This window comes from Anarrhichthys ocellatus, unplaced genomic scaffold (assembly GCF_004355925.1).
Source record: "Anarrhichthys ocellatus isolate YVR2014 unplaced genomic scaffold, GSC_Weel_1.0 scaffold20, whole genome shotgun sequence".
Classification (NCBI taxonomy): domain Eukaryota; kingdom Metazoa; phylum Chordata; class Actinopteri; order Perciformes; family Anarhichadidae; genus Anarrhichthys; species Anarrhichthys ocellatus.
In genome coordinates this window covers 1,672,154-1,816,332 of record NW_022280050.1, presented here as the reverse complement: position 1 = coordinate 1,816,332, position 144,179 = coordinate 1,672,154, and the positions used below count along the sequence as shown (strand labels likewise).

At 40.7% G+C, this 144,179-nt stretch overlaps 5 protein-coding genes across 6 annotated transcripts; 1 reads left to right on the top strand and 4 right to left on the bottom strand.

The window, feature by feature from the left end:
• Positions 1-56,267: 56,267 nt before the first annotated feature.
• Positions 56,268-64,526, bottom strand: gmppaa (GDP-mannose pyrophosphorylase Aa). 2 transcript variants are annotated; one of them, XM_031858724.1, is made up of 13 exons: positions 64,391-64,526; positions 63,784-63,881; positions 63,518-63,621; positions 63,081-63,273; positions 62,864-62,923; positions 62,643-62,773; positions 62,466-62,480; positions 60,199-60,333; positions 59,835-59,932; positions 59,706-59,752; positions 59,514-59,606; positions 58,181-58,349; positions 56,268-57,776 (listed from the first exon to the last, which is right to left on the bottom strand). In XM_031858724.1, the coding sequence occupies exons 1-13, from the start codon at positions 64,428-64,430 to the stop codon at positions 57,676-57,678; spliced, it is 1,284 nt and encodes a 427-aa protein (XP_031714584.1). In that variant the 5' UTR covers positions 64,431-64,526; the 3' UTR covers positions 56,268-57,675. The 2 variants fall into 2 exon arrangements, with proteins under 2 accessions (XP_031714584.1, XP_031714585.1); XM_031858725.1 differs by lacking the exon at positions 62,466-62,480 and having other exon boundaries at positions 64,391-64,525.
• Positions 64,527-66,397: 1,871 nt separating this feature from the next.
• On the bottom strand, positions 66,398-73,589 carry pnkd (PNKD metallo-beta-lactamase domain containing). Its single transcript, XM_031858225.1, has 9 exons — positions 73,432-73,589; positions 73,026-73,141; positions 72,657-72,769; positions 72,015-72,073; positions 71,629-71,721; positions 71,335-71,498; positions 69,822-69,908; positions 69,572-69,687; positions 66,398-67,804 (listed from the first exon to the last, which is right to left on the bottom strand). Exons 1-9 carry the CDS (start codon positions 73,587-73,589, stop codon positions 67,631-67,633), a joined length of 1,080 nt encoding a protein of 359 aa, XP_031714085.1. The 3' UTR covers positions 66,398-67,630.
• Positions 73,590-74,755: 1,166 nt separating this feature from the next.
• Positions 74,756-79,197, top strand: LOC116389582 (protein lifeguard 3). The gene is made up of 11 exons (XM_031858366.1): positions 74,756-75,029; positions 75,126-75,193; positions 75,338-75,402; positions 75,510-75,563; positions 75,719-75,769; positions 75,910-75,949; positions 76,145-76,182; positions 76,309-76,396; positions 76,751-76,846; positions 76,983-77,036; positions 77,744-79,197. Exons 1-11 carry the CDS (start codon positions 74,756-74,758, stop codon positions 77,891-77,893), a joined length of 978 nt encoding a protein of 325 aa, XP_031714226.1. The 3' UTR covers positions 77,894-79,197.
• On the bottom strand, positions 78,380-104,126 carry dars1 (aspartyl-tRNA synthetase 1). The gene is made up of 18 exons (XM_031858365.1): positions 103,965-104,126; positions 100,885-100,987; positions 98,223-98,252; positions 97,808-97,865; positions 96,073-96,165; positions 94,783-94,885; positions 90,723-90,825; positions 90,164-90,244; positions 87,741-87,800; positions 84,687-84,798; positions 82,923-83,057; positions 81,367-81,514; positions 80,518-80,664; positions 80,173-80,215; positions 79,987-80,067; positions 79,300-79,411; positions 79,061-79,132; positions 78,380-78,936 (listed from the first exon to the last, which is right to left on the bottom strand). The coding sequence occupies exons 1-18, from the start codon at positions 103,985-103,987 to the stop codon at positions 78,845-78,847; spliced, it is 1,596 nt and encodes a 531-aa protein (XP_031714225.1). The 5' UTR covers positions 103,988-104,126; the 3' UTR covers positions 78,380-78,844.
• Positions 104,127-107,306: 3,180 nt separating this feature from the next.
• Positions 107,307-109,261, bottom strand: LOC116389659 (C-X-C chemokine receptor type 4). The gene is made up of 2 exons (XM_031858534.1): positions 109,195-109,261; positions 107,307-108,963 (listed from the first exon to the last, which is right to left on the bottom strand). The coding sequence occupies exons 1-2, from the start codon at positions 109,198-109,200 to the stop codon at positions 107,836-107,838; spliced, it is 1,134 nt and encodes a 377-aa protein (XP_031714394.1). The 5' UTR covers positions 109,201-109,261; the 3' UTR covers positions 107,307-107,835.
• Positions 109,262-144,179: the final 34,918 nt, after the last annotated feature.

Here is a 144,179-nt window from a genome sequence, read left to right as displayed (position 1 = left end):
GGTTTGTGCAGGCGTCCAATTATTAAATATTTCCTTTCCAGCTAATGTTTGTCGATACAGTACTTGCTACATGGGGGGGCTAAAAGAGTACCCTAAAGGTTTCTTGGAATCACCAAGATATTTAGTTTTCATTTCAGACCAAAAGGAATCCGAGTTGTGTTGTGCTCACTGAAAAGAGAATTATGGTCACATAAGTGCAGTTTGTTTGTGGTGGTAATAATGAAAAGCAAAGCTGAAATGAGTTTTTGGGGGAGAAATGTTTTCCGTTTTTTTGCTTCGCAGTGCATGTTATACAGAAACATGACTGCGAACCAGATAACCTTTACTGCATATCAGACGGGAAATCCTCTTTCATCAGGAGAGAGGCAATGGAAGGCGCATGTCCCCACAGATGCCTCCATATCCCTGTGATGATGGGTGGACAGAAAGATCAGGGATAAAACAAGCCAGCCAGAGAAGTAATATTTCCTCCGAGGCTGTAATATAATGGCTTGGATCTTAGCTGTGATAGATTTTGCTTTGACACCGTGTAAAGAAAATATCCACACTATCCAGTTTCCATCTGTAAGCGCAAACAATGCCGAGACGGGTCGACGGCTAGTTTATTTGTTTCACGTTTGTTCTCCGCTCCCTGTGGGTAATAGTTTGCACAGTCAAGTGTCATTGAATAAAACAGACAAACATTTAAGCTGAGCGCTGCCTTGACTGTAAAACAGTCTCTGAAACCAGCTGTATCGATTTCTTGTCCTGGGCACACAAACACAGTAGCAGGCCAGAGTACCATCTTTATCTCGACTTTCCATCACTACTGTGACTGATAGGACAGGCCCTCTGCTAACAGGTCTGTCCTCTACATACAGTACATGGACAGCTCAGACCAGCTATACATTGTCCTCTGCACACACCCTGCCAGCCCCCTGAGCCAACAGTTAGAGTGTTTGACAAATGGACCGATGCTATCTCGCTCAACAATACATTGACTTCAACAAAAAGCAATTCACGGGGACATTTCGGTATTTATAAATGTCAACTTAAGTAAAAGCTAAGGTCTCTCCGCTGTTTTGTAATTAAAGGTCAGCATTTGTGATAAGAGCTATTGTTTTTTTTTTCAAACTATTCCATTTTTCCATTTACTTTTCTCACACTGAGGGAAAGGACTAAAAACAATCTGAGATTAGAGGTAAAGGTCTGCATTCCAGGACGATTTGAGAAAGTAAAAGTGGGGGTGCATCAGATGCTAATTTTAAGATTAGCTGTATATTCTCAAGGTTTGATACATAACACATGTCCACGGAGCAGAGGAAGTGAATGCTAATGGAGGATGTCGCTACGAATATGAATGCACCAATCTTATACATTCTGAAACCATTTCGAATCAAAGTCTCAAGGCGCACATGAGGTCGTTATTTCTCCACTGTTTTCCAAGTTACATATCAACAGTGAAAACCTGCATGTGAAGCGTTTGATCAATTTGTGATGGTGACCTTCTGAGTAGATTGACGCTGGCTACTGTATGTGTGTCTGTCTGCTGCCCATCAAGCTTTCCCCCTGACATCCCAGGAGCTGTCAGCCTCTCAGCAGAGTGCACCGGTGGGAGGAACTGCTCAATTTGAGTAGACCATGTGCAGAATTGAAGCAAGAAAAAAATAAATGAATCCAGACAAGTCAGTGAAGGCCTTGAGAACAAATGAGACACATGTTTCCACTCCAGTAACATGGCGACAGATACATCGTGGGGGTCGGCCTCCCTCTGCAGAGCAGGACCCTCTCAATTAGGCCACATCATGACAGACAAGGTGATGTGTTGGCTTTGAGAACAAACAAATTCACACTTACGGGTTATTTACTGCTGAGGGCTACAGCAATTTCTAATAGATGCTTATTAATTGTTAGACATGTCCAACACATCTAGTCTGATCTAACTAACGTCCTCTAATGAAGCTGAAAGTTGTGCAGCTGTTTGCTGTGTGTAATACTTTGGCTTTTGTTGGGCCCGTTGTGGGATAGTCACAGACGAGAGCTCCGCAGTGCTTAACGAAGTCACTGTTTTGTGTTATTTAGTTTATCATTCAAGTAACTAGGTGTTTACTTGATCTCTAACTCTTTATGTAGCCTACTCTGATTTTGCGTCGAACATAAGTCATGTCAGTTATTCAAACTTTTTTTTAATCAAACATTTGAATAATACATTCATCACAAATTATTAATGATTATTGACTATAGGTGAAAGAAATTGCTTGAAATTTACATCCTAACAGGAAAACAAATCAATCCAGTATTAGTGTAGAACCATCTGAAAAGCCGTCATTGGAAACTGTTTAAAAAAAACACAACATGGCAGGTGATTGGGTGAACCATCTGTCAATCAAACTCTGCTGAAGGGAGAAGAGCAAAAGCATTTTTCCATGAAGAAAAGCCTTCAGTGCCGTTCTTTGCTCTTCTTTCAATGAAGAAATACTCTCCACTTCTGATATAACTGATGCTATTGCAGCATCTACGCTAACCTCTTCAGGAGCAGCCACTGTTGCTTTGAACAAACAGTAGCCTCTCCTGGTCATCTCACATACTCCTAAGCCACGCCTGTAGCTGCCAGTAGCTCCCCACAGGACGCCGACTGGTCCGTGCTCTGACTTACCAACACAAACCCGTAACTTAAAGCCTGTCAAGATGGATTTCCGTCGAATATGTGATCACGCTATTTGCACGTGATCTTGTGACATCGCAAGAATCCAGCTGCAGTTCAAGGTAACGTTAACACATCGATACATCACGTGGCCTTTGTGTACACTGTTCCATCGGTGAGCCACTGATCTTAAATAGACTCAATATGAGAGATAACTGATCACACGTGCATTACTTTATTTACTGAATAATGTAATGTTTGAAAAACATACTGTATATTTCAAAAATTTGAAGACGCCACCTCGATTCATTGTTTGTCTAATTCAGTTGCAACCAAAACAGACAACAAAACATTTTCTGGACTAATTCTGATTGAACATTTTATATCTGAGACGCTGCTTAATTTACAAAACTTGAAACGTTGCTCAATGTTTTGCCATATTTTTGATGAAGCCTAAGGCACTAATGCATCCCTCCACTTCTGGTGTCACATCTAACATTTCTAGACAAAGGGCAATGCTACAGTTACACGTTGTGGTTTTTGTTTTGAGTAAGAAGTGTCATGAGGGAGTGTAGGGTGGGCGTGCGGGTAAAAAAGGGATTGGGGGGGGGGGGGGGGGGGGGGAGGGCAACACAAACAGTTCCTAATTTGCTCTAGCCTTGAATTTAAGGGCCAAGCGCAAAAAATGCTGGGTTTGTTATTAATTTGAGCCAAAAGACTCTTGATTAATCATAATATTCATGAGGCTCCCGCGACAGAGTGGGAGTGACCTTGACTTCTCCCTCAATGTGCTTATGCAAGCCCTGAAGTCAAGGAATATCAAAGGGGACACAGTCCTGGAGATCAGGGGCACAGACATAACCAACATCCGTCACACATCTCTGGGCTAAACCAACTCTTGGAGTTGAACCACACTCCGAGTAAAATATCTGACTTTTAGCAGTCTTCCTAACTTAAGGTAATGGCTAAATCCTGGGAGGCTGGATGAGTGTGTGGCAGCACAGAGAACGTCAGATGGATAGTAGTACAGCATTTACCTGGAGCTAGGGTTGGTAATCTTGAGAAACAAGCAAGAGTATGCTAGATTCTAAAAATGATCCAACGGAATAACCCAACCCAGCCCAGTGATGCCAACTCTTTTCTAATAAAGGAATGAGCATCACTAGATCCAAAAGCTGCTAAATCTAATGAGAACATCGCCAAGTCTGCAACACTGACAGTCCATCCTTTCAGGCTTCCCTCCAAAGCTCCTCCCCCCAAACTTATCATTATGAACGTATACTGTTCTAATTGTTGGATTCTTGGTGAGTATTTCTTGTGATTAATCCAATCAAGGTGAAGCCAATCAGGATGTATTTTGTTTGGTGCACACACTCAAGTTGTAGTTGGCTTGTACGTTGTCGCAGTTGCATTTAAAAATAAAGTCGTCATCCGCTGGTAACGAAAGTGGGAGAGAATAAATTCTATAGAAGAATCTGGGGAACAAAATCCCAGTAAACCTCGAAGCATGAGGAAATTGTTGATTAAAAAAGTCAGTAACATGAACTTGGATATACTCTGGTGGCTAGTAAGCCGAGGTGGTTCAGACAAATACATGTTTTTATGCCACAGCCCAGTCCAAAGCAGGACGGGAAAAATGACTGATCCCTTTACCTCAGGGGTCTCAAACTCATTTTCACTCCGGGCCACATCAGCATCACGGTCGCCCACAAAGGGCCGGTTGTAAATGTAACTATTCGTAACATATTGTGAAATAACTCTCTGCATTTGATTATTGTTTATTCAAGTGTAAAAATATTGTACATGCAGTTATATAAATGTAAAATATATTTAAGCACATATCTGTTATTATAACTTAAATCCTTTTAATTTAGGCTTCAGAAACCCACATTACTCTATCAAAGATCAAACTATTAAAGAAAATAGCAAAGACAAATATCAAACAAGTTATTACAATAACTTTGTTCAATGCTTAAAATCCTTTCAAGGGTGCGTTTGCACAATCCCACATGAAGTATTTCATGTGTTTTAAAGCCACGTTTAAAGTAGTCTTCAATGTCAATGACTTTCAATCTCATAATTTTGACTTTCAATCTCATCATTTTGACTTTCAATCTCATCATTTTGACTTTCAATCTCATCATTTTGACTTTCAATCTCATCATTTTGACTTTCTATCATAATTTTGACTTTCTATCTCATAATTTCGACTATGGGGATATTTTTATTATCAAGTCTAACTTAAAAAAAAAAAAAAAAAAGAAATTCTTTCTTTTTATACTTTTTTTTTTTTTTGCTGGCGGATTCGCGGGCCACATAAAATTACGTGGCGGGCCAGGAGTTTGAGACCCCTGCTTTACCTGTATATGCACCATACCAGTACACTGGGCCTGATTTACACCCGGGTTGTGCCCTCTCACTCAACTGGTGCTCACCATCTGCATGACGTTAGCCTCTGATTATATTATACTAAATGAGGCAGCAGGTATTTATCTAATCAGTGACTGGGTCTGCATAATTTGTGCATTTTGTGAGTGCAAGACCACTCAAAAGATGCTAGTCAATTACTTAACTGTGTTAAGTTGGTACAAAGCCAAATTAGTATATGTAACTTTTTCTAAACATAAAAATATATTAAGTCACATTTATTTTGTATCATTTCATCTGTTATTCATGTAAAAAAGACAAAAGTTGTTCTATAATGGATGATGGCATCAAACAGATCGTTTTATTTGTTATATTTGTTTTGTCCTGAAGCACAGTCAGGAAAACTTAGTTACTGTAGTAACAACATCAATCACTGAGGGCATCGCTGAATAATGCAGTTAATGCCTAAGTACCAATTCAATAACTGATATCTGGTTCATCAATACAACTGAAATGTGAAAAATGATTCAATTATATTATATATGCTTGCAGCAATGCAATGTCATCTTGGCTAATCCTGAATTGTTTTGTGTTGTCCTTACAGTTTACTTCCCAATTTGGAGTCTCACAGTGTCACGTTAACAATCTTATTAATGGGGAGTGTTAGTCATTGTAGCTATCTCATCTATTCTGCACTGTCTACCATTTCTGTCAGTTTATAGCACTCCAAGGGAGGCACCTGATGACCAGATAGCCCAGCTCAGCCTTTCTCGAGGTTCACGTTCTGCAGCTTCAGCATTGGCTGTCAGGGACATTTAACACCGAATTTGCATTATTTATGAGGCTACCTTTGAAATGCTTTCCTTAATTATGTTCCACATTTCCATACAGAACTTGTGCAGTCTATCGAAAATGTCCTGAAAACACACGCCGAACGCAGCGATCGAAGGAACAGAGCTCGGTGTCTAAAACAAATTGAGTTGTGACACAGTTGGTGATTGATCATGTTTACCTCACCCATCTCGCAACTCACATTACGGATAAACGAGTTTTAACCAATTTACAACACTTAAAGCGGTATGGTTTCCTTGGTTACTTTTTTGCCCAATCACAAAGCTTGATGCCTGTCCTCACCCCCCACCACTCAGCCGAGAAATGGCAGATTAAGTTAGGGGACTTGGGTAGATCCATTCTAAATAGCCTCGGGTTACACTAAAACAAACAAAATAAGGCAGGAACTAAATTACCTTTGTTTGTGCCTGTGAATGATATCACTCAAAGTCACTTTCATATAGTGTATCGGGGGGGAATCCTTCTGATTGTTTGTGGGACTGCTTAGCGAGGCAGAATCCAGTCTATTTTCATACATTTGACGAAGTATCATGGGTTCATTTGGGTTTAAGATTAACCAACAAAACTCAACAGTAACATGTACATATATACATATTTTATTTTTGTTGGAGATGTACTGCTCTATGTCACCAATCTGCCCCAATAATTAGGTTTTTGAATCCACAGCGTTTAAAAAAACTGCAATGTGTAACAGTGTCTGTCACATTCCTGTCTTCGTAAGCATAACCATCTGTGTGGACCTGAGTTTTGAATCTTTACACACAGGTTCGCCTTATCAACAACCCACTTTCAAGGCACAATAATCTATTATTGTCTTTATATTTTGGCTGCCAGCATAGTCATTAAAGGTGGCATTTAGCATTTAAGTGACTGTGAAAAAGCTGTGTCTCTGCCAAGTGAGTGATACCAGCAGAGGCTGTTGCTTACTATTCTACTGGTAAATGATGTCATTTTAAAATATGGAGACATAAATAATGCAACATTTAAGGATACAAACTACTGTTTTCCCTTCTGTAGACACCCAATTCAGAACCTGGGATTTGGTAAAGCAGATTTTGAATAAACATAATCATAGGAATTGAAGAGAAAGAGAAATGCTTTTTCCTCAGCGAGAATACTTGGCTGTATTTCTCATATGCATGGCTAAATAATATCTCCTTTCCAAGTAACAGAGAAGTAATCAGGTGTTCCCTCAGCATCTGGCAGAATGATGAATTTCCTCATCGGATCCTTCACTGAGATGTTAATGTATTTAACAAATTGCATTCCATTCAGAAGCTGATACATTGTGGGGAAGGGGTAGCAGCAGTCGTCATTTGCCTTTGCACTACTTGTAATGCAACCTTGTCAAAGAAAGACAAATATGTCATGTGAATTTTTGTGTAGAAATTTTGAAATTCTTAGGATAAGTCCCATATTGATGGCCCTACAGAATTTACAGTTTGTAATGAAAAAGACAGTAGCGAGGTGTACCGACCCTGAAGTGCATTTATATCTCAATAACTGAAAACCAACTAGAATCTAGTTACATAAAATGACATCGGGGTCGGTGGGTGACTGACTAATAAAAGACGCTATTGAACTGCATTATGGAAACTGTAGGATCCTATGTTTTAGGAGCTTCACCCATAAAACAGGATATCTTGTCTGTACTTTCTGAATCCTCCAACTTTATGGAAGCACACCAGTAAATCACTGGATTATCTCTTTAAACAACATCCAACACTTGTGGGAAGTATTGTCCCCAAACACTAAGAGGAAGTAAAAAGGTGAGCTTTAAAGCAAGAAATCTTTGTACTCACCCATGTCATGTTTGAGTACATAGAGTGGATCAAAAGTCGTGTACTTTCGTGATAGATATTGTTGCTCTTTGGTACAGGATCATGGAATGTACAGCTCACAGACAACATATACGATTTGTCTGTGAGCTGTAACTGTGAGTACTTATCGATATGTGAAATACTGCCTGACATTAGCAAAGACTAATGAATAATACCTAACTAGGGGACATGATGCATCCAATCCGCAAGCATGCTCTTGACTTTGCCATCTGATTTCTCTGAAGCACATCACAGGGACTGAATGCAAAGCCTCCTCCAAGATGCCTTTTGCACATTTTGCACATATTCACAAATGACAGGTCCTTATTAGCAGTGCAGCTTACAGAAAGGGAGGAGAGACGAGTGAATCAACTATGAGAGTGGGTGGTGTGACTCTGCTTTGAGGGGACAGAGCCAGAGATGTGGTGAGAATGTGGGAAAGACGCGAGGTGGAGGACAAACCTCCAAGAAAAATGAAAGGGGGAGAGAGAGAGATTTGTGCGATCTAAAATAATAGTGACATTGTCTCTAGACAGCACTCATTGTTTCTCTATTCGGTGCGCTCAGTGCTGAGGGGACATAGCTGAAATGCAACTTCAGAATACATTTGACAGCGAGAGCAGAGATGAGGCGGTGGATTTACAGTGCCATAGAGTATCAGTGTAATATTCAAGTCCTGTCATCACAAATCACTGCGTGCTGCGCACTGAATACATCCTGCAACTTGTTTGCAGTGGATAGATATTTTTCTTTTTGTTTAAAGGGAAAGGTAAGAAAGATAAAGGCCATTTGATTTAAAGGCCCAGATCAAATCGTCTACAAACAACAAACCTGAGTATGAGATCAAGTGTCAAATGATTTGTGGGCCATCAGAGCGAGGATGCTGCTCCAAGTTTCAGTTTACTTCAACTGCTTTTTGGTCTAAGATTTATCCACATGATCTACTGGTACATTTATGCTTCACACCAGTTAACACCAGTTTTGCAGTTCTGTAATGCTATTATCAATTAATGTGTTGTTGATTATTTTCTTGATTGATTAATCATTTGGTTTATAAAATGTACTTAAGAAAGAGAGAAGCTGGAACCAGACAACAATGACCAAAATAGTTGCAGATTACTTTTCAACGTAATTGACTAATTCATTGATATAAATGGTTGATCTCTGCAGTATTTTCCTAATACTGCATTTGCCTGAATAAGAAGGATCTGTCCAAATCCAAATGTCACTCAGCAAAATGCATATACTGTGCTCACACATGTGTGTTAGTTCTAATATGCTCAGCATCATTTGTACTGTGAGCAATAACTCACTGAAAGTCACTGTTGTCTTGCTTCTAGCCCCTTTGTTGTGTCTTGTCTGGTATGACGAACTCTGATTGCAATAATATGCCAATGCTTTGGAAACAAATGAATGTCACAGTCTGGACAGTAAACAGAGCCGGTCTACAGTGTGACATCATCCTGTTTCATTGAATGATCCCCGATGAAAAGTTGCTGAGGAGAAAAACCAAACAGGGATAAGAAGGGATCTGAAGACATGAATAAGTAAGTAAAACAAATCTGTCTGCTCGAAATGAGTGGCCCATATTCATCATCTAAATGACTGTGTATGAGTTGCCCTTTAAAATCCCAGCTGTCCCTGGGGAAGTGCTGGCTGTTAATATTTAATATGAACACGTGTAGTGTCACGAATCAATCTGTCCTGCAAATTAGCTCAAATTAATTCAATTGTTGGTCAAAAAGCCATCTGATTAACATGAAGTGCTGACATCGGTACTGTGGAGATTTAAATAGCGGTTGGCGTCGCGGTGGCTTCTCATGTGTAACATGATGGCGCTTTCATTTTTTCTGTCCAAACTGCACACAGCGTCAAAACGTTTTTCATGTTTTTGTGCCACCTTTAATGTAAATGATAGGGGAAAGTCATCCCGCGGTTTTGTTAAGGTTAATGTGGCAAAGGCTCTATTGGAACTAAAGGGTCGTTTTGTTCCAGCTCTGCTTTGGTACGCATCCAGCTGGGCCGGGTGTTAAACAGATATTCCTAGCCGGCGTCAAGGTGGCAGCGCATCATAAATATGTATGTACCTGAGGAGCTCACGGAAAGCAATAAGACATCATCATCACAGAGATCACCCTGCTGTCAGTCCCCTCTGCAGGGCCCATTAATAAACACTGACAATGAGAGCCCTTGACCTGCCCCTGCCTCCCTGGAGGGGTGAGGGAGCGGAGCATCCCGATTTTCCCAATGGCCTCATAGACGTCTACACTTTCAGTGGTGTAAAATTAAGCTTTTGGACATTTTCATGAAAAGGCAGGACAACATTTTCACTGATGACCATAGTCAATTTGTTCGAGAAATATGTTTTAATAATCACCATTACTTAAAATCTAAAACAGAACTGAAGGATTGTCAACTAGCCATTATTAAGGACATTTAAATTCAATATTACAGGAAAAGCATAGGTGTTACATATAGAAAGGTGTATTAGGAGACTGATCACAGTAGGTGTTGGTGAGTCATCAAGCATTTAAGCCTTTCAAGCGTCGTCTGATTTTTGCCCGGGACAATGCCTCTCAGGCAAAACACAAGCTGTCTTACCTTCTGGGAGAGGTTGTTAGGTCTGTATGTAACAGAGGATGGAATAAAGTCCAGCAGTTCCCCTGCATTTTGAGGTAAAATGTATTTAGCTATTTTTATTTACAGATAATTCTCTTAAGAAAGACACAACAACTAATTACCAGCATAAGCCACCATGTTCTGAACAGACTCATTACAACACTAACAAACACTCGGGATAACTGATACACGCAATTGAAAAACGACTTATTTTCAGAGCACCTGGCATTTGATAACTGGTCTTTTTTTTTATTAGTATTTATTTATAATCATTTATTTCCCAGTTTACTGTTTCAATGCACAGATCATTGTGAACAATATAGTTTATTGTTGAACTTTAAGAAATCTTGCTTGTATAACGTATATTTGATAACCACAGAGATATTAACAAATAATTTGTTTAAATATACAAAAACATTTTTTTACTTTAATATTGGTTTTGGCCCGAAAAATCATGTGAGCTCTAGGGCTTAAAATAAATCATAAGGGATTTTGCTAAGTGCTTAAGGTGGGCGAAATGACATAGATGAAGAACAAAATAACTGAATTCCAGAGCAGAATTCCACACTGCATTTTCATTCACTCAAGGACAGCAAGTGTCTATCCGTGTTTAGACAAATAGCCTTGATGGCGAGACGGGGAGAGTTTTGCCTCCAGGTAGCAGAAGCATTGGTGAATGAACAGGAGACCTTTCACACCGGAGCTGTTCTCCTCTGCCTGTCTCAGAGGATTAACCTTTGTTTATCCGTATACCTTCCATCCACAGCCAGCCTCTCCATGAGATGTTTTGTAGATGTGATTTATTATTACTAATACAAATGTTATTACTATTATTATTGTTTGTGATACTAAAGGAAGATTAAAACTGTTTAGTGTGCAACAAAATCATTTAATTTCTCTGTAGAAAAGTGCTACACTTTGTGCTACACTACAAGTGACGCCACCCATTGGTCTGTGGAACCATCTTGGTTTTTTTTCAACCAGTGGACGAAAGTGACCATTTTCGGACAGCAGAGGAAATACCTAGAGATGGCGTAAATGGCTCTGGTAGTGACCTGACAATCACGAGGTAGCCACGCCCTGAAGTATACTTTGCTTTTCTGTCTTTTATGGGACCATAATCTACAAAATTGAGAACATATTGTGTTTACATGTTTATTGGGGTAATACATCAAGTGAGAAGTAGGGTCTTTTTCTCATATGCTTCTATACAATCAGACTTATTTTGCAAACATAGGAGTTTCCGTCTGATGGTCAGGAGAGAGAATGCAAGTTTCAGGAACATCTGCATTAGCTTCACTTTTCAGAACCAGTGATTGGCGCCTGGTCTTGGCCAAAAATATGCAATTGAACACATTGCAAAGTCTTTGTTGATTGTTGCAAAGTAGCATGGGAGCATAGGTGTTGTCTTTATTGATAATAAAAAATAAGCATTACTGCTTCACTCTTTCTGTGCTAACCTTTCATAATAGACATACAACAAAACAGCTTAGTTGGAATGATGTAAGTAAAATAAATTACATAGATCTGGCTGTTTTTCAGCATTTTAATAGGTAAATGTCACACATTATAAGTTACCATATGTAATGACTTTTTTTACATATGTAGGTTTAGAGTTAAAGTCTCAAAAGATGTGTAAAATACTAGTCAAATGAAAAAGCTCTGTGAAGAAATAGGAATATGAGTAGTTCTTTATAGTAAATGAACTGGCAATATACACGAGTAGGCAATTCCACTGAGGAAGCACATGTCTTTTAGCTTCACTCTGCTCTCTCTCCTATTAAGCTCTGATTTATGGCTTCATAACCATAATTGCTGAAGGGCAGCTGCACCATTGCATGATTCAACTGAGTTTCCAGGGTGTCAACTGCATCACCTGCTGTTCTGCTTGGAACTAGACTTCACAGGTAGCAGACTGCTGATAAATAACACCATGAGCATCTCGGCTGAAGTCAAGAAAAACCTCAGCAAGAAATGACTTGAACCGAAGGCAAAAATCCCCAGAACGTCTATCTTCATATCAAGTAATTCATCAAATATGAACCCTGGACCCCCTGCATAAACCTTGCTATTTAGAGAAACTTAATAAGATTACTGGATGTGTCCTAATAGGAGTAGGTGGATACAAGAGATGGTTGCCTGTTGTGTGCTGTCATCTAGATGCACATTTAGGGATATCTAATTAGAATGTGATGAAGTTTGCGTTACCTTGCAAACGTCTGGCATCTCAACAGCTCTCCTGCTTTAAAAGGCTTTCCTCGTTTTGCATTTCAAATGCAATCACGGACAATTCTGCCGCAATTTATTTGAGTGACAGAATGACGGCGGAGTAATGATTGCGGAACAGCAGTTCATCATGTCATCACTTCATATTTGAAAGATACAATCCAGAAATCCCGAATGTGGAAGTCTGAATTTTTTTTTCTGGCCTCTTTAAACCTTAAACCCCCAAAAAGTCTTGTCCTTAGAGGATACAAATGGCTGCATTCACAAATTGCCATAAAATGATATATTGCTACTGTTTTCCACTTTCACCGTTAAATCTTTTGACCAACTTCAGTCCTGATCATAACTACTAAGTATTCATTCATTTTGTTTACTTAGTGCCGCTGTTGTAAAAGAAAAAGAAAAAAAACTAAATTATTTTCTGTTTACTGGATGCTTTGGGGGATTTTTTCACAATCTGAGATATGTCAATGATTAGCAACAACACTGATTATGAAACACTGCAGTGCTCCATATAATCCTTGAGGAAACCAGGACAATAGCATGTGTTTTCCCAATAGAAAATGGCTCAAACTGATGGAAAACAGTAAAAACTACATTTTTGAAGCCAGGGATCTAGAATATAAGCCTGATATAATTGAATGTGTGATTCTATGCTGTGATGGCCGTATAGCAGAATACATTTATTTTTGTTATAATGGGTTGCAATGTGTTTTCAGTATATATCACATTTGTCTGTCAGTGTGCACACGAACTCTAGCAAAGCTTTAAGCTATCAGCGATGGAACCAAAAAGGCAGAGGTTTGGTCAATGTGGCAGTATATGTATTCTGCTGTAAATATACATTTATTCCTAAATGCCACAATCACACAGACTATCGTGTTCAGAAGTGAGCTTTCATCTGTGTTCCACCTGGGAACTGTAATGTGGGTATTTCCAATTATGCCCTTCTGAATATGTAGAAAGAAATTTTAGACATGTGGGACAAAATGCATGAAAACATACTAAAAGTATTGCAATATCTTGAGGCATATGTCGTTAACTTAAGTAATGACTTTAGGTTTACTGAAAGAGATGAAAGAACATGGCCTAAATTAAATAACAAACAAACATGAGGATGTTTTACACAATTGTGGAAACATTACAACACATTATTTTAATCCCTGACAGAATGATATTAGCCCAATATTGCTGTGCATTTTTGGAACAATGAAATTCAAGCTGCCTTTTTCCACACATATGTTTCTAGGGGCTCAGAGAAGAATGATTGTTAACAAACAAACAGAAGAGATCAAATGTACTTATTCAGCAGAGACATGTGCTACCTGGTGATATCAAAATAAATAGCATTGTCCAGATTTTCTCTTCTGCTAAATAGGTCCACATTTCATTGGCTCATGGCAGCAATTTAATGGCAGCAGTGATTCTAACTGGGTCACAGATGACAAGGAGCTCCATGTGATTTTTGTTTTTTGTCCAAAGGGGGGAAAACGAGTCTCAGAGATCTAAAGAGTGTCTGCAATGTAAGCCAATACATCCCTTCTTTTCATTCGTGGACATCGGAGCCTTGTGTTTAAACAGTAATTGATTTGTTTCCTCTGTGTTTCTAGAGTCATTGATTTGAACACATCAGCAGCTGCTATTGTATGGTGCTAAACGGTTTTGGGGGGACGAGGGTGGGGGTGTTTGAAATGTCATTATGAGTGAAAAAAATGGAGAAAGACGAGCTGCGTGATACTGAGGAGATCCACAATTTGAACAATGCCCCTGCACAAATAGTTTATTCCTGAAATGATGGTGCCTGGTTACTTCTTTTTTCCTTTTGCAGACAGTCTTAGAAAAGGACATTATTTAAACCAGACCTTTGAGGTTGTGGAAGTTATTATTTCCTTCACATGATGGAATAATTGTCAGAGGCACAATAATTACTGTGTGACCTCGATATAGCAAACTTTTTTTTTGTTGTGGTTAAAATGAATTATGTTTGTTTGTTTTTAGATTTTGTGTTATGTACGGTACATGCTTATAGGAATACAGTGTGTCATGGTGCAGATTAAGATTCAGGGTTCATTGCACTTTTTATCATTTAAATAGAAACGATTCATGACCGTGGGAAATCATTTATTCCTCCTTTATTATAATCATATATCGTTTTACATAGATGTTACTGATGATGCAAATAGTGGAATTACTTTCATAAAGAAAACAGCTACTTCTTTATATGAATAAATAATATAAAACAAGCATGGCCTCTTTAAAATATAATTTATAGAGCAAATGTTTGAACTTTGTACCATGCTGTAGTTAATTAAGGCCACATAACTCATCAGGGAAAGTGATTGTGTTTTGGCCAATAGTGCATGGAAAGCAGTAGCAGTCTGCTTTATATGCAACCTAAATGTGCTGTTCAGCATTCAATGAATTTAAACTAAAACCTTTTTTTATGACTAAACCATTTAACTGATGTTGCAGTATTCAGTTACACAAAACATGATGTCCTCCTTTTACACATAAGTCATGTTGGGGCCTCACCATGAGGGTCTGAACGCAGGCCTGCAGGATAGTCAGCAGCCTGATTTGAGTTAAGATTCACACCAACCCCCGGTGGGATGTTAAGTCCCACCTGCGTGTCTATTTTCTTCCAAAACTCAACACTGAGATCTCATTGGACGAGGGCCATAGGCACCGCAGCGGACTTCCTGTTCTACGGCCTGACATCACAGCATTTATAAAAACCAGCGTCACCTCCAACACGCCGCCGTTCCATCTGACCCGCGTTGGTGAATGAAGGGACAAAAACAAACCTTGTTGCTTAAAATAACCTAGGTCTAGTCTTAATTTCGCTGGACGAACAATGGACTGTTTTTTTTGGATCGATCCTGAAGAAGAATTAACTTATATGTCCTGTTCTCTCCTTGTTAACGTTGACATTTTTGCTGGTCATAAGGAAGAAGAATTCCCTTAATTTCCAAGGAAAACTCTCTGCCACAGAGGGAGCCGAGTCTAACCAAGAAACTCGAAGGACCACTTCGACCACGACAAAGTCATCACACAGTAAGAGGCTTGGTGTCTGGGCATAGTTAGGTCATAGTGTATTTATTACCTTGTTTGTTTTGTTCTAGGTTTACTGTATTGTTATAACATTTTCTTGTGTATGTTCCGTTAGTGCTGTAAAGAAACTACTGTTGTGTTCAATTCTGCTGTAATAGTGTTGTGTTAGATCATCACCTCGAGTGAAGTTGGTAATTGTGACTTTATCAGTTTAACAGACCAAAACAGCGGCTGGCCGAATCCAAGTTTGCCAGTCGGGCTTCTATGTGATAGAGAAGCAGTTTCCGTATTTCACTGCGGCAGTGAGGATCTGCCTTGTTTGCCCACCCCCCCACACGCACACGCGTAGTCTCACACACACATACCGGTTTAGTTAACTCTCTCAGACATGTGTGTGTAAACGCGGTCTCTATTGTTGCCTCTTGCCATTTTGGAGTCTCGCGTGGCGTGGTCACGTACGAGACTACCCCCTCCATTTTGATGTGGCCACGTTTTAGATTACAACCACCATTAACTGAGAAGTTTCTCGCTTCTCCCCCACACACACAACCACATACAGCACATGTACATACACACACACACATACTCGATAGAAACCTCTCAAACCATAACATCTGTATGTATCTCATTACTAAAATGAGACTAAGTATGCTGCTTTGTCTCGATTATCATTTTATTATTCTTGGAGCAACAGGGGAGTCTTGAGCACCAGCTAACTCGGTATATCTTTGGAGAGTTGAGGAATCATTTCAGAAATGGCCAATCAGGTAAACTATAATTTATCCAATAACAACTGTCCTTATTATGATAAATGAAACCATGCAAAACTGACTTCCACTTTATTAACATGACACTGTATGTGATTGTTTACCTTTTGCTATTTAATAATGCCACATCATACTGTATGTCAGGAGGTAGTAAATAAAGCGTCCCCACATACACGCACACACTAACAGAAGGAAATTTCACAAATTTGAAAGCAAGTGTCATTTAATTTGAAGCTTACCTTTTAAACAATGAATTCTTGCATTTAAGGAGTGCCTTCTGTGACACTTAAGATACACTAAACATTGGAAGTCTCCTGTCACAATTTACTGCACACTGGAGTAACCTTCCTTCCAGCTTTTGCCAGTGCTTTGTTCTTTCGTTTAAATTGGGAGCATTTTCCACAGAGATCTGCCCTTCGTGGAGTTGAGTTCTGAAAACATCCGCTGATTATCAAACAGCATTGCAGAGCTAAAAGTGAACTGAGTTCTCCCAGGTTAACCTCCTGAAACCCTGCAGTCTCAAATGCGAGCCCGTCACTCAGTGCTTAATTGCCTACAGAATGTTTCACCCATTTAGAGAGCAAGTGTTGCGTGGATGCGGAGATGTTTTCAGATTTGTTTATAAAAAGATGCAGATTAAAAAACAGATGACTACAAAATAATATTTAGGAAGAAGTTTAATTTACACGTGTTAAGTATCAAGGGAAGGAGATGAACAGTTAAGTGATGGGAGCTAATGAGAACTGAAATTCTTCCGTCAGATATTGTGAGCTGTGCAAGCTCTGTGTACTGAGTACTCCTTCAACATTTTAACAATAATAAAATCAAATTTGGTCAGAGCTCCAGATTTTAATAGCATGTCTGCTTATTTTCCAAAAAAATGAAGGCTAGGAAAAATCTGTTTTTAATGAGCAGTGCAACAGTTTGACAAGCTCTGTGATCAGTGCTTCACTGACTGATGTGCAAAAACTTACCATGTAGGCCATGAATTGTGCGATTTAAAAGATGAACACTGCAGATAGTGGGACATGGAGAAGCTACTGTGCATGTATGCATGTTCTTCCCTTATGTGGTGCAAAAGCAGGCTTTTTGCAGGTTTACACTGATGCAAATAAATCCAGAGGGTTCATTTGGATTAGGCTGATCAAATATCTGATGAAAAGTGTAGTGTGTGTGTATTAGAGCGTATACCTGACAAAGTCTGGATTATTTCATCGTTTTAACTCATTTTTGTTATTTCACTGGACAGGAATGGTATGAAAAATTGTAATCTGAAAAGTTTCTAAAGCTGTTAGACAAATGTAGTTTCGTACAAAATGCAGTATTTACCTCTGCAGTATATAATGGAATAGAATAAAGTTGTACAAAAGAGAAATACTAAAGTAAAGTGCAAGTACCTGGAATTTGTACTTACTTGTACAATACTTGAGTGAATGTACTCAAGTGTACACTGGATGTATGTTAATGTTTTTACATTCATCCATTAACTGTTTTGTTAACAGACTGAACCAGGAGCTGGTATCACGAAGCACGATTAGCCGACTAGCCATCTTTAAGCCTTTCAGTACAAACAGCACGCTTGAGATTTCCACAGGATCGACAAAAAATAAGAAATAATGCGCACGGCGCCATTAACATTTCATTCATAGCACGACCATTTGTCTAATCTAATTTCAAAACAAGTGCTCTGACTTCAGGAAGAAAGTTGATCATATTCAAAATGAATGACAGTTCTTTGACTATATTTGTTTAATTGTCGACAGGATTGTTGATCAGCGATTACAGCAATGAAGGCTTTTACACTCTATTCCATCACTGCAACTGGGGCGACTTTGTGAATACTAAATCGTTTTAGACTCATTAGGTTTAAATAAATATATTACGTGTATGTCCACATTATTTAATAGCAAAACATGTCCGCTTACTTTTAAGTCCTCCCAGTAAATCAAAAATGCAACGTTATGATCAGATTACATGGATTTGTTTATTTTCTGTAAGTCAATACACTAAATAACACAAATGTTCTCCAGGCCTTGCACTCTTTATAAAGGCCACAGGTGTTGAGTTGTGCTGGTTGCAGGGTTTGGAGACAGATGGGTTGAGAAGAGCTTGGTAAAATTTGGGAGAAAATTGAGTGTAGTCGCTTTGGTTTTCCTTTTCAGGTCTCTATATTCATTTTCACTGTGTCAAAAGCCAAATAAACAGATAAAAACACTTCAGAGTATTTCATCATATTATACTGCTACAGACAGCCACTCTGAACAGACATAACTGCCCTGCATGATGCGAATAAAATGTGACTGTCCCTGAGCTGTATTTTCTGAAATCACACACAGCTATTCTGAATTTGCGAGCGCAGTATATGTTTTCCTTTGGGGTGCTCCCAGTTTCCATCGCCTCGGCTGTGATTGCTGCATCCCCCAGCAGCTGGGGATTGTAATGTGCATATTTTGTGAAGACCAGATGCACAAGAATGCTGGAGAGTGTATAAACAGTCAACAACAACAACCTACTGTTAGCAAAGGACATCACTAACTGGACTGGACTAAAAGAGACATGCATTGTGTTGACAAAATGCATCAAAGGAACTGCAAAAAGCAGTTTTTGAACTTAAATTCAGACCAGCCGTCAGGTCAGCAATTGGACATAGAGTGCAACCAGGACAAGTATTTTCTTCACAGCAAATGTCTGGTAAAATTGCTCATACAAATAGGAGTCTAATCCAGCTTTTTATCTATTTACATCTTTCCTTTTGTTGTCTTCTAAGTGCTGTCTACTTTACAGCCCAGCTTAAGGTTGTACTAATGCATTGTGATGCAAGGCTATTGCACTAAAGTGCTGATAGGGAAAGAATATGTATATGTATTTGGCCTTCCCTCCAAATACAGATCCCAATTATTTCAACACATTTATGAACTAGATTAAACTAGAGACCACTTCAGGTAGACCCTGGGAGGTTTGTCTTTTTTTTTATTATTTCATGTTTTTTCGAGAAAAACTTTAGTTTCAAATAGTAAGCATTGAGGATTCATATATAATAGCACATGGGGGGAACCAAGCTTCGTAAATATTCCAAGAAAGCCTTTGCAATGCAGTGGAATTATTAACAATCATAACTGGACGTACGAAGAAACGTTTGGCAAGCAGCAACTACAAGCAGGACCAAGTCGGATCAAACCCGGCGTCACTGTTGGGTTTGCTCTGTTCCACCTGTAATCACACCTCATAGTGATGACGGAGTAACAGAGGCAAAAGTCAGAGTCAGCAAAAAAGTTTCTTTGTAAAAAGCTTTAATTATTATATTCTTACTTTTTCACTCTTTTTTTTTGTTGATTAGCAGAGATGCTCTAACCACGGTTTGTTAGTGCTGATAAGGATTTAATGTAATCAATAAGAACCACTTAATTATCTAAATGGTGATCAGCGTTCTCCTGTAACAGCCACCTGCCTCAGATCAAAATGTTATAGGTGCTATTTTTTAAAATGAACTCACTTATACAAAATGTTAATATGGTCCTTTGCTACCCTTTTTAAGTGATACATAACTTACAAATTCTTGACAGGTCTTGATAGTGTTTCTGTATCGAAAATGTATGTTTCAAATTGCTTTTTTGTGTAATGAACAGTCCAAAAGTTCCATGGACATACAGTTTACAATGAGAAACCTCGAAAGTGTGTACAAATAAACCAAAAAATGTCATATAGGTATCAGAGACATAAACAACATCTTTCTGAACTGGGAGCCACTGTAACCTCAGAAGGCATCTGCTGATTTTTCAACATTAAAAAATAAAATAAAATACTTTCCAAAAATACTAACAATTTCAAATTTGTTATGCATACGTAGGTGATCCAAGCTGGAGAAAAGACTGTCTACACCAGTCTTTAAAATAGCAGAGTAAGAGGAATGGCCTCAGGCTAACCTGGTTAAAGTGTGCAAAAGGCCAGTTGCAAGAGTTGCTTTTTATTGACCCTCTTATCTTAAATTACAGTTCAGATCACATTAGGCAAATTGTTGTTGGTTGAAGTTTAGGGATTTAGAATACTCTTCACTGAATCAAGGCTGAGTACATGACATGCAAACTCATCAGGGGTGAACAAGGTGACAAAGATGCTCTGAGAAACACTCCAACACTTCTGTATCACACTGTACAAACACAGAGCAAACACTTTCCCAAAAGGCTTCAGGTCACAAACGGCTATAAAAGCATCTCTTGTGCTATGAAATCCCAAAATACCAAAATGCATAGAACAATAAAAAATAAAACTTGGCCAATAAGATTCACTGAAGTTTGTTCCACCTTGGCTATATGCCAATGTAGATGGCAATGACTTCTGTAACTGTTTTATCCCACTCTGCTTTTGCGTCTCCGGCTCCGGTTTGTTTTTCCCTCATCCCGGTAACCGGCGCACCTGGGTGAAGCCGTCGTTAACGTTGGCATGCCCGATGTGTTTCCATTCGACTTGCCGTGTTAACCTCAGCATATTTTCCGGGCGGATCTTAGGGGAGCAGAAATCAATTAAAATCCTCATCAGATCTGCATGTAGGTAACCTTGTGGATTCAAAGAAGACAGGTTTGAATGCTTGATGTAACATCAGTTCAATGAAATTCTCACAGCATAGACTCAATCATGAGTTTACTAAGAAAATTGTATTGTTTGCACTGCGTCATGGCTTCAAAGTACTAACACGTCGTAGACCTAAGACTGAAATGTATCCAGATGACTGTGTTCACAATGATTATAAGTTCACTGTAGTTTGCACTCAAGCGTGCCAACTACAGTGAACTATAGCAACTCAGAGCAGTTGAAAGTCCCGTAGGATGATGGATTTTGCAGTTGCTGTTTTCTGGACAGGATTAAACTCACTGACCAGTGCATTTAATTTTGAAATCATCAGACCACACCAAGAGAAATAAATCCCATCCGGATGAGTCTTAAATCTAAAAATAGCTCCCAAAATTAACACCCATGTCATGTCAATACAAACTGCTACTCAGAATGGATATCAGAAGGAAGCAAGGGGGGACATGCCAGTCCAAGCTGTAATGAGCGAGCATATGTCTGTACATGCATCGTTGCTCATGATGCGATCAGTGAAATTAAACTTGGAGTCAATAGACATGATCAAATTGTCTCTAATCTGACAGGCTCATTCATCACACTGTCAGTGCCAGCCTCTCAACCTGTCCTGCTGAGCTGCACTGATTGAAATATGAAAGTATTGTTTGGGGGTGCTGAAAATTTCAACAACCTCAGAGGAGAACTTCATTTAAAAAAAAAATTTGCGTTTGTGCTGTGGAGATGAATTCCTCACTCAAACCAGGTGATGCACAACTCCAAATAAACAATACTTATCAAATAATTTACTTACACCCCTTATATCCTAATTAGGCATGTTTACTTTGGCAATAATCATTTTCAATTTCACGCCATTTTAACTTGAAGTTAATTAAAACAAGGTTGTTCATTAGCATGGTTCCAGACCTTTCCCTTGCCACTGCACCTGCATCATATTGCAAATGCAAATAGGTAGCAGGGGGAAACTGAAGTGCTTTCACATTTCCTTCAAGGAATTCTCAAATGAAATGGCCAGAACAGAAAAAGAGAAAACAAACTATTATAAATAACTCCACAAATATCCTCACAGATGGATAAAACACTGTAGGTGAATTATGCTCATATTAAAGTGTTCATATTTATGAAGAAACAAATCAACAATAATGTGGACCTACCACAATATTTATTTTGATCTGTTAAAGAAACGTTTCCATTTAATTTGCATTAGAGCATACCATTTTAATTAGCATGTATATACTGTACAAACCCATAGTTCCCCACTGCCCCCCACGTTAGAACATCACATCATGCACATGAACAATCGGGTACTTATCAACATGTTAAATGAAAGACTCTCCAGATGGCTGTGTTTGTCCAATGAAAAATAACCCAATTAAAAGCGGTGTGACAAATGACCTTTCTGGTACAAATAATGAGCAGAATAGTGCACGGTAAACAGTTGTACTGAGAAACACAAAACGCAAAGGTTCCATGACTTGAGGCAGCGCTCATACTCTGTGCTACAATGACGATGACAATAGGAGCTATAACTTCAATTCACATTGACTGAGCTCTACTTGTTTCAGCCGGCACAGAATCCAATGTCTCCAAAAAACATTGCAGGTATAGGTTTCTTAGGGTTTCTTAAAGCTTAAAACCTTATACATTAGGTTTCTGTATAGTAGAAAGAGAAAATTGAGATGATTCCGGCATACTTGCTGTGGAAAATAGATTTGCCAGTGCAAGGCCTTTCCACATAACAGTGATGCAACACAAGCTATTACTTTCATGTGTCAAAATTGAAAGGACAAAATAAACAGCTCACTTTAGACAACCCCCACATCCCAAGATATGATTTAGAGCCATGAACTGTCTTATTCTATTCTAACGAAGCCACTTCTACACAATGATGTTAGACTTTTGCCCTTCATTGTTGGTAAACAGAACCTGAATTATGCCCTCCCAGTTTCCTGTGTCATGCAGTGGGGTATCTCAGGTTTTCAAAAGTAATTAGCTTTTGGGCCGTCGTCTTGCACAGTATTTATGCTTAATCTGAATAAAATGTGTTTTTATTACTGCTGTGGAGTCCATATTCATCTCAGGTTTATTTATTGTAATCCAATCCCATTTGAAATAGCCCTAATGAACTGTCTCTCCTCCCACAACCAAGATAAAATGTGTTTTGGTGCAGCCGCAGAGAGCATTACGACAGCACAAAAACAATAATCACTTGTTTTCATTATTTCTGTATTTCAGGTAGCACGTATCCTGTTATGTGCTTGCGGCCGTACAGTATGTGATCAACTTCATGGTGTGTTGCATGTTTGTTCGCGGCTCTGGTACACAGCAAAGGTTGAGCTCTGGTTTGCATGATGACAGCATTGGGGTTTGTTTGTTCTGTATGTAGCAGCCAGGCATGGAGTCAGTGTCTTCATTAACCGGGCAAAGGAACCTTACTTCCCTCTGAGGCGAGGCTTGTTCACAGTGTGAAGAGTGGGGGTGGGGGACCTCTGGCGTTTCACAACCCATGGCTTCACAGACCATGCTCTCTGATTGATGTTTTTATAAGTAAGACCTTGCACTGCTTTCCTTCTGGGCCGTGCCTATGCTTCCTGGTATCAATCACATATCATTTCCATTCTCCCGCCGTTGCCTGACAGAAATACTGTAAAGGTGATCTATGTGTGTGTGTATGTGTGTGACTGTGTGTGAGTGTGTGTTAAGTAATTATTAAGTGTCCAGCTACCCTAATAAATCATTCACATCACACCGACACCCCTCCTTCAAACCTCTCTCTTTTGTCCCATTCGCCACTTGCCCCTTTACATTTTCTTTTCTGCTTTCTCAAACAATATCGCAGCTGCAAATTAGTAGTTATGGAATGGTTCTTTTTTCTTTTCTCTCGAGTACAGTTGGTTTCCAGGGGGCTTTTAATTGTAGTGCAGCAGCCCGAGTGAGGGAGGACGTGCCGATCGGCCATGTTAGGAGGCCTTTGACTGCTGTGGCGTTAATGAGATGGGCTGCCATCAATCAAGGGTTGTGGGAAATGACTGTAAATAAGGCTGTGATCATGGGAGGTGGGTGGTGACTGGGATGTGGAGTTTCTGGTACACCCTCACATTGACTTATGTAAACATGTCATGTCAAAGTGGCAGAGGTCAAGGGTTGGGGCTGTGATAATGTCCTCCCAACCACAGCATCCCCCTTGAGCCCAGCAGCTCTGGAGAGAACCAAGAGATGTTGTACATGTTGACCAGTGTGTGATGTGGTCATCAGACATGTTAAGTTTATCAAATCATTTAGCCTAATTTGCTGCATACTAATGAGAGTATACACCCTGTATTTTGAGTGCCATACACTGCTTGTAGAGAGGACTTCACGTCTGATACAGATACAGCTCCGTGTTAATCTGCTCAGCCGTAAAGACTTGCTCTTTATGAGAGTAACTGCCAAACGTTCTGCTTTCATTTCTGTGGTTACTATCTTGATGCATGCTGCTGCCTTTTTATGACCTTTGACCTTGTTACCAGCTGTGACAGCGATACTGTTATTGTGTTCGCCTCGTAAATCTGTGTGTGTGTCAGCCAGTTGTTTGTATTTCTGTCTATCTGTTCTGTTCTTTACATGTGAAAAGTGTTTTGGTCAAATGCAGCTCTCTATTGTAACATGCTATTTTAAAGATATCAAACTCATCTTGTGATGGCAGGCTGGTGGTCCCTGTCCATCTCCCTCTTACATTCACAGGTGTGTATGTAGAAGCAAACTGTTATATAAAGTTACTTCTCCAATATTATTTTATTGTATTAAGGTATGTAAACCCCCATCTTATTGCTTCTTTTTGCTGCTTTGTTTTGAGTTCATGCTTTCATATTTTGTAGATAAATATTGCAGTCCTGTCTTCAATATTTCTTTTTAGACATACTGATGCCAGATAAGTTAACATTTCCCAGTTTTGGTAAAAACAAATGCATTTTACTTTATGGACCAGAGAACTGTGACTAATATAGCTGAAGGCCTTGGAGGGGAGAGCTGTCAGAAAGAGCAGTCTCATATGATGTCGCTGTACTGAAATATACTGTATATATTTAAACTGCAAACCTTGGAAGGAGAGGCTAATCCTCCCACTTGTAAAGAGAACAATGGTCCTTGTTTCCTTCAACTCTATATACACAATGCAGATTTTGTAGCTTTGCTATGTGTCAGAGCAGACCAGCTAAATCAGTGTAACTAAGTTCCCTGTGTGTATGACTGGGATTGCTTCACAGCAGTGCTGTGATTGAATGGATCCAGTACAGACACATGACAGAACCTGCTGCTGTTGTTTTGCTGACGTGAGGCATTTTATTACACGTCGTTGTTGGCAACATTTTTCCCGACAAAGTTGCAACTTCATAATGAGTTTGACATTTTGATATCAAACACGGAATAAGAAGTGAAATAACCAGGATCAAAGATTACCTACATGAAGCCCACCCACCAGTCTGACGCAGGACGCTTAAATACTTTGTGACAGTTTTCTGTTCGTGCCAATTTTGCCAGATTTACTTTTGGCCCGCAGGACGACCAGCCTACAGTGGAAATCCCACTACTCCAGATGGCCAGTTCACCCCTGCTGTCAGGTCATCATTGACTGTTTTTTTTAAAGCTAACTCTTATCGCAGTTAATCAGTGACAATTTACCATCTCTCCTCCCTGTTCATTTGTTGATGGATAACAGTCTGATCTGAGAGAATGAAAGACTTGACTGTATTACAGAGTCTGCAGACCCACACAGCTGTCACACTCAGCAGCAGCAAAAGAGGGGCACATGTGACCATAAGACTAGCGTCATGAAGCCAATAATTGTGTCACGGATGATCTCAAGGTCCGCAACACACAACAGGGAAGACTACCAAGTGAGATCATTTTTAATATTTAATTTTGAAACCAACTTTGCAGTGACAGATCATCAATTATATTTGTGGCAGGCCACCGTGATAAAAGATATTCTATATGGGAAACATCTAAGGAAAAAGTCCATTTTCAAAGGTGGGTTGTTCAGTCTGTGACTAATTGATGAGCTGATTTGTTATGTTTTAAAAAAGGCTGATATTTGACTCCTGCTATATAAAAGTTGTGAGTTTGTGTGCAGATGTGTGTGTGTGAATTTTGGGAGCTCTTGTCTCTCCTGATGCCTCGCCTGCCCCGCAGACCAGCTGGCCTTCCCTTTCCTGCAACCACATGCTTGTTAGCCACCTACAGTAGCTATTGATAGTGATCTTTAACATTTTGCTTCAACTAGGTGCCCACCCACAGTGATGTCTGTGTTGTGAAATAAACAGGCTGCTGTAAATCAATGCCCCAACGTTTCCTCACACTCGGGAGCAATTCTGTAGATTTGTACGCACTATTGTGTGGTATAAAAACATTGTGCTGATAAAAATAAGAATGTTACTTACAAGACAAAATAGCTGGAAAAGCATCTGCACACAGCACTCTGCGCAATATCTATAGCATTCTGACAGATTCCTTCAAGATCCCACATGTGCATTGCCTCCCAGCCATTCTGCTACTAAATAAAAAACCCAGCTGAAGAGGAGACTAATTACACACTAATGTTCAGATGGGCTTCAGAAAAGCTTAGAAATCTGAGTGCATGCGGTGAAGAGGTCACCAGAGAAGGGCTTTGTTACATGCATTAATATGTCTATTATGAAGCATTCATTGCATATGCAAGCCCTTAGGGTTCACCGGGCCCTGGATTTTAAGACGCGATATGCCCACATACTATTTGTAATGCAAATTAGCTGGAAAATGACCTCTTTTGGTTTTATGTGCCGAAATAAAAAAAGAAGAAAAAGGGATCAGCATGTTTAGCAGTTCAGATAAAGTATTTGTTTCTCCATCCATTTTCTAGGTAAGCTATATACAAATCAAGCATCACCTCTGCTCGAGCTCGTTCAAAAGTCAATGCAAATTCATTATTCACACATTTACTGTATTAACAGAATATCTCGAGAAAGAATATACACTAGAGACATCAGAAGAACTTTTTCGTATACTGGAGATTTGTACTTTCATGTGTTCTTGATGTGAGGCACAAATATGAAAAATCAGTTTGAAACAGATTCCATAAAGTACATAACTTGCACCAACCACTCTATGAAATGGCCACAACCGTTTATCAGCTCATCACGTGTTGTTGGCACTAAATGTGATACATTTTTGCCACAAAAATGTATGGGGATCCTTTTTTGTGGTCGACACACGGGACAGCTCTACTTCTACATCCTCTCATGTTGGACTGAGGGAAGACTTGACACTACAGTGACTCACTCTCACCTCTACGTGGTACAAGTGGTATTACAATACAGGACTAGTTGGTTAGCATTCTCATTTCAGAAGATATCTCCGCAGCACAATACATAGACGTCTTGAACATAACGTCAAAGCTGTAACCTCTTCATATTCTGTTGATAATGTAAGTAACATTTTTGTAATGTTTGTAACCAAAGTTCTGGCCAAATCTTACACATTGTGCCTTCAATGTGCAAACATTGCCTGCGATATCTTCACACTTTTACTGGTTCCGAGACTTGTACTTAAATCACTGCCTGTCCATCTGGTTATCTGTTGAAGTGAAAAGAGCATGGCCCCCATGGGAATGTGTGAGAAGTAGGCATATTGGATGTCTGTTTACTTCCTTTTGCAAAAATGCAGTAAGTTTAATTACTGCAGCTCCATGTGAAACTCTCCAGTCAACTGACCATCTCGTGAAAGAGACAGTTAAATAGGTCCCTGCAGCTTTTCCATCTAAATGTTTGTATCAGATTAAAGTAGTATGCGCTTAGACTCCTTTGGACATTTTAGGATGATGGCTTTGCTGTTTTAGTCGACAACATTCCAACGAAAACACAAAACCAGTTAGAATGAAAGCAACTGTAAAGGCTTGTCTCTCCACTGAATAAGTGCCATCGCTCATGATCTGATGCAGAAAACCATTTCCAGTCCATTATTTCTCTTGCATAGTGCTTCCACTACTAAGACTATAGCCTATACCTTCACTCACCTGAGAAGGCCTGAGCACCAAACCGAGGATATAAATCTGCCGCTGAGCTGTGGCAGATGAGGTGAGCGATGTGATACAAAGGGAGACTGAGAGAACAGGTAATGGTGGAAAGTATCAACCTAACACAAAATTGCTCTCTCCTACAAACTTCTACTGTTAACTGTAAAATGGATGGCACAACTTGTAACACACACATAATGCAATCACTGTACTTTTTAAGAATGTGAGGGAGGAAACAATGCATAATTGAGGTTTGGGAAACACAAATAATAAAATATTGTCATAGTATTACTGCTTTAAATATTTTTCAGTCATTAAGACAGTTGAGCTTAACATAAACACTACCTACACATACCGATTGGTACTTGCATAATATAATATTGCAAAGTGTTACAAAAAACAAGTATAGATTCATAAAACATATTGGAAATGATGGCCTAAGTAGGATGTGCTCATGTGCTTAAAGTTCACTGCCCTGGGACACATTAGACTGCAGGGCCAAAGGTCCAGTCTCTCCAATTACAGATCCATTTCAGTTTTTTGGGAACTGCCTTTCCCCTCCCATGGACCCTATACCCATGGCAGCTGAAAGATGTTTCTTGTTTCTTGTTTCAAATCAAACTAATTCTTTTAAACTTCCACAGACTATGTCTGTTTTTATTTTATTCGGTCTCATTAGTTCTGATGTTTTGTTTTCCCTTTGTGCAGGGAAAATGCTGCCGTTATGTAGTATTACTTTGCCATTCATAGAAACATTGCCAGAAATACACATCTATTTGCAGAACAAAAGTAATATATTTACACTTTCAGATATGTGTGAGCTCAGCTCATGTTTCAGACAAAGGGTTGTCCTAGTTTGCAGCTATTTATTCTCAGTGTCACAGGTTTCAATTTCTTCCTTAGCTGGTTAGTAAATGTGGGCAGGTGGGTGTCTTTAAGCCACACGACAGGTCGTTGGCTTTTTCCTGAGGTCATAGTTCAGGCTTGGCTCAGTGGGACCCCCACTCATGTAACTGTGTCTGCACTGGGCTTGCTTTATGAATCATGTGGCTCAGTGTGATCACTGTGTGTACTATTTCTACATGGTACAGTAGCCCCTGCTGATGAGGCCTTAGCTATCTGCACTTGGCTCCTGCTTACTGCCACTGCCTCCATGAACCCTTCATCTTCATTAACATGACAATGATATCCACCGTTCACACACAAACAAACCATCTCCAATCTGCATCCTCCTTTCCTCACCCCATGACCATCTGTCTGCAGGGGGGAAAAACAACATTGATTTTCTAAAGCTGCCGTCTTATGCGGAATGATTTAGCTGCCCTCATGCTCCTCCCTTGGTTTGAACTCTTCGTATAAGCCTGTCCAGAGCGGGGCAGGGCTGAATATCTCAGACTTGCTGATGGATTTGGATGAGACCCTGTCCGCCCTCCTGTCGCCATAGCAGCGGTAATGATGGCAGCAGCGCCAGTTAAAGTGCACAACATGCAGACGGCTATCCGTATAGATAAGAGGAACAAATCAAAGCTAGTGTCTTTCAGCTCAAATTAGCATCCATCCCCTTGAATTACTGAGCCAATCTGTGCCTTATCTGCCATTATCAACACACCATAACCGCAAAGTGTGGTTCAACTAAAGTACGAGGATACAATACATCTGAACATGGGTGAGCTGAAACCAAGTTATCAACCCCTCTAGAGGGTTACACCTTTACTGGAACAATGGTGGTAAAATTATTACAATGTACTAACATCCACTTGTTTCACACATTTATACTTTAGAGTTACGGCTGATTCTAGATTTTGGATTTGGAGGTTTGTGCTTAACACTACTGACAGATCATTTTATACTATGAATATTGCGTAAAAGACTTACGTTGTCAATGGTGGCACATGTAGACCTTCTTTGAAAATCGTTGTTTTCATTTGTTGTGTTTTTGTGTTTTGTGTTTATGGCATATGACAGAGATACACCCAAAACATCAGAGAAGGAAGCGTGGGGATTGGATAAAGTGCCTGCAAGACCAGCTGGACCTAACGCCCCCAGAAGCCGAGTCAACCGCCCCAAGAGGAGAGGGAGGAGAGCCGAGATGGAAGCTAAGCTAACCCGGCTAGGACCTAAGGTTATTGACTTCCTAGCCTACTCCCTGGTAATGTCCAGTCACAGGAAAATGAGATGAATGAAAAAAGACTTCAGGCTAACCCAGCAAAGAGAGCTCTGTGACTGTTGTGCCCACATCTTTACTGACACCTGCTTCATCTTGGCATACCGGATCAAGCTGCACTTGATGGGTGGACCGCAGGACAGAATGCAGGACTCCAGTAAGACAAGAGGAGGCGAACTCTGTATGTACATCAATGCTGCTTGGTGCTCAAACAGTCAAAGTTGATGTTGCGTTAAATTTTTAATGTTAAGATGTCGGCCATGTTATCTTCTCAGAGAATTGTTTTGTTGCTGCACTACAGGATAGCACAACTGTTTTTTTTGTTGTTTTGCCATGTTTTTCTTGTGTAGGAAATGTTCTACAACTATATTCCACTGTGTTGCATAATGATAAATAAATTATCCTTGAATCCCTATTAAATATCAAGCTCAAGAGGCTACAGTGCAGAATGTCAACAATAAACATATTGCAAATAAATAACATCAATCTATGCATCAAATTATTATATTCTTTTAAAAACCTTGAGGGGATTCTATTGACAACAGTCTTGCAAAATACCATAATGGCTCTGGATGCTTAAGCTGTGAGGACTTTATCCCTTTAGCTGCTCAACACACACTCAGACATCAACCAAAGGTAGGTGTATGGTGATTTTCCAGTTTAAACACAAGGGAAGAGGGAGGACGCCTTAGAAATAGTCTGTATTCTTCAGCAGTTTAACATTCTAGGCATGCAGCAGCAACGAGATGAGAGAGGGGCTCAAAAGGTTTAGTTTGGGTTGCAGAATGAAACAGCTTCACTGTGTGTATATATAGTAATATAAATGTTGAGGTTGCTCTGTAATAATTAGAGAAAGGACGGTTCAGTAGGTTTACTAATATTTTCCAAATCAATTTAGCATGGCTATAAATGAAGCTGATTGCAAGACAGACAATAAGTCTTGCAAACCTCATTAGGCTTTCCTTTTGTGAGTGTGAGTCTGCAGTAGTTATTGCATTTAACTATAATACAGATGATGTGATAATAGCTTATTAAATTCAAAGTTCACTGTGGTTGTGGAAATTAATTTCAAGCAGTAAGCATACATTTCTGCAATATTTAGGTATGCAAGACTTCCTTAATTGCATGACAAACAGAGTTACCCCAGCAGATAAGCTAATAGAAAACACCAACACTGCATTATTGAGTGACCTGCACACTTGGTGAGGTCCACGGCACCTCAAGCTTAATCAGTGAATGTTTACTGTAGATGAGAAATGAATCCATATTCAGTGCGAAACCATTTCCTGTCTTTTTTAGGACTGAAAGTCAAAATATCCTAAACGCCTCCCGTATGTACTTCAAATGGCATACATTTATAACTGAATTGGTGTCTTAAAGGCAGGAACTTTAACCAGTGTGTAGTCACCACTCTTCTATTTACTGTGGCTCATCATCCCACCCTTTAACTTTTTTTTTAACTCTGCCGAATCTGGCTGAAAACAGTACGATTTTACATACCCTTCAAGGTCAGATAAAGAGTCTTTAACTGCTCATCTTTAATCTTTAACATTCTCCAATAATAGTTATTCTAACACTATAATCAACACTTATTACACAGTGCTTTAGGTAGAGTTTTTGCTTCATGAAAGCCCTTTCAGGATAGGATAACAGAGCCTGTTATCATGAGCTTTATAGTTTTATCAAGTCAGTTAGAAAGTAAACAGAAGCAAACTAGTCTTTTCATATATACCAAACTGTTTACAACATCAGGGCACGCAAAGCCTTATCTGAGTTTTGCTGAGAGTTTGTGTCAGACAAAGTAAGACAGTTGGAGATCTGTATTCACAAGAATTTAAAACAAGTCACAGTCTCAACAGCTGTACCCTCACTAATTTCTGGTTAGTGGTTCACATTGTGCTCCCTAAAATCAATAATAATTCATTTGGTTTTGTATACACTGACGGATAAATTGTTACTGCTGCACCCCAGCAAACATTCTTACCGCTGTCCTGTTGGCAGTCATATTGTTATCATAGTTTATAATGAACAATTTGGCTATTATAATGTTTAGTGACAGAATCATAAGTGAACACACTATAGAGTAGAGGCCTCGGGCAAAATCCCTGTGGTACATTAGTAGTCACCTCCCAACATTATTGTTCTGACTCTGCCTATTGAAAAATGCATACAACACATCACAGATGGAGTGATATAAGCAATCTCTGAGTTTAAACACCAGTTTTGTTGGCACAATGGTATCAAAGGCGTAGCTAAGATCAATTCACTAACCAAGACCACGCTAATAATGATAAGGGTTTCAAATGATTTATTGCATGTTGAAGTGAGAGGGATAGACTTCGGGAGCGAAAGGTGGTTGAGGGAAGAAGGGATGAGAGTTGTGGGATGAAGGGTGGGGAAGAAGGGATGGGGTCGTGGGATGAAGGGATGGAGGGTGAGGGATGAAGGGATGTATGGTGACGGATGGAGGGTTGGGGATGAAGGGATAAGGGTCGTGGGATGAAGGGTGAAGGTCGAAGGGATGAGGGTAGGGGATGAAAGGATAAGGATCGTGGGATGAAGGGGTGTAGGGTAAGGGATGAAGGGATGAGGGTAGGGAATGAAGGAATGAGGGTCGTGGCATGAAGGAATGAGGGTCGTGGGATGAAGGGTGAGTGTCAAAGGGATGAGGGTCGTGGGATGAAGGGTGAGGGTCGGGGGATGTAGGGTAAGGAATGAAAGGGTAAAGGAATGAGGAGGGTAAAGAGGGTCATGGTATGATAGATGGAGGAGAGCCATGATGGACCACTGAAGTCCCGTGGCTGGTAGGAACTGGGGGAATGGAGACTCTTGAGTGGGGGCTGTCTCTTCGGAAGCTCTGATGATGTCCCCCGTGGTTCCTATAATCAAGTGCAAGAGAGAGAAAGAGAGATAGAGACAAAGAGGGAGGACAAAATATAGAAAGAAAAAGGGGTTGGGGGAGGGATGTTGAAACTGAGGCAAGAGGAAGTTGATGGGTCAGTTTTGCTTGAATACTTTGTGCGGAGGCGTGGTCCTTGTTCCTGAACTAAGTTTATAAAACTTAATTGAACTGAAATCTGACCCTTGTCATTCCTCCGGTTAAGGTGTTCAAGAGCGGTGTGCAGGACAAGGAAACTGCCTCTCTAACTCTACCTATTCTGCAAAGCACACCCTGGTTAATATGACAGTCCTGCCCATCTTAGACTATGGTGGCGTAATCTACAGGTCCACCTATAAAAATCTTCTCAATGAACTAGATGTCATCTACCACACCGCCATCCACTTCGTCACCGGTGCTCCTTTCAACAATCATCACTGCAGCCTGTACTCTGTAGTCAACTGGCCATCACTCCACACCCGCAGATTATTCCACTGGTATCAGTTCATCTATACAACTATCGCTCACTACTCATCTTTTCCAACAGTAATCGCAATTTATGCTCTAGCAATTTCATTAACATGGTCATTCCAAGTACATAAACTGACATCTTCTCTTTATGACCATATGATTTGTAATTTAAATCTCAAACCCTTAAATTTAAATGCACAAAAACCGAAACAGTAGTTGTGCCTTTGTGGGAAAATGATCAGTATTAGACTTATGCATATCAAAGTTTAGAGACCTCTAGGCTCTTGCTGTGCTTTTGTTGGAATCTGTATGAGAGGCTTGCTTCTCATCTTGGTTAATGGCTATCTCACTCAAATCATGTCTTTCCTCTTGAAAATACATTTGGAGCTCTTATCCTGACAGTGATTTTAGTATAGCTAGGGTCTTCGCAGGCCATCACTCTTCCTGAGTTTCTGAATCAAGGCTAAGGAGCTGAAAGCCTCTTGTGCGCTGCCAGGCCGGCCTACTGTACATCTCTCTCCATTAGTTGTGTCAGCCTGTCCCTCTCTGATCACAGCCACACACATACACAGAAACATGAATACATGCACACACACACACACACACACACACACACACACAAACACACACACCTACACAACACCACAGATGCATGCTAGAGATACAGATGCACACAGCTGGAGGTTGCAGATGGGCTGTGTCAGATAGCCTTTCTCTGCAAACAAGCTCGGCAGGACGACATCATGCCGAAAAGGCACATTACATGCTATTAGCCTGTCATTTCATCTAAGTGAATCCTTTCTCGATTCTTCTGCTTAGCAAACAGCTTTGGGGTCACAGCTAAAGATGAGGAAAAAAGACGGGCAAATGAAGCAAGGCCACTCACCACTAATGGTGCTTGTGGGAATGATGTAGAGGATAATGTGTCGTCAACGATCAGAGAAAAAGATTTGAATCTAATTGCACACAGAGCAGAGCAGTGGACGCCGGATGGTCTGTTTTGTGCGTTTGAGAACATGCATCTCCCGGGTAAAAAACAACAACAACTGAATTAGAACATCCAATGAGCTGTGCAGCACAGAACAGTGATTTGTGTTAAGCAATTAAACAGTACATGTAGATGAGGGGAGATCTTTATGGCCATGCACTTAACGGGAAGATAAAGCATAGATTCACAACATCTTTGATGTAAATAGTTTAAAATGAGCTGGTCTAACATACATCTTGAAAAATGTAATTCTTCTACTATTCTTCCACTCTCTGCATTTCCAAAACAAGATCAAGGGTTTAATTCTGTATAAGCAGGATTATTAGTGGGTATGCCTGGGCAAATTATGTTTCTAACTTTCTTCCAAGATCCCTGATGTCTGAGCTGACAATGTTTGGTTAAAAGTGAAGCCAAATGGCCACCATTTGAAGACCATGGATCCTGTATAGAGAAGAGCATTATGATCTTACCGATTTATTTATTTGTCTCTTCACCCTGACATACAGGACGAAATGGCGCCATTCAGCCCTATTTGAAAAGCAGTTGTCTGGTGCCTCCATGCAGACGGCTTTATAAATCAATATGACTCCGCAAAGTCAGACCGCATCCTAAATGGAGACTAAACAAATGATTAATATGGCTCAAGGTTTTGATAAAGGTCAATTTGGTAAAAGTATGCATCGGTTTGAAGCAATTACCACCAGTGATCTGGCCCCACCTGCACAATTGGAGTTGCCATGGATACTTGCTGAGGAGGAAATGGAGATGCTCACCCTACATGACAATATCTTAAATGTATTCATTACATCTCTGTTTGCTTGCGGCTGAAGTTGACTACACAGATTTCTTCTAAATATTCAACAAGAGAAGATAGTTGGATTGCAGGGTAATAAATGTACAAAAAACTTTGTGGTAAAGAATTGCACAGAAGATATGCACTTCTTACTGCCAGGCTCTCCAGGTAGGAGCTGTGTGTTTATCTAAGGTAGTGATGTAGTTGTAGTAGTGTGAGATTAATGTAATAATACACCATGTCATTTTTTATTTAGGCATTTAACAATGAAACCCCCAGAATTGGCATATTCATAGAATACAAATTCAAGTTCTTATGGTACTCCTGGTGTAGTATCTGATAGCTGCCTGCTATATTAGTGTTATTTCATCAGGAGTTCAATGACCTGCACTGGTGTTCAGTGTTTCACCATCAACTGCATATCCAGCATCCAGCAGCAAAAGTGAACTGCAATCAATGAGCTGCGTCCTATAAAGCTCCGCTGGGAATGACATGCTCGACTCGGTCCGCTGAGCCCTGAAGCCCCTCCCCCACTGCCGCACACAGCACCGAGTGCTTGTTTATTCAAACTTTATTCATTTAGATTATGTTGCATGTCCAATGGATGCGCCACAAGGTCAGAGAAGCAAACCCCCCATATGTACTGGAACATGAGAAGTGTCAAGCACAGTGTGAGAAAACCAATCACTCAAGTTTTTTCACCTTATACTGGGCAGCCTAAAGGGAGATACCTCAGCCACATTAATGTAAAAGCTAGTCTTGACCATCTGCTGATGGTGCTGAAAAAAATCAGTCACATTATTATCTTACATTTAGGTAAGTAAGCCAGGAACTCATTAGAGTTTCAGCAACATATCAGTGTTTCCTTACTGGCAGAATATATTGGATGTGATATTTTTTTCTTAGTGAGTTTTCAAAGATATGGTTGTCATCAATATGATTTGCCAAACATTGTAATTCAACAGATATTAACATAAGGTTGTGACAAACATGATGATAAAACCTGATCTTTTTTTCTTTTCTTTTTTTGGTGGAAGATATCTCAGTGCAGTGACACTGCCTTCTGAGTGTGCAGGGTTTTAATTAAACTTCCAAACACACAAGAGCTATCGATAAAGTCTTCACAACTTAATGCCTTCTGAGTTGCTGCCATGGACGTGAAGAGATTGGTGGGGTTATTTACACCATAGGGCCAGAGTTAAATCTGGCTTGATGCTCTTAGATCTATAATCAAATAGAAAGAGATTGTAAATACCACAGACTAATCCACCCAACTCAGGTGGCTTCTTGAGTTTATAAACTGACAAATAGGTCCTTTTTTGACAAAAGATGGCCGAGTTGAACATATGAGTATTAATCACTCTTGTGAGAGTGTTACTTTCTGTCCCTCTATGAGTGGGTTACTCATAGGAATAATAAATTGTTGTCCTGATCGACAAAGGCAACTGAAGGCCACATTTTACATTATCATCTTAAGTCTTGAATTGCAATATGCTCATTTAGTCTGAAGATAATTTACAAGGTAACAAGGTTTATTTAATGTCATTATACAACACAGCAAAATGCAGTTACAGATACTAAAGCCCTTCATTTTATTATTTGCTGGCCCAAATGAACTTTCCACTTGTCCTTTATCCTCCCATGATGACCATCTCGGCCCCTCAGCCCCTTACATATATGCTATTCTACATCCAAGGATTTCCTGCACTCGGCTAAAAGATATATAAACAAAAAAATACACTAAAACAATCACAAATGAGAATATTTGTTAAATACGATTAACCACACTTATCATTCATGCACAACGCTCACTGAACTGCAAATGTATTTGGAATAGAGGGGGATTTCAGTGATTGCATGCAAGATGTGCCACACATGACGGGCGAGTAGCACTCCCAGGTTGGTGCGCCTCTTATCATGCACATCTCTGAGCACAGAATGCATGAAAAATAAGGCTTTGTAAATCGGGTCTTTTGTCTTTTAAATTGGTTTCCCCAAAAGCTAAGTTCTTACACACGGAGCCATGATAGAAACTAAAAGCACACATTCGGGGGTGATTAATCAAATTTGAATTCAAATTACGATTTTGCCGTCCAAACAATTATCAAAACAAGATAATCTGTTTCGCAATAATGCTCTCGTTTTGTTTAGTACTAAAAATGATGTTTGCCATAATTGAGCAGCCCTAGCACACATTATCACGTACTCAGGTGTAAGAGCACCAGTAAAAAATACAATGAATTGATTCAGAAATTCTACAGTAAGGCACGGACATCAAACAGAAAAAGTTTTTTGCTTTGATGTCCCGTTACCGTCTTCATAGATGAAATAGTTTCCAGTGATCTTGTCCAAAATGAGGCAATGTGCACATCCTCTGGAAGAAAAGAGCTATATATATAACTCCATTGTCCATCTCCTATGAAACCAATCACACTTTCAAACCAGGTAAAAAAAAATAAGGGGGGGGAAGTCTTTGATTCTTCAATACACTGTGGTTTATATGCATATTTCTTGGTTTATTCATATCTCCCATACAACTGTGAGAGCCTAAAGGCCAAAACCTCTGCTGAAAGGATTAAGTTCAAAGGCAAGCGAGAAAATTACTCACAGACTCAAAGTCTTCAGCCGTGCAGTGGGCCTTCTTAAAGCGACAAGAGTCCACTATGTCCCACAGGCGGTGAGCTGAACGGTTGTACAGCCTTTTCCAGGCAAACTGGCCACAGCATGGTGGCTCTGCTTTGGTCCCATTGAGGTATTGGAAACTTTCCCTATTCACCTCATACATAGGACCTGGGATGTTCGTTTTATGCTCTGCAGGTATATGACAGGTCTCTCTCGGACGTTCTATGTCACAGTGAGTGTCGACTTTCTAAGAGGATTGATACAGAATGTAAAGGCAGGAAAGGTTTTCTCTGACGCCACACAAAGTAGTACCCGATCTCACTAATTCTGTGGTCGATGAAGAAGCACCCAATGAAAGTAAAGGTTCAGAAGCAATGCTGGACTCGATAGGATCCCTTGTTGACGACATGCACCAGACTATGAAGTGGGATCTTTTTGGAAAAATGCTGCAAACTCAGTTACTCTGGATTCGAATGGCTGGAGCAGGGGGTTGACACTCGGACAGTTTCACCCCAGAGCCGAAAAGGGAACGTGTTGTTGTGCAGCTCATAATCAACACTAAAATGCAATCTATGGGGCTTTTATAACTAACAATGAGTGCGGCAGAAATCAGTAGGAGGGCATTTCCATTATCTTTATCCATAACAAAACCTCTCTCATCAACCATCCATCTCACACAAACAGGAAGCCAAGTTTGAATCTATTTAGCCCATTGTTAAAAAAATGAAAGCAAAGTTCATGCAAATGGGAGTTAGTGAAAGCTTGCATTAAAGCTTTTTTTGGTCTGAGTGAGACTGAGGAATTTCTAATGAAACTTGTTCCCACTGGTCTTGATAAAGAGGCATGATAAAGGTTCACTGATCTACAATTAAGTTTAATTTCTCTGCCACAGCAGCAATACATTTGGGCTTCGAAATGTAGTCTTATCTTGAAAGCACTACAGCAAAACAAATTTGTGTTGTAATTGTTTACTCTGAAAACAATGATAGTTTAACTCTGGCTTGATGGTGTAGGGTACTAAAAATGCATACAAAAAACAACCAATGCCTACATGCATGAGTGTGTGTGGGTGTGTGTGTGTGTGTGTGTGTGTGTGTGTGTGTGTGTGTTAAGGCAGCTGTTCTAGGGGAATACGGGAATAACATAAGTGCAGGTGTCATCTCCTCCCTAGTCCAACAATTAGGTCAGTGTACTGCGCACTGCAGTTGAACAACTTCTCAAAGAAAGCGTTTTATCCAGGATGAACTCGAACCACACCAAAAAGTATTCACAAAGGAAAAAAGGCAATTCACCCTAACTGCTTCTGTGTTAACATGTGCCCAGTAGTAAACGTTGTTCTACAATGTGCCCTAAATGTACTCTCGCTGCATAACTTCTGTAGCAATGGTGGGCTAAAGGTCAGAGAAGCAGGCGATATTGTAGGTCGGGAAAGTGAAAATCAGCGCCTACCCCTCCCTAATTTGCACCACTGAGGTGCCCTTGAGCAAGGCCCCTAACCCCAACTGCTCCAGTGATCAGACTGTGGTTGTACCGGACAGCTTGTTAATGTGTAACTTCGTGAATGTGATCAGGGCGTTCCTAAAAAAACAGCGCATTGCTCTAGTTTTGCTGAATTAATATGCCATGAGACCTGTGCCAGTCCTACTGTGACATGTCAATATGTCCTCAACTCATTCAAAAAAATGTATTGACCTGTACTTGTGCCAGTCCTGTGATATGTCAAAATGTCCCCTTTTTACTGATGTTTCGGAGCTGCACTGATGAAGAAGTGTCTTATAATGCAGCGTACTCCTCCTATGTCAGCAGTAGTAGAAGTAGTAGTTTTCCCCAGTGTGGTTCCTGTGGTTGCATTGGCCTTAAGTGCCAAGTCAGGAAAGTTAAATCGTCAACTCAGGCGGATGCGACAAATGGGAGCAGTAACACTGACAGCACTTCTGCATCATACACAGTGTCATTGGCAGAACAGTGCTCACACTGGAACAACAGATTGTATTAGTGGTAAACGCGTATTGTTTATAAGCACAGTATATTTCTTATATATATATAATCAGTGAGAATAAAACATACAATGTTGTAACATCTCCATTTTTTTAAATTCTTCTTCAGACGGAGAGACTCTTTTGATAAAGAAAGCATTTCAATAGAGACGGCGCTCCAGCTGGAATGACCTATACAGAGAATGGTTGATCATAATACAGTAGTACCATGTCTTTCCAACATCTTCGTAATATTCCTCTGTTTTATTATCTTATTGTTATAAAGCTATGCATCAAGCATACATTTAAACTTAAATTAAGTTATTTTGCAAATGGTATTAAAGTGAACTGAATGCAGGAAAAAGGCATGCTGCCTTACTTCACTGGTCATTGTTTTAATGAAAATAAATAAATAATTCAATGTCCAGAGCACGCTGTTCTGTTTGAATCATTTTAATCATTTTGAAATTGCCCAAAGCCCTCCACAATGACCGTTTACAGTTCCCTTCAAAACAATATTTAAACTGAAAAAAATCCTCCTTAAATAATTCACATGCAGGTCAAGCAATTTATCTCGGTATGTTAACTCTGGATTTGGAAAGATACACTTTATGCTGCATTCTTTTCAGAGTTGTTAATTGAGTTAAGAATATGCAGTCTCCCTCTAATTGTTCCTGATAAAGCCCGAGGCTATCTCTCAGTGTCATCACATATTAGGGATTTAACTCTCCCGCCTACAAACACCAACCGAACAGCCTGCTTACATCTAGATGACTTGTCAATTCTGCTTCAAGGATGGAATCTTTCTCAGACCAAACGAGTGAGTTTTAAGAAATGATAAAAGTATAATATTTGTCACTTGACTGCTGCATCATTGTCACGCCATTGCTGATATCAGCTCATTCACCAACGTGATAATTACCTTTTGTTTTGGTTATCAGAAGTTATTCACAAACACGGCATAATCTGTCCGTAGACAGGATGTGCAGCTTCATTTTTACATTCCATTGTATAATGTATTCAACAATGTCAAGCCATCAGTGGTCATGTGCAATAAAACATAACAGTCCGTTTGACAAAGCAGCCAAATAGAGAAAAGTAATAATCTGTAATCTTCTTAGTGTTTGTTTATTACTGCCGCAATGTATAAATATTAAAATCATAGGGTGACAATGGATGTTCATTAAACAGCGATAATGATTTTTTAATCTCACTCGATTTGAGCTTCTCCATAATGCCTCAAGAATGACCCTGAAGTAGCTGAGCAGTAGCAGCCACGGTTTCTACCTCTTATCCCAAATAGACTGAAAAAAAACATGTTCTGTCTGTATAATTAGTTTCACAAATGTGTAACACCCAGCTAATTAATATTTCCATGTCTATCCACAGTAATCAGATATGATGGATTTGATGAATTACATTGCCCCCATGTAAGATTCAGTTTAAATTACTGTAAATATATGCAAAGAGAGGCACATTTTGAGACCATTTAGGGCGGTGGAAATTATTTGAAAAAATATTCATGAATTTGCTTTCCGTGTACTTTCCTGGGAAAGAGAATGCTGCAACCTATAAATTACTGGAAGTGCAAAACGGGACGCAAGGTCCGTTATAGGACGCTAAATTGCATTTAGTGTGTGAGGGGAATGTGTCAAACACAACCCTCCACTCCACATCTATGGCTATCTTAGAAGACAAAACAGAAGTGGAATTGGCATTGATGTACTTCATGATTTATATATAAACGATATGAGGTCCCTCACTTGTTAAACCGCACCACTAGCTGTATGCAGCCTCACTGACTTGCTGCCTGGAAAACTGGACAACCTCTACTCTGACTAAAATGGCAAATTGTTGCAATGTGTCAGAGCTAATCAAAAGCAGGCAAAGTTATTCATGTTTGTTCTAGTGTTTTTCACATTGTGTCAAACATGAAATGTTTAGATCTGACTTCATGTTAAACCTCTCTGAACTAAAGGACAAAACTATCGGATGTCAAATTGACTTTGGCACTCATTGTCTTAAAAATGTAAGTTAATGAAGGCATCCTTTCGTGTATTAACATGTTTATTGCTGCTGAAATTTTAGTTTAATAACAATTTTTATGTATATCATTGCCTGAAAAGTAACAATAAATTGCAGTACTGAAATGCCAAAGGTATGACTGAGGTAGTTTCGAAACAGTTACGCAATTAGATACTTTGTCCATTGGAAAGCACTTTAAAAAAGAAAGCACATTAGAAAGCTTTTAGCCATGCTATGGGCAGGGCAGGATAGCAATGTTGATCTGTCAGTCCACCACTTTGGTGCAGACTGAAATATCTTATCAACTATTGGATGGATTGCTGGGAAATTCTTTACAGGTATATACTGACCCCTTCTACCGATGCTGTGAGATTGATATTTGTGGTTCAGACTGAAATATCTCAACAATTACCACAGATATTCAAAATGTTCAGTTATTCAGGGATTGACTGTAGACTCTATGGTCTTGTTGAATTGTTAAATGTCTCGCTCAGTACTGTGGTCATAGCTCTTTAATAACCAAATTTAAAGGATACTTGTCGAAATTTTTATGTTATATGTATATTAAAAAAAATGAATACTGGTCAAACTATTGTTGTTTTTTGTTATTTGTTTTTTTTAGTCTCAAATATCGATATTTGGTATCGGCCTAAAAAATGCTGCAACGTTATAGGCTATGATTGTGTCTTTGAGTAAAATGCAACTAAACATAAACGTCCTTTCATTTCTGCATTGGTTAAAGTATTTACATCCCAAATGGAAATGATATGTAAATCTCAAATTGTTTTTATTTGAAGAAGGGGTCATGCACATGAAGATTGTGCTCAATTCACAGACACTTTTACAACGCCAACTCTGCCAGATAAATGCGACTCATTGATTTAGAATTAATGCTATGATTGCTGTAAGAGAGGGCTCATCATCACAAAGTCAGTAGAGAGTAAGGTGAAGGTTTTAGGAGGGATTCAGCTGGCAGGTCCTACTACTGCAGCACAGGTCATGGTTGTATTTCCAGTATCCTCTTAAATTACATCCATTTGAAGTCAGACATTGTTTGCACTCTCAGTTTAAGAAACTAAAGTGAAAGAAATGCTGTTCTTCTCTGGTCCTCTGGCACAGTAGTAACACTAATGATCCAAGATGCTGGCAGAACAGCATTATACTGAACATATTGTATACATTGTTTAACAATTAGTGGGCAAAAATATAGACATGTTATGATTTCCAATGTGCTACATTATTGGCAGTCCTTCAGACTCAAACAATTGAGGGAAATCTAGCCTTTTTGACTGGATATCTGCCATTATTTGTGAATTATATGCAGGAGGAAAATGTCTGACTCCTTGGATAATCAGGATATTAATTTATACAGGGTAGAGCAAACGGATTTAAGCAGCACAGTCTTGAGAGGTCATTACATTGGGGGAGTCTAACACTGTAGCGCTGCATCTACACTGGACTCTTACACCTTATATACGCCTTCAAAAGATGCCTTGGTACATTTTGGAGTCACATGTATTCAATTTTCTTTGGATTGTTTATTGTAAATCGTCATTAATATAATCTTGTTAACCTCATTAATATAGTATAAAGCACTGTACATGTAGATGTGCCTCACAGGATACTATCAAACTGACTATTCTCATAAGTGATTAATATCCAACCAATTAAATTGAATACTGTAAACTTTGTTGGCATGAACAAGGACAATACTGCCAAAGCGTCAAGTAATAATGAGATTATAAAGAAAGTTGCTATATTTTAAAAAATATATAGTAACAAACTAAATAGTTGTGTCATAAAGAGTTTAAGATATCTAACCACTCATCCCCAAGGCTGTATGAATGTTTAGTGTTTTCCTCACTACTCAACAGAACTGATGAAGCATCAAGGGGGAGTTGAAAAAAATACAATTCAACAGCTCAATACAGTGGAACTTTTGGACAGCCTTATAGTTGCAGAATGTCTGACGTTGAAATATGTGATATTCTAAAAAGGAAAAGAAAAATGGTTTCACGCGGTTCAGCCTTTGTGTTAATATCAACCATGCTATACATGTTCCTTTTCCAGCAGTCACTTTACCTTTTAAAACCTGTGGTGTTGAACTTCTGTAAGTTTGACAAACGTGACAGGTGAAATCCGCAGAACGCAACAGCCACTTGTAATAATAACACATTTCCACATGGTTTCAAGAGCTCCCTGTCTACTTGGACTCTTTGAAATAAATGCTGGCACAGCCGGAAGTGTTCCTTTCTTTGCATTCCTTTTCTGGATTTGCAGCACATTTATGTCAAGTCTGTGTGGTCAATACAGAAGACATTTTTGACATTACAGTAGGAAAAGCTAATGTGTAAATGAAACAAAAAAATGAGTGATGGCTGAATTCCATTAAGCTGCTTTGGTTTCAGGTCCTGTCATATTAAACAGGCTGGCTTACTGTCAGCTTACTGGGACACTTGAATAAAGCAGTGCCATCATTAATGCTATTGGTAACAGCTGTTCTTCCTACCACAATAAGACAAAATATGTGCTGTATCTCAAGACTTTGATTCAATAGACGCTACCAACTACAGTGTGCAAACTATGACTACTGTATATTCCCATGGTGTTACAAACTCAGAGTGATATGTCCATTTTAATTTGAGATATCTGGGTAGTACATTCTAAAATTATATATTAACAAACTCATTAGGTGTACAGTATTTGAATCAGTTGAAGATATCTGAAGATCAGCTTCTAGGGTGAGAGGGGGAAAAAAATACTTCAACTGCTTATTTCTGTGGACAGCCTTATTGACTAGTTGCAGGGTGTGTGACGTTGGAATATGAGAAATTATTAAATGGAACAAAATAATAATTCAGTCAGCATTCTTCTCCCCTTCCACTATCCATTTTGCAAAAGGCATCGTCACCTCATCCTGTGCTTCCCCGTAAAGAATTGTGATTGGTTTAAAGAAACACAAACAAGCCAGAGCATTTCCTCCCCTGTACCAGAATGAAAATGTGTGTTTCAGACAGGTCTGGCTATTTAAGACTGCTGCGAAACAAATGCAGTCGGAACATGAATTATAGACTTTAAAAGTGTATTATTAAGTTTAACCACATATCCTCATCTTATTATTGATTATCCTAATGTTTCACGAACATCTAACAGCATTCTTGAAGGACACTTGGAATTTGGCCTGCTCCTTGTGTGTAGTCAGTGTGTTTACTGTTGATTTAAAACTAATCTAATTAATTATTCAAGGGTATTATTTTCTACATTGAATCTATTCCCTGCATCAGCGATGCCAGTAATGGCTCCCAGAGGATTCCGGAGTGCCAGGCTTTCACCTCCACTGCTTATGACACATTGCTTTCATAATAGTCCTGCAAACAAAACGCGCATGCACATAAACACACAAATCAATGTTGCAAGGGCTTGTTGCGTTTAGCAAAGTACTTTACTAAGTGAATTTCTGTTCTTGGCAAAAAGCAAGGTTTGACCAACTGAAGGCACTTCAGAGACTTGATAGAAAAGGGCCAGGGTAAGGTTATATGTAACACAATAGTAACATTTTAAGAAGCTTGTGATTTAAAATGGTTTATATCATATAAGAAAAAAGGGTGCAAAACCGCATAGACTTTTTACAAAAACTAAGTGATGCGTCTTTCTAACAATCTCCAGTTGCACAACTATAGCTCCTCATTAGGAATCGTGTTCTACTGAAAAGGGGGGAATATGGGAAAATCTCTTACTAGTGTATGTTGGACTATAAACAACAAGAAATTCATCACAGAGACACCAAAGTAATATTTGAGGTTGTTCAGAAACGTCATTATTACATAAATCGATCACAAGGGAGACTATTCAACTGTCCCACTCAGTTTACATCTTAGTCAAACAATCGAATGTAAAGGATAGTTATCAACAATGTTTATGTAAAAATGAATTTAAGTTAATATATTATTATATACTTTTTTTACTCTCAAGTATCACCAATCAACCTCAAAATCCAAAATATGAGTTTTCTGCTTGTGCTTCATACAAATTCAACACAAACTAAAATTGTGAATGGCTTTTATTTTGAAGTATGTCAGAGGTAGCTTAGCACAGTTTGGTTCGTTTTTTAATCAAGGTTAAGAATTGGTCTAAATTCTTGTTTGTTGGTGGTTTGGTTTTCAAAAAGGGAGCTGGTAAAGGGCCTACTGTACTTGCCAATTGGTTGTGCACCAGAAATCAAGGCAAGCGATGCCTTTTATTTTGTTTATTTATTTATTGGTTTATTTAATAAGGACAGTGCACATTATTAATCATTGCCTTAAATGCACCAGAGTTAGACAAAAAGGCTCATTTTCATCTGTCTCTGGACAGACATAACAAAGTCCCCCTAAAGCAGAATATAAGATTACAAAGTTATTGAGATCATTTATAAGCATGCAGAGCAACAATAAAGAAAAGAAATTATTAAAACATATTAAATTGCTAGGTACTATTTAGAACATGCAACACCGAGGCACACAATACAAGACTCACAAAGCAATGAAATGGGGGATTTTAATGTTTATAGAATTGGACTAACAACATTTTGCTGCTTTATTAGACACTAAATGAGACATGCAAAGCAGAAGCACTGACATAGAAAGCAAATTCGGTATATAAAATAAACAAATACCTCTGACACAACAAAAGCAAAGCCTCAATGAAAGATGTGCATTCAGGTACATGACAGACTGGCAACAGCAACATTGTGATAGGTGACAGCAGACAGCGAGGCACGTTCACAGCACACTGACTGAGACTGAGGACAGTATAAGATGGAATTGATTTTTAGTGCTGTCAGAGATGAGTGCTAGTTTTTTTTTTCTCAAAATAATCTGTATGGTTTCAGCTCTAATAGTTACTCCGTTTTAAAGCACCTTTAACCGAGAACACAGACTGGTTAAAACATTGTTTCTCTGCATATATTAATGCGATCCCCTCTTGCTGAACCCCTTGTGAATTGATATGCAGTTGATCAGTTGAACAGTTAGCGATGTAGGAAATAAATCCCTATAGAATGCATGTGCATCTGAGCTACCTCTTCTGACATGTCATTTCAAATTAATCTGAAATTGAAAAGATTGAGTTTGACCCGGTTACAAACCTTTTTCCCCTGATCCTTGAAAGAAAGGTTTGAATTGATCAGAACTCCTGGATTCTTGCGTACATACTGTATATACAATCTGCAGCCTGACACAAAGGCATCTTCACTGCGACGTCATGTTAATACTGCTACCATGTACATACATTACAGTGTCATCCACATACATTTGGATGTTATTGTAAGGACATGGTTAGTCATTGATATTGCAATGGGCCCAGGATCGATCCGTGTTGGACACAGAGGGCAGCTGATTGGACCAATTAAATAGATATATCCATTTAAGTGCATCTGGAGAAAAGCTGAAGATAGACTTCATGATTTTCAGTGTCGAAATGCTTTCTTGAATTCAAGAAACACAGCTCAGACAAGACCACCTTCATCCAATAGAGAATTATTTTTCTTTGAAAAAATAATCGGAGTGTGGACAAGCTAAAAGCTAAAAGGCTTCCCTTTAAATTCTCAAACTGAAATGTGTGGAGGAAAAAAAAAAGTGTTTTTGCCACATTCATTCAGTTGTGGCGGTCCATACACCAGAGAAATGTCTTGTGCATAATATCGCAGAAGACAGTGAACTGTTGTCTTGTCTGCTCTGTTCATTTGTTGTGACTGGTTTGTGTAAATGCTTGTTGAAATATTAAAAACTAATAACTTATTGACAGATAATCAAATATAAACCCTTTGAGCAGTACAGTACATGGCGGTTATTGTCTCATCCCTACATGTACTAAGTGCAGCTGAATCAATGAATCCATGGTGGTTCTTAAAGAGACAGACCCCCAAATACTTTTTTGTCTTGTGAAATGATGTCAAACTCAATTGTAGTCCATTAACTATCACCTGCAACAAAGCACTGGTAACGAATTCATCAAAATGTTTTCAGGTAAAAGACTGAATCACCTGAGGGGATGGCTGGCTGGAAATGTATCCCAATCCCTGTGGGTGTCATCTGGTGTTCATGACCACTATCAGTGCGTATTGTTGCCATGTTCCGTCTCTACACTTAATAACAATCGCTGTAGGGTAATTGCCGGGCTGCCAACTTAAGCAAATAGCTTAAAAACAGATTGCCGGATGAGTGAGGCCACTTGCAAGGGGAACAGAGAGTGGAAAGCTTTTCTGGTGAAGCTCACTGCAAGAAGGTGAAACACATCAGCTTGCAAGACCATGTGACTGACACAACTGTCAACAAACAGATATACAGATGTTGTATTCTTGTACATTTCCCGTTGCCATTCTTCTTTTAGAGTTCAATAAACAAAGTTTGGTCGACCATAATGTAAAAACAACTCAAGATTTATGTTATCTTTGTAATATAAGCCCAGCTCATACAGAAAACATGATGTCAATTATCTAATATCCAGTTTACAGATGCAGACTGAACCAACTTGTTAACAATATTCTTCACTCAAGACTTGACTGCAGAAAAGAGGACAATTAACAGCGATGTCAGTTCACGTCTCACGTAGATAAACCCAATTTCATTTAAATGAGCATGCAAAGTAAATCCAATGTCTTATTGCTGCCTACTGATAATTTTTGAATGTTTAATGAACAATGTTTTGTACAGCCAGGAGCACAACAGATTCTGCACAACTGTCCCCATCAGAATGACTTCTTTTATCAAGAAGCCTCGCAAAGAGCCTTTAATTTAGAGAGCAAAACTATTTCTATAATCACGGGAGGATTATATACACAGGAAACACCAGACGAGGAGACTGGAGAGGACACCAGTGAAAAGAGTGTGTGCGTGTGTGTGTGTGTGTGTGTGTGTGTGTGTGTGTGTATTCATGTGTGATAGGAGAAGAGTAAGGGATGGTAGCGTGGAAAGAAAGGAAAACGGTGCTGATAAACCTCAAATTACTCTACAGAAAAGATCCAAAGGATACATTAATATAACTCCAACAGTGAAAAGTGCTAATAGAGAGGAGACTCACCTGCAAGACTTCATGAATCATTTTTTCTTCTCTGGTGTATTAATTCTTATTTGAATCAATTGCCTATAAATATTCAGATTTTCCCACATTTGTTGGATATTAACGCTGCATAAATGTTAGTAGAATGAGTCATGAGATATGTGTTTACACGTCTGAATCAACATCCCAGTGATAAAAGTCCATCCTGGTGAAAATATCAACAAACACCTGCTTTTAGGCTGAGGCATGAATCTGCATCTGGCGGTGGGATCCCAACCCTCTAATCTGCTGCAAAGGTTGGTTAGATCAATACGAAGGGTGATGTATTTTACTGTTGTGTGTTTTGCTGTAGTTACAGGTGCACAGGGAATGATAGAAGTAAGTAAAGGGGGAAAAAGCCTCCCTGCATCTTATTTACAGAGTGCCACAAAGTCAACCAAATACAACAGCTTTGCTCAAACAGTGTAATCACTGGGGGGGGGGGGGTCACACACAGACACACAAAGACATGTCTGGCCTCAATGAATACCCACAGTGCCCTCTACTGGGGGCAGAGAAATGCACCTTGTCAAACTTTTCTTTGACAAGAGCAATGAGCAGGAGTCCTAGTTTAGGAAACAGGTGTTCACATCAATAAAAAATGAGATTTTGGTCCGACATGTAATTGCACTGCCCTGTGCCTCAGGCATACTGAGGAATAAGTGTAGAGCTTGACAGGATTGTGAACCTGTGAAAAGAACAGTCCAAGAAACCCCCCAAAAAAAAATAATCAAGGCAATCAAAATAATGTATATATTTATAGTATTTTTTTAATAGCAATCTCAACAGAGTTAACTTGCTATCAGTAAGATGAATTGTTATAATATTGGTTTAGTATCAGCAAAGCTCAGTTTGTGCAGTCATGTGAAATGTACCATGGTTGGGTTAAAAGACTATACACACAGCACAGAATCCCCATTACTCGCTAGTTAATGGGGATTTTGAGTGAGTTTGTTACAGCAGAGCATGTTGGAAATTAGCTTCAGCTTGAGCTAAATGTCGGCAAGTTTTGGACGCTTTGTTACACTAACCTGCTCCAGTTTGTAGCAAACCAAACATCTGCAGGTTTCAACTTTTTTGAGATACTTTTATAGTCACAGTATTGTTTTCGTTTTATTCAATTTGGCAAGTTGTTGAAAACACTGTAATTTATAGGTTTATGTGTTGGCTGTAAACACTGTTTTTGGTGGTTTACGTATTTTGAAGATAATGGCAAATCCAACTAAATAAGTAGTAACACACATTACTACTGCTAGGCAATGGCACAGAACATATTATCCTCACTGCACAATGTGTGCTCCCTTCTAGTTAAGTAACCAGCTCACTCAGAGGACGGGAAGCTAATGCGTTAGTGAACATAACTATACTTTGACAAGACATCAATATACATAAGTCTATTTTAATGCAGTAGTTGTCTGACAGCTGCTGCCAGCACAGCAGAAGCAAACACTCCCCCAGGACAGGGTGTTCCTCAGACGCTTTAATCTTAGATGTACAGAATGTGCAAAATGATGATCTTATGGAAATGATGCAAATAATCACACTGCCATCCTCCATTATGTGTATGTGACAGGCCTGCATTATGCAATGCAATGCATAGTGCTCTGTCCACCTACCGCTATTGAATTCAGAATGCAGAGTGATGGTGTGCATGTCTAATAAATATTGCAGGAGGATACATTTGGACCATCTACCCCACTGCATAAATCAAGGAGCATTCCAGCCCCACATTATCAAGGCTTCACTAAGCTTCACGGCTGCTTGGCCCTTCTGCTCTCCACTGAAGGCAGTGGTTACTCATACGCATCTGTGTGAATGTAACTCCATGTTTACTATTTCTACAGAATGCAGTCTGACACTACATTAAATTCAAAAGTGTAGTCTGTTTTTGGTTCAATGTACAGTAATTGCATTGATTTAAGTTATTATGGCTTTCATTTTTGTTTGCTTATTTTCATTGGTTTTATTGTTTCTGTTGCTGTTTTTACCATGTTAAGTGCCTCAGAATACCTTTTAAAATGTCTTGTTAATAATATGACTAAAAGCGCTATGAGTATATGGTCTGGAGATCCATCCCCAGAAAATGTTTGTAATTTAAGAATTACTTACACGACCCCATTACTTAATATATATCAATATTAATATATCATGCTTTTAAAGCATACATATTTCTGTAAGCTATACAAGTTTGTCTGCTCTGCAAATCTCCTGCAGCATCTGATCAGTAACTAACTGAAATACTTGTTTGGTGATTCTAGTCAAACCAGTCTTCTGAGGCCTCATCAACACATTCCTCAAATTCAAAAGCCAGAGTCTGTGGAGGCCAGTGCTCTTTCCTTTTCTCTCTGCCCCTTGCTGATTGCTTTGTTGTTGTGTTCTTCTCCTTTGCTGTTGTTGTTGGGCTCTCTATGTTGTTGAGGTGAGAGGTCAAAGGGAAATCAACATGTCAGTTTTTCGTTATGAATGCATGTACATGTTAGCTACCTACTTTGTGACATGCGTTATTTAGCCCCCTTGCTACCAATGGCTTGATTACGTTGACTAGTTTCACATGACAACATGCGCTATCATACATCTTTAGCTTTAAGACTGAACATCAGCTCCTTTTCAGGTTTCAGAGTTAGGAAATGATTGATCCTGTGGATGGCATAGAGGTAGCAGAAAGTTGTGTATCAAATATTTGAAATGGTGTTATAAGGTATTTGTATAAGTAAAAAAAAAAAGAAAAAGCAAAACCGTCGTTTTTGATTTTAGTTCGGGATGTTTCCAGTGATTATTGTCACAAAGTCACAAAGACACATACATAATGTTTGCCCAAACTTAAAGCTTAAAAAACACATGACTAGAAGTTGTGAAATTTTTCTCATATTCTATGAAAATAATTCTTCAGGGCAATGTGGGAAACAGCCTGACAGAGAAGTGTCGTTTGCAAAGGATCTGATGCCACCCAGTTGAAAACCCTTGAGCTGGAGACCATCTTGCTGGAATCTCACCATAGATGTATCCTTGAACAGCCAAGACGCCTAATCGGGCCTAACCCCCTACTTCCAGCGCCCCTTGCTTGAACCACTATTTTGGTTAAACCAGTAACCAGTAACACAGTAACACAGTGGCCACCTGTGAACAACCTTGCTGCTACCTGCAAGAAATGACAAAGTGCACTGTTTTCCAAAATACATCATCTCTCCAACGTAGGAGGTTGATGTCAAAGCCAAAGTTGGGTTTTGACTTAAACGTCATTTAAATTTCTAACTACAATTCAACATCTGTCCAACGTTGGAGGTTCATTTTGCCATGTGAATCTGAATCTTCACTGTTAGATTATACTTTGATTGACATTATTTTGGTTTACTGTAAAGTCTTTTGGTGGAAGGGAGTATCAAACCCGAGAGATGTCTGTTTATGAGTCCCTGTATGAGATTCCTAGGAGCCCTCAACAGCAGTTCCAAAAGGAGCAGAGGTTGACAAACAACAGTGTGTTGTGCATTACAGTACACGTTTATCACAGCCTTTTTTGCAATTCAAATTTTAAAAAGTTCACACAATTTCACATTTGTGCAGTCGTACTGCTCCACATTTAATGATTTCTCTTATTGTTTGTGTTAAATCCTGTGCTAAGATGCATTCGACTAGCGAGAGAGCAGTTGAGTTTATGAAAGTTCATTCTGCTGAGAAGTGGAACTAAGACTGTTTTCAATGTGGGGATTTCAGCTTGGCTTAGCTCCTCAGTATTAAACTTACCAAAGCATATAGTGAAAAGGTACAAAAACACAAATGGATGTAGAAAACATGAAAACTGGCTTTTAATCAAACTGCATGGCAACTTCATGTCTTTGTGTTTCAATAGCTGTACATAATGCTCCATTCAAAGTCAGAGCGAGATTCAGTGTAATCACTACACCGACTTAAAAAAGCTGCCATCTAGTGCTATGATTGACAGCGGGTTTAGTCAGACTATCGATATTTGGGCAAAAATGTGCTGTCTTTATCTTGCTAAACCTTGATACAGAACGTCCTGCAGTGAAGTGAGCAGATGGGGCTAATATACATAATCTTGTAAACAAAGAATACGATACTATTCTTTGACAAATTCAGAGTTATTTAAGTTATTTGTGTTGCTCTTTGTTATAATAACACAGTGTGTTTAGCTATACACTTCACTAGTTTCCTCTTACCTCTTACTAAGACCAAACACTTTCAGACAGAACATATAACTGACACCTCAGGGATGAAGAATAGACACAGACGCAGAATTTGATTCATGCCAAGTCATTGAATAGTGAAGGCTACCTTGTATTTTAAGGATTATTTAAATTCAAATACATATTTCTGCACAGTGTTGACAGAATGTCATGTTTGTGGCATAAATGCAACTTAAAATCTTCTGTGTTGAGACAAGTTTGGCGTTTCGTTGGTTTTCTGTTTCAGGGGGCATTACACCGCATTTATCAAAGTCAGAAGTCGAAAAGTCTGACTTAACATTTCTGGAACACAGCACATCTGCTGAGTGAGGAACAAAAACGACAGCTTTACACCTCTTAGAGAAGCAGGGGAACTGGCACCCTTTGATGTTTCAGAGCACAGTTTAGCACACCGTTAGTATTCACTTTGTGATGCATGACAGCCAAAACGTTATTTTTCTTTACCGTATGCATTTGTGCAGCAGTGTGAGATGTCAGTTTTTATTTGACAGGTCATTTGTCAGTCCTTTAGACTTCTGGTAGATATCATCCTCTCAGTGCACAGACATGCAAACCCTCCGCCTGTCCGCTCACGTGGAAACATCCCTGGACCGTTGCCCGTAGTCAGTGTGGCCAACACACACACACACACACACACACACACACACACACACACACACACACACACACACACACACACACACACTGCAGCTGGGAGGAAAACAATGACCTGTTTTTATTTTGTTCATTTTGTAAATATGGGCAGACATTGGTTTTGGAGGTTTTTAACCTTTCAGTTGGTTCCTTTGCTTTTTATAAACCAAACCTTATAATCTGTATGTTCACGGTCACATGTGGGAATGTGTGCAAAATGCGTCATTATAACAAGCTACCAAGGCAGGAAAAATGTGGTGCCGTCTGTTTGTTGAAATTTAAGAGTACTCCACTGATTTAATATCGGCCTCCTATAATATTGTCAGATAGTGATATCGTCTTTTTTATTCCATGCATCATTCTTTCTCGGGAATGCCGTCCTATACAATTGTTGCCCCACATATACTAGTTGGTTTTTAGTGCTTTTGAAAGCTTGCACTTTAGTAGCAGCATTTGTTTTCCTATCTTGTAGGACGACTATAATAGTGTTTGATCTCATTCTCCTTGTCTATTTTCCTTCATAATGTGAGAAAAGACTTGACAGAGAAATTCAAGGGGAGCAGCGGAGGAACGAGGCGTGTGTTGTTATGCTCAGCAAAAGTGGACTTTTGTTTTCTGTGGCCTTGTCAAGGATTGCTTTACAGAAACAAAAGGAGCCTCTCCTCACAGTCTTACGATGTCACACCAAAAGAATAAAGATTTTGATAATGCAGTTTAAAAAAACCTTTAAGGCTTTCTAAGATCACCTCACTCTCAAGTGGAGAACACAACTGGAGCTGTCTGACAACCCATATTAAACAATCATCAAGAGCGACGACAGTTACTGATGTCTGCATGCATTTTCACTGAGACTTTCTGAAACCTTTGAGTTTAGCAGTAACCTCAATATTTTCAGTGGTTGGTGAAAAAAAAAAAGCAGCAACCTGAAGAGGTGAATGCTGAAGCTCGAGAAAGGTTTATGTTAATATGATATGAAGGTCATACATCCAGTCCTTTTGTTTTGGAAGCAATGTGTCACAGTCTTCAGAGGAACTTCAGCCTCCAAGACTCAGCGACCAGCATCTTTCACCAGTAACCAGTAGCACAAGCTGGATCCACATGACCCAAAAATTTGAGTTCCACAAATATTTGTTTACAGTTGGTCAAGTCACATTACACTTACAGGTACACTGGCACAAACTACAGATGCACAGATACAGATGTTGTGTATTCTACAATGTGTGAGATGCTGTTTTTTAGATGAAAGGCCACTTGGAGGAGTTTGCTCTTGTAACGCATGAGTACCTCCTCAACATGTTCTTCAATTTTCAATGAAAATAAAAAAACTCTTTGATATACAGTAGAATACATTCAGCAATTAGAATTGGTCAAACTATAATCTGAGTGCAGATTTTTTTCAAAATGTAATCTGGGTTGATTATACTGATTTATTTTTTTGTAATCTGATTACATAATCCCAATAACATGTTATTGTATATATTTGGGCAAGATAATTTTGCCCATATGACAGGATATTAGCATATGTGTAGTGAGGGAGCACCTCACCTGGTATGTGTGCATGCTTTGACTTACCCCACGTTGATGTGTATGTTTGACTACACCCTGACATCTCCAGTTTACTAAATTGGCACTGGTATTACAAATTACCTTGGCTAGTTTTGTGCCCTCGTTACCCTTTCTAATTACAGAACCCCTCATAACTGGAACGTGTGTGCTCACCAGAGATTCCTGTTAAAAACAGGATCTGGAGACGTTCCAGAGGCGAATAAAGACACTTTGTCTTTCCTCACGCTTCATTTACAAAAGACCTGTTGTACTGTACTGACTGCCCCCGTGTTAAACACACTCCTGGCACAAGGACATGTCAGATTATGGTAGTTGTTAACACCTTCAATATATATCAGTTGGATACCTGCAGACCTTTAACAAATGCTTTTCAACAAATTGTGTGGTTTTGTGTGCGTAATTCTGTAGTCATGAGGATTCAAATAGACCAAACCACTTCATCATGTTTGCCTGTCCTCCCTGATTTTCCTGGTTAAAGACTCAAACTGTTCATTTTGTACTATCAGTGAGCGAAGAAAATGTTCTCCAACACTTGGATATTGCCTTGATGTTGACTATTTCTGTCCAGTTTTACCCCCTAGAGCCTAGAATACAGTGTGCAAGTGACCCCAGTCTGTAAATCACAGGCCAGAGATGATTGAGTCATAGAAGTATCACAAGGGGCCCTACAATTTGCATCTGTTCATGAATTTTCTTTGAACTACGTCTCAGCAGCATTTTACTGAGTTGATTGTGTGTCCTGCCACACACTGCCAGTTTACACAAAAATAAAGTGTAGAAGAAAAAAATAAATACAGATAAATACAGCACAAATGGGGCTTTGAACTTTTATTATGTGGTCTACTCTGGTTTGAAGCTATTCTTTGCCGTGCTGGACTCATGCCTTTCTTAAAAAACTAAAAAGGAAGGTACGTTTGAAAAGGAAAAATTCACCAAACATCATATTACAACACTGTTTATTGTAATAAACACTATATAGACAGGTATTGCATTTTCATTTCTCCTCAGCTGGTGACTTCAAATTACAAAGACTATTGTAAATGTGTCTTTATACTCACTATAAGACAGGTGTCACATGTACTGTTGTTTTTAATGAGCAACATTTTACTTTACTTATCCGTCAGATCTCTTATTTCAGCTCGTCGAGGCACCACTGTGCATCATGTCCCAGTGAAAAGACTAATAATCAAGAAATCAATGAAAAACAGGAAAAGCTATCACAAAAACTATAGAAGCAGAGCAGTGGGAAGCCTATCTCATCTAATGAATTTTAGGATTGCCTTCCATGTAAAGAGCACGGGGGTTTTAGCCCAATTTCTGATCATCCTACCAAGAGGATGAAAACACTGTATTGAGGGACCCCAGTAAGGCATCTGAATCACAGGCACCTACATATAAGACCTGAAATAAACAATATATGAAAAAAGTGTACATCAACTTGTTTCTTTTACCCCATTCACTGGAGGCTAGTTTTTTTTTTGTTTTGTTTTTTTTAAGAGACTTGATTAAAATATATTATGCTGCAGCTCCTGTATCGCAATTTACATCGCTCCTTAATAGACACCCTCTTTGCAATAATTGGAACAAAAGTGCTGAAGTGATCATGAGTGCTCGAGGGCTTAATAAGTAAATGTTAATGTGCTATATCCATAAATCGGAACAGTTCCTCCCAGTGATTGCGGATGCACAATTTAAGTATCTGCTGTTGCTGTTTATATGGCAGAGTCTCAAGCCCCCCCGCTAAGTTCACATCTTAAAAAAGGCAACAGCACTTGATTGCAATGTAAATCTCAAGCCCGCTGATTTATGTTGGTGGTAGACAATTTTTGAGACCAACAATGAAGATGCTAAACATCTTTAATCAGAGCTCCACACAAATAATCACCTCTAGAGCCAGTAGACGGGGATTTTTATTTTCTAATAATTCTTCTTCTCACGCTGAAGTAACAAGTTCGTCAAGGATGCCCTTGAGAAAACAGAGAGCGGTTGTCCATAAACTTTTCTTTTCTTTTTTTACATCCAACCAAATATATTACACTAGTGTCTGCAGTCATTTTACAGTTCGCTAAAGTTAATAAAAAACCCAATATTAACCTCTGGCATGACAGCGCTTTGAAGGTGAATCAACATGCGTGATTAGCCTCTCACTAATGTTGCCGACACCCAATGATGCATACGGGCTAGAGGACAAATATATAAAAATCTATCTTTCAAAAACTATTTAATGAATGCGCCGTAGCTTCATTTTTGACATCTTATATACAGTAACTCAGAGGCAGTGCCGGCGCGTGTCCGGCGGCATCCTTCATCGGTGACAGTAAGTGGACAGCCGAGTGAGGAAGATTAACTAGAGAATAATTTGGTTTTTGAAGCTACGGTTGAGGTCTTTGTGCGGGAGGACGATGGAGTTGAGTATTATCACCTCTGAGGGGATGGTCACGTTACAACCTGGGGAGAAAAGGCAAGGCTGTACTTAGTGTGTGCAGTACAGAGCACATAAGACATTGCATTTCAGTTGTAACCGGAGGATGTGATGCATGTTTGGAATGAAGACAAAGATACCCCAAAAAGGTACCTTTTAGTTTTAGCCACAGTGGAAATAGCTGTGTGGGCTAAGAAGAGCATCCTTTAATTAAATCTAATATTATTAAACAATAATAGACAAAGATGCTCTAGTATTGTATCTACTGTCTGGACAGAGGACATCTGGGAAGGGCAGTGCAAATACACGCTTTAGACAACTGCTAGAAAAAAACCTTTAAAAAGTGCAATGAGAAAAGTACAATTATGATGAATATATAAAAATGCTTCTGAGGGAATGCAAGTCTCATTTAAGGTCAGAGCGCGCTTACCGAGGATAGTGATGGAGGGTGTGAGCTTTCCTTCTCTGAAGAGGGTCTCGCTGTCAATCTTTGCGAAGGGATCATTGGGGTTCGGGTCACTTGGGGTTCCTTCTACTCTTGCCCACTTTCCAATAGTGCTGTCCCATCCCACAATGCTGTTCAAAACACAGCAGTGATCCTACAGGAAAAACAACATGACCGATTGAAAGTGTTTCAAAGCCATTCATTCATCAGCTGAGAACTGTAATGAGGTGTTTCAGGTATCCGCATGTGCAGTGTGGAACAGTCGTATCAGCTCATCGTCTCGCCGCGTCAGCTAACCTGCCTCTCATCAGCTCATCAGCCTGCAGCACATCTCCCCGGGTTCTTCAACTATTCCTCGCCAGGTTGTTGTTTCAAACTCAGTGGTAGCTGCACTTGAAGGCCGATTTATATTCCCAGCGGTTTTACTTCTTCGTGTTCCGCATCACTAACCTTGTTTCTCCTACGTCTCAGTATCATCACCCGCCGGCACGTCTCCCTCCCAACCTGCCAGAGATCTACTAGCTTTCAGGCTAACCCTGCTTGCCACACTTCTGCCTCATTCCCCGGTCACGCCGGTCCCAGTCTCTATCATTTATATCCCTCCCTGCTGGCACCGGCTTCCCATTCTCATTCATCACCCTTTCATCCTGATCCTCTGGTACAATAAAACTCTCTTCTCACCACCACCACCCTGTCCTGAATTTAGATCCCACCTGTGTTCATCACAGTGCTAGATACTATTCCTACAAGTGGAAAAACTTAATCAAAGTACTTATAACTTCAGATTGAAAACAAGTAGTAGTTTATTTTGAAGTACTGTAGAGTTCAACTAACGAATTGTCCTTGTAGGCAGTATGCAATGAAAGCCAATAAGTCACCCACAGTCTAACTTCTCTTTTAGAGGCACCCAGTGATCACTGGAGACATGGGATTAAATTATGCCCCAAATCGTTAAAAATGACATCTTTGTGAGAGGCACAGGCAGATCATATTTCTGGTGTGACAGAAGAGCATAAAGATAAATTCTAGACACTGTCACTGTTGAAGTGTGGATAATGTTTCTAATAAAATGTTAGGATGTCACCGGCACTGAATGGGCAGATACATTTGCATTTCGGCTCACTCAGTTTCAGCTCCAGTTTAATTCCAAACTTGAAGGTTACTCTGTGAGAGAGACTTGATGTTTACAGCAACGGCTGCTTGTATTTAACAAAACCTTGAATAATAGGTTGAAAATGTTTTTTTTTTTTTTAAATCATTTCTGTGTTGCAACAAGCCCTGGCTGGTCCTGTTTGGTCCTGTTTCACGGGGGGCTCACCTGTAGAGTTGCACCATGAAGGATGACGGATTCTCGAACTCTGACCCCGGCACCGATAGTCACTCCAGTGCCAATGGAGACATTGGGACCCAACTGGAGCAATACAGGAAGCAGAAAAGTAATATAGAGTACACCTGTTCATTTCTATGGATTCATGGTGTAAAGCTCAACACAATAGGGAAGGATGCTTACTGTAGCAGTGGGGTCAATGTTGGCTGTAGGATGAATGTAGACATTACCTAGGGAGAGGAGATACAATATGAATAGATTTGTCTCCAATATTAAAAAGGAACAAAGCTAGAGAAGTTGAATAAATCTTACCACTTATTCTGGGGCCTCCCTCCTTGTTCGAGGCCAGTCTTTCAGGATGAGTTGTGCGATACTGGTTGAGGTACAACCGACTGGCATAAATTGCAGATCTAGGAAAAGATGACACAAAAAAAAAAAATTTATTTTTTGAAAGCACCGATATCTATGCTATCATTATCACACAGTCTCTTTTGGGTTAGAGCAGTATTGTAAGGTTTTGGTGTTCAAGCATAATGTTTTAAATGGTAATGGTAATGGCCTATATGCATGTTCAATGTCTCTCTCCTCCTCCAACCTTTGTACAGGCTACAAGGTTGACACAAAGGCAAACGTGTGTCCTGTTCAAAGTGACCGTATTTACGACATGTGCACTCACCCTGCAGATTTGATCTGGCTCCAGAAGCTCAGGGTTTTATACACGTAGAGTTTCCCCTGTGCGGCGAGGGCAGTGAAAATGTCCTGCTCCAGCCTGATGGCCTCTGCTCGGTGCCAGCCGTTGGTTGGCTCCTCTCTGCAGGAGACAGACAGTTAGTTTATGGCACGGAGCAACAAACCGGGGCCAGGGGCCTCCTTTATTTAAAAAAAAAACATGCAATCTTGTGCACAAAGTTAGGGGTTAGAATGAAAGCCAAGACAAAGTTGGGTTATAAATATAAACTGAGAACATTCATTCTGTTCACTACATCGTGCTAAACCCAGCCACTATCGGGGTAGGGTTGTGATTAAATCTATATTTTCTCACTACATATTTATGAAAAATAAATCAAGTTGATGTACCAAATGATAACCTAAATACTAAGCAGACGATGAGCCACTGCAAGGCAAGGGTTCCCAAACAACAACCCATTTATGTCTTTTGTGACCAACTTCACCGTTCTCCCCGACTACCAAATGAACAATTTAAATAAACAGAATGTGTTGTACCATCATTTTCTTGTACCAAACATTGTGTTCGCTCTCTCTTTACCCCACTTGTACTCAAATAGTCTTTGATATTTCTATCCGACCCACCCAGTGGCCCCATAAACTCTAAAGTTTTCTTTAAAGCCAAAGGAAAAACATGAATTTATTGCCCTGCAATCCAGCCCCTAGAATTAAATCAGAGGAGTGAGTTAAAATGCATTAATGATGCTAACTTTGATGGTGTCAGTGCCGGGTTGAAACCAAAGCTGATTACCTAGTAGTGATCCAAAACATAAGTAGAGGAGTCTGTGTGTTCCATATTAATCAGGGTCTCTGGCATCGTGTATTGTGAGAGTCCCAAGATGAAACGGCGTGTTAAATATTGATGAAAAGAATATTTTAAAGGATTGCATGGAAGTTTTACCAAAAAGGAGGAGATGTGGTTAGAGGCAAAGTGCTCCCCTCGAGACGTTGCAGCAGAACCCATCTCATCTCTATCAAGTATCTCTGATGTGTTCAATCATTTTGCTGATTCAGGTCCCAGCTTGGTTTAAGGGCTATTGATGTGAGCAGGTGGATTATGCACAGTGGGGTTTGACCTTTTGTAATATGTTTCAGGTGTCCTCGTGGTGGCCAATGGTAGATCTACTACACCACAGTGAACATTTGAAAACAAAGTAAAGAAATAAAATAAATGTGTCAAATCTTCCAAAATGTGATAAAATAAAAATCCATTTATTGATCCCATTTGTAACTATGGTGTCTGTGAGTGACCAGGGTGCCGTCTGTCTGCATGCATAACCAGGCTGTGATCACACAGGAAGCTCTCTCTAATGTTGGGAGTGTAGCAACTAACTAATAAAGGAAAGATTCACAACAAAACATGCAACTGTGTAACAGAAAGTTTCACCAAATGCAAGCTTGCAAATGAGTCTTTGCTAGCTACCCTACAGAGACAACACCACAAATCAAACCTAATACCAGACTACGGGTGTTTTTCACCTAAAGATATGGTTCAAAATTCAAGTGAATTCTGTCTTTACTCGAGGACTTCAGACATTTTGGGAAAATTGTATTTATTTTCTGGCATAGTTCGATGAGTAGATTGATAACTCACTCATAACTGTCCATTAAATATGAAGCTACAGTTAGCTTATTGTAGCACAAAGACTGGACACAGCTTGCCTGGCCTGTCAAAAAGTAACAAAATCCACCTACGAGCACCTGTGAAGTGGTTTGATCCAAACAAAAACTGCCGGGATTAAAATCACCGTTCTTACACTGCGGTGTGGGGTCAATTAGTGTTCTATAAAAGGTCCTGGTAGGTGGATTTTGTTACCATTTGGACAGAGGCAAGCTAGCTATTTCCCAATCCTTGTGCTAAGCTAACCACTGAGGCTTTATATTTACAAAACAGATATGAGAGCGGCATCAATTATCTCATCTAACTCTGCAATACAATGTCAGATCGCTGACAGGCAAAGAGCCTGTAGTGCCTGTTTCAAGGACAAAATTTGCCAAAAGGCACAATTAATTAATTTATTCATTAATTAAAACAAGCTGCTGGCACAACGGGAGGTGCATCACTTGGCAAATACAGTGCACAGAAAAAGGGCACAGGCAACATTCACAAAGCAGCCTGTGCAATCTCAAACCTTCTCACAGGTCATCTTTCTACAGCTCACACCATCCACCAAGTGCTCTACTACTACACCGTGCCGCCTAAATGCACCGACTTACCCGTCGTACGGATATCTGATGATTGTGTGAGCAAACAGAAATCATGGCAGGGAGAAGGGAAGGAAAAAAATGACAAATGAAGAGAGCCAAAGAAATGGAATAAATGGAATTCACATGCATCCCCACACACACACACACACACACACACACACACACACACAGAGAGATTCAACTCACAACAACATGTCCTGCTGGTTCTTCTGAAAGACGGCGCCGATATGCTGGAAGATGTCGGGCTTAAAGAGGTATATGCCGCAGTTTATTATATCGCTCACAAACGTGCTCGGCTTTTCCACATAATGCATGACCTGAATAAAAAGAAGAGGAGGAGCTGTTATTTCAAGGTGAAATAGTAATTAGTGACAATTCAGGGAAATACAACAGGAAGTGTTAAATACCTCATGTGTTTGCTCGTTTTCCACAATACAGCCGTAGTTCATGGATTGCTTTCTGTTTGCCTGATAAGAGAAGAACGGCAGTATAGATCAGGACACATCAGAACTGGGCTTTCATTATATTCAGCCTGCCAAAAAGCTAAATAAATAACAGAAAGAAAAACTTTTTGGGAGTTTTACTTTTTAAAGAAAGTCAGAACTGTCAATAATGAAATCTCACCGTCGTCCCGAGAATCACAAGGCTGTTGGGTTCTCCGTGTTCCTTCTGGAAGCTGAGCATCTCTGCGAGCGGAAACGCTGAGCAAACATCAGCATTCAGGACAAAGAAAGCCTCCGGACTGCCGGAGACAATCTGATCTCTGAAGTGATAGATTCCCCCTCCGGTGCCCAGGGCTGCATACTCCTGCAAATACCTGCGGTGGAGAGTCAGGGAGAACAGCATACCTGCAGTCATTCAGCAGTGGCAGTGCAGGAAAAGTAGCACCACTTTAAACATTCACTTAAAAAGAAGAATACATGGATGAATGTATACTTCTGTACAAGTGGTGTCTATTCTTTCCTGAACCGCCCCCCTTATATGAGAAGCATATATGCTATAAATGATCTGTATACAAGTCACTAGTAAGCCTGTACTTGTTAAGTGACTCTGATGTTTACCTGATGGAAATCTTGAACTCCTGCTGAGCATTAACCAGGAATCTGGTCAGTTCTTCATTTGGCTGATAGAAGCCGATGAGCAAAATCTCCTTCATATTCGGTACCTTGTAACACAAAAGATGTGCATTATTGGACTGATTTCATTAAGGGCAATCATCTGAATCACAAAGCAAGGGACGATGCACTAAACTTAAATGTAATTTATATTTGGTTAACTTCAAATTGAACACTGATAACAATGACTTTTGCATTGCAGTGACTCTCACCTTGGTACATGCTTCAATGTGATGCTGCAGCATGGGCACACCGGCCACCGGGAACAAGGGTTTGGGCACTTCAAAGGACAGCGGCCTGAACCGTGTGCCTGCAAAGCAGATTTGTACTTCTAGTGAGCCCCAAAGACTGTAAAGAACCCCCAAGTACATTAGAAGTGACGTAATGTCCTCTCTTATGTATAAAAAGAAAATGTGGTATTTGAAATGTCCATCTTTATAGACAAGCAGATGTTTAACAAAGCTATTTATTTATGAACTGTACGGAATGAAATGTGTGTCCTAACTTAACTTATTTCTACAGTAAATGCACAACGATCTTTAAACAGCTCCTTTTATAAATAAGAGTACGTTCACTTGATACGAGGGATAAATGGACTTTAGTTAAATGAGACAATAGTGTTAACAATAAGTGTTGCAGTCTTACAAATATACGGTTATAGTCTTAAATGTTCTTGTTTTATTTGTGTATCCCCTCATTATGCCACGTCAGAGAAATAAACAAGCTCAGCCGGGTGTTGTTAGCATTAGCCACCTAGCTTCGCTTTAAGCAATGTACAGCTGACTCTGACAACAAGACGAGGATGAGATGTATTCTCACCTTTCTGGGGACCTCCGATAAGAATAACCGCCTTCAACATCTTGACAGAAACGCTGTGATTTGCGAGAGACAAGTCCAGCCTGGAGACTACCTGCAGCTCGGTGTGTGTTGTATTTCCGGATCCACTTCCTGATTTGTGACGTTTACGGGGTGAGAATAAAAACACGGAGCGGACTCCGTTAATGAAACGGAGTGGAGGTATGTCTTCATACTTTTGTACAGGGTTGTTATATACACCAATCACCAAGTCAAATTATTGTATGTGCCAACACTGTATGGATAGGACAAACACATCACGTGACACGTGATAACTCAAATGTATAAGTGGTCATTCCAGTAACACAAGGGATTGCTTTATGTTTTGTTATAATCTTAGATTTAAAAAAAAGCATTATAGAATAGAACTGCTTAATCTGTCAGGTTATTTCACATACAATTACACTTACAATGCACTTGGAATGATTTGTACATTAAGAATCGATAGCAAATTAAACAAGACCATGTTTTCCTTTAGTAAGCAAAACATGTTTTTTTAACTTTGGCATTTTCGTAGAATTGTAGAAAGTGCACAACAGACAGTAACCATTTATACCATGTATACACTGCTGTCTGATTGTTGCTCAAAAAAAGAGGGAAAGCAAGTATTAATTTAACTTGTAAAAACGATAGATTCAGCATCTCATTCAGCTTTTTATTTTATAATAATTAACAAATTCACCTGGATAGTTTTAATGATAATCCTGTCTCCTTATTAGACTAATCATTGATATTTTGCTGCATATCACTTAAATATGAGTGTTATTATCTGCTGCTTTCTAATCGTCTCCCATAAACCAAATATCATGTCAGAGCCTCGTCTTTATAATCCTGAAAATCAAACAAACATATATAGGAATACAATGAAATATGTGTGTTATTAAAGTATAAAGCTGTGCAGGGATGTATAGATGAATGTAAATGAATTCAAGGATGGATGTAAGCGTTGAGTCAGGGAGGGCCTTGTTGGTCATGATCAGGTTTGATTTACAAAATAAATCCTCCATAATAGAGCTTTTTCATAGCAGACATTTTGATATGTTATGGCTGGAGAAGCACAGATGTTACTAACATTAACAATTACTCCAAAACAAAGCAGCTCAGTTGGATTCAGCCTTCATTCATTTCATTATGTACACCTGTTCTTTTACTTGTCAACGTCAAAATGTCTTTGGTGAAAACTACCTAAATGGAGGAATAGTAATAAAATAAAGTGGGAATAGTACTACTGTTGACTTAGAACACATAGTAAATTATACTTTGATTGCACATAGCTTCTTGATAGATTGAGTTTGTGTTAGTTAGGGCAGCAGTTTCTGGTTGTTTTTAATGATGCATTTCTGAAAGTATTGAGAGATTGTGAGCCAATGCAAGTCAGCGTCTGACTGTATTTAGTGCAGCACAGGTTTAGACTTTTAAAGGGCATTATAATGTTGGTAAGAACAAACTCAAAGTATTACCATTGAAATAAATAGATTCATATTTATACAGAAGACTTAAACTCTAGCGCCTGAGAGGGAGCCAAGACCCATTGGTCTGTAATCCTACCGCTTGTTGCTCTGCATTATTTCCCTGCTTTGTCGACAGAAAGTCAAGTTCACCTTTTTTCTTTTCCAGAGTATCTTTTGCATGTGCATAAAGTAGGTTATTCTCTTGTTTGAGTTTAGGGAAGTTACAGCAGTGGGGGGAAAATAACCCAGCTGTCAGTTTTGAACACCGATAAAGACAACAAATAACACATACGCAGCTCTAATGAAGGAGTTTACATTCATTTTCCCCTCATTAAAACATAACCTGAAGTAAAACAGTCTCTCCCATGTGGTGGTATTCATAACTCAAACATATGCAGATAAGATGGGAATCCGCATCAAACAAACAGAATAACATTTTAGTCAACAATCACCAGGGGACAAGGTACTTTGATACGCGCACTACTGCAGGAGCAACGGAGGAATCAGAGTGTTCAGCTCCTTACAAGTTTAAAGGTTTATTGCTTTGCATTCTGCCCCATCTCCACCTAAACACAGGCGGCATCACATCTCCATTACAAAACAACAACATAAATAATAAAGTGTGTGTGTGGGAAGAAGATTGTTTATTATACTGAAATAATTTGCATCCATTGTATCGTCACAGTATAATAAATCCTTCAATATATTAAAAATAAAATATATGTACAATTTTCCAAAGTTTTCAAATTGGCTATAAAGCATTCCTTCCGAGTACCACAGTCTTTGTCACATTGTATTCTCATATTAGAAAGACAATTAAAGATCTTTCCATCACCATCTTACTCTTAAATATTACACATTTGAAACAAAAGTGATTGCAAATCATAGTGTTTGCCGACAGATTGCTTGATTCAACATCACCCTGTATGTTTAATTATCTCTATTACGGGCTAACACAAGAAATCATCTCTTCAACAGTAATTCAGTCTTATTTCATACATTACAATGCGCTACCTGTCAAATCCAGATTCAGCAAAGGTTCACATGACAGGCTAGTGTACATTGTGCGAGTACCGACAGCAACGAGTGTCTGTGATTTGTACCATCACTGTTGAAAATACAACAAAATAAAATATTCACAATTAAATACTCAAGTCCAAAAATCACAACTTCCACAGAGAACATAATCACTCTTCAGCAACACTGTAAATGTGAAACCAGCTTATCAAAGATTTTCATGTAAGGTTATTAAAACCGTTTATGCAGTCTGCTTTTATTTTAAAGCAATGCATTGAGTACCTTACATGTTACAGTAACCTGTGTAGTGTGCAGACCTGCTGTTCTTCTGTCTCACTCACCACAATCAGAAATCTGCTTTAAAATGACAATAAAAGAAAAAGCTACTCATGCAAATCTACATTTGTTAATGTGTCTATGTTAAAGAGGAATGATTCAGTTCTGTCTATAAACACAAAATAAACTCATTATACATGTGTAGAAGTAATAGGCGTATTGATTAGTATCATGTAAACATGAAGTTGTGACTTCGTTCCTAGTGGTCTCCGATACACGTTGATAAAGGTCAAAAATGACTTAATGCCCTTTTGAATTGACAAAACTGGTTTCCTTGAACACACTTTCATTCAGTACCTCGTAGCTCCGCTCATTGTTACTTTACAACGTACCACTTTCCAGAACCGGTGAGCTTCCTTCCTCTGTTGGCCATTATTAAGCTGGTCATTTTATTAAAATACTATCTCCTGTTGAAGAGGTCCTTGCGTTTACGCAGCGCCTCCAGCACCCGAGCTCTGAACTGGGTCCAGTCTTCATCCTGGAACTGCTGGACGCCCAGGGCCAGATGGAGCTCCGCAGAGTGGCTGCGCAGGAAAGGGTTGTACTGCCTCTCCTCTCCGATAGTGGAGGGACTCTGAGAATGAAGAGCATGTCAAAAAACAAGCAGCCCTCCACGAAGTTTATGTGCACAGTCTCTCTAAAGCAGCCACACTAATTCACACGACAATCGTTCATTTGAGGAACACAATTGTGGGCGACAAGTGATCACTGCCGACTTAAACCAGCACGGCTTTGCATTTCTGCCCCCTCATGAACAATAAATCACCTTTTATCTTTCCATTTCATGCATTTAATCTAACTATAAAGCAAATAATCTCTGCCTGTCTGTCTGTGGGTATGTCCTTTGCTTACATCAGCTGTTCATCAGATTTACTCTCCACTTGGCCGATTCATTGCTCAAGGATCAGCAGTGTCGAAGTTGGTGCACTTTCTTCTGATGGTGGTGCTAGAACAACTGTAACGTCTGAACCATTACTCTCAGAAATATATTACAATAGACTTAATTAACGATATCAATATATTAAATAATAATATCCATATAAGGCATAACCAGTTGTGTCTTGGTAGCCATTTAGAATTGTGCCCTAATCTGTTGTTTCACTGCTTATCCTACACATTTGGAGCAATTGTCACCAAATTTGGCACAAAACTTCTTTGAACCAAGTCGTAAAATGTTTCTTTGTCAGATTCATGCAGTTTAGATGGCCTTCAGTGTTTGCTGCATTTCTGTGGGCGGGGCTTGTATTACAAACAAATCTCACATTTTCCAATAGGCGGCTCTGTAGCAGCATCATCTAACAGTAAAGCAAGGAATCTCTGTATGTCTGTACACGTGTGTGTGTGTGTGTGTGTGTGTGTGTGTGCGCACTAGTGTGTTCTACAGTGTGTCAAAAATCTCGGAAACAGTTCACCCGATCTATTTCACACTTGACGGGTGTTTTGCTATGGACCCAAAGACAAGCAGTGTTGAAGATGGTGCACGTTCTCTGTTGAGCGGCGGCGGGGGGGGGGGAGCCAAGCAAATCGGCCGGCTCCCAACAGGCACACGTTCCAAACGTAGTACTAGTTGAGCATAATCCACAGAAATAGCCAATCCAGTTGATGAAACCCTGGATCACACGAGTTCAAAGCGGCTCAAACAAAGAGTTCAAGTGTTAATGAGGATCTCTGCGATCATTCTGTTTAACGTGAAGCTCTCCTTCCCCATCCACAAAACAAATAGCAGCTAATGGATATCCAGTAAAAGCAGCAGTGCCGAGGCTGAGGTAGTGTCACAGCAAGCCAGACGCACCACTAGAGTTGCTAATTTGTTGTTGCGTGTCACTGTGGAGGAAAGCACGGGGCCAACCACTAAAATTAATGATGGCTGACTTCCGCTAAGCTGCTTCAGTTTCGGGGTCCTGGTACTGTGCACGCTCACTCACTGTCCGGCTATCACAGCTTACTGGGACACTTGAAGCCATCGTTAATGTTATCAGCAACACCTGTGCTTTTCCTGCTGACAAGCAAAAGGTCTGTTGTAAAAAATAAAATTAAAAAAAGAAGGCTTATCATTACAAGCGTGTGAAACTGCCTCCAGCGCCATGCTGTATAATATGGCAGATAAAAACACATCTAAATTGTGGATAGCCACTTCACTCCACAGTAAACCTTTGCTCTGCTACAGACTGCATCACAGAGGAGGCTCCACTGAGAGCCTGGAGGAGGAGCGCTCCGGCACCGACAACACATACACTGTAGGCAGGTGATAAACCCTTTCCCTCCCACGTGCAGGACTGCATGAATCCTCTCTGGGACGGCGTGCTGCAGAGGCATAACAACGGCAGTATATCATTCTCACCGTGCACAGCTTCTGGCCCCGCTGCTGCAGCACCCACTGAGATTTGTTTTCTCTGGCAGCATTGCGAGGCTCAACTTCAGCCGCAAACAGTAGGTTGTCCTCCGCATACTCGTGACCTGAGAGAGTGGAAGTCAAAAATCAAAGCACGGAAATCAAGCCACAGCGACACATTCACACCACCACCACATCTACGTCACTCAAACACTGACGCACATGTTGGAGTCTCTGACAACTGAGAAGATGTTCCTACCAGGCCATAGTAGAGTTTCATCACTCAGGGAGGCCACGGTGTCCAGAGACGACAGCATTGTTGTGGCACTGCCTTCAAACATCCTCCCTGAAAACAACAACACATTTGACTTCACTTAAGTAAATCTGAACATTTTAAATTACTTAAATTGGTGAACTGCTAAGAGTTACATCTCATTTGTGATTCATCACAGGTCATGTGGGTTATTAAACCCTACTGTAAACGGGGAGTAAAAATAAGGCACATTAGCTAATTCATTTTTAAAAAGGACATTAGGCTGTGTTTATTAAAGCTGGTTGCATGCTACTGTACTACTAACTCTGCACCATAGAGCACAAATGTTATTGGTAATGTATAATGAAGAAAACAAGACCTCCAATGACTATATTCAAGACATATTTCATAACAATTTAAATAATGCTGTATGTTTAATGATGTCTTGGAGACCTGCACGTTTCCTGTAATTAAATTCCTTACAGCCTCTAGGGAAGAAGTTAGTAAAAACGATAACAAAAGGAGTAGCAATGAGATTAAAACACAACCAAACATGGGAAGTATTCAACGTTAGCCACGCTATAAGGACATCTACAACAAACACTACATTACATTCTGATTGGCATATGCTTTCTTATTGGAAATAGGTACAATTTGCACATTGTAGTGGTGTTCAGTTAAGATGACAGTGGCATGCATTATTGTTTAGTGGACATGCTGCTCTTGAGTGCATGTGGAGGGGCTAGGTGCTCTTTGTGTGTGTGTGTGTGTGTGTGTGTGTGTGTGTGTGTGTGTGTGTGTGTGTGTGTGTGTGTGTGTAAGCAGCAAACATAAAGGAGAGCCTGAGAATGTGATTGTAAGCTGTGCGATAAACAAGTCAGGACTAAAGATGGAAACACCACAAATCTCCGCTTCAATCTTAAAACTCACGATCCAAAAGAACAAGTCTGCCAGTGAGTGATGTCATGGTGAGCAATCAACCCTCAATCATTGGGGCTTTTGGAAAAGCAACACAATATAAACGGACTTAAGACTGTGCAAGGGCAGTTTCTACCAGCTGATTGATCTCAGCATGTTCTTGTGTGAAGTAGTGCTTACTGCCTTTACATTGTGGCCACGTTGTGGACACTTATGGGTATTGCAGCATACAGTATGTGTCTCCAGTCCATAAATATATTTTTCTAATCGCGTCTTTCTCTTCAGCTTTGTGTTGGACAATCATTAGTTTTATTGTTTTTCTTAAAGCAATATCGTCAGTTGGAGAATTCCATTATCGTCCAAACGTTACGGATTTATTTTCACCGACTGTATCGAGCAGATGTCGCTTATTTAAACTGCCAATTCATTGCCTCCTTACAGTCCTTCAGTGGCGCATGTTGTGTGTAGCATGACTTCACATCGAACAGAAAGCATCACAGAGGTGTTTTATGTCTCTTCTGTGTTTTACATCAAAGCGCTGTGAAGCACGTCATCAGTTCTTTATGCTTATTTCTAAGGATCCCGTTGTGTCGTAACTCACCACATCCTGAGAGGAACACCAGGTCACCAGAAAAGAGGCTGGAGGGTGCATCCACCACCTGGCCATCCAGGAGGTAGATCATGTGGCCCACTGTGTGTCCGGGAGTGAAGAGGGCCTTAAAGTGCATACGGCCAACTGTCACCGAGTCCTTGTGTGACAGGGGGCTAGGAACAGGGAAATAAAAGTGCTATAAGAGAACACTTTATCATACTATGATAATGCACCGTGCAGTCAGCTGCTACTAGTGCTGACAGAAGTACAGTCAGACTAATTCTGTGTGAAGCAGGAACTTACTGCGTGAGGGCAGGAATGTTATCAGCTGCGTTTCCATACACTCTGCACGAGCTGTGAATCCTTTTCAACCCTTTGTTTCCCCCACTGTGATCCCTGTAGGTGAAACACAAAGAGCGTTTGTTTTCGCCTTCAATCTACACTCGGCATTTGTCAACCACGTACTCTTTGATTTAAGATCCAGTCTGGAGAGAATATCTGACGTATAAATGTAACTTTCAAATGTATTCAAATTGATGTTGGTGTTCCCCAATACGTGTTCAAATAGGGAAAGCAGGATTTGTGAGCATGACGACACCATGTTTACCTTTACTCACTTGACATAGTTTTTATAATCTGTCATATGTGGTACATTAAGCTCAGTCATGTAGAACATCTATAAAACTTACCAATGCTTGTGTGTACAGAGTATTGCTTCCAAAGTCACTCCCTCTTCCTTAAGAACTGCCTGAAAAGAAATTCAAAATCTGTCACAACTTTCAATCACATTATCAAACAACACTTCAGCAGCAATTTCAAAAGCCCAGCGAGCTGCAAAATATGTCCGACTAGTGACACAGTATGTCTTTAATAATATTACTTCTGCGCTTGTAATGGAGGCTGCTGAGAATGCACAAACATGTTCATTCACCACAGCTGTCGACAGTCAATAGATGGAGTACAATTCAAATAATTGTAAGGCAACAAAAAAGGAAGTGCACTGAAAGCGATGCTGGAAAAATCTGAGGAGTCATTTTACGATACCTGTAAAATGGATATTGAATCTTTTACTGCACTTTAGAGGAGGGATTTACCCACAAAATGTCACTGAAATAGAGCCAAAGCAACCATTTATTTTAGCCCTGATGTTGTTGCAATGACATCTGGCAAATATCTGGCGTGTCAGTGAGGGAATGTGTTGTTCAGCAAGTCAAGCTATCCCCTCTTCTAACAAAGACGGCTACAGTTAATGCACAGGAACATGTCTTTATATGCATAGTAACATTGATCAGATAGCTGCTTATAGACAGGCGATATCTAGAGGCGTTCACCTGAACTGTTTGAGGGTCCGCAGGGTCTATAACAACTGCAACACTGGAGGCTGTGTCGATTACCAGATAGCTGTAGTTGTCTGACAGTATCGGGATAGGAAGTATTTTGATACCTGTGGGCAGACAGAGAAATATAAATTAAGTATTCAGGACAATATTTCACTTTTTTCCCCATTCAGAATGATAGAAGCAGATATGTAGTATTAAAATGTACACATAATGCTCCTAGTTTGTCTTGACATGAAGGCACCTTTGCATTGATGGTAATAAAATGCATATACTTCTATATACAAATATATATATATATATAAACATATGAACAACACGCTGTGAACATAGTAAACAGTAAAAGTCCAGACTGCTGCATACCATTCATCTCCACGGGCAGGGCTGTGGAGTGTCCAGCAGGGTAATGCTCTCTGGCTTTCCTCATTTGTCTCTTGTAGTACATGTAGCCCAGTCTGGTCTTAGTGTAGAGTGTGTACCTAGGAAACATATCAGAGAGCTAGGAAACACGGTGCGTGCTACCACCATGTCACGCCTCCTCAAGCGAAACATATGCAACTATAGCGTGGACAAAGTGACATTTTGTGACACAATTGTCAGGAGTAACATGAGTACGTTTGTCGACTGGCAAAGCAACTTAAAATCGCAACATATTTGAATACAGTTTTGGTGTCTCGGCCTTAATAAGAATGGGTACATGTTGTTCCGCTGCGCTTATGAGAATCACCGCGGTGCCTTGTTTTATCAAGGAAGGTCACGTCATACTCACGCAATTCGGAACAGCGGCTTCTCCGTCCGGGCCATTATTGTGCTCAACAATTTTCTCCAGACGACTTGTCCTTTGCGTCTGTAGCGAACACATACATATAAGAAACAGCAAAAGGATGCGGTGGCGACCAGCGTTCCGGTCCAATCAGGAAGCGCCATAGCTTCTGAGCGTGACGTAATGACGTGCCGCGACGCACACACGCCAACCCCGGAAGTGAGGAGATAAAAAAGTAAAAGAAAAAGAAAATAGTACAACACAAGAAAATAGCGTTAATTCCAAAACATTTTGAAAAAAAACTTCTTTCTTTTTGTGCTTAAAGAGTGACATAATGACCTTTAATTCCAATTCAAAGTTAATTACATTGCCGTAAAAACACATCCTTAGGCCAACTCAAAGTAGCATTTACTATCTATTTACCTGTATGACTTAATTCCACTTGAATTAATTGTATATACATCAATACGGAATCGAGCCAAGTTTTGGTCAACTTCTAAATAATTTAGCGATGCCCAATGTTCTGAGACAGCTATAGTTGGCTGTTTAGTAATATGCCTGAAGTGGGTTTACTGAGAGGGGAAATAATATATGATAGGCCTTTGGAAAAACTATTCTCAGGATGACTGCTTAAAGAAAAAAATCAACTCAATGTTGAGAGTAGTGTTACATACTCTGCCTAACATACTACATGTTTGTAGGGCACAACAGTCTGTGGGGTTTGTTTATTTACTTGTGTTTTTTTATTATTTTGAATAGGAGCTTGAGCAACCGGAGTCACCATGCTTTCTGAGACACATCAGTAACAGTGTAAGTTTCAGTGAACATATCCCATTACAAAGATGACATCCACCTGTGGTGTTAACCTGCAAACCTCCAAGGAGAGAAAGGACAGAACAGGACAGTGATCCCATTTCAGGCTAAAACCGCCAGGTGAGTAATATGTTTTTCTTTCTTCCCTTTTATTGGTTTATGTTCTCATTTGTGTCTCTGCTCCTATAGACTTTTCTAGTATGACTAGGTAATTGTATCTATTTGTGCACGGACATATCTTTTTCCAGCAGATATTACATACATTTAGACTGTTCCTTTATTTTTTTTTTTACAAGGTGGATTAATCGTGTTGTAGCTTTTGCATATAATAATGATATAATAACCAGATTTAATTGTAGTAATTGTGATGATGGTAAGTATAAGTACATAGTAATTAATTGGACAACTGTGTATAACAAACAGACCAGACTTGAGTAGTGAGTTGGAAGTTATGTGTATTCTTACCTTGTCAATTTGTGTCATGCCAGCTCACTTATCCTGTCTTTAAGGAAAGATCATGACGTCTAAAACTGATAATCCTCCACCCTACGAGGATGCACTACATCATCCTAAGTATGGAAACGACCCCCACCAGCCACAGCATGGCTCCCCTCTTCCACCACCTCCATCTTACAGCCCCAGTCCGGGCATGTACCCCGGTCCGCCTGGCTACTGGGGTCAGGAAGGCGTCTACCCGCAAGCGGGGATGTGGGAAGCCCCTGGCTTCTCTCCGTCTGGGAGGCCTACCACAATACCGACTCTGTCTGCTGGAGTGTCTCCATCCAACCAAGGTTCTGGTGAGATGATACTCAAGTCTTGCATTACATTAAATCAGCTTCTTGCCGTAAGTAGTATACATTACCACTTTGCTGTTCCCAATTCTGCAGGAGACATGGAGGATTTTCTGAGCACCCAGTGGGAGAGCACATCTATTCGGCATGCCTTCATTAGAAAGGTAATGATTTCCATCATTGGTCATGTCACACACAGACTTTTACTGCGTGTCTTACTGTTGTTCAGAGTGCCAATGGCAACCGTGTGCACTGAAACATTTTCCTGTGTGCTCAACAGAACTGCTTGGTTTTGTGTTTGTGGGCAGGTTTACTTAATTTTAACAGCACAGCTTGCCGTCACCTTTTCAGTTGTCGCTGTCTTCACATTTGTGTAAGTGTCCCTGTTCATCACAGTCTAATATTCCAGAGTTTAATGTATCTGATGGAGGGCGAGGAACATTTCACTCCGAGTGATCCCTCATGTCTTTGCTTTCGTAGTGACCCAGTGAGGCTATTCGTCATCAGATACCCTGGCATCTACTGGGCATCTATGTGAGTTACACTCCAAGAACAAAACAACAACATACATTCAGTGCAATTAAACATAGACAGAGCAACTCCCCAGAACAAACCATATTCTCACTTCTATTTTTCTCATGACATGCTGTTATATAAAGTAACAATAATAGTGATTTATCTCTCCATAGTGTGGTTTATTTTATCGTTTACTGCATTCTCGTCTGCTGCAAAGAGCCGAGGTAAGCATGGCCCTGGCCTTTTTAATAAGTTAGCAATACTTTTTCTACTGATAATGTTACATCTTAAATCAATATTCATAACCCATAATCACACTTGAGCGTGTAAACATTTTAAAATATTCCTCACATCTTGTGTTCAGGAGGCGTTTCCCATGGAATCTTGTGCTGCTGGGAATATTTGTAAGTATTCTTCGTTACAGATGTTGGGTCAGCAGGCAATATTGGGTATGATCCACCAGATCCATATGGCCAAACTGAGAACATGTTATGAGGAGTGAGTGGAATAATAAAGCAAAACAGAACAAAGAGGGGGGGGGGGGGGGAAACCTGAAAAAGATTTCAACCCACTCATTGTTTTCATGTTTTATCTTGCAGACTCTCGCCTTGTCTTACATGTCTGGAACAATTTCGAGGTTAGTTTTTGGCTCAAACTCAGGCAATACACCACAATACACAAATGCTGTACATTTTGATGATGATGCATTACACTATGTGATATTGCTAGTTTTTGTTTTAATCATTATATGTCTCTTTTACAGCTATTATGAAACAAAGGCGGTGTTTCTCGCCATGGGAATAACCGCATTAGTGTGCATCGCTGTCACAATCTTCTGCTTCCAAACCAAGGTAGATGCAGATGTAAACTGTGTCTCTCTGGAGCTCGGTAGGCCGTGGCTTGTCAGAGGATGTCTTTGTTTTCAGTGTGAAAGAACGCCTTTGTCTCGCATTACAATGGGGCACCGAGTTCCTTTAAATATTTATCGACATTTTGGGATAAGATGTGCATCCAACTTCTCTGTCTGATGCAACTCGAGACGAATAAGTAACATTTTTTTGCTGGTGCATTACACATCCACCCAACGTTTATTTTTCCTTCACCTAATTCTGATCCTCTTTCAAATTATAAAGACTGCTCTTTCATGCTGCTTCAAGCATATTAGCTTCCCTTTCATCCCGTTGATGACTTGTTTCTCACTACAGGTGGACTTCACCTCCTGCGGGGGACTTCTCTGCATTGCTTCCGTTGTGCTCATGATCATAGGGATTGTTACGGCTATCGTCCTCTCCTTCCAATACGTGAGGACTCTTTTGTTGAATTCTTTCATTTTATTCTCTCTACTCGTGTTTCTCAGTGTGAGAAGTAGAAGCTCAGTAGAGTGTATATACTGCATCTGATTTTACATTCAGAGGCCTTTCTTATGTCACTCAACAGGTCCCTTGGCTGCATATGCTCTACGCCGCAATTGGAGCTATCGTTTACACTCTGGTGAGTCTACGCTCACATGAATTTAAGGAGAGCATGTGAGCCTGGTATTTATTATAAGGTTATTGTTAAATAGCAAGAGGCTTAATGCTCCCAACACCTGAAATACATAAATGTTTGCTAGACCTAACAGCATGCGGATCATTTGATATTTCTAGAGCCTTAGATCCAATAAAACTCAACATCCAGTCGATGGGTTGGCATCAAAAGATATTCAAAATTCTCAGAAGATGTATCTAAATGGCTGCGATGGTCCCTTGACGTGTGTTTTACCCCCACCAAGAGGTTCACAGTAGTGGTAGTTTTGAGTGAAATGGATGTGTTGCTGTGACATTCATGTTATCCTCATAATGACTTGTAATAACTTCGGTGATCCTCTGACTTTTTCTCTTGCACATGTCCTTTTTTGACATATCTAATACTATAGTTTATGGACAATCACCTATGAAAATAATGACACTCCCATCAGCCTCAGGTGTACTTTGTATACTAGAAAATAAGTAAGCGTACATGCTTAGATGGGGAACAGAGTAAATATTAGCATATTAGCACTTAGCTCAAAACACGGATGTGCTTAGTGCTTGTGACTGTTTGAGGTTAACAAGAAAATAAGTATGTATTGCCAGCTGTTGTGTGTATCTCCTCCCTATCTTGCACATAACAAATGTATATTCATTATTTTTATAACTGTCCCATCTCTTCTCTGTTAGTTTTTAGTATACAACACCCAGCTTCTTATTGGGAATCGGGAGTTGTCCATCAGCCCAGAGGAGTACATCTACGGAGCCCTCTCTCTCTATATTGACATTGTTCACATCTTTCTCTTCATCCTTCAGGTCAGTGGCTCTGCTACTGAATAAGCCCATGGGTTGGAGCTTGTAGTCTGCAAGTTTCTACTTGCAGGAAATTGATTGACATTAACCAGAATGCTCTATGTAAACAATTATCACTAAGGATGTTTCAATACCAGCTATCAATGTTTCAAGCTATTTAATTATATGTGTTTATTTTTTTAATGTCAGTAACACTAATGTCGGAGCACTTTTATTCTCGCACTGTGTGAATCAGTCTTTCACCTCCCCAAATGTGAATGAGAGAAACTAAAGCATATGTATGGGTGTTATTTCATATATTGTCTTGCCTGCGTTATTGTTAAGTGTTATTTTAGTAGATCATGCGTGCGTCATGTAGCCAAGAGATATTACATTGAGTATACACTGGAATGGACATAAATGTGCACGGTTATAAAATGCATTACTCTGTAAACTATTACTTTTATCAGATGTCATCTGTGTTGAATTCAGAGGCAGTTCACACGAAAAACATACAAAAAAATAGCAAAAAAGTAATTGATGGCTTCAGAAGTTTTTATTATTTGTGTTTAGTCCTCTGATGACGTACAAAACACCTGTAGTTACAGGCATAGTGCATTAGTACTTAGTCTGTGCTGGTAGTAGGAGGGACTCAGATCTGTAGTATGGTAGTTTTTTTTTTTCTAAACATCTCCATAGAAAAGAACGTAGACAAACAGTGACTCGATTAAAAGAAGGTTTACGTATGAGCACCTTTACAGGAACTTCAGTAATAACCCTTACTAACTCCCTTTTCTCTGTTATTTGCTGTTGATAGACAGTCAATAAAGTACACCCTACTGTTGCAGATGCGTCATTCTCTCATCTTAATGGTTAATCATAGTGGCACGTTAAAGTCATAGGGTGGCACTAGCTCCTATATTCTCCCCCTCTCTGGATTGTAGATTAGTATGGTTTTCCCGTCACCAGCATCTGCTTCGTCTAAAGGTTGTTTAGCGCTCAAGGGGTCAGGCGCTTCGGGTCACGTGGGAACATGGAGGTTTGACGGATGTTGTGGAGACCCAGGTACAGCATGCAGACCCTCTCCAGTCCTGGAAGACATGACAGTTCAGTCACATATAGTATATTATTTGAATGCAGGTGTTCAATGAAAGAGAAAAAAAAAAAAGTTCTGTCTCCTGTGTGTGTGTTGCACAAAAAACTGATATTCCTTACCGATGCCTCCACCGCCATGTGGTGGAGCTCCATACCGGAAGGAGTCGATGTATGCCTTGATCTTCTCCAGATCTGTAGTATCACAAAAACAAAGAGGTTGCTAAAGAAACTGTATTTTTTACAGACCGCTGATCTAACACATTTCCTGTTGTTGTAATTCACACTGGTCACCAATAGAGGGAGACAGAAATGACATGTAAATCACTTAATGCAGCTTCATCTCTACACACTACTCTTACCAATCTGGTGATGGACGGCCCTGTCAGTCAGCAACTGAGCATCGTGCACTCTCTGAGCTCCAGACAGGATCTCCTCGCCCCTCATGAACATATCATATGAGTTGGAGTATTTCTGGCCAAAAACAAAAAGATATGTCACTTATAAGGGTCAAGATTTTTTTAAAAGAGAGACAGACAATACAGGAAGACTTTGAAAGTTGAAAGAAGCACTGCAAGTTGACAGCGCTACAGTCTGGATCAGCACGAGACCTCAGTGGTACAGAACTCCAGAAACATTTTAAAGTCGTCAAACAGTCAAATCTTTGGTACGACAAGCCAGATGTGGACTTTTTCCACATACTGTTTGGTGCAGCACAGTGGCTTTTCTGCGACACTGCCAGCAGGTTTCTCGTGATGCTGTAAAAATGTCTATTGGTACTTAAGTTAAATTCTTCATGACTACACTGCAGTGTCTTTTACTTCTGCAGCAAAATTGTGTATTGTTTTTCAGTCAGCTGGCTGGGCAGGCTGCGGAGGAGTCTTTGGCTAGTCTAAAGATGCTCTCTGGCAGGAATGCAAGTTTAACCGAAAAATATTCTAATTCGCAAACATTTACATAACATTTGTCACGGCACATTTCTTACTATGTAGCCAATAACTGTGTGTGTGTGTGTACTGTTTGTGTGTATGAGTAGGTGAGAGACTTACAGGGTTGTTTGGATCAGGCATCGTGTAGAAGGGTCTAACAGCCAGTGGGTACTTATCCAGCACATAGAAGTCAGTATCATACTAAGGGGGGGGGGGGAGAAAAGGTTTTAAAAGCCTGATTTTGGATTCAACAGATACCTGTGGATCAACCATGACAATGATCTGAATGAAAACATTTCAGCATACCTTTTCCTTGACGAGACGTCCAAGCAGCTTTTCATTGGGCGTACTAGAGAACAACCAAAAGGACAAACTTCAAAACTGGTGACTTGATCTTATTGCGTCACATTGTTTTGCCGTAACATGCCTGAAAGTGAACAATATAAAATGATGTATTTATCTTGTAGTGGTTTTACACCAATAGCATAACAAAAAGTGTTACACAGAGAAAGGCCAAGAAATATTGCTGAGTTATTAGTATGATGTTTTACTTCCTCACTTCAATCTCGTGTCTATTTCCGCTTTTATCAACTTAAATCATCTGACAAAATGAGTGGGATGTGGGACACAGGGCGTGAGATGTATTCTGACCTGAGGTCCTCCTCGTCACCCATCTCCACCCCGGCCTCGTGCAGCATGGCCAAGCCCTCGGTGTACTCCAGCCTCAGAGTGGGCTCCAGGAATTTGAAAGGCTCACTGGGGAACTGCTTGTTCACCATCTGGATCTCTGTCTGGAAGCTGATGAAGACAGGCACGCACACATCAAACCACCTTCTTCTTCACTAAATAAATGTTCCAGCACATCAGCCACATTTCCCTCAATGTTTGTCTTCCAATCATGCCAACTGCTTTACGGGACAAAAATCTAACAAGTAAAGGTGCAGAAAACTAAATGGGTAACGATAAACTGGCACTAAAACACAGAATAAGCCATCTTTGCTCGGTGCCATATCTAGTCAATGCTGTTCTTCAGCAGTGCTGCAGTGATGGTGGGATGAAAAATAAAAAATAAAGGTGCATGCCAGAAGAGCTTTAACCACTAGTTTATATTTATCCGTGTCTTCCGCTTTAACAGCTCTCTAGACATGCTGCACTGATTCACACCACTAGGAGGCAATGACGCCACATCAACTGATATACACCAACAGCACTGGGTGACCACACTTCATATGGATTCAACAGCTAAAAAAACCCACAATATTTGATTTTGTGATCCTCTCCAGGAATTTATCCATTCAAAATTCACCTCTTGTGTCGAGTAGGAAAACAAGACTTGAGCCTCTATTCTATGTAATTTGCATCAATTTCTGGTGCAGTTGGCCCCTCACCTCAGCCGACACAAAAAGTTTCAGTAAAGCAAATAGCACAGTGGAAGTAACAAAACAAAAATATTACACCCCTATTAGTCTGAGAGCTTTACTGTATGAATCCTCATCTCACTTGTCTCTCAGGCCTTTGAAGATCTGCACCATGGTGTCAGTGATGGAGTCAATCACTTCGTGGTAATGGTAGCTGAAGGCCATCTCGATATCCAGACCCACAAACTCAGTCAAGTGACGGTGGGTGTTGGAGTCCTCGGCCCTGAAAACTGATACGATGCAGATTCAATGTTCAACGTCCAAACAAAGTAAATGGAAGTGGAGGAGAAGTGGTAGGTCGCAGCACATCTTCAAGTGAAACGGCATTTTATTCAGCCTCATTACGGAATTAGCACAGTGTGCTAATCAATGCTTTGTGCTCCATTGAAGCACGATTCACTATTTTGTTTCAGGTGCAAGCGGAGAGAGGGAAAAGAGAAAAGTGAATAACTTTGCTAACTGTGCGATGAGTGCGAGAAACACTGAGTGCAGGTACGATGAATTGATGACATCGTGAGAACTACATATAATTAGCCAGAGTTGTGCATTATGGTTGTACAGAGTCAATGTCGGCTTACTAATGAGACATTGAGCTCGTCTGGTCTTTTAAATTACAGGTCTTTAGACAGGTGGAGCAGTCTGCATGCAAGCAGTTGATTTAAGGGTGTGTCTACATCCCGCATAAGGCCGAACGGTGTGGAAATCAGGTATGTGCACACGCATACAGTGTCACAATGATCGAGAGCTATAAAACACAGCCATGCATATGTATGGCTTTATATACATACATACTTCTGCTTTTGCATACAGAGTTTTATCTACATCCTGCACAGTTGAATGACTCCGGCATACATTAACAGAAAAGAGTAAAAACTCCAGACATAACTAACAGGACATCCTGTTTGTTCTGTGATGGAACGTCTTTAGCCGATTCCAGATAGTGGCACCACAGATGTGAACATTTAAAACAAACAGTACTTCTGGCCGAGGAGAGCTGATCAAAATTATCCTTCCTTGCAGAATTGGTGCGACTGTAACTAAGGCAACAGTGGTGAGCACATTGTTGCTGCTTTGAAGCAGAGATGACCTTAAGCCCTTTGATTTCTCCGGTGGAGCTCACCGCCAAGCAAACAAAAGACCTCAGTCCGGTATGTAGAATACGGAATGAGCGAGCACCCCTTCTTCTCAAATGTTTTATTGATCTCGGTGGTGGAATTGTGTTCCGCCGTGAAATCAGGAGCAAGCAGCAAATTTAAAATGGAAGACTGTGAACAGCATGTTTTGTATTCAATGCAGGATGTTTCGTTGCATGATGTATGTATTCAATCAGATGGTGGCAGTGTTTGCTTACCTAAAGAACTCGGGGTCTCTTAAAACTCAGTACAGCGCCATAAAGTCTTTTTTTACGACTCCCATTGTGTCACTAACACACTAAGCTCCAGAGCGGCTCTGACCACAGTGAGAGCAACAGAGGGAGGTCTGTTAAAGTTTAACAATCCAAAAAGCGTTTGCAGCCATTTTCAGACTGTCATCTCAGTTAATAGGGTCTACGGCTTTCACGACACTCCTGCCGCTCGTGAAGCCGTTTGCCATAAGTGAATGGAAACGTGTGAGTGGACAGTCGGGAGGCATTCTTACCTGGACCCACACAGAAGACCTTGTCAAAGTCAGCACAGATGCACATCTGCTTGTATAGCTGGGGAGACTGGGCCAGGTAGGCGCTGGTTTTAAAGTAGGACACGGTGAAGACATTTGCTCCACCTTCACTGGCAGCTAGAAGTGGACAAAGACGACTGTTAGATATGGGATGAGGCTTCTATGGGATGAGGCTTCTACTGCCCCACAGAAGAACTAAGTGGACATCAACTGCATAGTTTTAAAAAAAAAAAATAGTTTTTGACAAATGCAGGAAAGTTCTCACTTCAAAAACTCATCCCCCCCAACCTAATGATGATAAACTGTTGCCTGTTCAGCAGATGTGTCAGTTGGGACTCTAATTAGCCAGCTGACAGTCATTTTTGTCTTTTTTTTTGGAAAATGAGAATATTCATATGATAGCTGCGGGCCAACAGAAACTGTGCCACAGACCTTTTGACTGCAAATTACTGGATGCTGAAAAGTCAATAAAAGTCATAGATTTGTTTAACGTTCATCTCATAAAGTTGCCAAAACAAACAAGGCCAGACTTACATAACTCATCTGCAGATCTCTATTTGACAAAAACACACGTCGGAGCGTTATCTGATCTTCTCACGTCGTCAAAAGTAGGGTGGGGGTCCGCATGGCACAAACAGTTCACTGTACGTACTTTGGGTGTTGGCAGACAGGAAGATGCGGTTTTTGCAAAAGCACAAAGTGTTGATTCACAGGTGCCGCCAAAATGAGAAAAAAAAAAAAGCGCCAGTTTTGAATTTAGTAGTGGCACGCTAAGACGAGATCATTGGCTCTTTAAGAAAAGAAGAAGTGAGAGTGTCAGGAGTTTAACCACAGTTCGTTTCAAATGTGAGAAGCGTGTGGGAGGCCGAGGGCTTGAGCTCTGTGAACGATGTACTCTGTTGTAAGGAATACAAAGTATCTATTTGGACCGCCACTTGCTGTAAATTGATGATTTTAGAACAAATCCGGTACCTAATCCCCCATCTGCAGCGTTCTTTATGAAATTAGATACACATAACTGAGCGTTTTCTCTCAGCTTTAAACAATGAATTCATTTCAGCTAAAGAGTGGAAAGCTTCTTCCCAAGGTAAACTTTATACATGTAGAATACCAAGTCATCTCTCACACCTGATGTTGAGTAAAAGATCCCAGGATAAGAGAGACGCACTGTGCGCACAAAATAACTGTCTCTTATGAATGTCTGGAAGGTTTCGGTTTGAATCTTAAGTAGTTGTTGTTTTTTCCCAGCCTTCCCTTCTTTCAGTGAAGTGGAGTGAGGTCTTTTGGGAGCAAGCTTAAGGAAGGCCTCCCCGGTCGAATCAGAGAGGCATTGTGTGGAAATGTAAGAGTAGAAGAGCTGATATGAGGGGTTGGTCGATGCATCAACATTCCAAGTGGACTGGATTAAAATCCCGATAAATCTAAAACAATAAAACTCTCTCATACGCGAGTCTGCTGTTTGCATGACTCACATCGATGTGCATGACTGTGTTTGGGTGCATAAACTCACTGAAACTGTTTTTTGAGCTTCAACTGAACTTCAAACTGAATTGCAGTCTAGAAAAACAAAAAATGGACAACACACACACAGGAAGTCAACTGTACAACTGTCACATGATGACTCACAGGACACCTGTGGGTGGTGATATGGAAACATGCTACTGAAACATCTAATCTAAAATGATTCAGTTAGTCTTACTATCCCCCCATGGGGCAGGATCAACGTGACAGAGAGTGTGTTTGTACCTGATATGATTTTAGGGGTCTGGATCTCCACAAATCCCTTCTTGGTGAGAGTGTCTCTGAAGAGCAGGCACACTCCCGACTGCAGGCGAAAGATGGCCTGGCTGGTGGTCGTCTTTTGGAGGGAACACACACAGAGAGGCATTACCACACTTAGCGTGATTCATTGGATTTATTACACAACCGTAAAACAGATGTGCGAAAACAAGACCGCCAATTTCTGTCCGTGCAACTCCTCCCGACAGGAAGGGTTATCTCAACATTTATCTGCTGGCAAGGGCAAGACGTGCGTTCGAAGCCAGCGAGAGCCCCAGGTGCTTCCAAACTATCATTATAAATGTAAATGCTGAAACTAAGGCGGGGAGAAAAATAGCTCAAACCAAGAGATTACTGTAAAAACTTAAGCCCCAAATCTCCCTAAACTGCAACAGTTAGGCGACAGAGCATGCCCAAAAGAAGAACACTAATCGACTGACTCATCTCAAATTGACCACAAGATTTCTACAACCGAGCTTTACAGGCTTTCTACTCCACTTATTATACTCTTTCATGAAGACAGACTCGGGTGCTTCCCATTCAGAATGCACAAGGTCTGCGTTAATTAAAAAAGATCTCATTTCACCCTCTTCCATTACTAGTGGCTATCCAGTGCCGAGTAGGCCACGTCTGACTAACAGTTTGCAGAATGGAAAGGTGATAATGTTCAAATAGTAGCAAGCTCATTAATCTGCAGACAGTGCTTCAGGGATGTCTGGCTGTAACTTTTCCTTCAGCCACAATCTGAATACTTTACAAAAAGAAGAAGTGGAGACAAAACACTTTTACCCAACCTTTGAAAAGCAGAGAACCAGATGAACCATGTTCACCTCGACTCCTATGACTCATTTCTGTATTACGTTTTGGGCTGTGGCCCATGTCAAACCTGGGAAACCCGACATAAAACCAGTCACATTATGAACATATCTGTAGAGAGAAGGTGTCGAGGTGGGTGGGGACACATGGTGGGTAGCAGTTAGGGTGCTTTCAAACTGGCACTCTGTCTGCCAGCATCCTAAAGCGAGGGGCCTCTTGAAATAGACCTGAAGCTAGCATGCCTCTCAGCGGCACACGAGACACCTACTTGTGGTGTCGATCCACCACAGGAAGGTTTCAAAGCAGGAATAAAAACGTTCAAATATTGGGCTTGGGTTCACACCCTGGCTCACCCATATTCCTCTTTTCAGTAATGCAGCCAAACAACAGATGAACGATTGGATTCTCCGTCCCCGACATGTTGTGTACTGAAGTTTGAGTGCAATGCATCAAGCCTCTCTCGTTTGTCTATTGTGCTACAAGTCAGTAAAACGACTTCACACCAGTAGCAGAACTCTCCTTATGTGACAAGAATAAGGCAAGCACAACAAATTAAACTAAAGCTGAAACAATGAATTGATCTACAGAAAATGAATCAGCTATTTCCATAATACTTGTTTCAGCTTCTCAAATGTGAAGATCTGTAAACTAGTAAACTAACTGACTATAGATTTTGGACCCGTTACTAGACATCCCCTGGGGCTTTAGAGAATTGTGCTTTTTTCACAATTCTCTTGACGTTTTACAGACCAAACAACTGCATGATAAATCAAGACAATAATTGGCAGATAAATCAATAAAAATGATTGTTAGTTGCCGCTTCAAAATGAACAAATGGTTCACTAAGATTGGACTGATGCTTGTATGCAATTACAGTATTTCTTACGTGTCTATGATGCTGAGACACTGTTAGAGGATTCAGCACCAACTAACTAGTCAGGTCCAAAAAAATGTCTACTTGCTGCGTTATGCCAACTAAATTCAAATGAATACAAGCCATATTTGTCACTGTACAACACAGTGGGAAATACGGCTCCTCATGGTTAAGGATGGTCAAGTTACAAGGAGTTTTTGTAGGAACTAAATTATTATCGGGGGAGGTTTACGGTTCCCTTTTGGAGTGTCTGTCTGCCAGTGTGGGAACCGCTTTATAGCTTCACTGGACTCTAAAGTGAAAAAAACTGATGACAGACCCCGAGTCCACGAGCTCAGCGTTACAGAAACAGGTGTTGCTGCGAGGCTCGTGAGCTACGCGGCTGGTTGCTGTGGTGTTAGTGCCTTCCTGTCTGCTGCATCGTACACGTGGGAGGCGCAGATCAAAAACACCAAGGTGCTCTGCGGCTCGGTCTCCACTGCTGCTGGCATAGGTGAAGCACATCGACCACACTGCAAAAGATTTCTCCCACTAAATCACAGACTGGCTTGTTTTCACTTTAGAGGTTCACCTCAACGATAAAAAATGCTTAACATTTCTCCTGTTATTGTTTTAGCGTTGTAGTGAGTACGATTTATTTCTAAAGCGCTTTTCACAGACAAAGTGCTTAACAGGAGCAGAATTACAAACATAAAAAACACAATGTGACCATATAAGGGCCAATAATTTAAAGTTAAGAAGGCACAAGAGAAAGTACTAAATTAAAAAATGGCATAAAAGTAGGCCTAGGGCATGAGATTTACCCAAACGGCAGTCTAAACAGGTGTATCTTGAGCTGATTTTTGAACGAGTTCACAGAAACAGCAAACCGTAAGGGTGCAGGCAGAGCCTTCCACAACCTTGGTGCTACTGCCTCAAAAGCTCGGTCACCACGGGTCTTAAAGCGAGCGCGTGGGACGGACAAGAGTTTAACACGTTTGACCGGAGAGCGCGGGCGGGTGAATAAGGGTGAAGTAGTTCAGCCACATATGTAGGAGTCTGTCCGTGTAGTGCTCCGTCAGTGACAGTGAGAATATTAAAGTGGATCCTAAGATGTCCTTTATTACTCGATACTTTATTGTAGCATTTGTCAATTTAAGGAGGATTATTAAAACCATTTATTCTGATGGAAATAATGAAACTTAAACAGGAGTGGCCTCGTGTATCTAAAGTAACAGCGTTTTTCATCTCACCAGACAAGCACGCAAGCTTTAAATGTGAACATGTCACTTGCAAGATTAGATACATTAAGATAGATACTCCGTGTTTTCTCAGCTCTGGTAGCAACTTACCCTGAGATCAATCACCCGGTTGTCCAGCTTGGTGTCCTGGTTGACTGTGGCTCTGCCTTCCTGAGGGCAAACAAAGAAAAAACATCATCTCATCACCAAAAAACCCTCAGACAATGAAATATTAAACAACTGTTCTGTTCTTTGTGTTTGTGGCCAGTGATGTGTAAAATGATTTTTCTTCCCCTCACAAGAAAGACAATACCAGGAAACATGCAATATAAGTCATTCTCTGTAAATAAATAAATCCGTGTTCACATTTTAGCTATTGGCAGATTATAAGTATGCAACAACAACAACTCTCGTGCTATTTATTCTAATGAAACAACCACGCTCATACAGCTTATACCAACAAATTGGGACATCAGGGCAATGAAAAGAAGATAAAAACAAATGAAAGAATAAATATTTCATCACAGGAGGAACCACAGCTTCCAGGGTCGTGGATGTCAGGCTTCCTCCGGACCCGCTGGGGTTTGAGCTAATAGCCTGTGTAGCCACATCCTGCTCCAAACAGCCCCACGCAGAGGGACAGAAGGTTAGACAGGCGTACAGTCGGATAGACAGGGCTGTTAAGGCCCATGTCTCTCGGGAAGGCAGGTGCTACTGCAAGTGTGTGACTGACATGCTGAAAGCACCTGGGATGCTGCTGCAGCTGCACAGATTGGCTTACTGGATAAACACGGATCAGCTCTCAGCTGTCTCTGGTATGGTGAGAGAGCCATATATCGATTTGCTCATGATGCGTATATTAAAAGTAATGCGATATAACATTTTGAATAAGATGGATCCACGGCTACAGAAAACCGATATTTCTTCTTCTTCATCCGTTACAAATGATGTTGATGCAACAGTTTCAATCTGTTAATAAAGAGGTTTGCATCAAACAGCAACACTTTGAATTGAGCAAATGGAGTTCTTTAGAAAAATATATAATTTCCCAAAAATGCAGCTCAATACCTCTGTCACCGGGTCTTTTTGTTCACAAGGTAACTACATCAAACTTTACTTTACAGACACTGCATCTTTACAAACAAGCGTGTCAGACAAAGAGAGCAACCGCACGCTTTTGTTCCTCCGAACACAGATCAGAATTAGAGCAACATTTCAGTTTCCCAAATAACGATGGACAGCTTGATAAGATGTCTGCTGTACGGGAACTTCATAAAGCTGCACTCAAGTCCTGCAGGAACACTACTAAAGGATCCAATCACCTGTTTAAAGGTAAACAACCTGTCCACCGGCTGCAGCTAGTTCTGCTAACCTGCCAACTGTTAATGTCGTCAACTTGTTTGACAAGACACGGAGCCGACTGCAGCTGCTACCTGCACAGAGCTACACTTATCTAATGATTTTTGATAACACATGCTTGTTCAAAATTCACAAAACATCGTTCTTGAATTGAATCCCCCAACCCATCACACCAGCGTCAAACTGACTTGCCGTTTGTCACGTCTGCGATTCACACTCCCAAAAAGCAGCCTCAAAGTTTAATGACCATTAAACTTTGAAACTGTGGGCCGGAAATATAATGACTTCTTAAATGGATTACGACTCTCAAGTTATTCAGCATCGATCATCGGAATTCAGAAGGCAAACTAAACCCTGGCTGTTGGCTCTTATAAACACGACGTGATGAAATCACAGTTTGCATGGTGAGGGGCGAGTCAGACGAGGTGGTGTTGCTCACCGAATGTGTGGTTAATCAGTACGAGTCATTTTGCTCTAAATCTTGTTTATTTGAACCAGGTTTGATTACCCAATCCTTGGGTTTGCCAAGAACATAAATTTCAATTCTCCTTACTGATGTCTGAGAAAGGACGAAGTCAGTTCACTCACGGATACGCTGCAATTTTGCTTTTAATATAAAGTATACAGATACGTTTAGGTTTAAATGTTCATTATTTAGTTGTCATTGTATTGTCAGACCTATCAGATCTATGGATGCATGTCATGAGACTCAGACAGCGGATTCTCACACTGAGAAGTTGAAGTCTTCTTGAGTTGAAGCAGAGTCTGGAGTCAACAGATCTTTTTTTTATTTTGTCTGGCTGACACTGAGCTGTCTTATTGGCATTTCATGCCGATTCTTTTCACCTGGAAAAGGTGAAAGTTGCTCCTTGAGAATGTACCAGATTTGCTATTCCACTCTCCTTCATTGTTGGTGGGTGGAGTCTCTCTTTTTCAGCCAAACCACAACACATAGTGGATCCTAAAGAGGCATTAATCACCTACCTACTGTCATACAATGAGTGTGAGCTGCAGTGCATTGCTTCATTGAAAGGAATGAGTGAGATTCGCTTTGGGTATCTGCCAACACGTCACATTAGTAAGCACAGTGCAGAAAATGGCATTAGAGTGTCAATGGTGAGAATTTTGGGTGAAGCACGCCTTCCATACGCTCTAATCCATCCATCCATCCTCACCTCTTCCCCCTCTCCATCAGGCCTGACGGCATCCTCCAACTGCAGGGGGAGACGAGGCTCTGCCTGGCTGATGACAAAAATCTGAGAGGGGACAGAAAGAAAGGCCATTACAATTCAGAAGGGTGATAAACCGCCAACGTTTCCGTAAGATGTTCTGACACTGGAAAGTACCTGGAGTCCACATAGCACAGCAAATAAAAGTGAAAATCACCGACAGCCAAACCTGTTAAAACCTCATCTATGTGTGACTGACTAGGCTGGATACCACGCTCGTGACAATCATACGCAGCTCCAATACTGTGCACCAATTGATATTTTTGTTTTTTAGACAGTGTCAGAGAGTTTGTGGTGTTGCATTGCATTATATTGGAGTGTGTGTGCCTGATATTTTGCCACTATCCCTCAAATTTAAAGTGCTCACTACCTTAAGTGCCACTAGTATAGTGTATTAATTAAAACATAAACACACATGATGTTCCGGAGATCATGAACTGTGTTGAGTGAAGAGTCTATGTGCATTATGAACTGTGTGTGTTTTGGTGTAACAAGGTGTGCCCACCCTCTCGATGTGCAGCTCCACCTCCTGCTGGGAACAGCTCTCGATCTTCTGCTCCACTTTCCTCACAAACGCCTCCACGTCTATGATGCTCTCCTTGGTGATGCTGGTGGAGACAGTTGGGAGGGTGGAGTGTAAACAGCAAATAGCACTTAGAAAACAAACTCATCTGTGTGGGAGGCGAACAGCCTGAGAACAATATTTCCATTACACTGGGACTGATGCATGCATGCATGCAGACAAGCATTCTCATGTTTCTCATGGTGCCATGTGCAAAGGCGTCGTGTGGCATATGGTTGTGTGATTTTGAGTTGGGGTTGCAACAAGAAGCAGATTTTCCCCCCAAATCACCACAAATTGATAAAAATACAGTTGCCACAATGACATTAGCAAATGGGAGGGGGGGGGGGGAGATACCACAAGCTTATGGCTTTCAAAATAAAACCACTATCCTCCTTCCTGTGTCTCCTGATGTTAGGCTCAAAGTGTTTCACTGTTTCAACACATCTTTATTGGACAGATTTGGCCGTCTGCTACGGAACATCTCAAAAAATACACCATGACACCACAATTTTAGTAACTTCAAAATAAATTCAGGACAATGGGACCCTGAAAGGACTCCCGTCACAATATTATTATTTTTCCCCAAAAAGGAGTCCTGTTCAGATTCTCTTTGAGGGGTATAAGGTCCTACTTGCCCCAACCGTCCATCAAATGGGGCGTGAGCCATCAAACCAGAACCAGCTCATTTCGAGGCAGATAGCAGCGAGGACACATTATAGTAATTATGCATAATCACATAGTTCAATGGCCTTATTCATTTTGATATCAGTCAAAAAGGAGAAGTAAATAAATAGAAGCCGGAGAGTAAGAGGGAGATTGTTGGCCTTTGAGAAAACATGTTGCAGCTTACATCATTTTACGGCTGCTGGAAAGTACCTCGCACAACTACAACAACGCATTGACCCCGAGGGGGAGGAATTCCCCAATTGTACAGTTCATAGAGTAAACTGCAGCATGTGAAGTGAACACGTTTACATTGTTTTTGTCACTGTGGGTTTTCAAAACAATGCAGCATCTTCCCACACAGCTTTCTCACTTGTAACCCAGAGCATCGTCACAGATAGGAGCGACAACACCGACTGTTGTGCAGCGCAAGAGGCCAGATGGGAAACCTGCTGTAATCCTTCACTCCTCCTCATTAAAAAGCAGTAATGAGGGACTGAACACTGGGGTGCTGCCGTCCCTTCAGCCCCACGACAGCTGCCGCCGTAGTTCTTCCCCCTCTAGTAGGAAATCAGTTGGATAAATAAATCCCCACATTAAATAACCACTGTTGCGTGGCCCAGAGGCCGGGTGACTGAGAAAACGACTGATTAACTCAAGACAGAGTTGACAGGATCACGTGGAGATGAGAAATACGAGTAAAGGGGAGAGAGACTGCTTTCAGACTGAATCAGTGTCCCGGGAACACAACACTGTGGCCATGGAAGACGCATGTGGCGTTTCCTTCAGCTGCTAATGCAGCACTAAATAACCCGACTGGCGAGCAGAGCTCACCAGACTGACTTTCCAACTCCAAAAAAGGTGGAAGACGCTACGCATAGTGGATGTTTTTCCAATCCTGTTGTTTTCAGTCCTCGTGCCAGACGTTACCCTCGGGACCCGAGATCTCTCTCAAACTCTCATTATCCTGCGAGACTTTTGACCGCTTTATCGCTGAGGCAAACAAAAAGGACGGACAGAGATTAAAGATTCAGCAGAGCTGCAGACCAACATGATGGTTTCCCAAACTGATGCAGGACACCTGCTACATTCAGAGTAAGAGACGTTGCAATGAGTCTTTTACGTTTCTAAATAAAGAGAGCTATGAAATGTCATTCGCCTCCATTGTGTTTAAGTGGAACCAGAACAAAACACAAAGAATCTGATTGGCTACATACCTGTAGATGTAAGTGAGAGTGTTTTTACCCTTGAAACTACTTGGAGAACATTTGATGGAGGGCTGCTGCTCTCATTGACTAGCGAGGGTCTTACACATGGCATGCTCGGACTGAATCAGCCAATTGAGGATTGAATCAAACCGTCAAACCTTAGTGTACACAACAATCAGCCACAGTTCCCTTCTGCTCTACAGTGGGCACTCGAGAGGTACTTGTGTGGTGTTAAGTTAGCAAAGCCTGAAGATCACTTAATTAAATCGTGTGAGTGAGAGGAAAATGACTTGGACACACAATATGTGAAAGGAGACCACCCCTGCAATGCCATAACGGCCCTCGGCATGATTATGAGAGGATTTACTTGTAATCTGGGGTTTTACCGAGCTCCTCAATCATCGCACCAAAGTGTGTGAAACTAGACGTGGGCCAGAAAGCCACAGGAACCGATAAATATAAAGTGCACGTATGGTTTTGATACTACCAGCAACGCTCAAAAACCCTCTCGGTAAATTGTTACATTGTAGCGTGATTTTGCAATTTCTTTGTTTTGTTGTAAGACCGTGTTGTCTTGGCAATCGTGTAACCACAACATTACAGAATCAGATTGAGAAACTGCTACAAATAAAACGCAATATTCTGCGACATGATGCAAACCTTTCTACAACGCTAAACACAATGCAGTTTGAGCTACAAAGCACCGTGGAGCAACAGACACTTTTACTCAGACGGCTGGGAGCAGGCCGGCTGAGTGCGCGGCGCGGTCAGGGGATTCTGACACTTCTAACAAAGTGGGGTCAGTGTGTTCAGGCTGCAGAGGTCAAGAGCAGCAGTGACGTCGCCCTCATTAGAAAAAATGTTCCCGTGTTCCTGTAAACCTCAACATACGGCAAGAAATTGTATACGTGTGTAAAATGGTAATTTATGCACATTTTCATCAGTCATTTAGTAGCCCTGATTTGTTTGGATATAACTCAGTCGGGGTGTGTACATAAACTCCATCATTAATCAGTGACTCATTCCATGAAGTCTTTCATGTGTTACAATAAATCTGGCTGTATGCATGTCAATGTTTCTCACCGTAGTACAAGAATTGCTATTGCTATTTAATATACCTTTTAAAAGTCTTTTTTAGGACTGTTTTGCAGCTGTGAAGAGAGACTGGTCCTCTGGTCAACCCACAGTGGCCTCAGCGCTGTGTATCGTCTGCAACAACAAGGTAGCTCACGCATCCCAATGTTGTTGGAAACTGCTCAGCCAGTGATGTGCTGTTAATAGCTTTAATCAAACTGATTCCTTTTAACTTTTTTGGAAGATTTACTGGGAAACCGCAGACGTGGCTGTAATGCTACGATAGCTGCTGCTCAATAGGAGGCTTGTTTTAAATACAGCTGCAATCTCTGCATTGCTTAAGTTCTTTATTATCCAACGTCTTAACTGCCATTTCGTTGTGTGGTGGATTACAGTTGTGGGTGTTGCCCTTCACTTAATTAAGCAATATCTGAAGAGGTGCCATTTAAGTAACACATGACAATTATGTTCTTCCCCATTTACAAACGTGTTCAATTCATCAAACAATGGAATGGAAAGCAGTGGAGAAACAGATGAATTTGCACATCTGATTAAAAGTGCTGCATGTTTCACGTACATTACATGAACAATGTCATTAATGTGTGATATTTGAAAAACGATTTCATGAAGGACTCCCCTAGTGAACATACAATGTCGCCTAAAGCAGCATTACTCACCCCCTCCCGCCTTCCGCCTTTTTAATAAAGTGCATATCCGCTGATAGCTGCGTTCATTCATTGACGACCAGTAATGGGCTACACTTTGGCTGCTAACATGAATAATGACGCTTGACTCTGAAGTATTTCTTCCTCCGCTGACCCGAGCTGCTGTATCCGCCATCTCGACAGGAACTGCTCCATTAAAACACCACTGTATGCCGCCTTGTTAACAGCCAGCTTTTGTTGTTGAGTGAAAAATGATGGATTCCCCCAAACCCCCCCCCCCCCCCCCTTTACTCAGAATCTGTGAAAATGGATCGGCGGACGATTAGGGACCAGGATTTTCCCACCATTGTTTTTGCCCTCTCCGACAGGAAAAGCAGTCTCGGTACTCACTTTGCAGCAAACTTGACCATCTGCTTGCTGGCACGATCTCCCACCGCGACCAGTGCCTGCACGTTGAACTGCTGTTGGCGCAGGACCAAGAAGCATTGCTTCCCTGAAAACAAAAACAACAACAGATAGCGCCGTGGCTGTTAAGATCTCTTTTACGCAAGCTTAACAGGCTTGTCACAATAAAAGCTCGGGCACTCTCTCTGAAGTAACAGTGCCTTCGTTCAGTCAGAAGGTCTACATGTGACTCCAGATGAAGAGGCTGCCCCCCCCCCCCCAGCTGCACGGACCTTCCTTGTCAACGACAGGTAAAGTGTCAAACATATGGGAACAGAGTCCTCTCTTTGAAGAGCACTGTGTGGAGAAAGGTTGATTGCTACCTTCCTAACAAACACACACACACACACACCTAGGAGGAGTGTAAACAAGTTAGTCAACAAAAACCTCGGGCAGTAGACAGTCAGACCACCCAGGTACTTTGATGTTCGTTGCCTGTGAGAAAGGGGGGGTGGGTGATGGAGATAATAGCAATGCCAAAATCCCACCAAACAGACGCACCTCATCCCAGACCAAATCAGGATGTTATTCCGCTCACACGGACATCCTTACAGCGAGCAGAGAGAATGAAGACATGAGTGGAGGGGAAGTGACTCTTGAAGTTATTGTAAAAGGAAATGGCCAAAAAGATAATCATTGAGACCCTAGTTTATTTGTAATTATATGTTTATATCACAGCAGCAGAAAAGGGCTGACACAGAGATGTAAGAAGAGGTTGTCCGACTTTGCAGTTGGCAGCGACATGCTAGTCAAGACAATGATATCAAAATTACCCTCAGGTTGTCAAACTCTGCCCGACGTGAAAGGAATGGGAAAAAAAACAAAAAAAAAAAAACTGCTCTGCAAGTCTGTGCACAATCGCACAAAAGGAATATGAAGTAGAAAACGGGGAGGGAAGTCACTTCAAATTGATATTTCATACTGGGTTACAGTTTGGATTGGATTTTCGCAGTAAAGCTTCCCGTTTCTGAGCTTCCGTGTTGATCAGCCTGCAGAGAGCGTTATCAGTCAACTTGGCCATGAAGATATAGAAGCAAGTCAGAGGCAACCGGTTTGGTCTTGAAAAGAAAGGGAGCGACGTAGAGAGCTGGCCCAAGGGCAGAAGTTTTAAACAATTGACTATAGCGCACCAAGGATTAGCACGGGGGTCATCTAATCTTGCCTGTTTGTGTCTCTAAACTATAAAAAAAAAAAGAAAAAAGAAAAGTGGTGAACAAAGATGGGGTGTGATCTCACCTTTGGCTCTGCTGGTGTGGACTCGGGCACGCAGCCAGATCAGCTGGTCAGCTTTCTCAGGAGAAAGGTCTTGGATGCGCACCAAAACCCTGTCTGGCTCACACACACACACACACACACACACACACACACACACACGAAGGATTTATTACTTCAAAGGACATTTCTGCCTCGATTTCACCACCTCTGTGTAAAGAATCTAACACCCCTCCTAATCCCCCCCCCCCCGCACACTCCCAAAGGCAGAAAGAAATCTGAATAAGCATGCATGTGCAGACATACGCACAATAAAATGCTCGAATTACAGAGGTGCCTAATAAATAAGACACACTAGGAGGGCTGCCGAAAAAGCTGTCTGACTCGCCCATTCTCTGTGGGCTATATGACAAATTGACTCTAGTTTCACCTGTGTCACTCAGAGGCATGCTTTCTCCTTATTATCAGCGAGCAGGAGAAGCAGACACCGAGGCTACACCAGAGAAAACAGAGCCGCCCGTTTGGCTGAGAACTCTCCGTCAACCCACATGAAAGGGGCCCCCCCCACACACACACACCGTCCCAATGGCTAGGCTCGGCATGCAGGTGAAGGAGGCCCTAGTTTGTTTGCTGCCACTGGAGCTGAAAGAGCATCCAGACAGATGGACGACTTCGACAGGTCCGCCTGCTGCCTCTTTCATCCACACTATTAGTTACTGCAATTATCGCCGCTGCAATCGTGTTGAGAGAAGAGACCAGAAGCATTTTTCCTGATGTCTATCTGCTGTAATCGTATTATCTGTAACTCTTGACAGCCAGATTAAGGTAATCTGAGAAGTTTCTGGATCAGGACGTCGTCTTGTATCACAAAACACAGAATTTGAGAGTTGCGCACGTTCTTTATTTCAGGATGCCTCACCACAAGAGTGGATGTTAAGATGAAATATGCCATTTAACCCTTTGCACCAAAGCGTCTATGTTCAACCTGCCCATGTGTGACTTTAATGAGAATGACTTGAATGAAGCAGGAAGGAGTGAATGGACTTTGCTACGCTAGTCTATAATTGCACCAGTTTAAGACATTAAAAACAACATAAAACACATTTTCAAGCAAATTTTTAAATGAACTACTATCCTTGGTAAGGCAAAGCCACACATTCAGATAAAAAGACAGCAGCTTGTAGTGATGTGTGTTTTTAAGAGACTTCCACTTCTTAAGTGCCAGATGATTGACAGGAAATTGAGAATAATGCAGCACACAGACAAGAAAGAAAAGCCCCCCAACACTAATAAATAATATTAAAACAGACATCTGGTCCAACGAGAGGAAGTCTTTCTGTTTACTCCGTATTCTGTATCATCCTGTTCTGTGAATTGATTTGCGATAAAGGGTGAATACATTTTTCATGCACTACGCTGATATTGTGCAGACACATGTTTGGAAAAGAGAGCGGCATCAGGGACAGCTGTCACATAATGAAATACACTAGAAACTATCTAAAGGGAGTCGTCCGTCAAATGGGATGAATGGAGGCAGAGGCAGCGCAAAACGTTACTCCTACTGAGTGAAACCACATTCAACCCTTCTGAAAACATCAAATATCACCGCGTGAGACAGAGAAAAGGGTCGAAACATTAAGGAGAAGCAAAATGTTTTTTGTAATTAGTACTTTTATAATTAGTACCATTGTAAATCTTGTGTTTTCAGCAATGAGAGGACGTTTGGTTGTTGAGTGAAGGAAGTAACTTTCTTACTAACCCAGTTTCTGTTGGGACTGGATCATAGCCGACACGCCATATCTGTCCTTGGCGAAGTCCTGAAAGAATCAAAGCGTGACATCTCCGCCATTTCATCAAACGGCTAAATAAAACATTGCGTCACGTTGAGCGTATGCGCATCAACTCTATTATTCTCATAACCAAACTCCACCACTTTTGATTTCATAAGCGACAGTCTGTCTACCACAGACAGATTTGTTCTGTCTGTGAGATAACAGACAGAACAAATAATGACTCTTATCACAATCTAAGGAGAAAATTGCCAAACAGAGACACAGAGTTCAGTGTGCAGGCATTTGCATACAAACTGTTGCAAAAGGTGTGATGGCAGAGGTAGAGTCAGGCAGGGGATTGATCTGAGAGGATGAGCACTGTGGTCCGTCGGGGGTACTTACATCTTCCTCGGTGCTTTGCTGTTCGTCAGCCTGAAACACAAGGAGGAGACCGGGACTTAAAGGGCATTGCAAATAGCCAGGAAATAACAACAAGAGGACAATCTATTTAAAAAAATAAATAAAAGAAACTTTAAATGTTTTGCTACAGCAGTCACGTGAATTGTGTTTTCATCTTGTGCCATCAGGGGTTTGAATCAAATTAATAAATCATCGCTCCGTCCTGGAGCCGAGCCTTGGATCCCTGGAATGCACTGCTCCTCTACACGTTGCCCGAACACATCACAGACAATGAGTAATGGCAGGAGGAGATATTGCTTTGTAATAGAAAGAGCGTAAGTGGACAGATTCTTTATCTCCGCATTGACTTCTAGGCAAATGACTCCCAGAGTGCGATGAGGTTGTGCCTTGGCAAAGTTACAATTCCATTTCCTATGCAAATTGATATTGGTGTACGGAAATGGCTGGTGGCGGCGGAGTGAATTGGAATCGGCCATCCTTGTTATGATAATCCAGTCACATGATAGATGATATTGCAGCTCATGATCAACTGGATATAGACCGGCTACAGCCGTGAAGTGACTGGCTCTCACGTTGGGCCACTAAAGTGACAAGTGTCAGCACAAAAAAAAATAAAAATAAAAGTGCACTATGGCAAATAACCGAGCTAACACTGCACTCGATGAACATTCAAACTCAACTTCCAGGTCCTCCCCGAGGCAATGCTTGCTATGCCACAGCGATATAGGCAGCAATAGCCAAGATATAAAGCAGCGGCAACACCTGCTATTTCCGTGAAACATGCTGACAGGACAAATTCAGCTGGAGGACAGGATACTTTGCTGCTTCCACCTATAAAAGGCTGTTGGATCATGACACACTGAGGCAGAGGGAGTATAATTAGTCTCGGATAAGCCAGTGTCAAGCTAGATGACACATTTTAAACAACGGATACCGACTAATCATTTATATCCTGCAGAGTTTTGCTTCGACGGACTGCCTGAGGAAGATGACACTGACCTCGTTGCGCAAATTGGATATCAGTCAAACTTAACCAATCCACAATAAATACTGAGCTAATTCTGATACTGTAATCTACTTCTGTGACTCATCAAATCCAGCATGGGATTCACAAAAAAACACATTTAAAGTGAAAGCAGTGGAAGGCCATTACTGTGAAACCAGATGTTCGCTGATGTCACCAAAGACTCAGTCAATGTGGTTCTACGAGTACATGTCCTGCTCTTGTCTGGAAGGTGTTTGGAAACACTGCATCAATAAAGTAACATTAATATCTGGAGTAAAACCGACCATCTACATTCAAGGTGCTTAATTGTGGCCACATTGTTAAAGGGACAGTCAGCAGTGGTGCGACGGGATTTCCTAGATATTAAATGTTCATCTGTAGCGGTCCTGGTAATATTTGTCTATTGTGTACTGAAGTATGATATCATATGATTAAACTATGTTTAAGTCTAACAACTGAGGATGTATTTATTGTTGCTTTGTTAAACAGACATAGATTAGGCTTCATCCCATGGGAATTAACAACGTGCCCACATTCTCAAATGTTGGTGGTGAGGAGCAGCAGCATGTATTTATGGACAGTCTGAAGATTACACTGTACATCAACTAACACTTGACAACTTTACTGCTAATTCCACTTCTGCTCTGATCACCAACGCCTGTACATGTCCACCCTAACTCTCTCTCTACCACTGAACTTCACTACTCTTGTAACGCTCCCTCTCAATCTCTCAAATGAGTCTTTCTGGGAGACGGTTTGCAGGTCGAGTAAGAAACGAGTTGTGCAGCAACAGCCACGTATGTAATGAGGAAGTGAATCAGCAAATCGATCTCGGAGGCAAGGACGTCACCAGTGGAAACAATATCGCAAAAGAGCCGAAGCCGGTGGGGGAAGCTCCAACTCAACTCAGGGTGTAACATAAACGACATCACTAATTTTAAACAATGGTGGAACTTCATCACCTTGAGTTTGGGTACAGGCATCAGTATCGGGTCAGAACAGATAAAATCCTTGCATCTCCAAAGTTTCTATAAGCTCATACGAATCCAAAACCAGTGACATCTGTGGCAATGAAACGCAGATGCATGCACCGATTGCTGTCACTTCATATTTGCTGGTGAGATACAAAAAACTAATGTGGCACTCCAAGTACTTTGACACCGGCTACTGATCCACATGCTTTGTTGGATATAAAGAAAGAAGGTACTCAGTTTGCACAGCATGAAAGGACCAAAAAATCCTGTGCAATCCTGATTTATTTTACTCCACTTCACCAGATAAAAAGGTCTATCGCTTGTAAAGTGAGTGTTTGACCGTGTGTGGAATTTCAACAACTTTGTAGTGCGTTACTGTGTAAAACGTTTAATGCCCTCTCGACATGCACGCGTGTTAAGAAGCGCTAGTATGTCGTGAACTCAGTGTAGAAGAAAATAGCAATTTGTTTGGCTAGACATAAACAAATCCAAAATGACAGGAATACTTAAACAATGGATACTCTTGCCCCCCTGCGACTAACTGACCCTCCTGGACCCACAATGCCCTGCAGAACCGCACGTCACAGCCTTGCCAGCTGTAAGAGGGGGAGGCGGATGTGAAACAACAAACCAGAGGAAAAAAAAGAAAAACAACACCACTGACCAGCTTGGCCTGTTTCTCAGCCTTCTTTGCAGCTTTCTCCGCTTCCTTCTGCTGTTTCTTCAGGCCCTTCTTTGACTGAGCCTGCTGCTCCTCCTCCGCCGCCCTGAAACAGGAAGAGGTACACAGCACAAACATTTAAGTCAACTTCCACCTTCTATTTCTCCTGCGTCCCCCATGAGGAAGTTGTTGACCGCCTGGGAAAATGCATTGTGAGCCATTGCCACCCCCCCGGCTTCTGAGTCTGAGCAGTACCTTTAATCCCATTGTTGTTTCAAACCAAACAGCTGTAGCCTGAGTAAACGGAGAGATGAAGAGCGGCTAAAAGCAGAGACGTCAGAGACGTAAGATTAGCTCGATAAACACCAGAAGAAAGTAGTCTCAGTGGCACTTTCTAATCCATTATAGAGTTTATGTAGAATACAGATTCATCCGATTATGATAACATTTAGTTTTATCTGAAAGTAAAGGTGTCTTTATTTGCTAAATGCCACACTACACAATGGCAGTGCTGATAAGCATGCGCCTACAAAGTAAAGATTGTTTTGTAGCAGCAACAGGACAGTAGACTAAATACAACAGTACACAACACGCAAAAATCGCCATGAATCTAATCTTTATATGTTCAGAATAAGTTTGTTTTTGCGAATTAAAAAAAACCTGCCTTTCAAATTGAAAATAAAAAGAAAAAAAGAAGTGCAATGATTTATGCCGGTCTACATTGCTTCATGAGGGCGGTACCTTTGGCTGACTGAGGAAGAGATAAGACAATATGTTAGGTCAAAGGATAAAAGGCTGTCAAAGAAACGGCTGCAATAAACCAGGTGGACACAGACTTAGTATCACAAATGTTCTGAACTTTGCACTTTTCCCCAAATCAGACTTGTGTGTGCCAAGACTGCAGGTCAATGAGTGAGTGCAGTTTCCCGATCGCCAGGTGTGTAGCACTTGAGGAAGCCTGGGAGCAAAATGGGAGCTGCTCCTATTTAGTCACAGGAAACAACAAAGACCAAAGGCCGACTATACATAGCAATAAAGCCCAAACAAGAAACAAAAGTCACAACAGATCAGGTCCTCGTCTTCCAAGGGAGGACTGTCAACCATGTTTTAGACTTCCTCAAATGTAAAACTAACACGGTTTCCAACGACTTTTTACGCTATACGAAAATAGCTGCACTGCACTAAGATCCCATATTTCCCTGTCACTCCTGAAGATAAATTTGTCGTACAATTGATTTAAAAATGTACCGTTTTGAATTAGCATAGCAGCTATTAAGCAAACAACAAAACATACGTACGAGTAGCCTAATGCTACCTTGAGTTGTGGCCGTGTTATGACTCTGGACTAAAGATTAAAGGAATGTTTTACCCCCAAAAACAATCACCTGTTTATCAATCGCTCACCCCTTGAATTTGTGAGGAAAACTTAGTTTTTCTCGCGTGCCTCCAAGGTGAATGAAGAATAATTTTCACTTAAAACAGTTTGGCAGAAACAGTTCTCACACGGACGAGTAGCGCACCTGTGCAAGCCTGAGACTGTTTATGCATAAGGCATTTTAAATATCAATAATGCATGTGTTTGGGAAGTATTGGGCGTACGATTGGATAAATAAAACCTGGATTAAACCGCACGAGTTGTGTGAGAATTCGTAAACGGATGATTTGATGTAGTTCCCCATTTACCTCAATTCAACAATCATTTTCTCCATTTTTGGATTCTTCGTTCGGCCGTGGAGGCATTCAGGACAAACAAAGTTTCCTTCATGACAGTGTGAGTAGTAGATAAAGGATTATGGGGGTGAGGTATTCCTTTAATCTACCCGTAGTCACAGGAACAACAGGAATACTTATTTCTTTTTAGATAAAGATTGATTAAGACGCACTCGGGCTAGTGTGTATATGTTCCTCCAACCTGTTGGATTTGTTAAACTGGATCAACCATCTTGCTCCCACTCAGGCAAGTGAGGGGTCTGAATCACCAAACAACTACAAACTTCTGTCAAATCAAAACGTAAACTTTGGGGTTGTCCATTCTTCAAACTGTAAAATGAACAGAAACACGATTATATGTTTCACAGTTAAACATAAACAGAGAATCGGTAAACTGCCTAAACTGAATAACAGATATTGATACTTGAGTGAATACATAACATGAAAATAATAAATGGATGGAACAGTTGCACAAAAAAAGAAAACTGTCAGCAATACCTGCATGAGTCATCCAAGATATTTACTTTAAAAAGCAAGCTAAGCGGTCCTACAACTAGCCAGCCAAACATTTTGAGTTTATTAATTTCATCATACAGTATTTATTTGTTTCTGGTCACTCAGTGCATTTTAGACAAGAAGTTAAAGTAACTTGAGGTGGACTTCCTTATTTGACAGCTCAAACATTCCTTCCCGTCTAGAACTCAAACTTTAAAACAGAACTCGACTTGGCCCCATGACCAGAGGAGACACCGACAGGAGCACAGCGGTGGAATGCGACAGGTTGGGATGTGCAGACTACAGACTAACATCTTGGAATATGACTCAAGATGTTATCCGGGTGATAAAGGAGTCAGTTATCAACTATGGATCTTTGCACTATTTGACATAATTACTTCATTCCCCTTCAAGCTTCGAGTCTGCAACAAAGAACAAAGTGGGCTTGATATAAAGGCTGACATTGTTTTTAATATTAAGCTATTAGATGACGAAATCACAAGACACCTAAGGGACTTTGTAACGTTTTGTCACCTGAATCTATCAAAGGGCAAATCGCTTATTGAGCAAGGCCATCATAAACTGTGAGACTCTTTCATGTAATTCGGTGTTTAAAGAGAACAAATCCCAACAGCGGATACTTAACTAATCCGTACGGGCTAATCTTCTGTTACTCTTTATATTGCTGCTATTTAAACCTTTTGTTCACGTGAGTAAAAACTTCATGATGGCTTGACTTAAACTGTCAGATGACGCAATCTGCTGCACGTTCAGGTAATGCTAGCTAGTTACTACCCGTAGTACTGCTAGCACTCGCTCGTGAAAGCGCCTCTGCGAGACGTTAGTGATGACACACACAACTCCCCCACTATTCTTACCCCTGAGCTTCCTCTTTAGTCATGTCGAGCTATATTCTTGGAGAACGAGGACAAAATGTTTTCACGGCTGTTTGGCAGAGAGAGAAGCACCACATCAGCTGTTTGGAGCATGGACGTGCACAGGGAAGAAGGAAGGACTTGTTTTGACGGAGCACCAAATGCCGGATACTTTGGGTTCCGGCTAGAAACGAGTGTCTTTAAAGTGTAGTTCCGACTAACTTATTTGGTCATGCCTGCTCATGGGCTAGACAAAATAATGGAAGCGCCATGGCTTTAACCGTATCTCAGGGTCAATTAGATCATAGTTATACATGCTGCTGCGAAATGGGATCATTTTATGCTAATTAGAAATAAGTAGGCTAGTCTGATAAGTGAAATATCTGAATAACAAGACAAAATGGACATAGCCTTCATTCAATTTTTTCTCTCTCTCTTGCACTTACATATACATATAAATAACAGCTAGGAACAAGGACAACAAAGCTGGACAAATAAAGGTAAAGCATTGACAGGACGGGTATGTACACAGGTGGCAGAAAAAAGAGGTGTAAATATATATAAAATGCACCAATGACCAACAAAACAACTAAAATAAAATGTTCATTTACAGATCAAGTGTTCTGTAAGTTGTAAAAAAAAAATACAAATAATATAAAGAACACTGGATGGATATGCATGGACTGGATGATTATGTACAGTATGTACAGGTAAAGATATATATTGTATATACAGCATGGTATGCACATATGGAAAACATTAAGCTATTGACAGTGTATGATTCATTTAATTGTTTGTGTCTACAGGCCTACATGCCAAAAATAATATAATAGCTAAACGACCACCATGAGAAAATCGTACTCTGTGGTCTAAAATATTTTTAAATTTTAAATATCTGAAGTAACTAAATCAACACTCACACCAGCAACAACATGCACTCAAACACCACCATGCCTTGTCATACATAGTTTTTATCTACCCACTTGAAACACTAAAAGTGACACTCTCCGTGAAAAGAACTTCCATGCCTTTGGTCGAGTGCACTAAGTGCATCCAGGTATCCAGTGACCTTTGCGGGAATGGCCGAGCACAGCAAGTGATGGTGGTTTGAATACAGTAGGGGGTCCTCAAAGCTCTTCTCAGGCTGTTGGCCACAGGAGCTCCTGATGCAGGAAACAGCCTTCCTGCAGCTCACTTTCCAATCAAAACAATGTAAACATTAGTGGAGCAGGTCATTGCCCAAAAGGAACCTGTGGTATTTATTCCCCTTCCATCCTTAGCAATAGGCCTTTGAAACAATCTCTGCACTTACTGGTATTAATACTGTCACTCGTAAGTTTAATACATCTTAACAACAAAACTTAAATGAGGCCCTGCAGATTCTGGACAATGGTCTCAAATTACAGCTAGAAACTTAGATGCACACTGGTAATGAATCACCAGTGGAAAGCAGTTCCTTCCCATTCCAATAGCTTTGCCCTTTAACCCACAAAACAAACAAGAAACTCTTCACTTCTTCAATGTACACACATTCGTTTCTTTTAGATGGCAGAAAGGTTGCAACAAATTTGCACAGGAAGTTGATGTTGAGGTTTTGCAAGAGATGGCTACAGTATCATGAGAATATTATCATGGTAAAAAAAGTCTGAAATAGACTGGTTAGTCTGGAGAAGGCAATAAATGTTGTGGACAGTGAATATGTTCTCATTACGCAGAGCAAAAGCTTTAATTATGAATGTACACCTTCTTGCAACCGAGGGTTTATTCCCAAAGGGGCCCTGAGTACTGTTTGTGCACTCAAGTGGGTACTTTTGACACTTTGGATGAAAGTGTTATCTTTTGTTATGGTGATAATGGTTAAGTATTTAGAAAGTGGTATGCAATACATCCACAGAAGCAAAATAATCAGTAAAATTCATAAAAACAAATTATTTTAAAATGTGATGAACTCAAAGGAAATTACTTCATATTGTTGTGTATTTGTGAACCATGTCCTCCCTGTGGTCTTTACAGAGCCTCTGTTTTGAGCAAATTATATCAGTGTTTCAAATCATGGTTAAGATAAGATGAAATAAACCTTTTATATCTCAAGAGGAAATTGCTAAGAAGGGTTTAGAGTTTAATCTATATATTTTCCAAACACTTTTGTTTCATTGGAGTTTGCAACAGTTATTTTGTAGAAATTCTTAATATCTGTAGATTTCAACCATTAGTATTCGGGATATCTCACATGTAATTTAGGTCCATACCCCCACTTATTATCAGTTCACAATGTAACTGCATATAGAGTATATGTTCATGAGGCCTCTAACAACCCCTTCCTGATGACGGGCATTCATCTGAACACTTGAAGTGTTAATCACAGATCTGTCCCTGCTGACGGAGGCAGCGCAGCTCTTATGCTAATTCTGAAACATCTGAGATCATTTCCAACTGAAAAAGGCACCTTTTGTTTTATCCTGTTGCACTGTGAGAGACCAGAGCCCCTGAATGCCCATTAACCTTGTGGCCTGATGGTGGCACTTCACACCTTTTTTACATGTAAAGCAATGGAGTTTTTGAATGGATGCCAGCATTACATTGCTCTGCGGCCATTTTCCGGCTCCGTTCTCCTTGACATCTATTGTTGCCAGCTTCCTTCGGTCTCCAACTTGACCATCACCCTGTCACCAGTCCACCCAAGATGGAAATCTCCAGCATGTAGTGAAGATAGAAGAGCCCACAAAAAGATTGATGTCAGCGTCTGTGTTTGAAACATGTCAACTTTATGTCTTATCTTTTCATATGTAATTCCAGCAGATTTATTGCCAATGATATATTGCATGAGTGCTAAACAAAGACTATAGCTGCCTATTTGCATCTTCAGAATATATAACCTGTCTCCTATTGTGTTTTGTTTTGGGAGCAGGGAAATTGCTAAATTGACCCACTGACCCACTCTGTGAAGTGAATGAGGGTAATACTTGTTTACAAGCCAATCATAATAGAGTCTGTATATCTTGCAAACTGAAAAGAAAGAAAACTGGACATAAAAGGAGAACTTAACGTGCCATTTTCCTTGTTAAGGAGCCACATGGTTGCTAATTATAACCAAAGACTTTAGTTTTGTGTCATGGCTTAAGATGTAAAAGTGCACAGATGTTCTTGAAATTACAGGGCCTGTCTGCTCAGTCCTTCCTCCTTCTGCTTTCTAGCCAGATCAGGTGGAGACATTTGGGTTGACCCCCCCCTCCCCTCCTTCCTCCTCCCCCACATCCCCTCCTTCCAACACACACACACCTCATCCCCCACCCCCTGAGGGAAGGAGAAGTTGGTTTTAGGTCAAAATGCACACCACACATTATGAAAAGCACTACAAAATTTTTATTTATTCACATAAAAAACGGTAAAAAAAAACAAACAAGCAGCATGCATGCAGTTCCGTTCTTTTACAAAACGTCCAGTGGGAATGACAGCAATAAATAATAGCTTTCAGATAATCACACAGCTTAAGTGCGAACACACACATTCTACAAACTATGTACAGGTTTCTAAGAGCAGCTACCATCCATGAAAACAGAGTAGGGCATTTTCTGAGCTTTGATACAGCAGAACAGATTGTAAAGATGAAAACAGAGAAAATGGATCTTGATTGTAGAGCTGAGTGAATGGAATTGAGGCACAGCCTGCGGACACAAGCTGCTTTGAGGAACATCAAACTTGCACAAATTACAATAAGAACACAATTGCAGTAAACAAGGCGAACAAATCAAAAAGTACAAAAACTCTTATTTTCTTTTTTTGTACATCTGTACAAAATGTAGTAAGTTCTTTGAAATTGAAGGTTAGTTGTTTTTTTTCACTCCTGAGAGTATCAAGGCAGTTTGACTGTTTGTTAACTTGATAAAACACTTGAGGACTCGGACTCAGTTGACACAGATGAAATTGGCCCTCGCTTTTTTGTCATGAGAGTTACTTTCTGACTTGATCTGCTGGCTGTCAGTGCACTCTTGGCGGATTTCTTGAACTTAACTCCCAGGAAAGCGTAGAGGATGGGGTTTAGGCAGCAGTGAAAATAGGCCAGCGCCTCTGTGATAGAAATGCACTTCTCCACCGCTTGTTGCATTACACAAGAGGAAGAGATCACGTTCAGCATCATCAGGTTGTCAAAAAAGATGCCAACACAGTAGGGCAGCCAGCAGGAGAAAAAACAAAGGATGAGGATGATCGTGGTCTTCAGCGCCTTCCTCTTCAGAGCCTGGCCCTTGGTGCCTCGCGACAGCCTGTTGATGATGATGCAGTAGCAGATGAGGATGACCAGACCGGGCAGTATGAAGCCCACTAGGATGTGCTGGAAGCGGAAAACAACTGTCCATATGAGACTGGTTTCTTGCGGGTAGATGCGCTGGCAGATGATCCTGGAGTCTGCCATCTCCATGCTTTCGTCTGAAAAGAGGAAGTTTGAAGACCCTTTGTTTTGCACCCTGGCAAACACCAGGTCAGGTACAGTCAGCACAGCTGCAGGCAGCCACACACCCACATAGATCACTTTGCTTGCAAGCAGCTTCCTTGTGGCTTGGCTGTTGGTGGCCCGCACAACTGCCAAGTATCTGTCTAGACTGATGAAGGCGAGAATCAAAACGCTGCTGTACAGGTTCACTGTGTAGATCATGTGCACAGACACACAGAGGAATTGCCCAAAGTACCAGGTTTTGACTGCATCCACGGCCCAGAAGGGCAGCGTGAGGACGAACAGGAGGTCCGCCACGGAGAGATGGAGCCGGTACTTGTCCGTCATTGTTTTGACCTTTTTCTGATAGCCCATGACAACAACGACTAATCCATTGCCAATGATTCCCAGAATAAATATAATTCCGTAAACCGTTGGTAGGAAGATCTTGTTGAAGTTGTTGCTGAGAGCTCTGCCACATGGCTCCTGGTCTATGTCAAAGTCTCCAGACTCCTCTGAGATGTTGTCAGAACTGTTGTAAAAGAACTCAAATGACATGTCAATCTCGTGACTCTGAAAGAAAAAAAGAATTGAAAAGTTAGAAATTGTTTTTTACTTTACTTCACACAATTGCTCTTTAAAAGAATGCATTCTGCTAACTTTAGAGTTGGCTAAAACATTTTTCAAAGCAAACACGGGTGGAAAATGATTTTCTTTTTAAATAGATCAACAGCAATTACGATTAACAGCTTCAAGAACACTCCTAACTGCCACATGTTAGAAAAAAACAATAAACGAACTCACTTCCATGTTTACCACTCGTTGACAACGTAACTTCAGGACTAGTGTGTGCGTGCAGGAGGGTGATGAGTTGCTTGTCCGTAAGCACACAACTCCTATAGGCCTATATATATAGGTCTACCGCCCTACGCCTGGCCCCTCCCCTCCCCCAGGAGGAGGAGCAGCACGATGCCGTCGGCTCCAAAAACGGGTCGACTATAAAAGCGAACGACTGCGCGTTGTGAGGGCGTCACTTTGTGAAACGTTTTGTCAAGAAAAACAACTTGCAAGTTATTTTGTCACCTTTTTTAAAAAAAAACAGCAACAACAACAACCTTAAAACAAGTCTCTGGACACCACATGTTAAAGGACTGTTGTTTGAGAGTGTGTCATTATTATTTGGCCACTGTGACATTTATTTAATGACATGAGACTTAGATTAATCTTCAATAGATTGCTGCAGATGTCTGCTCTCCATTCTGTATCAGACTCACTGTATGCAGAGTGGCTCAATGCAATAGGAAGTAAAGACCTCTGCAAGCAATGACTATGCTGATCCTCTGATGTATTTTGGGGAAGAATATAGCCTGATACACATTATGACATTTACAACAACATCATTATGGGAGTATTATAGGGAGGGGAGTCAGAAACACCATATTAGGATCACAGATACACTATCACGCAACATTGGAGTATAACAAGAAATATAATTCATATTAATGTGATAACATAATAAATAAACTATTGTCAAGTGCACTGAAAACCCATAAAATAGAATGTTGCAATGTTACCACAGCAGATACAAAATGCTCTTAAGTTCAATAAGATCACTAGTAATTGGTATACGTTTCAGGTGTCTGTCCAGAGCTTGGAAAATTAGAGCAATTTTGGGATTACACATGCTTTTCTGGTACATCATCAGCTCAGCAGCAGCCTCATAAATCGCACCTCCCGCCTCATTTTGCATGAGGCAAGGACTGACATTTAGATTGGTCATTCAGGGACTTCTTCCAGCCTCGTATTTCTCTCTACAAATCACTTTATAACTGTGTCTGATGACAGTTTTCATCAGCGGAGGTTTGAATCCGTCCTCACCTTTATACACACCCTGTCTCTTCTCAAGTGTTGTTATGTCTGCGCTGCCAAGTGCTAAATGACCCCCAGTGGATTCGAAAATAACCACACACCCTGTAATGTGGGATCTCTATCAAACGGCTATCGAGCCTCAGAGTGTAGAACATCCATTTTACTCACTGCTTTACCCAACCCGCTCTGATTTCAGTTAAGGTATGATAACAGGGCCGGGCCACACCAAACCGCCCAACCTCCTCTCAGACGGTTGTCTGAAACCGAATCTCCTCCATGTGGCATGCAAATACTATTTCTATGTCTTTGATATATGACAGCAATGAGTCAATCTGCATCATTGATTCCATTGATGTCTCCTCCTCGTGTGAAAGAGGGATTTTTAGAGCCGCGTGACAACGTAACATTTTGAAAACATCAGGACATCAGCACATTTCCATAAAACAAAAAACAGCATTTTTTTCTTCTCTAAATTGCATTTATATTCATCTACAGTGTTGCATTAGCAGATTATGCTTGTTTCCTCTATTTATCAGATTTATCATGTTGTGCATATCAGTACTGTAAAGATTTCTCAAATGGCTTTTCCTACATCAGTGGTTAGCTAAGGCATGATTAAGATGAAGCTACTGTAAACCACTGTGTTAAAGGTAGGCTGCAGCACATTTCAAAACTGCGTTGCCTAAAATCCCCCAAAACTCACCACAATTTACTGTTGGGTTTCAAAACATCAGCTGTGAGCTGTGATTACAATTTATACAATAGGGGGCTTATACAAATTAGGAAGTTTGGAAAAAGATTACAGTCATGCAGCTGAATCATAAAAAACCCTTCTGTTATTAAAAGATGGGATGAAAACCACAGACATTTGTGTTGTGACTGTACTGAGTATCGCTGGAAATTACTGACTAATATTATGTACGCCGAAAATATCATCTCTAATGCAGATTATCAAATGACAATGATAACATGTTTGACACTACTTAATGAAAGATTCGCTGTTCCTCCTTATCGCGTATGACTAAATTCCCCCAGTGTGAAGGAAACAATGTATTTTTCTTTTTTAGACGTTAGCATCTGCAGAAAAGGAAACACTCGCACAGTTTGATTTACAAGCAATCTATTGAAAATGCAGTGTTGAAACACCACACGGATGTGAGCACCTAGTAGAAGAAATGCAGAAAAAAAACAAAACATTTCGGAGCTCAGTGATTATGACTTTAATACAGCAACGAAACATTGGTGAATGGATAATCTAATAATCGGCAATACAGCATTCACAGACAGTTGGTTGTAGACTAATCCTGTGTCGTCTTTAGATCCTCCTGCAGTTGGAGTCCCGAGGAGAGGAAGAGGGGGAATCTGCAGCTCAGAGAAAGGCCACTGTATTGGTATGATGCTCTTATCAACGTCATTCAGACGCAGACAGTTTTCTCTGTTATCTGCCTGCAAGCAGAACTCCATGGATTCCATCTGTGTGCTGAATGACAGAATTTCATTTTAAACATTCCCTTTCACTACAAAGGGGGATTCCACTGACTCACTAGAAACACTTCTTCTGAAGCGTTCATACGTTTTTTAATAACTACAAATGTTACTCAAATTCCCAGAGACAGTTGCATGGTATTCGATCACTTTGCCGCCCTTACACGAAACACACACTTGAAAGTGAAATGTCTCACATATTTAAAACTCAACTTATTTGCAAATAACTCAATACGGCCAACAATGAAGCATTCACAAGGCCAAACGGGTGCATGAGTTTAAACTAGGTGAATGTTTAGAGATTTCAATATACAGCCCAGATTCATCAAAATACTGACGTTTTGATGGGCGACACAAACGTTTTGAATGTTTTATCTTTTTTCTGGCATTATGGTTTAGCTGATTGCAACGTTCATACATTTAAAAAAAGGGCAAAAGGATCACAATTTCCAGTGCAGCATTTGTGCCCTGCCTTGTAGCTTTTCAGGTATATAATCAGTGCACTGCTTTTGCTTTCATCGTCTGCGGAGTCTGTGTGTACATGGGGCTTATCATTTTGTAAAATTTCAACAAAAGAGATTTCATTCCTCCTAATAAATAAGACCTTTTTCTTTCTGGCTTCAGCAGGATATCAGCAGCCTCCACCGTCAGCGTGAAGATTCAGATTGCTATCGGCCCGGAATACAAAAGATCTGTGAGCTACTTAGAATACAAATCACAAGAAGTGTGAACGGCAGCGAAGGGGGCTCTTCGGTGAAGAATGGCTATTGAAATGAGCCAGAAGAATGCCAGAGAGATAAAGAGAAGAATGAGCAGCGCTGTTCAGTCAACACACCAAGCCCTCCGGTTCCAACTCATCCCGGCCCCCACTGCAAGTCGGCATAATGATACCTCTATTCATATATCACTTTCACTTCTTCTTTTTTTCAATCACCACATACAAAAAAAACCACATCCATCCTTTATTGTTGAAGCTGACTTTGTGTGATTCTCGTAAATGCACAGGCTTTTTGGGTAACTACCTTTAATCTCTTGTCTGAGTGCTAGAAAGTGGTTTGCGTATTTTAACGACACACGGAAGAACGTGTCCGTTGCCGATGTATTGTAGACAGATGTTTTCACAGGAGTGTAACAAAAAAGTTATTTTTTTTGTTGTTGCGGTATTTTCAGTGCTCCTGTGGAGAAGTGTTTGTTCCATCTCATATTGCAACCCCACACTATAATCACCACCGAATATATACTCTAAGTATTAGATCTACTTTGTGGCATATATTGTGAAAAGCTATGACCTCTGTAATGTTAGTAGGTGGGGGTGGGGGGGGGGGGGGGCTGAAGTGTGGATTTTGTTGTTTTGAAATGATTTAAGATGATCTGAATGTCCCTGCATTTTTGTGCATAGTGTCATGTTCATTATTCACACTGGAATGCATAACTTCTTTATCTGTCTCTCAGTCAAGGCTCTATAGGGGTGCTTTTGTTTTTCCATCTCTCCATGGTTGGTTTGTGAAGTCTGTTCAGCGAAGAAAAGGTTAGTGGGGGAGTCGGTGGTCCTCAGCCAAGGTGAGAGATTCATCCTTCATTCTCTCCGACCCTTTGTTTGGGTTTTGTTTTCTGTCAAGACGAGATGCATCAGACGAAAAACACACGACACCAGAAAAACGATACACGAATTTATGACATTACTTTGATCGGGAATGCAAATATTGTGGAGCCGAGAACATAATCTCACCAAGAGGCTTCATTTGAGTGAAATGTAGAAGCCGTCAGTGCCAGTGGAAACTATATTTCTTTCCACGATGTTGGCACAGACAAATAATAATGATTATATTTCTACACAGAGAGAAATATTTGCAAAAGCATCCGGCTTGCTTGGCTTAAACGTTTGTGTTTGAAGAAGGAGCTCCAATTTGAACAATAGACCCACTTTAAAGACAAAGCTTGCTCCTTATCTTTGGAAGGCACCCTCTTAAACTTCCTTCTTTGCTGTGCTGCTGCGTGTGCTGTTGGCCTCGATCAAGGTCACAACACCCCAGTGAATACAATATGACATGCAAATGGTGTGCAGAAACAGCCTGGGTGCTCAACTGAAATTACATTAATATCATCTGAAGCAGTGATTTCTTTCTCCTCCGTGACACATTTATTAGAATTGTATTTAACAAGTTGGATGGATGCATGAGTTACATCCTTGGAGAGAATTTTGACTTGTAATGTGTCACATAACCTGCCGCGGTACACTGACAAAGTCTTTACAACGGTTCTGTGCGCTAAGGAATGACACCTGAGTCGTCAATTACAGAAAGACTTCTAACCTTTGTGGATATGAATCGGGGCATTAGATATCTGTTTCGGAGACTCCATAGTCAGTTTAAAAGTCAGGCATCATTCTGACAAACTTTAGTGCTGAAGTTATTTAGGGGTGACAGCAGGATACCAATATGTGATTTACTTTCATTTTTTTTCTTGCTGGAACACCAGCGAGCTTCCTCCTCAGCCCCTAGTCTGCTACGTTGGTGGGCACTTTTTCTTACTCCAGAACATTTTCACGCTGATTACCCTGAATCCTGCTGCTGCTTGTCCTGACATGGAGTCCCTGCAGAATTAGACAACGGGGCATGAACCAATAAAAACTGAAATGGGTGACACTGCCCTCGAGCAGTTGGTGGAGAAATATATATCCACATGTGGCACAGATCCAAAGCAAGCCACAAGGCCGGTTGAGAAATGCAGCTTGATGTTACATAGGAAGGGTGTTTTCTATGAGTCCATGATGAATGCAACCGGGGTTCCCTTTCCCTTTTCACCAACGTCTCCATTGTGGTTTTGCTTTGCAACAGTATTAAAACACTGGCAAACGGCCTCTGGTGCCCCATGGAGGGTTATCTGTCATGTCTACACACAATAGAAATACAATGCAAACTGCCCTGCTCAGATGATTTGAATGCAGTCATTTGCATGACAGTTTACATGTTCAATTAAGGATCTGTTCTTTTCAAGTTTTCCCAAAGGAGCAAGGTTAAATAACTGTCATCGCCTCAGCAGATCAGAGTCCCGCAATTTCAATCACGATCTGAATGATTTTCTCCAGTTGCTATTTTCTCCAGACACCGGGGGGGGTGAATCCCTCTGCTGTATTTGTATAAGACAGAAGATCACAGAGAGCGTTCTTTCAGGCTCTCTGCAGGTGGAGGTCCTCCATCTGGCCTGTGTGGACAGTGGAGGAGACTCAAACGCGAACAGAGGCTCAGCTCAGCTCTGATCAACTCAGATAACGGGGACAATAGACCAGATGACAGCAGATAAGCTTTCCAGAGTCGAGTGACCAATAAACCTGCTGCCAAGTCAGATGGCCTCATTACTCCGTCAGGAGGCTCCAAGGAGAATCGTTAAAGATTACATGTCAGTAGAGTTTGTCTCGATGGCCAGCACAAAAGCTTTATTTTTTACACTTTTATGGATCATCGCACATATTACTTGAGACAAGTCACATGCACGATTGGTTGTATTTCAATCTGAAAAGGATCCATTTAGTTCTGATATGTGTTTGAATGATGTCCTTTTGTTTCATCTGGATTTATTCAGCAAAAGTGTCAACTTTTCTTGCCAGGATATCAGAGACTGCTTCAAAGCAGAAAAGGGCAATTCTCTCACTCATCATTGTTTGCTGAGGAACGCCATAGTAAACACTTTACATTACCTCTCAGTGTCAGATTATTCAGGTGAGCTTAACATTTTTAACCTTTTCACAGAGGCTCTGTGCGCAAAAAAAACATTGCCTTGGGCACTCTGCTTTTAGTGCTGATTTATAGCACCACTCAGCACAAGATGACAGGCTTCATTCATTATTTAAACGCTGTGATGGAAAGCTGACGAGCTGGATTTGTGTATATGAGCATCCTTGTCGATTGGAAGCAGCTTCCTGTGACGAGTGACATACGGCTCTGGTCTGGAGTGAGGCGGGCGAGTGTCCAGCACCAGACCAGAACAAAGCACCAGTGGAGGAGCATCTATCAGCCCTGGCCAGAGGGACGCTTTACCGCCCCTGTGGTGCCTCCTTGTCTGAAAGATGACACCGTCTACACTGACTGCCTGAAGCTAACAGAAAACAAATAGTCGTTTTATTTTCCTCTTAAGTCTTCAGGAAAGTAGCAGTGGGTAGTAAAAACCATCACTGTCTTAAACACAATCATTTTTTGTCTTTCTGCTCAGTCGATGAGTCACACGAGTTAATCACGGTCTGCTCATCAAACTGGAGCCTATTGTGAAGCAATTCATATTATGTGCCAACTTTCTATTTCACCTGGAGTGAATGCAGGTATACACTCATTGTTTTGCTGAGTGTCTTATCCTTTTCAGCTAATACTGGCGATGTGGAAACAAAAGAGAACTCTTAGTCTGAAATGTGTATTATTTCAAAAAAGAAGAACACCATAATGCCGATGAAAGGAGCAGCGGGTTGTTTCTCCTCTTGTTTGCGTCGAGGCAGACAGGGAGTGCCCCCTGTGAATTAAAAAAATACCAGGATTTATAGTGAAACAAACCAACCCTCTCTGCTCCAAGTGTTTCCTCCACAAGCCAACTCTTCGGTTGAATCCTAAAGGCGCTCGCTTGGGACCTACGGCCCTTTGTACTCGGCTGTCTTTGGGTTTATTTTCTCTGCACAATTGAATTCTTTTCTTTTCTAAAGACTACAAGGACCATAGATCCCTCCGCTGATACAGAGCGTTGCCTTTCTTACCCCCCACTGCCCCAAATCTGTGAGGATTATTGTGTTTTTGTGTAAACAGAGATGTGGAGTAAATAATACATTTGGATTTGCAGTGCCTACACCAGCATCCGTTTATTCTGACTCTTTTGATTATTTAGCTGGTCCATGCTTTAGAGCTGTTTATGACAGGAAATGGGACGGGTGGTGGTCACTCTGTCAGCATACCAACAGCACTGTATTCCCACAGGAAGGCGATTGATCAGGATAAGACAGGTGCTGGAGTCTTACTTCGACATTGCTGTTTGTTCACATTACTCCTCTGAAAACTATATTTTTTGTCTCCCCAAAGCCTGCCGGTTGGGTCAAAACACACTCTTCTCATAAACAACGAGGCAGGAAATATCCAATTTTGAATTATTAGCAGCAAGCACGCATGACTTATCAACACAAGCTGGAAGAACAGGATGTGATAAAGTGTTACCTTTGTGGGGACAGACAGAGGTTTTTTCAGGCCTCAGGTGGGAGCGAGCTCCTATGAACTCATATTGTTTGCGCTGATTATTATCTGTCAAGCAGCGAGACACTTGGATATTTGCTTTGAGCTGTGGTGGCCAGAGAGGATGACCCTGAGGCAGGTGGCAGAATGTGTCGTTATCAGGAGAGTCAACAAAGCTTCTTGGTTATCGTCAATAACATCTGTATGACAGCGAGAGCAGTGTTTGTGTTTCAGTTAGCTCCATGCTCTGGTGTGATTCACTGTTTACTTTCCTCTTGTACCGAGATAAACCTTTGTGTATTTTGAAGTGTTTATTGCACACTAACTAGTAACTTCCTCCACGTGCTGGTCCCTGAAATCTTTACTTTATTTCATTTTGTCTCCATCTTTGTTGCGATGTGCGGCGCTTCGCTGCAGTGTTTCTGTCCCAGAGATCACTACAGTCACAGCGGCCCCAGTGCACGCTATTATGAAGGCCCCCATGGTTACCTTGTGCCCATTTCGACTGTGATTTAGTTTTAGTTTCTGCTCTTTGCACCTGCACAAATTGCAGGTGCAAATCACACAATTTCCTGTGTATAACAGGGGCTTTCCTGAGGTAATTGAAACAGTAAATGTAAAAGCTTTTGTGAACTGGCTCCAGTTTGAATCATTGTTGTGGCAACTGAGAGTAACAATAAACTGATTCATTTGTAGAAAGAAAATGCAAAGTACTTAACTCAGCAACTGGACCCATGAGAAAGTTGACTCAGATTTGGTCTAGTTCCATGACGTTAGGAAACCAGTGGTTGAAAGTAGCTCTGTACGTTAATTCAACTACTGTAGAGGTCCCATTTTCAGATACCGGTATATTTTACGGCTACTTTACTGTATACATCTAATTCACGTAACTGTACATTGTGATGTTACCAACCTCATTTGTCTCTGGTGCTTTATGTTAAAATAGGAGAAACTGTGGAAGGTTTGTTTTTAACTGCTGTTTAGCAGACACATTTGTATTTTACAATGAAACTGTGATTCATCACTGTGTGTAGGTGGAGAAGACTTCAGGCAAGTAACCCAGCTGACACGAGGACTTTATTTTGGGTAAACAAGAGAATCTCAGGTGTGGGGATCTGTTCTCTCATGTGAACCAACTGTAAAAAAAAAGATTTTATACTTCGAAATTAAACTTTTGCTTAATGAGGCTTTAAATGAAATGCTGTGCAGGAATTGCAAAGCACTTTTTGAAACATATATATCGCATGTGTCTATCTGTGTGTCCGAGAAGCGACGGCTCAGAGACGGTTTGGTGGAAAAGCTGGCAGCTGGGACTCGTTTCTTGTTTCCACTCTGTGAATCAACAATTCATTTCCAGACGATTTGTACAAAAGGTGATTGTTAGCAGCAGGTCCAGCCTGTCCACTTACAGTTTCCTGAGTGAACCCTCCAGACAGCCATTGCTCAATCATGGTTCACCTCTCTGGCAGAGGGCACGGACGGCAGCTTTCACACTCACTTCAAATCAAATCAACGTCTGATCCATCATGGGCCTCTTGCCTTCAGGGCAGCTTTGGATCTGTAAGAACTACTCTCTGTGGTATCCACTAGCTGCTTACATCTTGGACTGATGCGTGTGTTTGTGTGCGTACGTGTGTGTGTGTGTGTGTATGTGTGTGTGTGCACACAGAGTAATAGAATTAAAAAGAACCCTTGTTGCCCTTGGGAGCTTCCCATCTGGTTTTCTATGTTATCTGACAAAATTAGGAGACTTTGATGCATGTATGTATGTATATATATATATGGAAGATGTATCCTGAGTGTCTTAGGGAAACTAAATGTAACTTCTCAGCTGAACATTGGAGATGATGACGTTTTTGCAATACCCCCATGTCCTGTGACTTTGGGTATTCTGCTGCTGTTTGTTGCTTCTATTGTTGGAAAAACTGTATACATGGCACTTCAGTCACACACAACTCTGCGTAAACAAAAAAGCTAGTTCCTGTTTCCTTTCATCACCAAATGGAGAAGGTCATGTGACATTGGGGACATTTTTTTCATGAATGTCTTTTTCCAATGAAATTTCAATTCACACAAGCAGAAACCAGTTTTTACAGATGATTATAAAGACACTGTCTTCAGCCATACATCTACCACACATATATTAGCACAAGAAAGCTGTATACAAAGTCATTTTCTAATACAATGAGTCACATAACATCACAAAGCTCAGGGAGTTAGTGTTTACCTTTATTAAATGTGGGGTAATCCATCCAAAGCTTTACAGACAAATAACGCAAAACACATGAAGTGTATCAGAGTCAAAACCCACTTCTTTGTTTAAAAATTCACAAGATAAATCAGTCAGTCAGGAGCACCTGCTTTATAGGGTTATGAAACAAGGAATTTGGGGACGGTAACATTTTCTTTTACCATCTTAAAGGAGGGTTTTATGTGTCCTTAGCTAAAATAGATACGGAAGAAAGTCCTGGAGCAAATGTCTGTGACATTGACGGATTTGATCAGCTCTTAATAACTCACTCAGTTGTGAAACATTCAATCAGAATATACTTTCATTTCCCATCTGTTTGCAAATCTTTATTTCAAAAGTTAAGGTGGCTATAGCTCATATTTTTTTAATAACAATGTGTTTCCGTGGACCCCAAGTGGAAATGAATAACTGAATGAAATGAAGTTATTGAAGGTTAAAAGTTTGAATCCTAAATTAAATAGTTTGACATCTTTGAAAATACACTTACTCGGTTCCTTGAGTTAGATGAGAAGATCGATCGTGTTCGCTAAATGTGAAGCCACAGCCAGGAGACTATTAGCATAAAAACCGTGAAGTTATTGTGCTCTGTCGCTGCTAAGATAATTGTGAGAGTGGTATTGTTCTTCTCATCTAACGCTCGGTGGAAGCAAATAAGCATATTTCCCAAAATAATGATACAGTCCTGGTGGATTTGGAGATTTAATAATATTAACAAACACAAGATGTTGGTTTCTTTGTTAAGTCTGGGCTGGAAGAAAGGGATTTTAACTTGTGTTGTTCATGCTAACATTGGAAATTGGAATTGCAGTTTATCACGCAAGCAGTTCAGTTTAAACAGGACCTCACTCCATGCATGTATTCACAGGCACAAATTGTCAAGGTAAACATAAAGCAACAGACTTTCTCCTGCACCTGTAACCTGATCTATCACTCACCTCTCTGTTGTTCAGACTTATTATTAGTCTGACTCAACATTGTCTGTAGTCTCTGACGGGGCTCCAGTGATTGTGACTCATGCAACACCCACTGCGTTTTCCCTTTTTCCCTTCCCGGCATATATACTGCACAGCTACTTTTCCTATAGGCTCTGCTTTTCTAATCCCCCCATGAGTCATTCAATTGACTGTGTTTGAATGCCCAAAGGCTGGCTGCCATCATAATATGTTGAGAAAGATAGTTTCTTTCGTCATCAACTTTCTTAATCATCTGCAGGGCTTTTCTATTTCTCCCAAATAGATAATGATAGTACACCGGCTTTGTATCACTGATTCAGCAAAATGTCATAAATCAAGTTTTTAGAACGCATATCTCCGAGAAGTGCTTTCGATCCGTCTCTCTTCTGTCCTTTAATAATGTGATGTGGTTCCACATAAAATGCTTTCATTCCAAGCTCTCAAAGCATCTCTAAACCTATCTCAAACTTGTGAACAGCACAGAGGAGAATTACTGAATCTATTTTTTGTGAGAGTGTCAGTACAGCTGTTTACTGATGTTGCAAAAAAATGTCCTCCTCATATAATCAGATAATCTCTCCAATTTAAGGCAAATGTCTGGACAAAATCTTTTACAAACAAACGCATGTGTAGCCAGTGGCTTGGCTGCATCTCCAAAGAATGTGAAGCATAAACCCAGTTTTGCTTTTTGTTGGCACCATCTACACATTTTGGCCCAAGCAAGCCCGTTTTCCACTGCCTCGATAATTAAATGAAAGCTGCAGATACTCTGCTTATCTCTCTTACTGCTGCCTTTTTCATACAACTCCAAAACTTCTATTTAACTCTTTGCAAGTAAACACTTTTACTCCCTCATAGAAACATTCAGCAATGGAGGCAGGGTGGTGGAGATGGAGGGCTGCAGGGACAGAGAAGGGGAAATAAACAGAAGATGGGACAGAGAGAAGCAAAAACAAGTTGCTTATGTCGGACTGGTAGAAAAACAGGGTGAACTCAGGGTGAACCTGTTTGTCTTGCTGCTGCTGTCTGCTTGCTTCATCACACGTACGCACATAAAACCACTCCACTTGGCCCTCACTTCCCCTCTCTGATGGCTGACAACCCTCTTGATAGATGCCACAGATGTCCACAGTGAGATCAATAACCTCCCACACCTCAACCCCCACTCTGCCACGGATCACGGGACAATACAGCATCGTCTGCCCGAGTCGCACTTCCCTCATCTCGGATTGCGTGAGAGCTTTTTGGAAAGATGAACTATCGACTGCTGCAGAGAGGCTTGTTTTTGTCTCATCACGCTGGCGTCAGACTGTGTCAAAACACCAGCGCTCTCTTGTCGACACGGCTACGGAGTGTTTTGTCATGAAATCTTACGCAACAAGCGATTTCAAGCCTCAGCCAGCACTGAGCTGACCTTTGTGATGTGTTGCCTTAAAAAAAAAGCCACAGGTGATTGAGTCATCAGCACTACAGCGCTTGAGCCATGTGCTTAGGAGACAAACAGAGCAGCCTCCTCAGATGAATGCGTAATGTAATGTGTAATGTGGCTGCAGGTTGTTCTACAGCAAGAAGCACCGGATTCATTTTTACCGGCAGAAAAGTCTTGCTCATTAGTGGATTCCTCTGATCTGGTCATTGTGTTTGCTGCTACAGAGGGCAGATGGCCGCCCCTCCCTCAGTAATGGGGGAGGGTGTGTGTGTGTGTCAGTATTTATGCTTCTTTGTGCGTCTGTATGTGTGTGTGTGTCCTTGGGTGTGCCGTGTCTGTGTATATGGTGTGTTTATTTATCTCTGTGTGTATGTTTTGTGTTTATGTCTCATAAAATGTTCTCATAATGTGTGTGTGTGTGTGTGTGTGGTCAGTCACCTCAGTTCCCTGCGATCATAGATATCCATCTTAATGAGTCATTTGCTCAATTCTTTAGTCCGTAGATCATGTTTTCTTATCAAAACAGGTAGAAAAAGATCAGATAATTGTACTTGTTTTCAACACAGATCAAGTTTCTCAAGAAGTTTTTCAAATGAAGTGTACTTTTCTCTATACTAATGCACTGGTCTGCCGTATTCTGTCAGGACTGTTACCCTCACTTCTTGCAAATTTCTGAAATGAGGTAAACTGCACCAGGAAAATGTGGAATTCCATCAGTCCACTGACAATTTGTTTCTTTGTGGTTTGAGGAAAAAAAAAAGTCTTAAATGCTAAATATAAGAATGCTGTTTTAAAGTGCTCCGAGTAGGCGGGCAGGCGAAAGCAGCAGAAACGTTAATGGCAGAGAACGTCAATCTGAATGTGAATACCCTACGAGCGCTGAGCCCGGTGTGTGTGCTTTGTTGCTGCAGACAATACTGAGTTGACAGCACATCTGGCATCATAGCAGGGCCACAGTGTTTGTCTCCCCCACTGGGATATGCTCTCTGCACCATTAGCTGCTCACTAGGCAGGAAAGGACCAGCGATGTCCTACTGCCAGTCATTCATGATGCATCACTTAACACACTCGGCCCACGTCTACACCAATGCGGATGAAAGACCTTTTCTGTCCTCGGTGAGCGGTTCATTCTCTGAAAGTTGGCCATCGTCAGTAAAAAGACAATAGAATTCTTCCACTGGCCACCTGAAAAAAAATAGCTATTGATGCTTAGTTCAGCTTTATTAGTTCAGGAAATCCCATTTGGACTTAGAACAGGAGAACAGAAGGTGCCAGATTGTCATCATATTTTAAAAACACACCACACAACTATCAGATACCGGAGATCAAATCTGCAATATACAACACGAAAAATAATATAAACAACCCGGAGAGGATTTTCCCAAAAAAACAGTTCTATATAAAGGTTGGAACTGCTTGCGCCCTCTGGCAGCCATTTTGGAAGACTAGCAAAAAAGCCAAATGTGTTTCCACACTTTGGTTGTCACTGCCCAATGCACAGTATACATTCAAATTCCCTTTCCTGACAATGAAGTGATAATTTCACCATCGCTTAGTTTGTCTGTTTTTTGTATTCTTGACACTGTCGTTGCAAACCTCAGAATAGAGTCTCAAGCACACTGAATAGTGCTATTTTAAGAACAAAATGGCACAACAGCCCATTTTGTTCACCTTAAAGCTCAGGTGAAAGGTCAGTGACTCGGGCATTCAAATTCAAATGTATTTATTTGTCTTGTCATCCACATGTATTTAATATAAGAGACTTTCAAAGATTTGGAAGTAGTAGTACGACATTTTCGGACCTTTGGGTTAATTGAGGCTCAGAATTAGGCCACTGTTTCTGTGTCAAATTGGCAAGAACCCTTCAAACAAACAAACAAAACCGACCCCGCAGTGAAAGAGTGAAAGGAGAGCTCTATGACCTCTTCCCTGACTCTGTGTTTGTTCAGGGGATTTCTAGTCATTAAAGCCCTAACAAGCACAGAGCCCTGAAAGACCTGATAGTAAGTAGTTAAAGTGACACACAACTAACTGCTGAAAGGGGGAGACATTTGGACAATGACTTTGTTTGGTCATGAGTCTTTTGCACAATCAGTGCGACAAAGCCATTCCAAATCGTTACTTGGCTCACAGCTGAAGTCTATCGGATGATTAGGATTCGGCGCACAGCCTTATTGAGTGCAGTTATTTCTCTGTAATTTTGAAGCCATGCATAACACCTCACGGCAGTAACACTGAGGAAATACAAAGCAATTTGGAAAGGTGATATGAACAACACTCAGCAGCTACAACACTAAATTATTAAGGCGTCTCGAGGTTGATATCGCGCATTGTTATTGAAACAGTTGGGAAATTTGCAATCATATCAGAAAAGAAACATCATGAAGAATGTTTGTCTGGTAGCTGATGTTTTATCCTCCTGGCGCACAGATTTTATGGCATAAAACCCAACATTGTGTTGTCGCTATACACACGCTAAAGTAGCTGAATTTACTGCCTAGTAAATTGTGTTATAGGCTTCTCTCCAGAAGCTTCATGGCTTTTACGCGTGACATTTGTAACATGACTAAGTGCTGGTGTGACCCCTGTCAGACTATTATATGTCTTATGGGTTAACTAAGACGGATCAGGGTCAAAGATGCTTGTTTGGACCTCCGGTGATACCATTATAGCCCTTTAAAGGATGCTCTCGCTCTTTTTCCTTCCCACAAACACATGCACATAAACAAACAAGCCAGCTGGAGAAAGCTGTGTGTCATGAGTCAAGTGTTTTGGTTTGCTTCTCCATCCGTGTATTTCTCCCTTTCTCTAAATAGAGCACAAACAGCCCTGAAAACCTAAAGCTGACAGATTGCTCAGGGTGGTATTTTATTGCAGAGCATCATGTTGTCAAAGGGAGTCCTGTCTGAGCAGTTAGTGACCTCTTCACACCGACTTTCCACTGTTGCAATAGAGCCTGATTACAAATAGAAAGCCCCGGAGTTGTAGGTTTATTCCTCATCGCACGCAGAGTTAATGCCATGAAAACAAAATCCACCAGATGGTGCTCATCACTTCCTCATTTGACTCATCCTCAGTTCTCATATAATCTTTAATTAATTTAAGGGCAAGTATTAATCTCACCTTGCATTCTCCCTTCATGCGAGCTCACACTTGGAGCGGAGACAATCCTGATTGTCAGCGTTCTTGTTTCTGGGTCCACATGTCTGCTTTAATGACTTATTGATGGACGACTGCCTTTCATCTGAGAGGGGCTTTCTTGCCCACTCGAGTGTCCAGCCGTTCCCATGTCTAAGGTTTCGCTCCGGACTTTCTCCTTTTTGATCATCCCTCGGCCTTTTTCAATCTATTTCAAGCCGAGTAGGCCCACATACCACCTCCCTGCAGCAGTGCCTCTTTGAATTCTCCATGAGGATAAATGTGTTGAAAAGAAAGGGGCTCGGGGAGGACTGACAAGCTTGTGTTACCGGAGAGAGATTTACATGGGGCCATAAAAGCTAGGGTGAAAGGAGAGGAGCTATATCCCATATTAAAGGGTCAGTGTGTGGGGACAGAGAGGTAAACTGACCCAGCAAGGATGAAGGCCGGACAGCCCACACACACCACCTGCACACACACCCATTCACGCCCTGCCCTCGGGTCGATGGCTTTTTGACTTTGGACAAAACACCCCCCCCCCAACCTAACTAGCCTCCCTCTCTGACTCTGTCTGAGCTGTCTACTGTTTCCTTTAGGCCTCCGCGTTATTTTATCATCGTCTTCGGACCATAAATCAACAAGAAAAACGGTACCAACTCTACCGATACAGCTCAGCTTCTGCCTTGAAGCCACGTCAAGGCTGAGCAGTCCTCTTGACACCAAGTATCCCCATGTGGGCCAGTGTGGATGGATCCCAGGGTACCATGCTTCCAGAGGAAACAAAAGAAACCTTGTAATATTGTGAGTGAGAGCCCACGGGCTGAAAAAAAAGCAGTTGAGCTCTGAGATGTTTATGAGAGGCCTTGGGAGAGAAATCCATCATTGCGGTGAGAGCAATTTATGTCCAACATGAGATAATGACTGACATCTCCCATCCTACAAAGACACTTTCTTGGCTTTAGTTCGTTGAATCCGTAAGCCACTGCACAGCCCGTTGTTCATGTGGGCAGGCAATTGCAGTTGGTTATTTAACTCACAAGTTACAAGTAGCTCAGTGAAATGCTTTCAATTTCAGCAGTCAAATGAGGATCGCATGTGACAAAGTCTGGTGGGCAAAACCACTTCCTCAAATGTAGAGAACATATTGTACTGTTGTTTTTCAATGAAGAGGGCTATTTCAGACTGTAGTTTGCAGTGCTGTCATGCGTGAAGGAGGATACTTGTTTTTTTTTTTAAAACAGTGTGCAGCATACTTTGAGTTCATGATGAGAAATAACTGTATAAAATAAGTTGTTAAAGTTTCCATCAATAAATACTGGGCCTGTAATCAACGGCTGTTTGTATTTGACTATTTTCAAGTTAAAATATGGACTTGAGAAAATTGACATGCTGTTTTTGTATAGTTCTCCTTGTCTTAGGGAAGAATTCAGTAGCAATTAGATCAAGCGCTAATGAAACATAACTCCCGAAGAGACAGCACAGCTGGGTTCAAGGGCCATCTAGTGGAAACATGTGTGTCATTACACAGATTGATTCTCCCACAGATTACACATTCACACTCACATGTTTCTCTTTCCAACACAATTCCATTTCGGCTGTTCAAATTTAGTCATTCGTTATATCAGATAACCCCTTTGTGAATCCGTGATTGTTCGGTGTGAAGCGACTATTCCACACTGAGAAAACAGTCCATTGTTGTTGTCACTGAGTTCATTTTTGTCCTTTCCGTTCACATTTAAAAGGGATAGTGGTTTTTAAGTGTTTGTTAGAGATAAACGAGGGTTTAAGATTAATGCAGAGTGATTGGTTCGGGTGGCTGCCTTCGATAGCCTATTTGCCACTCTGCCCTGGGCTCAATATCAAACCGAGTGAAAGCAAAGGAAAAAATCAGATACCACGCAATTTTGAAAATGGTTGCTGGCGTGAGTAAGTGAGGGGAGGTTGTGTCCTTGGGTGGGCCAATTCGATAACAATGCTCAGGTTTGATACAGAAATTAAGGAGCAACAGAGTATTTAAATATGGTGGTACAGTATGTACTGCCATTTGTTGTGCCATATATTGTTTAAGAAATGTTGAAACAGTGAGATTTTAAGAACATCATAATTTATGTGCACTGTGCAGTCCATTGCATGCAATGCAACATGTATTCGTTTGAATAATAAAAAGGTGTTCGTTGTTTGAATTACATTAAACATTTTTTAATTCATTTATAATGAAATGAATTCACTCTAAATGATGCAGAAGAGTTTATTTTTGGAGCTATTTTAGCAGATGAGTCATTCATCCACAGCACAGTGATTCTTAGGTAGTTTGTAGTTTCCAGTTCCAAATTGAAAAGAGGTAAAACACTCCATGCTAATTCACCTTGTTTCTTTAGGACCAGAGTACATACGCTTTTTACTTTGGATTACTGACAGAATAGTTTGTAATTAAGAAGTAGTCCCCATGACAATTGATGTTATGTGAATTACCCACATGTGACACTGTTTCTGGAAAGAAAAAGTTGCTGTTGCATTGCAATATGATGAGAATAACAATTCATATTTAATTCACCTCAACTGCATTGGGACGAAAGCAAAGCCTTGACACATACGTCTTAAAATATTTGGCTAGCTAGCAGTAGAGAAAGTTATGTTGTTTTTTTATCTTTAATTTGGATTAAATACCCTTAAATATAGTTTTTAACACCCAAATGTATCGATGAAAATCTCTCAGCGGGTGTTAAAATAACCTGCATACAAAATAACGTTTTTGCGAAACTGTCAGAGCAAAAGCTTGGCTTGCTGACTTCCACTTACCAAATGGAAAAAAAGCAGTGTCATCACAAATGATTACTTTTTATTTATAGGGACAGACAGCTTGAATTGCTTATTGCTAAATATAGTTAGTGTGAACAAAAACACACCAATAAAAATAAAAACTCTGCATCAATAAAGGCTATGTCGTAGAGTTCCACATAAATTGACAGCGTGTCTCATAGCAACCCTGGCTTAAGTTGTCACATTAGTACATTTTCCAGGGAAACATGGACTTTCCTCCGAATGTCACAAAAACGATCCTAAAATACAATATTCCTCAACTGTTGAGTCTTTAAAGTTAGGAAAAGATGCGACACAGAGGACACAAGCCTGGGTAATTGATATTGGTGGCAAAACAATTCATATGCCTTTACACTGCGCCAACCTCTACACTGTACTGCGCTATATTAGCAAACGTCATATACGATCTCCTACATTGCCATTGTGTCCTGCCAATCAATGTACATATCTGCATATTGTGTAAGCTGTGACATTCTGGTTTTGCTTTTTGTCTTTGTAAGCATTCACTCTAGTTATAGGTTTAGACCACACAAACTGTAATCCCATCATGGGACAAATTCGGTTGGCTCAGACTGACAGTTTTCTGAATTAAAATGACACTGAGTAGGCTAGACTAGTATGACCACAGATTTAGTCTCACCATTTTCTGAAAAAGCCCAAACTGCGAATTAATTCCAAAAAACGGATGTCTAAATGAGCACGACTCACTGCGGTCTGTCATTGTCTTACTTGTACGCGCTCCTCTCTCTGATCTCTCTGCTTGTTTGGCTTTTTGCATCAGTTCCCGTAGAGCTTCTCAGGCTTACTTTATTGAGATGAACAACTGAACTGAACAGCCCTTTCTTCCCATCTCCGCCTACACTGTTTGACTTAAAAGCCTGTTTGAATAAATAAGAGTACAGAGGGAGAATTTCATTTGTGTTTGACTGTTGGCAGTGTGGACAAACAGCCATGTAAACGTAATCAAGTAAGTGGGGCTGAATTTGATTATTGACTATGTCAGTTGGCTATTTGAGTTCCCATTTCCATCATTGGATCATGAGATGATGACAACAAACTAAAATCCTTAAGTGACAGGGTTCTATTATGGAGGACAGGAAAATGAAATGGGAAATATCATTATTGTCAGCAATTGTTCTTATATTTTGCATTCAGCTTTGAATTGAATCCTGATTCATCACTTTTTCACACAAGAAAACTAAATGCAGTTACTGATCTGCATCACTTCAGTTACGCATTATAATTCCACAACAGACAACAGAGAGACGCCATTATTATTTGTTCACAATTCATGACGCATTATGATGATGTATTACACAGCTCCATCTGAAACATCAACAAAACCTAAGTGGCCACTGATACACTGTAATCCGATCGTCTTCTCGGCCTGATTCATTGAGGCGTTTTTTACTTTTTTTTACACAAAACAGTTTCGTGTTTATCAGCCACAATTGAGATGAAGTTATCTCACTTAACTCAGCATCCAGGAGAACTACAGACCCCAAGTACACAGTGACATCCACATCCATGATTGTTGACTTGCTTTATTCACAGAGAGGACAAGAGAGTATCTTGGATTGACTCATTAATCTCTTGGTACAGGCGGAAATGGGTTTACACAAATCAAGGTAAATGCAGATTGTTTTTTCTAATGTCAGCAAAGCTATTTGGGGACCAATTGTCTTATCAAACTGTTTTGTCAAAGGTTACACAAGCCTTTAAATTACATTGTCAGCATTTATACCAGTTGTTGTTGGTGGAATGGCGCTCATTTCTCCTGCTTTAAACCCTGTCTGGCTGCTGCCTCCATTTGCTACGCTGCCATAAAGTCTCCAAAAGGGGAGTAAAGTGATGAAGACATGCTGCTGGAGGAGCCGCAGGAGCATTTATCTGAATGAAATGGAAAGTCTCCTGACAGGTAAATGCCAAAGCCGCTGTGTAGTAAACCACAGCGTCACAGTTTGCTGCATAATAAAGTCACTCCCACGCATCTGATACTCTCACTTGACATCAGTGGTACAGAATATCATTTTTTAATCTTCATATGCTAATAATTAAAGCTGAACGTCTTGACTCAACCTTGCTTCATTGGCTCCACTCTTTTCTGCTTGAATTGAGATGCTCTTAATAGAGTGGAGGATTGAAGTGGGCACTGTGAGCCAGGATATTGGGAACAAATTGACAAGGCTGTCTATTCTGACTCACTCTTCATTTAGACCCGACTGATCCAGACCAGCTGGCTGGCAGCCAATTTATCTAGGAGACGATGAGACTGTGAGGGAGGTTCAGGTCTAAACGATTCCAGAGGACATCCTGAAATGTGATGACGTCCGGTAAAACTACACTTTTCTTTTTTAAAGCTCTCTACCTTTGCCCAGGTCTGTTCATCCATCAATGAGCAACCCGGTCTCCTAAACATTGCTTTTTAATTCACAAAGTTTGCATGGGCTGAGATCTTATGTTGAAAATGTAATGCTAGCTACGATGAATGTTTTTTGTGTTGTGATGTATGTTGAACATATCTTTTATTGTTTTTTTTTAATCACAATATCTGCTTCTGTCAACTGCCGGCATGGTTGTGTTTGTATTCATCTTTAGGCAACAAAAAGCACATTTTTAAGGTTAGAGAAACATATACCAGGAATCAGATTATGTAAACCTGAAAATCCAAATAAACAGGTGATGTATCGTCAGCTTTCAGGACCACCACTGCTGTATGCCAAGTCAAGAAATGTATGACAGGCACTAAGGGGAAAATTGCACATCTCAAAAGTTGAGTTGCTTTCTCTAAAAAAAAAAGAAGTTTGCCACACTAAGAGTGTTGTTCAGATTGATTTAGCCTCCAGTGAATCATTCTTGCACTGCTTACACTGCCATTATTGGCAGTGTGTGTTCAGGTAATTTACAGAAGCCATTTGTCTCTGCACTGAGGCTACACAGAGAGAGCTAAGCCTGCGTGTGTGGGTAGGAGGAAGAAGGCAACTAGCTGGAAAAAGCCGCTGCCGGACTCAGAGTGGGAGGCTCAGCTCAGCTCACTGAAAGCCGAATGTAGCAATGCAGACTCGGTGATAAATGATTTTTAAAAATCAGAAGTTTGTTCGGTTTTTTTTGTCCAGCACTAATAGGTATCTGGTAACTGGGGACTACTTATGGTCCATGTAGCTTTTCAGCCACATCTAAAATGTGCGTTCAGCTCATTAATGAGTCCAAATGAGCTCAAACACAGGCTGCCTCAGTGCCCTTCCCAAATGGCATACACACACGCACACCTCCTCACTAAGTGAAACAAATGCAGCATGTTTTCGCACTCCCCCCCCCCCGGCACAGCTACAAATGCAGCGCTCAGGAGACTGAGAAGAGGCACTTCCATCCACACAGCTGTCTGTTTATTTGCATATTAAATTGCTACGGTATGACAGATCAACTATTCTGAAGAGGTTGGTGCACATCCTCTATGCCAACAGCTGTCTACTTAACTGGGGCACCTGACGACACTCGCTGGCTGAACAAGTTCAGTTAAATGTCGTTAATCTGCCCATTCGATTTGGAGAGCGGTGCAAGTGGAGCGTTTGGCCCGAGGGTGGGGGTGCATGCAGGAAAGGTCAGTAGGTTCGCTGATATCATTAGAAATCACCCTGTTTGGACCGTGCATACCCATACTCAATCGTATAATACTCTAATGGGTACTTGTTAAGACATCTTCCTCTGAACCGGATGAATAGACAATTCAACAAATGGACTCGCTGACTGACCAATATCAGCATCCTTGGACTTTGCTGCTTGAGTGGATAAAAAACAGATCAGCATTCGTCAGAGGATTGTATATGACTACTTTTCTCACTCCGTCATAACAACTTATTGTAGAGGAAGGAAAGGTTACATATTTCAAAAGTTTATTCCAAAGATATTTGCACTGTTTGGAATATTACTGTACAAATTGATTTTTTCAAAAACTTTTTTCATTAAAAGAAAAACAAAGTTAAAGAAAGAGGATGGCACGGCGGGGTTCAGCCTGGCATACTAGATTTACACAGAAACAATAACATTAAGAATTTAAGATGGTACATTAAAAAAACATTAAATCAGAGCCACTCACACTCAACCATTCACTAGGTGATGTCAGTTAAGTCCCCGAGGGCCTTAGGGGGGACATTGGGATTGGGCCACAGTGCATATATGGTGTGGGAGGAGCAAAGACTGTTTAAGATATGGACGTAACACCCATCACCATCACCTGTAGGTTTCTGAAGAGCCGTTGTGAAGCTCATAGTGGGTGGATCCAGCCTTCGCCATCTTGGCAGTGATGACACAGCCAAACTCCTGGCTAATCCAAAAATGGGCAAAGAGGGAGGATCATCGTAGAGCTGAGGCGGGCAGAGCAGACAGCCACCTGTCTCCCCCGTTGTTGTGAACGGGGAAATTAGCTATCGAGACCAAAACCAGTATTGTACCAGGCTGTAAACATGTTTATATCTGCTGTAAAGTTGGGCACTTTGGCATTGGGTGTCTACGGGGATTGACTCGATTTTGCAAAACTGCTTTTGGCACCATACGCGTTGGCTTTATTCCTCAGTAGGTTGCTGCTTGGGTATTGAGCTGACAGTATAGGAAAGGAGCTGTTGTTTTACAACCCAGATAAGATACATTAGTTAAATACTGAGCAAATGGGGAATTGGTAGATCATAAATGTATTCGTCCACCACGTCTTTCACCTACTTACAAGATCACAAGCTAAATCTCGAACTCCAATAACAAAGCACCGTTGTATTTCTGTGATCATCCACACTAAGTTTATTTTAATATCATCCTTTTCTGTTTCTAATTACAAGCCCAAAGCATTTCCGTTATCAAAATAATCTAAAATCTCTTGCCATCGCTTAGTTGCTCACGGTTATATCACGGGTCCCTGGTGGCTTCCAGCTCATTGTTTGTTGGGACTTGGAGTTGTTAGTTTTCTGAATGTTAACAATGACCTGCCAGTCATCACTGCTGATCAGAGTGCCGAACGAAGCTTTGCCTTCCTCTCTCTACCCTCGAGTCTGATTTCCAGCTCCCCAGGCAATTACAGCTCATTTGGCTGCATGCAAGGGAAACTGCACTGCCCTACTTCTCAGTCTTTTCAGCTCAGCTGAAGAGACTGAGACACATTTTACTTAAAAAGGATCTATTCTATTCCTCTGCATTCCATTCTATACCATACTGTCGCATAGCCTGGTCATATTATCTATGCTCAATCAAAGCCCGAAAAACAAATGTATTTCTTCAGCAAATGATCTCTCTCTAGCAGAAAAGAGACGCCCAAAATATCAGCCTTTGTATCTGTGCAGACGGTGTTGAGTTTACACTTCAACGCCACGCAGTATTAAAATGCTACGCTCAAAGATTAAGGAGTTGATATGCAGAGGAGAGAATTCAGCAGAAGCACAGCGGGGCTACAGGCTTGTCATGGAGCCGGTGTTACAGAACACAAAGAGTCAGGCATTTTCCGTTTAATCGCAAAAGGTTTATGTGCTGTCTTTGTTCCGCCAGCTGTGGTTTGTATGTCTTTTCCAAAACTTTTTTTTCCTTTTGTAAGGTTCTGTGTTGTTCACCTGAGAGCTGTTGGTCCTCTTGATGCATGAGAAATCAATGATGCTGTTGAGAATCTGTCTGAATTTATCTCCAGGCCATGATCCATATTAGCTACCCTCCTGTGCCCCTGCACCGTTATTGTAATGATCTGTCATTTTTAAGAACTGCAGCCATTTGTAAAAGCGACGTCCGATTGATCAATGCTGTTTACAAATTCAGCAGGTAGGCTGCAAAATTATTCCTGGTAAATCATGCAGCCCTCTTTCACCCCGCGAGATCCCCACATAGACACTGTCAGATGAGGGAGGAAGTCGGGGGGGGGGGGTGTAGAAGAGCTGTCTGCGGTGGGGTCAGCTCTCTGTATTCTCAAATGTCTCCTAATTAATGTGGACGGCTTCCGACAGTGCGAGAGGCTCACTCCGGTTCATCTCTCACCCCACGAGAGTGAGTCTTGACCAAACTGTCACTTTTCAACACAGTTCTGCGTGAAGACGGTCACACTCTCTGACCTCGACCATGTCAGCCCGGCTCACTGCCGAATTATTCTGAGCGTGCGTTTAGTGGCGTGCCGGCGGAAAGCCAAAGGATCCTCAGCGACGAGGATAAAACTGCTTTTTTTTATGGATTTGATATGGAGATGTTTTGAATTTAACATTCTACTTGCAAGATATCAACCTTTATGCGCTCCTACCTTTCTGTTGAACACGATTTCAAAACCCCTTTTCCTTCTTCCTATACATTTGCAATTATAAGTGAAATAAAGGATTCTAACTTTGATTGACCTGGTCGAGGTCAAAAGATGGGGGGTATCAGTGTATTCCTCAGATATGAATTGTCAAAGCCTGAAGGAAAAAGTGTCTTAACAATGCCATGAAGAAACTCAGGTTCATGTTGCCTGGCAACAAAGAGTCTCTGAAAAGATTTGAATGCAGCTCAGACATGGCTAAATGAAAAGCTGCTTGAGGTAAATATCTGCCTTAGCTGCATCTTCTCCGTGATGTTCTTTAATTATAAAGCGGTCGGGCTGCTGAGTATGGAATATGCAGGCTGCATCAAAACCAGAACAATTTGGCTAATCTTTCCACCTCACCTCAGTCGCTCACAATGAAGCAACTCCACTTTATTTCACGGAAGCTGGAGTTAAGGTAATTAGCTGTTGGTTTAGGAAGCTTAATTAGTATTGTTTAATTACCTTGTTTGGATGTAACGCTCTACTTACAGTTAGTGATTTGGCAAACTTACTTTGCAGTTCATCACAATCAAATGAAACAAATACGTTTCTAATTGTGTATCGAAATGCAATGTATAGGGACTCATTAGCTTGTTTGAGGTTACAGAGCCAGCATCTCGATCATTACAGAGCTAACACTGTATTCAGATCCTGAAAGTCATTCGGAGCTTGGCATCTGGCTGTGAGGGGGGGATTTTGTAGTGACTGAATTGATAGTCTGAGGATATATACTCTTCTGGAAACTGAGCAAACGCAGACGAAACCTTCATCAGCCTACAATAAAAAGGGAAATCAATCATTTGCTTACAAGCAACAACAAAAAAGATAGAAAAAAACCCCCACAAAGGATAATTCGAAGTGATGAAATGTGGAGAAAACCATCTTCACGCACAGACGGATCCGCCCCCGTATTTATATTCCAACCTCCTCAACCATACTGACAAATCACCTATGACTGCATGCAGAGTGAACCCAGCCTCCCCCTGCTGAGCCGCCCAGAGCTTTATTACACACTGGGAGTCGGTCTCGGCGATCTATGCTGAGCAGGACACTGCATGTTTTAACTCCTGCCCTGTAGTCACACCAGCCGCATGCAATTCTCCATTCACTGCTCATTGATGCAATTAGAAAGGAATTAACATGAAATATGCATGCTGCCCCGAGAACCATCACAGAAGGCAGAAAGTTTGGGTCTCCACTTGAGTGCCAAAGGGGCTTGAAGACAGACATTGTAATGGAAGAGTTAGCACCCGGAGACTTCCCCCCCCTCTCCGATTATTCCTCATTCTTCTGTGAAGGAAAAAGAAGAGCACATGTGAATAGATTCCTCACTGCCAGGGTTTTATTTGACTCAACCAAATTGGAAGCCTTACAAAACAATTGGTGTGCTGACGAATACCATCCGCCATCCTCTGAACTGATGCCAGTGTTCTTCATCATTATATGACATAATTATCTCTCTTTCTTCTTTCTTCTGCTGATAATGCTTGGTCAGCAGAAGCGGCGCCAGCCGGCAAGTGTGTCAGATAGCATCTTAAGGCTCCCAGTCTCCCATCTGCCAGTTCCTTATTATATCCTACCTCCAATTGAATTTGTACATAGGATCTTATCTACATTTCCATTAGCCTTGGGCTGAGGCTTTGCCAGGATTGCTAATTGGATACACTGACCAGGGCAGGTTCGCTGTCTATTTCTCTGGCTCAGGTCTGTCTGGCGTTTCCCAGGCAGACAGTGTGCACTATTATAGTTCTCTTGCAGTTCTTTATCTCCTGATACTTTACTTGTAGCGCATATGTTTCTGTACTCCTGCAACTCAGCAAACAGTACTCCATTAAGCGATAGAGAATATGTCCCACTACAGCACTGACGTGATGTGTAATTTCCCTCTTGCAGGAGTTCTGATGGCAATTCCACACTATTTACCACTGTATAAACTTCATGAGCTTTTGTTTGCAAGTACAGATAAAAGAGCGAGTTAAGAGTTAATTCCTTTACCCAGCCCCGTAAACACAATCAAATCGAGACCGCCTGAGCTCTGTGGTGCAGAAAGCAGCAAAACTGGAGGTTATAGCCGACAGTGTTGGATCAAGGTAACGCTCTATTGGTAACCAATATGTATTTCTCTGTGATGAATGGAGCTACACTTTGGAAGCATATTCATCTGCTTCTCTTTAAGCTTGGTACAGAGAGAAAGGTGCAAGAAAATACTGACAAAAATTCCAGTTTTCGAAATCTGATGCGTAGACCGGGGCAATAACACGCTCTGATTAAGCACTGTGTTCCTGTCCTCTGTTACCACCTCATTACACCAGTCGGCTGTATCATTTAGTCTTATTTGGAGAGGCAGATTTGTTTTAAAGAGGTGGCTGGTGAGTAAATGCAAAGCTTGGATGCTCACAGCTATGTGTTTACTCCTTCAGAAGTGTTGCAATGGTGATGTTCTCCACTAGATGGCACAGGATCTACTCACTGTGCAGCAGCAGAGGAGGGGGCTGCTCTCAATTCAGCGACAGGAACCTATATCCACACAAGACACTGCAATCCAATTTCAAACCTTTTGTGTACAGCTAACTTAGTTCTTCCTATTTTACTTGTGGATAAGGAATCATTCTGTCAGAATGCAGTATCTGTCATAACCAGTTCCCACCTAAGAAAAGATAAATCTCTGTGACCTTTATTGCAATGGACAACTGATCAGTCAGTTTTTCCGGCCAGCTCAGATTGAGATTTGTGCTCCTTTTGTTAGATTTAGTGTGTGTAGCAGAGAGGAGGGAGCTTTTGCTCTCCGGTTGCTGACACCGGAGAGCCCGCTGCAGGAAAAGGAAGGCTTTTCACACAGAAAGCACAGTCTCGTGCACTCTTCTCTCTGTAGACGACTCTGTGCATTTTAGACAAACATCTGGAACAAGCTGCCACTACATTGCTTTTACTTTCAGCCCCAACAATCTAGATTAACCTTGTCAGAGTGTCAGGCACTCACAGGGGCATGGTCCTACTGTATGAATTTGCTAGAGGGAAAAGAAAAGTTTTCCTTTTACTTTAAGATGTCTGGGGCCGCGAAACAAACAACCTCTCCTTGTTAACAATACAGCATGGCATCCAAGCCGTGAGAGTTCACTGTGTCCTGTGGCTATTTCTGTGCCAGATGTGTCTAGCACTCTCTCAAAGATCATGACCATATGAGCAGATGCTTCATGCTCATGATTACAGTGGTTTAGTCTGTTTGGTGGACTATTGGGTTTTTGGCTGAGGGGAACAAAACAAATTGACATGTTTATTCAATTACTGATTGGACTGGCTGAATTTTCCCACTTACAATTGTCGACATCAATCACCACCTCCCCTTTCCCTTCTGGTTTTAGCTTTTCATGTGCTCGTCTCCAAAAGTGCCTGGCAATAATCCTTTGGTTAGTATGCAGCAGTTTACAGGCTTGGTGCTGGAATCTGGGGAGACACACTTGAGTCTGCAGGTGTTTTCCTGCTCCAGCTAAGTAAGCCTCTGCTCTATCTCGTGTAATTAGGAGATAATGAACCCCCGCCTCCCTCAACTCTGCCGAGTCGTCTGCCACTGTTGAACTGTCAAATCTACACGGGTGACTCCGATAGATCTTCCCCGCCACTTCGCTCAGCTCTTGACTTCAAACTTGTCAAGATGTCTTCTTCTCGGCATTCCTTTAAAGAAGAAAAGGCTTGATTTATTAGCTCTCCATGCAAAATTAAACCTCGCAGAGAAATGTTGGCAAACATCCAGAATAAAAAGATATGAATGTTATGCTATTACTTCAGAACTTAATTATTTCATTACTTGGTTAGTAGAATTTCTGATGATTTTTAAACAACCAGTGCTACTCGTGGTAGTGTTTCTAATCAATTCAGCCATGTTGCTCTCTGCTGTTTGGTTCCAGGTGTTTGGAAGTCAAGACTGTGGGTTGAAGTCGATAATTCGGGAACGAGCTTGACGCCTCAAGGATATACTGAGACCGGCAACAAGTACAACAGCTGTCACAGAATCTGTCTGCCTGGTAAGACAGCGCAGGACCAATTTGGACACACTTTGTGCTCAACTCACCACTCGGCTCAGAAAGCAGCCATCAGCAATTCTTCTGCTGGGATGATGACAAGCAAACCAACAAAATGAGTACGGAGCAATAGGAAAATTTGATTCAGTAATGGTGCATATGGCAGAAATGGAGTATGGTGCTCATTTCTTTTTGAAGGAGCTCCATAAACAGAGCCTGTTCTAAAAGAAAACAAACATGCACCTGTCAAGGAGAGTAAGGGACTGCGCTTAGAGGCGTTGTTGTTTTTTTGACTCCGCACGAAACTCCCCCGTTACTTTATTCAGCCTGGGGATGATTTAAACACACTTTGAAGATTTGATTTTTAACATGAGGATACTCTGAACCATCCCTGTTTGTCTCTGCAGGAGCCTCCTCCTAAACAGAGGACATTCTCGCTGGGTTGCTAATGTGGATACGGACTGAATCCTTAATACATATTGTGCATATCAGGAATTTATTTTGCAAGTTGTCACAGACAGCTGGTTGATGTGACAAAGGACAGATTGAGCCCTTGCTAATGCAGTCACATGGCACTCAGGTGAGTGCCATGTGATCCTCCACAAGGATGCCTATTTGTTAATGTAATAATAACGACTCATGTTATTCTCTGTCCCACACTATTAATCTTGCAGGCTGAACCAAAGTAAAAGCTGGTATAACTCACTGATGTATAAAACTCTGATCTGTGAATGGCAGAAATAAAACACTAAACTGGGGCAGACGTGGACTTTTGAGCACTGAAGTACCATGTCACAAATACAGTAATCTCTATCAACAGATCCGACATTTACAGGTCGGATCTGTGGGCAACGCGACAAGATCGTTCGTCAGACCCGACAGCAAACGGGTTCCGAGATCGCAAATACAGTGTAATGAATGCAGTACAGTCACACTCCTCCACAGGGATCAGAGTGCTGGGTGGGCTTTCTCATACACCTGAAGCAAGAGTGTGTTTTTACCAAGCACTCACATTGAAAGACACATTGACTTTAAGTGGAGGCTAGAAATTGTGACCTGCCACAGCGGGGGTGGTTTGCCTTTACTCAGGGTAAAGCTAATGTGATAGACTATATTTACAGAGCCATGAGACCCTACAGCTTTGTATTGAGTGCAAAGCTCCATTTGGACTCACCTGCACAGTGTTAGCGAAAATTGAGATCCCACAACAGCTTTTTCCTGTTTTTGTGAGTTTGTCCTGTTTCCTCAGTTTCTCTCGAGGCCAAAGTGCAGCAGCTTCTCGCACTCTCCTGGAAATCTCCCAACAGCTTGGGTGTCATTCATTCAGCTGCATAGTGTTTAAAGTCCTGTCATTTTACAACTCTCTCTTCAGTATTTACCGGGCAGTTTAAATATACAGCAGGTATCTCAAAATGACCTGTGAATTGGGAGATACTATTTTGATCTTTCACATAAATACTTTAAATACATTATTGATCCGGCAACCCTTGTGTTTGCTCCAACTTGTGTTTGCTGCAACCTGCTGCAATCTGTTTCAGGTAGTCTGCAAAATGAATCAGGTGTCATCCCCCAATGAGCTTTGACTAAACAGAGCACTCGGATTTAATTTAGAGATGGCGAATGTTAAACATTTATGTGCACGTCTAAGAAGAGACTCATCACATCAGCTTTTCTCTCCCTTTACAATGAGCCTTGACTTTGAGGCTGCAAACAAAGGAGTGAACGCAACCACATCTGTCGACAAAAATGTAGATTTATCTGAAAAACAAAATCTGCCGGCATGAGAGAGAGAAAGGACACATTTTTGGGGATTGGTAGACCAGAATGCACATCACACATAGATCAGGTCATTTCAACATTCCATTTCAATAACATAAGTGTGTTAGCGTTTGTGTCCAATCCTAAATCTTGCAGGTTATCTCTTTTGTTCTTCTATCGTAACTTGTTTATTTGTGTGTGTGTCCAGTATTATAGTTTTACCGAGTCATTTGGATAATGAGGAGTAAAACAGCGAAATGGAGTGATGTGAAGAAGTATTCAGGGTCAGTGAACCTGCTTCTTGAAACAAGAGCTCAGATATCCTCGTGTTTCCTTAAAAAAGATATAATAATTTGTCAACGAAATTAGCTTGTATGCCGTTTATATGCTTATGCAAAAGTTTGCTGTCAACATGTTATTATATTATACATTCATTTTCCCTACAATATCCGCTCTTGTAAACTAAAGCAAGAATAAGTTGATTTGGTCATGTTCAGGTTACTCAAGCATCTGCTTAAGGTGAGGGAACCTTCTTTAAGTGTACGATTCACCTGATATCTGATGCATTGGAGTTTTACATAAGTATCAAACCCACAGGCTTTCCAAATCCTTAAAAGGATACTTTTATGTGTCTAAAATATTTGTTTTGCTGCCCCTTGTTCATAGCATTACATTGCTTTGGTCCCATGCTGGTACTCCTGTCTGCTTCCCCAAACTGGAGCTGTGCCGACCGTCATCTACTGATAATACACTGACTATGAATAAGGACCTCATTCAACCCGACTTCAAGACACCCGAACCATCCCTTTAACCAATTATTTGAATAACCTAACCTTTTTTTAAATTTTGTTTTAATTTATTGTAAGACAAGAGACAATACATAAACATAACAACAAAATGACGACAAAAACAATGAGATACAGGCCATATAGTCGGTGTATGGGAGAACGATTTCGGAGTGTGTGTGTGTTTGTGTGTGCGTGCCTAAACCCTTTGAAATGAAAGAAAAGACCATAAGAAAGCACATAAATGAAAGGACAAATTTAATTAATTACCAAATAACATCCGTAAAAATGTGCTTTTAACGTAACAAAATAAAATAACAAAAACATTAATGAAATCAGGGGCAGTATCGCCCCCCCGTCCACTGGCAGCAAACCACGACCAGGGCACCGTCAGTAGGATCAGTCAGGCCGGGTCAACGGGTTAAATATTATTCCATTCATTTATTTATTGTTTTTTTAATTGTAATTTGAATAGCCTAACCTTAACCACACATGCCACATAGGGCGTCTTGTGCTTCATATGCCCATCCCATAGAACAGGACATCAACGGTGAACGTTAAGTGGTTGCAACTGATAGAAATGACCCCCCCCCCACCACACACACACAAAAAGCACACCCATGCACATTTTGGGGTGACTAAATGGCCCATTCCTATGTTATCATTTGGGTATTTTAGAAAACAAGGGTGTGTATGCATTAAGGGAATCCACCTTTTAAAGGTTGTGGTAAAGGGCAGCAGCCACAGGGGTGGGCAGGGCCCCAGCTGATATTGACAGCATCTCTAAGTGATGTCTCCAGATCCTTCATACATTAGTCATGCATTGACTGGAGGGACGACTCTCCCCAACTAGACTTCCCTCAGAGATTTCACACCGGCCTATGTCTGTGTCAGCTTCGTTTAGACTAAAGACCGCACCTGGAGAGAAAATACACTATATTTATCTTATGTTTATTTATTGAAAGATAGCATTCAGAATAAATCAGGAAACTTCCTCTGGTTCTTTGGAACAAAACAAAATAATCAGTCAAAATAAAGAGGTCCACTGTTAAAGCAAACTCTCGTAAAGTGTAGACAATTATAATATTTTTAGATCTGTAGTTCACAGTTGGAATACCATTATGAACACAAGTCTTTGAAGGTCACCACTGTGCTAATTAATGTAGATAAACGAATAAATAATCTGCTCTTATCTCAGACACCTGGTAATTATGTATAATAGTTCAAAATTGCTTTCATTTAACATGCTAATTAAAAGCTTAGCATTTATGGCCGTGCCTCAGAGGCTGATTTTGTTAAAGAAACACAGCCTAAATAATGTTTTGGGCAATTTGGTGCCTAGGCCTATTTCTTCAGATCAATGTTAGTCTTTCATCAATTGATGATCTTTTAGCTGCCACGCAATTGTTCATTTATCTCAACAAGGGTGATGGATACAGTTGACCTTCTCCTCCTAATGAAATGCCATTTGTACTGCCAGACTGTGCACAGAACATCTTGCTGTTCTCAACTGTGCTTGTTTGCTGCTGTAATTTCCTCCTTGTTCTCAGTTCTGCTTTCAATTATATTGAAATAGTATTCAAATTGCAATACTATTTTGTCCTCCACACATTAAAGAAGATTATGATACTAAGTACTGCTGTATATATGTGCCACTCCCTATCTCGTTCCTGATTAGTTATAAATTGGTCGTTTTTAATTCTTAATAACTGTTGATGTGTGCTGTTGGTGCTCAGTAAATAAATAGCTATTCCGCACAAAAGAAAAAAGGGAGCAAATATAACTTTTAGAGACCCCTGATCATGTTTTTTTGCCGCCGATACTAAATGCCAATCATTGATAATCCATATTGACAGATACAGATCCCTTTATTGTTTGATTATAGCAGCTGGACCACAAAGCTCCAGACTCGTCCCAAAAATCATTTCAACCGCTCAGAAGTCAGTTTAAACCATCAAAAATTCTGAATGTTATTATTTTACTTTGTAAGAGTAATTTATAGTGATACACACTATTCAAATAATAAGGAAATAAAATGTTCTTTTTGTTGATTATAACTAATCTTGTCATTAGTAGTTTTAATGATGTATTATAAGATGCTTAGAGGTATTGTAAACAAATCATAATTCATCTCTAATATATATTTATGTTATCTCCCTTAAACAACTGATTTATTCAAGTTTCTCACCAAAAACTACATTTTACGAGGTTATATGTGAACACGTCAATGATAACGTTATAATTTAACTTCGCCCAATACTCATTGTCAATGAACAGAGCCTGAACGCTCCATAATGTAACTGAATGGAACCTTCGTTCTCCTGTGAATTTAAAAACGGATTGTTGTTTACAGATCAACAGTGGCCCGTTAGCACTGCTAGCATGCTCATGTTTAATAGGTATAGTGTTTACCATGTTCACCATCTTAAGTTAGCACGATAGCATGCATTTGCTAACTAGCACTAAACGCATGGTATATATGAGGCTGATGGGACTGTTGTTAGTTCTGTAGGTATTTTAAAAGTATTGGAGAAACTGACATTTTGACATTATGGCGCTAGAGGAAAAAGTCAGGGCATCAAAGTTACTGTAATTCATCTTGAGAGGAGCATGAATGTCGGTACCATATTTCATGGTGATTCATCCAGTAGTCATTGAGACTCACTCATTTCACTCAAAGTCACCAATAAAAACCTCATCAAGGTGCACAATAAAAAGTTAGGAGACCACCAAAGTCATCAGGATTAATCTGGAGCAAAGTGGATCGACAGATTGACGGACTGAAACTGCCATCCCGAGAGCCATGCTGTTAGCCTCTAGTTTAATTCATATTTTACTTGCATTTTAAGAGGTTGTGAAGTCTGTAGAAAGGTGAACTAAAATAGAAATTACTACCAGGCATGGCATATAAATGAGAAGTATTATTACAAAATAGTGTTTATAAATCAGGTACAAATGCCACATATTGATCCTGGGATTGCATCTAAGAATTGTAACTGATGAATGATGAATAGAAGGGGATTCCATTAAATGTAATAAAGATTAATTCATGTTCTGGTTTTGCCAAGATGACATGGATAGACTTCAATCAAGCGCTGAGTCAGCTGTCAAGAGTATAGAGGTTGTGTCAGGCCTGAAACAGAGGTGACCGTCAGATAAATGGAAGATGTCCTGGCTGTAAAGTTTTATGTGCCATTCTTGGTAATGGTCTGTCCAAGAGATGTAACTGATGGAACAATTTCCACATACACAACAAAGGGAAATCATGCTGAACTGTGCTTGGATCCAGCCATCTTCGTACCCATATTACCACATCATATTTTGAAGTAGAAAAATGATTCAAACTTTGAAAGGCTCCTGAGGCTTGGATCTGTACCGTGCGCAATCAGCTTTTTGATAGCTAGCATGCTTCTTCTTTTCTTACAAAACAGCTACTGCTGTTAATACTGGTGATTAGCACTAATGGTTCTACCCAAAGTGCTGGTACTGGACTATCACTGCCACAAATACCATCACCGAAAGTGCTTCAGGTACTCTTGGATGAAAGCTACTATCACATCCAGTATCTGGCAACCGCGCAGCGCTCCCTCAAGTCCACTTGGCAAACACCCAGAATCAGAAAAACTAATTACTGGGACAGGCGCACTCACAATGTATGTGGAATTATCTGGTTACTGTGGTATTCCGGGAGCATTTTTACCCTCAGCCCACCTGTGGTTTCTTTTGCTGATATGCCTTACCTTATATGTTCTCATGAAGGTATTATTTATTAAGAAA

Coding starts and splice junctions, on each gene's coding strand:
- gmppaa (XM_031858724.1), bottom strand. CDS start 64,430: ATGTTGAAGGCGGTTATTCTTATCGGAGGTCCCCAGAAAG. Junction 59,753..59,834: donor GGGAGGCCCCAGAATAAGTG/GTAAGATTTATT, acceptor TCCTCTCCCTAG/GTAATGTCTACATTCATCCT. Junction 57,777..58,180: donor ACCCTCCATCACTATCCTCG/GTAAGCGCGCTC, acceptor TTTTCTCCCCAG/GTTGTAACGTGACCATCCCC.
- pnkd (XM_031858225.1), bottom strand. CDS start 73,589: ATGGCGCTTCCTGATTGGACCGGAACGCTGGTCGCCACCGCATCCTTT. Junction 72,074..72,656: donor CGGACCCTCAAACAGTTCAG/GTGAACGCCTCT, acceptor ATTTCTTTTCAG/GCAGTTCTTAAGGAAGAGGG. Junction 71,722..72,014: donor CTCTGTACACACAAGCATTG/GTAAGTTTTATA, acceptor TTTCACCTACAG/GGATCACAGTGGGGGAAACA.
- LOC116389582 (XM_031858366.1), top strand. CDS start 74,756: ATGACGTCTAAAACTGATAATCCTCCACCCTACGAGGATGCACTACAT. Junction 75,564..75,718: donor GGCATCTACTGGGCATCTAT/GTGAGTTACACT, acceptor ATCTCTCCATAG/TGTGGTTTATTTTATCGTTT. Junction 76,183..76,308: donor ATGTCTGGAACAATTTCGAG/GTTAGTTTTTGG, acceptor TCTCTTTTACAG/CTATTATGAAACAAAGGCGG.
- dars1 (XM_031858365.1), bottom strand. CDS start 103,987: ATGACTAAAGAGGAAGCTCAGGG. Junction 97,866..98,222: donor AGCAAAGCACCGAGGAAGAT/GTAAGTACCCCC, acceptor TGATTCTTTCAG/GACTTCGCCAAGGACAGATA. Junction 94,886..96,072: donor CCACACCAGCAGAGCCAAAG/GTGAGATCACAC, acceptor TTTTGTTTTCAG/GGAAGCAATGCTTCTTGGTC.